At 33.9% G+C, this 144179-nt stretch overlaps 3 protein-coding genes across 8 annotated transcripts; 1 reads left to right on the top strand and 2 right to left on the bottom strand.

The window, feature by feature from the left end:
* Nucleotides 1-41330: 41330 nt before the first annotated feature.
* Nucleotides 41331-58377, bottom strand: LOC103496815 (nibrin homolog). 3 transcript variants are annotated; one of them, XM_008458814.3, is made up of 13 exons: nucleotides 58211-58377; nucleotides 58011-58064; nucleotides 52179-52443; nucleotides 48402-48487; nucleotides 47478-47605; nucleotides 45003-45049; nucleotides 44781-44889; nucleotides 43473-43565; nucleotides 42868-43039; nucleotides 42389-42756; nucleotides 42070-42131; nucleotides 41801-41903; nucleotides 41331-41712 (listed from the first exon to the last, which is right to left on the bottom strand). In XM_008458814.3, exons 1-13 carry the CDS (start codon nucleotides 58245-58247, stop codon nucleotides 41659-41661), a joined length of 1578 nt encoding a protein of 525 aa, XP_008457036.1. In that variant the 5' UTR covers nucleotides 58248-58377; the 3' UTR covers nucleotides 41331-41658. The 3 variants fall into 3 exon arrangements, with proteins under 3 accessions (XP_008457036.1, XP_008457038.1, XP_050941486.1); XM_008458816.3 differs by having other exon boundaries at nucleotides 43473-43562; XM_051085529.1 differs by having other exon boundaries at nucleotides 58318-58342.
* A 24707-nt stretch (nucleotides 58378-83084) lies between these two features.
* LOC103496817 (uncharacterized) lies at nucleotides 83085-85953 on the top strand. 3 transcript variants are annotated; one of them, XR_007821390.1, is made up of 3 exons: nucleotides 83090-83793; nucleotides 85292-85615; nucleotides 85935-85953. XR_007821390.1 is itself a non-coding variant. In XM_008458822.3 (2 exons), the coding sequence occupies exons 1-2, from the start codon at nucleotides 83236-83238 to the stop codon at nucleotides 84627-84629; spliced, it is 564 nt and encodes a 187-aa protein (XP_008457044.1). In that variant the 5' UTR covers nucleotides 83085-83235; the 3' UTR covers nucleotides 84630-84951. The 3 variants fall into 3 exon arrangements, 2 of the variants coding, with proteins under 2 accessions (XP_008457044.1, XP_008457043.1); XM_008458822.3 differs by lacking the exons at nucleotides 85292-85615; nucleotides 85935-85953 and adding an exon at nucleotides 84624-84951 and having other exon boundaries at nucleotides 83085-83793; XM_008458821.3 differs by lacking the exon at nucleotides 85935-85953 and having other exon boundaries at nucleotides 85292-85744.
* Nucleotides 85954-87519: 1566 nt separating this feature from the next.
* LOC103496816 (uncharacterized) lies at nucleotides 87520-130278 on the bottom strand. Of its 2 annotated transcripts, XM_008458819.3 has the most exons (23): nucleotides 129703-130278; nucleotides 129538-129610; nucleotides 129312-129373; nucleotides 127008-127149; nucleotides 125614-125826; nucleotides 125414-125480; nucleotides 124891-125290; nucleotides 114235-114382; nucleotides 108692-108852; nucleotides 108374-108473; nucleotides 101340-101414; nucleotides 101087-101221; nucleotides 94247-94336; nucleotides 93413-93595; nucleotides 93218-93322; nucleotides 92359-92517; nucleotides 91045-91089; nucleotides 90715-90936; nucleotides 90258-90364; nucleotides 90104-90157; nucleotides 89917-89983; nucleotides 89599-89833; nucleotides 87520-88183 (listed from the first exon to the last, which is right to left on the bottom strand). In XM_008458819.3, the coding sequence occupies exons 1-22, from the start codon at nucleotides 129966-129968 to the stop codon at nucleotides 89672-89674; spliced, it is 3036 nt and encodes a 1011-aa protein (XP_008457041.1). In that variant the 5' UTR covers nucleotides 129969-130278; the 3' UTR covers nucleotides 87520-88183; nucleotides 89599-89671. The 2 variants fall into 2 exon arrangements, with proteins under 2 accessions (XP_008457041.1, XP_050941485.1); XM_051085528.1 differs by lacking the exons at nucleotides 87520-88183; nucleotides 89599-89833; nucleotides 89917-89983; nucleotides 90104-90157; nucleotides 90258-90364 and having other exon boundaries at nucleotides 90765-90936; nucleotides 91045-91153.
* Nucleotides 130279-144179: the final 13901 nt, after the last annotated feature.

The following is a 144179-nucleotide window of genomic DNA, read 5'->3' as shown; positions in this document are numbered from 1 at the left end:
CATGTTGGGCATAGATTTTTTTATTAAATGTCTCGTCATTCGTATATACTATGGTATACCACTGAATAATACATTTATATTAGGTGATTTGTTACATATATATATACTATTGCATATATTCAATAATACATAACACCTATTTTTTTCATGTTCTTAATATTTTGTTTAATTACGGTATGTTCCGGTCATCTTATTCATATATTTTTCTAGTACAGTTTCCATGAACAATATATACATTTATATACTATTGTTTATACATTTATATACTACTGTTTAATCTACTTCTATTATGTGATTTATCAAATACATACATCTTATTCATATTTATGTTCTATGATTTGTTACATATATACTACTGCATATATTTAATAATACATAATTGTAATTGAATTTCATTATATATCACTGCATACACAGATGATGTTATCAGTATATACATCTGTATATATACAATAACATATATTTAGTGACACATATAGTTTAGTTTTTTTCCCTTCATGTTTCGTATCGTTTTCTTTATTTTTTTCTCGATTCGATTAGCATTTTCTTTGATGTCTTACATATATACTATTGCATAATACGTTTATATTCTGTGATTTGTTACAAATATACTACTGCATATATTCAATAATATAGAAATTGAAGTTGTCATCCTCTTACTGAATGTAAAATGTTCAGTTGGTCGACCAAAGAATATTAGAATTCCTTCTAAAATGGAGTTCAAGAGATGTGTTAAATGTGGGCATTATATACATGTTGGTCATAACCGAAAGAGATGCAAATTTTTCTTATTTAACTAGTTTTTCCTTCTTATTATTAGACTTTTAGTATGTTGTTTTAGACTCTTATTTTAAATATTCATATTCTAGTTTTTAGTTCAATTATTTTATTTCCATATTTTTCCATAAATTTCCATCAACTGCACTAATCAAAGTTCTTCAATTTATTATATTTAGTACACTACCCTTTATACATAGTCACTATTGTTTTAAACATAACTTATTATTTATTACATATAATATGAATATTTAAAATAAAATATATAAAACAATTTAACAAATTGAAAACACAACATTTCATTTATAAAATATACAATGTATTATTTCTTATATACTATTCATAAACCCAAATTAACATATCCTCGACATTAAAGACCCACTTTTCTAAAACCGACATTAAAGATAATAATTTAATTTTTATCTCTTTCCTCATTTATGTTTTCAGGGCTTCATATATATATTAAGAGATGGAGGATAGGGTGAGGGTTGTGCACCCAACATCATGATAGAGAGAGAGAGAGTAAGAGTTTTTCCCTACAATTCGTGAGCGTCTTCGCCACCGGTGGACTGAGTATTAATGTTACCTGAGGTAGCTGACGGAGAAAAAGACGTCAAAGTATTGACGTCAGCTAAGTGGTCGGATCGAGCAAGCTTTTTCGATGTGTTTGACAACTTTTCGGCGTTTTATCGACGTTTTATCGGTGTTCCAACATGAAGAGAGAGCACCGGTGTCTGACGTTGGCGTGGGTTTGATGGCATTCTAAGCAGACCCTTCCAGCATTTGTTTGGCTTCAAGGTTTAAGAGGTTTGGCAGCAGATTAGAGTGGTTTTCTAGTGAGTTTCAGTCATATGTGTTCTTTTTTAGCCGTAGGTTCTTCTTGGGTTTGCAGTGGGGTGTTCGATATGTAGGTCTCTGGGTCTCCGGTTTGTGTGAAACTTCTAACTTCTAATTTTATTTATTTGTGTGAAACTTCTCATTCTTGATTGAATTTTGATTGAATTGATATAGAACCTCCCTTTGTTATGTATATATCTGTAATTTGATTGGAATGTTTGTTTCTGTATCATTTGTAGGAAGCAAGAGCAATTAAAGCCATAAAGTTAGAATTTCCTAAACTGACAAAGTTAGACATTGATTCAAATGCTTTTAGAAAAGTAAAGAACTCAGTTGTACTCAAAGTTAAAAATGTCAGATCTTCAAAAATTAGTACTCTTGATTTTCTACCTAATAGTTTAAGGTGGATGAGTTGGTCTGAGTTGCCTTTTTCATCATTTCGTTCAAACTACTCAATGAAGAATTTTATTCAACTCAAATTGCCACAAAGCTCCATTGGAAATTGAGCATTTAAAGTATTTCTTTCAATACTTGAGTTTTATTAATTTCAATGAAGAAATGAAGTCTAGTATAGAAGATTTGTGGTTTTATAGTAGTTTTATAACAAAGTTATCTTCAACAATTAGATATCTTATCAGCATCAAAGATCTGACCATTACGGATTGCAAAAAGCTCACAACTTTTCCAAGTATAATTTATGACTTAAGCAAACTTTTACATCCATAGAAGTGATCTCACAATTCGATCTTTCAACATTTCCTTCCTCATACTTTTGTCCTTCCTCACTGTTCCTTTCTAATATTATCGAGCGACTAATATTCTACTGTTGTTTTATTTTTCTGAAAGATATTGCTTGGGTGCCAAACGTATATTTAATGAACTCCATGAAAAAGCTTTTGTTGTGGAGCTTGATCTTCGAGGTATTTCTTCTATTTAGTTTTGTTGACCGTTTCCAATATTAATAATTGTTTGAAGAAGCATTTTTAGGGCCTTGAAAATGTCGTGATCTTTGAATTTATATAATTCTGTTTGGTTGCTAGTGGAAAGGGAATCATGATCTTGAGGAGATAATTATGATTATTTGAGCCAATGTATTGGGAGTGTGTGCGTATGTGGGTGGGTGGTAACATTTTGGAAAGTTGTGGTATAATTTGAGGTTCATTTTTAGGGTGGTTGTACATTTTTAGCAAATTAAAATTGTCATTTTCTTTGCTAAACAAGTTTGACAAGGTGTTAGACCTTTTATTTTCAGTTTCCCTCGAAATTGGTCAATGTTGGTTTGACTACAGATGATTTCTTGACTTTTTCACTGGTTTTATTTGATTATGGTAATATCACTTCGATAATGTGCTTACTAACTTGATGCAACTCTTAAGGATAAATGAAGGAAAAGTGAAGGTATGTAGACCATACCATTACTTATCTTAACTCTCCATATATCATTTTGCCAATAAAGTTTTAGAATTACTATCAAATATGTTCTTTGGAACTTAGAGTGCATGTGCAATATATGTTTCTTTTTTTCAAGAAGGAACACTTCATTGAATAAATGAAATAGAAGGGAACTCCCTAAACACCTATAGGTGATTATAGAAGAGATTTCCCATGTGCTTTCTATTTTTGTTGCTATGATTATAAGTAATTTAATATATGTCTCTTGCTGGCATTTGTTGAAGTTAATTTTATAAGCATGTTTTCTTATTTGTTATATTGTAGGTGCCTATTACTTTTTTTTTAGGGTCAGGAAACTTTGCCTTTACTATGTATCTAGCTCCAGTAAAAGCTAATTCTTAGACAAGGTGGAGTCTGAACTTGTTAACCTTGTCCACACTATTAAGAAAAACCCTACATTTTCTCAGTTCACAATGGAGTTGTCAATTCGAGCAAAAACTAGAGTTAAGGCTATTAATGAAATTTTGTTATACTTCCAAAATGTTGTTGCCTTGGATTGGAACTTAGACTTGAAATTGTGTTATTATTTTAGTGATACCAATAACTGATAAGTGGACTCAGTTAGTAATTTTTTTTTAAGCAAAAAACAGCATGAGACTATATGAAGCCACCTACAGAGGGGCTAAATAGCAACCAATTATATTAGAGATAAAGAGTCGATACAAGGCAAGGGCTAGAGAAAAGCCCTACGACTTGATACATTGAACAAGATCTTAATTAAAGAAAGCCTGAAAGTTTAGGGCAATTTGTGTCGGAGAGTAATCTGAAAGAAGTTTGTTCCTACTAGACCAAAGCCCTATTAAATTGCAAATATTTTTCCAAATATTGATAGTTGAATTTTGCTTGCCCTTGAAAGTTCTATTGTTCCTTTCTTTCCAAATGGACCAAAGAAGAGCTGCTCCTCTACTAAGAATGATGACGTTATGTATGTTAGTGGATTTATGGGAGCAGAGAGAAATACCAAGGGAATGAAGGTTGTTTCTGTCGATATTTTCAAAAATCAGATAGCAAATTTTTTGCCAAAGGTGGGAGGTGATTTTGCAATTTAGAAACAGGTGGTCCAAATCCTCTCCATTTTCCATACAAAGGATGCAGACGCTTGGCAAGGCAATGATTTCGGAGCTTTTTCTGAAGGACGTCTACCGAATTGATTTTTTTTTTTTTTTTTTGTGGAAGAGGGACCAAAGGAAGAACTTGATGTTCTTCGGTAGCGTGGACTTCCATATGGATGAGAAGAGTTGGCGAGATCCATCAGATTGCTGCATCGAAACCCTGTCTGCGGCCAAGGTATGTTTGATAGAAGCAATTGAGAATGAATTGTCTTTGTTTAAATTCCATTTAGGCTAATTTCCTTCTCCCATAGATTGATTTGGGATATTAAGAGAGGAGTGGATGCTATCCCAGATTATTTTTTGTCTATCATTTAGGGGTCTTCTGTGATCTAGAGTCCAAATTTTGTTTCTGTCATCCCATCTATCCATAATTGTAGCCTCTTTATTGATAGCTAGTGCAAATAATCTCGGGAACGCTTTATAAAGAGGGCTGCTGTTAGACCAATTTGCAAACCAGAAAGAAATGTTCCCACCATTGTTTATTTTCTAATAGTAATTCCTATCGTACCACTCCAACCCTTTCGTAATTGAGTTCAAGGGCGCATTTGTGCTACTGTGTTTGCAGGTTTTTGGAATATCCCCAATATGAGTAACTTGGTATTTAGCTAAGATTAATTTTCTCCAAAGAGCCTGTTGTTCATTTTGAAAACGCCAGCCATTTGCAAAGTATTGCAAAATTTATGTCCCGTATAGGGGTAATGCCAAGGCCCCATTTGTCTTTAGGACTAGTCACTTCAATCCAGTTGATGATGTGTGAAATTGAGGATTCCTTGTTGTTTTTCCAGAGGAAATTTCTCCAATGCTTTTCAATTTCCTTGTAGACAGAGGCAGGAGCTTTGAAAACTGATAACTGGTATGTTGGGATACTTGATAGTGAAGCTTTGAGGAGTGTTAGTTTGCCTCCTTTGGAGATATGTTGATAACTGGTATGTTGGGATTCTTGTGGATTTTGCCAATGATAGGATCCCAAAAACTTTTGTTTCGGGGTTTTTCCCCAAGGGGACACCAAGGTAGTTGATGGGAAAATGATGAAGGGAGATGACCTAAGAGGTTGTGATAGTCTTCACCATGTCTAAGTGGACATTTATGGGTGAAAGCGATGACTTTTTGCGATTTATTTTAAGACCTGAAGCTTTTTCAAATAGCGAGATAGCCATTTGGAGATAGACTGAGGAGTCATCATCTTTGGTAAAAATAAGAATGTCATCCGCAAAGAGGATGTGGTTAGTGATAGATTTTCCATTAATCACCACCCCTTTGATGACCTTTTTATCTTGGAGGAAGAAAAGAAGGCTACTTAGGTAGTCCATGGCCAAGATAAAGATAAAAGGGGAGATCAAGTCTCCATGTATGATATCTTTGTTTGGTTTAATCTTGTCATGGGTTTGTCGTTGATAAGCACGGAGTATTGTACACTTCTAACACTAGCCCTTATCCAACTTCTCCATTTCTCAGGGTAGTTTTTCTTCATAAGCTATCAATGAAATCCCAGCTGATTGTGTCAATGGCTTTTTCGATATCCAGCTTTAAAACAAAACCCTTTATCTTTTTAAGTTTCCAGTAGTCGAAAATCTCATTTGCCATTAGAATGGCATCCGTGATTTGTCTCCCTCTAACAAAAGCTAGTTGGCTTTCTGCAATGGTTTCTGGAAGAGTAAGCTTTAGTCTATCAGCCAACATTTTTGCAATAATTTCATAGATGGAGGTTGTTAGGCTGATGGGCCTGTAGTTTGTGGGGCTCTCACTGCTAGATATTTTAGCTATAAGGGCAATGAAAGTGTTGTTCATAGCCTTATTGATGCTAGCTTTTGAATGGAAATTCCTGCACAAAGTTAGGATATCAGACTTGAGGAGGTGCCAGAATTTTTTGTAGAAAGCCATTGAGAAACCATCGGGACCAGGGGCTTTGTTGTTGCTGAAACAGAAGATGGCTTTTTTTATTTCATCTTCTTCAAAAACAGCACATAAAGAGGTGGTGATTGTTGTTAATTGACCTCCAATCCAAATTATCAATAAGAAATTTAGATGTGGTAGGACTATTGTAGATTTTATCAAAATGCGACATAAAAGTTTCTGCAATAGAGTAATTGGAAGTGTGTTCAATCCCTTTGTCATCTATGACTTTTGAAATTAAGTTTCTCTTTTGTTGGACTGAGCATACTCTATGGAAAAAGCCTGAATTTTCATTCCCTTCTTTGATCCAAAGTTTTTTTGCTCTTTGAGATGAATATGAAGCTTCTTTTCTTTCCAATTCTGTTAGATCAGCTTTAAGAACCTTTCTCTTATCATTGAGCATGTTGTTGATAGAATTTTGGGCTTCTAATTGGTCAATGACATTGATTTCATCGATAATGGCTTGTTTTTGTGTTTTTTAGGACACAAACTTTTCCTTTTGCCAAACTCTGATTTTGGAAGCAAGCTGTTTAAGCCTTTACATGAAAGCAAAACCCGGATAGCCCTCATTGGTGGTATTGGACCACCAATTCTTCATTTTGTCTTTTAATTCAACGTCATTCAGGTAAAAGTTGTTTATTCGAAAAGATGAAGGATCTTATTTGATCTCAGAGGATTCAAGAGCCATAGGAAAATGGTCTGAAGTTGTTCTAGAAAGAGTTTTTGTATAATGAGGATTGAAAGTTTGCTCCCAAGTAGAGTTATATAAGAAACGGTTGAGTCTTGAGAGGATTGGGTTTATCCTTAAATTTGACCATGTGAATTTGTTGTTGATAAGTGAAAGGTCAATCAAATTATTCTTAAGGATAAACCCGTTGAATTTGTTCATGCTGAAACTCGCTGGATTCTTTGAGCTGGATTCCTCTCTCCATCTAATAACGTTGAAATCACCTCCTATAAGCCATCCAGAATGGCACTTAAAGGAGATATCATTCAGCTCATTCCAAAAAAACAGATCTCTGTCTTCTTTTAGCTGTACCGTAAACACTAGAGAGAGACCAAAGAGGAAGGAATTGATTGGAGAAGTTTGTCGTGATGGAGTAGTAGCCTTCGAAGTGATTGACCAGCTTCTGTTTCATATCCTTCCATAAAATTAAAATGCCACCCAAATTTCCTTCAGAGCTTTTATAAATGAAGTTTACGCATTTTAAATTCCAGATAGAATTGATGATCGACCTTCTAACTTGAGACATTTTAGTTTCTGTAATGATAACGAAATCAGGGTCATAGTTGGAAATAACTTTATTGATAAGAACTCTTTTTAGGGGAGAACATAAACCCCTTACATTCCATTGTAGAACTTTCATTTGAAGGACTTATTTCCCTCATTTTCTTTAACCCGTTCATCCTCAATTCCAACCTGATCAGAAGCAGTTTTTGCGACCTTCTGTTGAGCAGGATCATTTATTGTGGTAGCCAATTTCAGGTTGTTTTCTTTAAGCCACTGGATTAGTTTGACCTTGAAATCATCTTCTTCTTCTTTGATCATTATGTCATCCTCAGGAGAAGTTTTCGGCAAAACATTTTCTTGAGGATCTTTTATATTTGCAATTTGTGCCTTATGCTTTTGATGATCTGTGTCTTGTGTTGCCTTGACAATATCTGGTCTGGAGTCCGAGTGGTCTTCAAATTGAATATGAAGTTGTGGGTTTATAATAGATAGGTGGCCCAGATCAATAGTAAGATCACCTTCTTTGTGTTGGTCATCAAGAGGGTTCGATTGGGTTGGTTTTACAATTAGGCTAGGAATAGTGGGCTTTAGGCCTGTATTCCTTTTTTTTCCTGGTTTCTTTCTTTGCTTTGGTTCATCATTGCTGTTGAATTTTCTTGATGACTCAGCATTTTCAGTTTGTATTGCTGAAGCGTGATTAGTATTGAAGAAGATGGTTTTATTTTTTGGTGATAAAAAGAAGACTTTTCTCTTTCCTCCGAATCTAGCAGAAACGTTATCCATCTCATTAATATCTTCGAATGAATGCTCACGGTGTGAGCTCATCTCATCATTGCTAGTTGTAATTACGACTCTTTTTTCCATCCACTTTCTACTAATTTAAGCCTCTTAGAGTTTTTTATACCAGATTTTCGAAGATCCTTGTCATTAATTTCCTTGGCATGTGTGGGATTTCCTTCCAATGTCAACTCTGCCATTAATGATTTGTTTTTTGGGATTTCAAACTCGTCGGCCAGAATTGCCAAATTGACAGAAAAGGTGAATTGCTTAGCTTCTGAGTTGAAATTGTCAAATTCAATGGCTACCTGTCTCTTGAAAGAACTGTTTATTTTAACATCACGTTCTGCTAACCACTTACCCGAGCATATTGTGACTATGTGAACAATGAAAGAATGGCCATTTTTGTCTTTGATTTTAATGGTGGCTGGAATGAAACTACAGTAGTTGTACCTTACGTTAATTTTGGCTTCAAGGAGGTTTTCTATATTCATTATAGCTTTGTCGACTTCCAACAGTCTTTCACATGCGTTACCAGTTTGAAGGAAAGTATCCATATTCCAAGTGTGTATAGGAATCCCTCTGAAGGAGGTCCATCCTCCATAGCTTGGAATGAGTTTTTGACCTTAAAAGATGAGATATTTTGAGCTGAAAAAACAATAGCAAAGTTCAAGATATGGTACTTGCTCCAAGAAAGATTGTGCCAAAGCGGATTCATTTGTCGAAGTAGCTTCAAAGTTTAAGTTAAATAGTGGTTTGGAGGAGCACAGATTTAACGATTCTCATGAGGTGTGCTTGCAGAATTATTTCCTCTTTCTCCTTTTACTATATTATGATATGATGACATAATGTTGTTTTTGTAGTTAATAGTGTCCATGCTTCCTTTGGATTTGAGTCCCTTTGTTTTTGGCCTTCTTTGCATTTCAATGGATAATGGGTTAAACTGGTTGGTAATAAATTATATGATTCTAGTGTACTCGATGTGAATTGTGAAATGAATTGTATTTCATTTTTTCAATAAATGGTTGATATTGCACAATATGGAAAGATTTTTGCTCAAGTTATATAGTGAGAAACTTGAAACCCACAAGATCAATGTTTCTGCTTCTAAACTTCATAAAATTGCATTTTATGGAAATATTTAATTTTCTTTTCATGTTATCCAGAGTTGCTCAAAACTTGATGAAGTTAAAGAGGTACAGACCACTTCTAGGAATAAGTGCAACACGGCGAAAAAACTTACATATGTGGAAGCAGATGATAGTTGTTCGACAACAAATCCTATAGGTACTACATGTTTGTAGGTTGTCGTGACTACTTTTTAATGTGGAAACTACTATAGTACATATCTAATAGTAACATCCTTTAATAGATTTAATCCCACTGAACTTGTGATATACACAATCTTCTACTATATTCACCTCAAACCAAAAGAGGTAATTACTTCATGAAATTTGTGATACCATTAACGAGAGGCTTGTTTGAGACTATGGATGGATTTCTTCAAAGTTGCACATCATAGACTTTGCATTATTAGTTACAAAGTTTACTGGTTGTACCATATAAATCATCTCAACAATGTTTCCATTGAGAAACACAGTTTTCACATCCATCATAAGTAGCTACAAATCTAAGTGAGCTACTAATGCCACGATTACCCTGAAAAAAATCTTTCAATGAAACCGGAGAGAAAGTCTCTTTATAATCAATGTATTTCTTTTGAGTAAAACCCTTTGCGACAAGATGAGTTTTATATCTTTCGATTTCGCCTTATGAATCTCTTTTGGTTTTAAATGTTCATTTACAACCTATGGGTTTCACTCCTGATGAAAATTTGACAAGTTCCCAAACGTCACTGTCTTTCATGGGTTTTATTTTCTCTTCCATAGTATTTATCCACTTTTCAGAGTTAGAACTTAGAGCTTGTTAGAAGTTGATTGGATCATCTTCCATTATGCCAATTTCATCTTGATGTTCTTGAAGAAACATAATATAAACATCTAAAATTGCACTTCTCTTTTCTCTGGTGGATCTCCTTAATGGCACTTCTTGAGATTGTTGAGTTTTCACTTCAGGGACATCATTGTTGTCTTGTTCTATAATTGATTCCATAGGGAACTCAGAAATTGGAGTCTAAACATCATCTATGCCCACATTAAGAATAGAAACTAAATCCTTTTCAAAGACGACTTTCTTTATGTTATCTTCCTTTTCAAACTCAACATCCTCAAGGAATTTGGTATTTTCAGTCTAAAATAACAATTTCGAAGTGGGATCATAAAATTTAAACCTCGAGAATGCTCAAAATACCCAACAAAATAATAGCTAATAGTTCTTGGATCCAATTTTCTTTTGTTAGGCTTGTAAGGCCTAGCCTCAGCTGAACAACCTCAGACGTGAAGATGCCAATACTAGGCTTCTTTCCTATCCACAACTTATAAGGGGTTTTAACTATTGCTTTAGTAGGTACCCTATTAAAGATATATGTTGCAGTCTTTAGTCCTTCACCCCAGAGGGATTCTGGTAAAAAAGAATGATTAATCATACTTCTTACCATATCCTTAAGTGTTCTATTTCGCCTTTCCACTACACCGTTCATACTAGGTTGCCCTGGCATAGTGTATTGCAGGACGATTCCACATTCCTCTAGGTATTTGGCAAAGGATCCTGGACGTTGTTTACCTGATCCATCATATCTACCGTAGTATTCACCAACACGATCAGACTTGACAACCTTAATTTTCTTTCTAAGTTGAAGTTCAACTTCAGCTTTAAAAGACTTGAAAACTTCCAAAGATTGAGACTTCTCATGAATTAAATATAGGTACCTATATCTTGAATAATAGTCTATGAACGTAATAAAGTATTGTTGTCCATTTCAAATAGTCGTAGGGAATGGGCCACAAATGTCTGTATGTATTAGTTCTAAGATGTCTGAACATTTGTTGGCACCTAAGGGCCCGTTTGGTAACGTTCTTGTTCCCTATTTCTTGTTTCTGTTTCCATTTTTTAAGAAATAGAGGTGTTTGATAACGTTCCTTGTTTCTCGTTCTTAAAAAGGTAAAAACGTTTCTCATTTTATAAAGAATTATTGGGAACAAAAAAGTAGTTTTTTCTGTTTCGTTTCTCAATTGCTTCTATTGGTTTCCTTTTTCTCAATTTATTTTTATTTGTTTTGTTTTCCTTTTTCTCAATTATTTTTATATGTTTCCTTTCATTTTTTTCAATTATTTTTATTGGTTTTTTTCTTTTTTTCAATTATTTTTATTGGTTTTTTCTTTTTCTCAATTATTTTTATTGATTTCCTTTTCCTTTTTCTCAATTATTTTTATTGGTTTCATTTTCCTGTTTTCCAATTATTTTTATCTGTTTCATTTTCCTTTTTCTTAATTATTTTTATTGGTTTCCTTTACCTTTTATCTCCATCGTCTTCCCCAAATAATCATCCTCTTCCTCTTTCACTCATCGTTTTTCTCTGCACATCGTCTTCCTCTTCACCTCTCATCATCTTCTCGACAACCCAAACTCTTCCTCTTCACTAGACTGTTCCTTTTCGTTGGATCCATAGTTTTTGCCTGATTGTTCCTCTTCGTCGGATCCATAGTTTTCATCTTCCTCTTTGTCCAAATCTAGATTTTCATTGTGGGTTTTTCTCTAAAGCATCATAGATAGTAGAGTTAAAGGTTAAATTTTGTTTTGTTTCTTTCAATTCTAAATATTGAATAAATATTAACTTACTTTAAAGTTAATATTAAATTCTAGATGTTACGAAATAACGATGAGGTTGTTGAAATTGATGGATTAAGAAGAGAAATGGCCTGAGTAAGAGATGATATTGCCAATCAAATTTGGCAACATTTGAAGGATTAATTTTATGTTTATGTTATTATTTTTATTCGTGCATTGATACTTTTTCGTATTAAATGAATCAACTTTTGATAATTTTATTTTTTATGTTTGATGGATAGACCTATAATTTTGTTTAATGTTTAATTGAAGTAGACGTGAAAAATAAAAAATAAATCTAGAAGAAAATCAGTAAACAAGAAACAGTTGTCAAACACATTTTTTGTTTCTGTTTCTTTTTTTTTTTTTCAAGAAACAAGAAATAGAAATAGTTATCAAACGCATTACTGTTTCTTGTTCTAAAAAAAGAAGAAACAAGAAACAAGAAACAAGGAACAAGAAACAGAGAATAGGAACGTTACCAAACGGGCCTTAATTTTCTTATGTTTGTTTGTTTTCCCTTAATACATTTCACACAAACTTCAAATTTGCTTAAATCAAAGAAATCAAGAATTTCATCTGACACAAATCTCTGAATTCTCTGTTTAGAGATGTGATCTAAAGACTTGTGCCACAACAAAGCAGAATTCTCATTTAATTTACGGTTTGTACCATATGATTTAGACAACAGGACCTTGTTAAATGAACCATAAGAATCAAGCATATATAGGTTATCAATTAAAGAACCGATACCAATATGCTTGGAGTTTTGAAAAAGACTAACTTTATTATTTTTAAAAGAACAAGAAAAACTAAATTTGTCCAAACTAGAAATAGAAACTAAGTTCGTCTAAATGACGATACAATAAAAGTCTCATTCAAATCCGAAAAACAACCAGTTTTTAAAAGTAATCTAAAATTGCCAATAGCTTCAACTTCAACTGCTTTGCCATCGCCCATATAGATGAATCTTTCAACATCATTTGGCAGTCAGCTTCACAGGAAATCCTGCATGGATATACTTATGTGAGTAGTAGCACCATAATCTACATAGCAAGTATCTGTAGGTACAGAAGCTAAATTAACTTCAAAATAAATCAAAGTAAGAACTTTACCCTTCTTTACACGCCATTTGGCGTACTTGGGACAATTTTTCTTGAGATGACCTTTCTTGCAAAAGAAACAAGGATTCTTCATCGCTTGTTTCTTATTCTACTGAGATGTCCCTTCTACAGCAGCCGTAAGTTTCCTTTTCTTTGTACCATGAAATTTAGTTGGCAAGTGAGCACTTTCTGTCCTTCTCTCTTAATCTTATCTTCTTCTTGCACACATTGTGAGATAAGCTCATTAAAACTCCATTTATCCTTTTGAGTATTATAATTTATTTTAAACTGAGGGAGTTATGCAGGAAGAGAGATAAGTACAAAAAGCACCAGTAAATTTTCATTTATCTCGATATCAAGTGCCTTTAGTTTACTAGCGAGATTGGACATTTCCATAATGTACTCCCGGATGTTTCTATTGCCCTTATACTTCATGGAAGTTAAAGTAGCCAAACTACTTGCTTCCCTTTTTCATTTTTAGCAAAATATTTTTCAATTTCAACAAGGAACTTTTTGGCCTTTTTACTTTGAGTGAAAGAACCCTGAAAAGACTCTGAAATGGAGTGCATAATAATCATCAGACACATGCGATTTGACCGTTTTCACTTCTCAATATTAGTCATATTCGGTTGTTCCTTAGTAGAAGCAAGTTTGTCAGTCCTTAATGCAAAGTCCAAATCCATACACCCGAAAAGTATCTTCAGGCTTTCCTTCCAAATCTTGAAATTCGATCCATTCAGCATAGGGATTGAACTCAAATTACCAAATATTTGAGCAAGACCAACTGAACCAAGAACAAGCAAATAAATTATATACTTACAATTAATAGGTGTCATAAAATAAAATATGACAAAATAATTTAACATATATGGTGGGTCCCTTTTACAAGATACCTAACACAACATTGATGTTTAACCTTTGGGTAAAGACATCAACTGTAAACAGTACTCTCAACGTAGTAATCAAAGTACTGATGGTAAACTCCATCAAAAAATTATACATGAGCAATCCTTATAACTCTCACCTACTCATTACCACACGCATACACATAATTTGGCCAAACTTTTGGGTCAATAATTATTCGAATAAATCAATGAATATGCATATCATATATTTTAGAATTAAACCAATCTAGATAATAGAGACTACTTTGGCAACATGTTATTTTGACCAATTCAATCTAAAATATAAGACACAATAATAATAATTTTATTATTGCAAAAAATAATGAGGAAGAACACCAAATAATTTTTATCAAAGTTCACCTAATAATTAGGTACATTAAAATACAATTAATGCAACATAACATGTGAATATCAAAAAAAAAATCACAATTCAAGTTTAATCCATAGGATGATCAATTAACCTTGAATTAACAACATGATCAATTAAACTTGTTTTCACAACATGATTAATTAATCAAATCTTAAATCTACAACATGATCAATTAAATTTAAATTCACAACCTGATTAATTAATCAAATCTTTCAATTTAGAATAAATAAACTTAAAAAACTCAATATGATTAATCAAATCTTGAATTTAGAATAATTAAACTTAAAATCATAATATGATTAATCAAATCTTGAAAATATAACATGATCACAACATGATTAATCAAATCTTGAATCAAGATCTTAAAACCACAATATGATTAATCAAATCTTGAAACTACAACATGATTACAATATAATTAATCAAATCTTGAATTAAGATCAATTAAACTTAAAATCACAATATGTTTAATCAAATCTTGAATAAAAAACCCAATAGAAAACAAACAAATTCCAACAATTTAACATGAAATTCACGCTCTGATAAAACTTGTTAGAATAAAATACTTTAAGTCTATATAATATATTAACCTAAGATAATTCATGTCAAATTGTCAAGAATAAGTTATCTACCGTTTTTATTGTTAAGAATAAATTACATACCAGAATCCATCTCCTTGAATTGATGATGGCTATAAACTGATAGTTGTAAAATGACTATTGTCTTCTTCAACCAAAACCCTAAATGCTCTTGGTGGGATCTTTCTCTTGATGGGATAAAAGAAAGACCGAGTGTTTATTGTTTTCGTACATTGGGAACATAGACCTAAGATTCTTTATATACTAGTTTAATTAGGATCCTCATTAAATCTTAATCAATCTAAAAATAGGTTTTTACCCGTTTAGTTCATACTCAAATAAGAATCTTAGGCCTTATAATTAAATAGATCACATAATAGATTCAATAAAATAAAATAACTTAACGTGATAAATTATTAATTTACATACATAACCTATACTTTATACGTATTATTTAAATACATTTAACCAAGAAAGTCCAAACAACTCCTTATATGCAGAAATTAATCAAATTAGTGAGGGGGAACAAATGAGTCTGACAACACGAGTTACCCATTGGCCAACATATTACCCTCTCTTCTCACAAAAGAACCCACTATATTAAGCTTACAAATTAGTTACGAATTTTCATCCATAATTAATAGTATTTTTAAAAGGTTACAAGCTGTTTTAATGTAATTTTTGAAAGATCGTCTCAAAGATCATCTTCTCACAACAAAATTCAAGATATTAATAATTAAAAAAAAAAAATCTTCTATGCATCTCAAACATCATTCGATTTTTGTACCTCGATAATAATTTTCATATGACAGTTGACTTTTAAAACAATTCATAATTTCCATGTAAAAATCACGAATTTTTGTTAATGATCGATAAAAGAGAATACGTAAAGATGAAGGTATTTTTGAATGCATCTAAGTATTACTCTCGTTAAACTAAGTAAAGTGCTAAAAGTTTTGATCTATAATTATATTTTACAGTGTGATTGGGAGTTATAATTCAATAATAATTTTAGAAAAAGAAATAGTGTAATTTATTTTTAAATAATTAAATTTATGTTTGATATCAAACTCACTATCATATATTTAGAATTGATTTTCATCTATGATGTTTGGTTCCAAACTTTAATTAGAATTATCCAATTAGTAATTGTATTTTAGATTTGAGAATTAATTATTAAACTAAATAACTATAGTAAATATCTATTTCTATTTATTTATTGTTAAATCCTTATATACAGTTGATATATAAGAATTTAGTTAAATATCAACCATGATATATTGAAAGAAAACTCAAACATACGTAATTGTTTGTTTAATTACAATCTAATGACAAACAATGTTCATCATCTTTTGTTCTAATATTTAAAATTGTTGTCGATATATGTCTAGCTTAATTGCCATCTATTTCTTTTCCAGGACAAGATGTTTCAGGTTCAAATCCCTATCCTCAAGTAATCGTGCTTAAGAAAACTATTTAAAAAAATATTTAAAATAAAGAAAAAAAATTTCACAAAAAACTAACAAACAATATTTTATATAAAAATTAAACTAAATAACCATTACGGGAGTGATCGACTAGAAATCACCTAAGGAAAATTACTATTGCCTAATATTTCTAAAATGAATTTATATTTCTTTAAAATCAATTTTAGTTCTAATTTTTCTAAAATGAAATTGAAATGATTTTATATTTTTAAAAAATCAATTTTAGTTAATGTAAAAAGAAAATGATCTTGGAAAAGAATCACTCTTTAACTTTAAACAAAATAAGTAAATTAAAATTATAGGAAGGAAAATATGATTTTGGAGAAACAAAATATAAAAAACTCATGATTTTAGAAAAAAGTATAATTTGGGCAATAAATAAATAAAAATTATGAAAATATAAAGTTTGAGGGGGTGACACGGTTTTAGTTTTAGGTCGCTCCATCGACCTATTTATATAACTTTTGGATCAGGTGCAGGCACTAATCCACGTTGGTTTGATGTTAATTTTATATGATTAATAGTTTTGTTGTGGCTATTGCTTATCGTGATTGGTTGTATTGTACCCACCCTTTTCTTGTCATTGCCTAACTAATATTGAACTCTTCTCAGTTTTATGGAAAATTTATTGTAATTACATCATTGTTAAAATATTTTTAAATATCGTAAAATATCACTCTTTTAGTGATAATGTTTATCCATTACTATCAGCGAAAATGATAATAGTCTACCCATTTCTATTGTTTATATTTTACTGTATTTATAAATATTTTTATTTATTTTACTATACTCGAAAAATGCTTTAATCTAATTTTCATGGCAAAAACATCAATAACATCTCAACATTACAATTGTGGTCTTAAATAATCATTACAATTGTGGTCTTAAATAATCATTTATTTAATTGTCATTTTAGGTATTGGTCAACTATTTAAAATATTGCATCATGGATCTATATGCTGGAGGAGTAAATAGTTCGTACCTAACTTTTTAAGTATTTATTTAATTGTTAGCTAAAATAAAGGTTTAGGGAGTCTCACAACTCATGTCTATCTTCAGATAAATCTCTAATTTTGAAAAGTGGTATCTAATTGGTGAACTTTCAATTATTTAGTATTTAACAAAACATTTAAATTTAAACTTAGACTATTACTTACCAAGTTTTTGATTTATAATGATAAGCCTCTAGTAAATAGGGGTAGTAAAAAAATTCACTATCCTAACTAATTCGGCCTACCCAACTCAAAACTTAAGGATAGGAGTAGGTTAATTTTTTTTTTTTTTTTTTTACTTTGGTTGGGTTGTAACATTTTAAAAACTTTGAAAATCGTGTTAGGTTATAGGTCATGAAAATACGAGTATGGTAGCGGAATAAAATTGTAAAGGAACACTTTAATTTCATCTAATTAACGTGAAATTTGAAAATAAGTAAAATATAATTTCAAGAACACTTTCTTTAGAATTCAAAATTCACCTTCAATTATTTATTGTTTCTATTGATTCTAAACCGTAGATGACCACAAGAGTCTTCTCTACTATTCTCTTTAATTGAGCAAAAACATCAACATATATTGTATGCTTGAAGATCGGTGGAAGAGGTGGAATATGCCTCTTCATCTTTAGAAGAAAAAAAAAGAAATTGAAATTGATTTTTTTATTTTTCAAATATTGAATTTCTAAAGTTCAATTATTTTATTATTTAATATTAACTAATCTAATTAAGATTTTGTTCTTTAGTAGTTTTTTTACCATAGAGTGTATATAGTTTTTTTATTATTCTTGAAAATCCCTTAATTAATATTAATAAAATAATAATATTAAATCAAATTCCGATCAATCCAATTGAATTAATTTGATATGTATTCGAATTTTCCAATATATAAATCTAATTTAAATATCATTTGTTTCTCAAAAGCTCGTTAATAATATCAAATATTTTATCGAAATTAATTCAAACTATTTCGAATTTTTCGATCACCGTATTCTAAATTTTATTACCGCAATGAGCTAGTAGAGGGACCTATAGATCATGGGCTCCAATGATCGGTGATTAACTGGCTAAACTCTTTTAGACCAAGCTAATCAACATTCGTTAACTAATGAGTCATTCCACTAATGTCTCATAGTTGCACTCCCCTCACTATAGATATATTTATGTCTACCTAATATAACCATGATTAGTAAGTTAACCCTTCATAGGTTGTTCATAATCATAACTTGGTCAATTTATCATTTTACCCTTGAGATTACTTCTTATTCCTTAAGTATCATTGATTCCCTAATGAACAACTGGTTTAAAGTCAAACTTATAAACTAAACCCCTCTCTTGCCAATGAGAGGGTGAGACCCCTTGTTCCAGACCTGAGTTCAGTTCATAAGGGAACAACCTATCTACTGACTCTAATGAGGTCATGAGTGAATTCCATCTTGCACGTCATGTCTCCAACTATCCACCTGGTTTTACCCCTAAAATGTGAGGCCTATTGGGCCAACATTTATCAGCTGCTCTTGCTTACACAGATCCAAATATAATATCGTGTAAACAGAAGTCCATAGTTAGCTCAAAATTAAGGTTAAGCTACCTAGGTCATCAAATTAAAAGAAATAGTCTATTTTAAAACGAAAACGTTGTTATAATGTAAAAGTGACTATTTAATTGTCCGGTCTTATGCAAACTCTTTACATAGGATGCACAACCTTCATGTCTCTACATAAACGATTTAGAATCACATTATTTGTATTAATTACAAAGTAGGCTGCATCTTTAGTGTTACTAGAATGAGGCGTCCAACCTTATTCATATACTATAGATTTTTTAGGCTATAAACTTGAACTTGATCTACATTTATGTCTCTATATAAAATTCAAGTCTACAAGATAGCCTTTGGGACATTAGTTTATTGGATTCAAGATTATAGTATTCTATTTCACAAAAAAAATAATTCAATAATCAAATTATTGAATGTAATTTATAAACTATGAGTTTTAAGATATAAATTCCAACAAATTCCCACTTGGACTAAAACTCATAGTGGGATAGAAAAAAATTGAATTTAACCATGAGAGAATAATTCATATGAGTACAATAAACATATGAATTTAATAAACTAGGGCATATACCCAATAAGTCTCCCACTTGTCCTAGTTTACAAACATCGTAGACATAAACTTTGTAGATGACCCTCAAACACTTTAGCCATGAAAGCTTTTGTAAAAAGATCAACAATGTTTTGCTTAAAAGATATCTAGATCATTACAACGTCTCCACGATGTACAACTTTACTGATAAGATGGTACTTGCGTTCAATATGCTTTTCCCGTTTATGGCTTCTAGGTTCTCTTGAATTTGCAACTGCGCCACTGTTACCGCAATACAAGACGATGGGCAGATGCTTATTAGGAAAAACTTCCAGGTCTGTCAAGAATTTCCTCAGCCATACTGCTTTTTTTATTGCTTCGCAAGTAGCTACGTATTCAGCTTCCATTATTGTAGAGTCGGCTATACAATTTTGTTTTATGTTTCTCCATACTATTGTTCCTCCATTTAGAGTGAATATTGATCCCGATATAGACGTTCCAACATCTTTATCAGGTTTGAAAATTAGAATCAGCATAATCCAGTAAGGATCAAAACCTTATTATCATACACGAGCATATAGTCTTTTGTTCTTCTATGATATTTTAGAATATTCTTAATGATTGTCTAGTGGTCACGTATGGGATTAGACTAATACCTACTGAAGATCCCTATTGAGTAGCATATGTCAGGTCTAATACATAACATTGCATATATCAAACTTCTGATAGCCGAAGCATAAGGAATATGGCTCATATCCTCAACCTCTTGAGGTGTCTTAGGACATTGTTCCTTTGAAAAATATGAATTCCATATTTGTACGACAACAGACCTCTTTTGGAATTCTCCATCTTACATCAAACTGTGCATGTGAGGGCCTGTAACTAAAACGAATTCTCGCTTCTCGTTCTAGCTTCTCTTTCTAGTTTCTTGTTCTAGCTTCTAACTTCTTTTTCTAGTTAATCATCAAGCAGTTTTTCTTTGATTTGTTCTCGTTTTAGTTTCTCTTTCAAGCTTCTAACACCTTTTTCTAGTTAACCATCAAATAATTTTTCTTCGATTGTTTCTTGTTCTAGTTTCTCTTTCTAACTTCTAACTTCTTTTACTTGTTCCTCATCAGACACAACTATAGTTTCTTTTCTTAGCTTTTTTTCATTTTGTATACATTCTTTCTCTTGCTTTGGACACAATTTTTTAGTCGAGATAAATAAACTGCAAATGAATAATGTGTTGAATTTTATGTCCTAAATCTTGTAGATAGTAAATGTAAATAGTTGACAACTTTAATAAAATGTTATTATTATTATTTCAATAAGAGTTATTGATTATTTAGTATTAATCTTGTCTTAATAACCCTAAATGCAATATTTGAAAATATTTTTGAAAAAAATAAAATTAACATCCTAAACTACCAAATGAGTCTTGAAAACTTTATAGACATATAGGAATCAACATTTAAGATTTTGTCTAAAAGGTCTATGGAATATGGATAAGGTTAACCTTATCCTGAAAACACTATAGATGCTACCCACTTTCTATTTGATACAAACATAATGATCTAACATGTTTGTATAGGTGACATGGAGTGAGGGTATCCTATTTAATGAGTTTACATAAGATCAGACCACAAAATTGTAAACACTAGATGTAACTATATTGACTGGGCAGGTTTCTATTTTAATAGAATGACCTAGGCGTCTTAGTCTTAATCTTGAATGTATTATGAAATCCTTTTTACGAGGGATTGTCATTTGATATGTATGGGTGAGAGTGGTCATTTCACCAACTCAATATACCAACCAATTTCGGAACAAGACTGAGTGGGGAGCTGAAAACATAATATTACAAGATGGAATTCACTTCTTCTTGACTTCGGGTAAGTAGATGAGTGTTTCCTTAAATACTGACTCTTGGATTTGAATAAAGAGCACCTACCCTCTCATTGGCCCAAAGAAAGGTTTATGTTTAAAGATTAGACCATAAACTTATTGTTGATTAAAGGATCACTAGTATTTAAGAATTTCAAAATAACTCAAAGATAAAATAGTAATTTGACTTAGTTGGTATTATGAACATTCATGAAAGACTAACTTGCTGTTACTGAGCTATATCTTTAAACGCATAAATATATCTGTAGTGAGAAGCTAGATTGCAGCTCTGAAGTATACACACAATTAATGAACATTAATTATCGTAGTTAATGAGTTTAGTCAATTAATCTCATATTGTTGGAGCTTTTGATCGTGAGTCCTTTAGGTTCCCTTCCTAGCTTGTAAAGAATACTAGCTTAGATTATTGAAGAGAACTTCAAATGTTCAAATTTACTTAGAAAAATAATATAATGTAGGATAAAACATTGTAATATATATTGTAATTAAACTTAATTACATAAATTTAATTTTGGATATGATTTAAAGTTAACTTACGAGAGAATTAAGTATTAAAAAAAGTTCAAATAATTAATTTAATATGAATTGAATTCATATTAAAAACATAGATTAAAACTAATGTGTATTAGATACACATGTTAAAACTTTAGGTTGGGAGAGAAATATGATTGAATATGATTCAAATGTAGGTTAAATTAAATATGTGGTATAAATTAGTTGGAGAATTAATTTAATTTAATTTAATTAATTGAATTTAAAATTATAGGTTACGTGAGAGATGTTCATTTAAATATCATTTAAATGAAATTATTAATTAACTTAAATTTAATTAATTAATTTAATTATTATTTATTTTAATTTAATTGGTTAAATTAAATTAATGATATAAACTAACTCCTAGGAGTTATCTGAGACATGGAATTACTCCAACACTGTACTTGTTCACACGAGATTTCTGGAGAAACGTAATTTCTGGAATTGAACTTTGTATATTGATTTATATGATGTTGATACAATCTCTAATATTTACTCATTTGATGCTTTCTCTCAAATACAAATTCAAACTTATAGCTATTTGATGTTTGATCTTCAGGAAGTTGTTGTTGCGAGTCTGTTTGAGCTTCAATCTTCTAGAATTCAAGGAAAGTTTGATCTTTCAAGTCTTCAATCTTTCAGAATATGATGATCTCGAGGTTGATAAGAACTTGCACGTCTTGAGAGCTTTTTAAAGTTTGAATCTTCAATTCTTCGGAGCTTCAGTTCTTCCGAACTTCGATTCTTCAGAGCTTCAATTCTTCCTTCAACCAAAAATCCTCAAATGAAAGACAAAGGATTCTATTTATAGAGAATTTCCATGGCCTTTAGGTGGGCTTGGACCCATTTGCTTCTTGGGCATGGGCTTGGGTCCATTTTTTCTATTAGACTTGGATTTTTGTCCCATTTTCTTGGTGGGCTTGGGCTTAGGCTCGGGCCCACTTGTTTGGTGGGTTCAAACCCATTATTTCTTTGGCTCAATTTTTCATCAGGGACTTAAACGAGGTTGGATATGAGAAAACTTGATTACCGAAATCTAATCAAATTATGATAACAGCAATTTTGTTGTGATGATGTGGTGCAATTTAATTGGCCAAAATTTCTTGTTCAACAAATGCCCCTTTTTCGAGATTCATGCACGTGTATGGGTGGGTGAATCTCGAAAACAATAAGCTGAAACCAAAAATACAAGTGACCTTGTTCTTGACTTTGGCCTCGGTTAATATGTCAAATTATTCATACTATGCATTTGGACATGAGTTTGACTATGGAGTTTGGTGAATTTGACCCAATGTCAATTTTATAGAGAATTTTAAATTTAATTCATTTTTTAAATTTAAATAGCTTGGAATATGGCCAATAAACAAATTTTAATGAAATTGGATATATTTTTTTAATTTACTTTGAAAATTGAAACTTAAAATTAATAAAATTGGAATATTGCCCATTCATCAAATTATGAATCTAAGTCTTTTTTTTTTTTTTTATGTGCATAATCTCCTAATTTAAAATTTTAGCAAAGCTTGTGCTACTTGAATTGCCCCAAACTTAAATTTTGAAAAGTTTACCATTTTTTACAAACAAACAAAAAGTTATCCATGGAAGTTATTTGAGAGGAAAAAAGATGAGGGATATTGTAGAGAAAGAAAAAAAGAACAAAAGAAAGATGACGGATAGAATTTTTTAAAAATTTTTTATTTCCTTTCTTTCTTTTCCTATTTTTTTTCTTTTTCGTATTTTTTCTTTCGTTTTTCCTTTTCCTTTCGATAACCTATTTCCTCCCTTTTTTTTTTCCTTTTTTCTCATTTTTCTTTTCTTTCTTTCTTTTCATTTTTTTAAATTTTTTTATTTTTTATTTTTTTTAAACTATTTTTTAAAAAATCTTTTTTAATCATTTTGTCCCCTATTTCCATCTAATATTTTTTAAAAAAAATTTGTAATTCTTTTACCCTATTTTTTTACCAAATTTTTTTCTACCGACTTATCCCTCTTTTTTTTCGTAGGAGTGAAGCTATAAGAGTGTGGGATGGAGTGCTTGAACAAACTTGAAGATGGAGCACACCAAGCTTGATTGAAGATGGAGAAGCAAACCTACATCGACACATCGGCTGCAGCACATGGAAAAGGATGATCATATCGATGATGATTCTATCAACTACAACCACATTGAAGATGAAGATGATGATTCTATCGAATTCAATTGCATTGAAGATGAAAAAGATGATGATCCTCTCAACTGCGTCTCATTAAAGATGAATATGATGATCGTCTTGGTTGCACCATATTGAAGATGAGGATGATGATCGTCTCGACTGGTCGCATGTCTTTGCTGCACCACATTGAAGATGAAGATGATGATCGACCGCATTGAAGACGAAAATGAAGATGATCCTCTCGGCTGTAGCCGCATTGAAGACGAAGATAAAGATGATCCTCTCGACTGTGACGACATTGAAGACGAAGATGATAATCCTCTTGACTGTAACATATGGTAAAACTCATGTGAGAAGATGAAGATGATGATTTTCTTTGCTGCAACACATGTGAGAAGATGAAAATGATGATTCTCTCGACTGCAACACATGTGAGAAGATCAAGTAATGATCCTCTCGGCTACAACACATGTGAGATATTGAAGGTCAATCTTTCTTCGATGTGGAGATACTTAGCCTTTTAAAAACTGAAGTTCAAGTGGAAGTAGATGTTAGACATTGGTTTTCTTATTCTTTCGTGGTCATACTCAATCTTTGAAAGACTGAAGATTTAGTAGTTGAAGGCTTGATACAATTAAAGACAGATGTCATTTGCTTAATTTCATTTGAATTGTTAACTTCTTCAAAAGATGCATAATTGTTGTCAACTTCTACTATGATGACAACATGACATGTAGTGACTTCTAATAGTTCTTCTAGATGATCATCAAGGAAGCTTCTTAGGAGGAATTCTGTCAAAGTTATCGACCGTCGAGGTCGGAGAAATTCCTCGTCTTTTCCTTTGATAAGCCTAGGCTTCCACATTTTCTTGTTCATTTTTTTCTTCTTTTATGGGAGACACTTCCTTGTATGTACTTTTGATGGAATGATGACTCCTTTTGAATGAAATTTGGTTGTCTCCTTTTTTGACAAGTCACGACTATCCATCATTCGCCATCATTCTTAACATGCTCTTATTTGTTTTGGAAGTCTATCGTCATGATCCTTTGTTGGAATTGAAAAACTATAGGTTCAAAAGTTCCAAACTAAATTAAGCTTTTCCTTTAATCATAAAACTACGTTGATGGTGGAACACTTGAAGTCATCTCAACCGCAACATGATTTGTATGAGCTACTTCATCAATATCCAACTCAATCTTCTTTTCATGAGCCAAAAAACTTTAGAATCAGCTCCTTCAACATAAAACACATTTCAACAGGGTGACTAATGACTCGATGATACTTGCAATAGTTAGGATCATTTACTTTTTCTGCTTGTTCTGGTCATTTGTATTCTGACAACTGAATAATTTGGTTCTCTAGCAGCTGCTCTAACATGTTTGCAATAGTAGAGTCAGGAAATAGATAAACTTTTTCTTGCCTTTCTTTAAAAGTTGGATGGTGCTTTTCTTCGCCATCATCTTTCTTTCAATTTTTGCTTCTTTTCTTTTAGAGAAATATTCAAAGGAGTTGCATGAACAACCATAGACTCTTTTATGACACTATTTGTGATATTTTTAGTGTCATCAATTTCATTCTTGTCACTCCTCAATTTTGGAACCAAGAAATCTTTTGCTCCCCTGTTGGCAATACTCAAATACATATCATGGGCACGAGTTGCCAACTCTTCAAACGTGCAGGGTTTTATGCCCTACAAAGTACAGAGAACTTTCCAATGCATGCCTTGGGTGCACATCTCCACTACATATAGTTCAGTGAGTTGATCCTTACAGTCAATACTCAAAGCTCTCGATCGGTTGATGTAGTCGATGACTTGCTCTCCCTTTCGTTGTCTTGTGTTTGTAAGCTTCATCATGTTGATGATACGCTGAGTGCTGAAGAAGTGATTAAGAAAGTCCCTCTCAAGCTGCTCCCAACTATCAATAGATTCGAGTTCCAGGTCGATCTACTAGTCGAAGGCATTTTCTTTAAGGGCTTGGACGAACTGTTTTACCAACAAATCTCCTCGCTTACCAGCAGTTTCGCATGTTTCAATGAAATGAGCGACATGTTGTTTTGGGTTTCCTTTTCCATTAAACTGTTGGAACTTGGGTGGTTGGTATCCATTTGATATTTTGAGATTGTCGATCCTCTTCATATATGTCTTGGAACACAAATAGAAAGTTAGAGCAGGTTTACCATATTGAGTTTTGATTGAGTTTGCAATCATCTCCTACAACTGTTGAACAGACAGCGATGCAATTGAGGTCGAATTTTGTGATTGACTTTCTTGTATAATTGTCTTCCCTTTATTAGTATTCTTGACAGTATGTGTATGACTTGATTCAGTAGTATCATAACTCTCGATGTGATTCTTGAGAGATGCAATCTCATAATCCCTTTCTTCAACAGCCTTCATGAGCATATTGATCTTCTTTTCAAGCTCTGTCATTCTATCTTAACTTGTATCCACGCCAGTTGCCATAACTAACATTATATTTGGGTGAGGCATCTCCTCACTTGAGTGTTCAGAGGATAAATTGTGTTCGTCAATCACAGGAATTTCTTTGATTACAATTCACCTTTTGGAGGCTTTTGACATTTTTTCCCAAATATTCTTTACGATGTAAAAGGGTGGCATATCCTCATATGATTGAGTCTCCCTTTAGTGGCTCCAAGTATTTGGCCACTTGCTGATGTCGCTTAAATTTTTGGAATTAAGTTTGCCTTTAGATGTCATGATTTCTTCAAATGTTCTTCAAAAAGAGAAAGAGATGAAAGGTAGAGATTGTCCCATCGGGCGTGCCAAACTGTTCACACGAGATTTATGGAGAAATGTAATTCCTATAATTGAAATTTGTATATTGATTTATATGGTGTTGTAGATACAACCTCTAAACCTCTCAAATAAAAATTAAGACTTCTTTTTAATATTTAATCTTTAGGAAATTGTGATTACAAGTCTGCTTGAGCTTCAATCTTTTGAAATTCAAAGAAAGTTTGATCTTCCTAGTCTTCAATCTTTCAGAAGATGATGATCTTGAGGTTTATAAGAACTTGCACGTCTTAGGAGCCTTTTGAAGTTTGAATCTTCAATTTCTCAAAGTTTCAGTTCTTCGGAGCTTCGATTCTTCCTTCAGCCAAAGATCCTCAAATGAATGGCAAAGGTCTTTAATTATAGATAATTTCCATGAGCTTCAGGTGGGGTTAGACCCATTTGCTTCTTGGACTTGGGCTTGGGCCTATTCACTTGGTGGGCTCAGATTCGAGCCCACTTGTTTGGTGGGTTCAGGCCCATTATTTCTTTGGCTCAATTTTTCATCAGAGGCTTGAAATGGGTTGGATATGAAAAAACTTAACTACCCAAATCCAATCAAATTATAATCATCACGATTTTACTGTGATGATGTTGTGTGATTTAATGGTCAAAATTTCTTGTTCAACGGTGCTTCTCAGCCATCTGCCATATTTAACTTGCAAAAAGAAAGAAGAAACATATGAATTATCGAAAGAGAATATAAATCCATTATGTGAAGATTTATCTGCATTCTCTCATCTATCTCTTCTTCTCTGTAAAAGTTCTAATTCCTAAATTTCTTTTTGGTTCTCGCAAACTAGTTAAACCTTAAACTTTGAGAATAGGGAAACAACCTTTGTGGTGGTTTCCTGATAAGAAATCCATGGACATTGGATCTAAGAACCACGTAAAATAACTAGACTCAAAGAACACAATCCTAGCAACCCCAAGATTTCAACCCCTAAGATAGGCTAGATGCATATTACTTAGGTGGTGTAAGAAACCAAGTATTGGACAAAGTTAGAAACTCCCATCAACCCTCGATCTTGAAAGCACTCTACAAGCAAGATAGATAAATTCTCACTTGAATGCTCCAAATATTCATGCATTCTATCACAAGAACACACAAGAACAAAATGCTACATTTTAGAATTTTCAAATATCATTCATCCCAATTTTTATTTTAAATGTAGACATTATAACCCTATTCATACTAATTAAAATATTAAATGAAATGTCACAACATTTAATTTTATGTCATTTAAACTACAATAATACGTAAAAACGTATAACATTTTGTGACTTTTGGGTTATCTAAATAACTTTTCAACTTCCAAGCATTGCATCTCATCAACTTCTTTATTTAATTCAATTTTGATTTCTTGGTTCATATCATTCTCCTCTTCTTCAAGAAGATTTGTCCTTAAATCTAAAGGATATGATATTCTAAATGTAGCTTCCGTTAATCATCCTCTTGTAGTTGAATTCATGAACAACAAAGTTCAACATGAAATCTCTCAAATCACACTTTTTATAGATTTTCAAAATGACGACATTTAACAATGAAGGAAATTGAATTAGAAGACCTTGAAAAAAAAAAACAAGTTTGTAGATCAGACTTAGATCTAAAACATTGAAGAAGACGAAATTGTAAAATTAGGACTAGAAGTGACACTTTTTTTTTTTTTAGATTTTATATAGTGGACAGAATGTGACGAGATAACTAAAAAAATAGAAATCAAGATAATAAGAGAAGAACACAACGCAAGAATAGAAAGATATACCTTATCAAGAGCCAAAAACTCAAATACCAAATGATATGAAATTTGTGGGCATTGGATCTAAGAACCATGTTAGACAACAAGATTCAAAGAACTTGACCCCAACAGCCCCTAAAATCGATTTGATTTCTAACCCCTAAGACATGTTAGATTCATCTTACTTAGATGATCTAAGAAACCAAGGATTGGACAAAGTTAGAAACTCCCATCAACCCTCGATCTTCAAAGCACTCCAAAAGCAAGACAGATCAATTCTCACTTTAATGCTCCAAATATTCGTGCATTCTATCACAAGAAAACACAAGAACAACATTCTACATTTTAAAATTTTCAAATATTATTCATCCCAATTCTTCTTTTCTAAACGTGGAAATCATAACCCTATTTATACTAATTAAATATTAAATGGAGTGTCAACATTTAATTTTATGTCATTTCAACTACTATAATAAATGAAAACAAACATTAAATAAACACATAATCATATTCCTTAAACATTTAATTTTATGACTTTTGGGTTGTCCAAATAACTTTTCAACTTCCAAGTATTGCATCTCTTCACCTTCTTCATTTGATTCACTTCTTATTTCTTGATTCGTATCATTTTCAGTTTGTGACATTTAATCCCAAAGGAATTTTGTTGATTCAAAGTCATCGAGTGTAAGTCTCTATTCCAAATACAAAAGCATGCTTAGCCATAGTTTTACTATAGATTGATTTTAGAAATCATATTGTTCTGTAATTTATTTTGTCAATGTTTTGGTATTTCTAAATTTTCTATTAAGCTTCTGCTAAGTTAATGTTCTTATCCCTCTAGAAAGGAAAAAAATAGAAAATGAAGAATAAGAAAAGGACATGAGAGAAGGAAAGCAAGCATAGAAAATGGAAGAAGAAGAAGAGGTGAGCAAAAAATGCATGAAAGAAGAAACAGAAAAAAAAAAAAAAAAAAAAAAAAAAAGGAAGAAAGAAGTAAAAAATGAAGAAAAAAAAAAGAAAGAAGAAAAAATGCAGGAAAAAAAAAGAAGATAGAAGAAAGAAATGTTAAAAGGTAGTTTCTATGACATCTGCACAAGGTCAAAACTCATATGTTTTTTTAAGCCTATTTTTCATTTGGGCTCTTAAAAAGAGTCCTCTATACAACTACTCTCTTAACTTTAGGTTTTTCTTTAGGTTGAACCTTGCGTGTCGTCGATCTCTCTTTCAGTCAATAGTCACTTTCTTAATCTCCCGTCTTCCACTATCTCTTTGGGTCTCGTCGTTGACTAGCGTTGCAACTCTCAATATCTCTTCGTCTCTCACGGTACAATTAACAGCGAAAATGAAGTTCGGTCTCACCATCGACGATCTCTGTAACAATAAAATGGTTCAGTAATTGTGTGGGATTTTAAAGTTGAATCCAAGAGTTAGAAAAGCAAAATGGTATACCTAAAGGGAAGGGGTTGACTATGAAGAAACTTTTTCCCCTATTGCTATGTTAAAGTCTATAAGGATTCTCTTGTTTATAGCCACATTTTATGATTAATATGAAATATGGCTAATGGATGTCTTAACTGCTTTTCTGAATGGTAATCTTGAAAAGAGTATCTTTATGTCTTAGCCCGAGAGGTACATAACACAAGGTCAAGAGCAAAAAGTTTGCAAGTTGAACCAATCCATTTATGAGTTGAAACAAGCATTTAGATCGCTTGGAACATTAGATTTGTTACTTCGATCAAATCTTACGATTTTGACCAAAACGTTGATGAATCTTGTGTATACAAGAAAATCAACAAAGATAAAGTAGCTTTCTTAGTACTTTATATGGACGATATCCTTCTCATTGGAAATGATGTAGGATACTTAACTGACGTTAAATCTTGATTACCAGCTAAATTCCAAATGAAAGATTTGGGAGAGACACAATATGTTCTTGGGTTCCAAATCATTAGGGATCGTAAGAATAAAATGTTAGCACTATCTCAGGAAATCTATATCAAAAAAATCTTGGTTCGATATTTGACGTAGAACTCTAAGAAGGATTTATTACCATTCAAGCACGGGGTTCACTTGTATAAGGAATAGTGTCCTAAAACACCTCAAGAAGTTGAGGATATGAGACGTATTCCCTATGCCTCAACTATGGACAGCTTAATGTATGCTCTACACTAAGCCAGACATTTGTTATGCAGTGGAAATAGTCAGTAGGTATCAATCCAACCCAGAGTTAGACCACTGAACAATGGTTAAAATTATTCTCAAGTTTCTTACGAGAACGAGAGACTACATGCTTGTGTATGGTGCTAAGAATTTAATCCATACAGGATAAACTGACTTTGATTTCCAAACCGATAAGAATTCTAAGAAACCAACGTCGTGATCAGTGTTCACCCTGAACATAAAAGATGTGGTATGGTGTAGCATCAAGCAAGGATGCATTACAAACTCTGCTATGGAGGCTAAGTACGTCGTTACTTGCTAAGCAGCAAAAGAAGCAGTTTGACTTAGGAAGTTCTTATATGATTCAGAAGTTGTTCCAGACATGAACATGCCCATCACTTTATATTGTGATAATAGTGGTTTAGTAGCCAATTCTCAAAAACCTCGTAGCCACAAACGAGGAAAACACATAGAGAGGAAGTATCAACTGATATGGGAGATTGTGCAACGAGGAGATGTGATCGTCACCAAGATCACTTCAAAGCACAACATTGTTGATCTGTTTACGAAAATTCTCACAACTAAAGTGTTCAAGGGTCATCTAGAAAGTCTAGGTCTGCGAGATATGTACATTAGGTAATTTAGGGCAAATGTGAGATGTGTCATGGATATAAGGATACCCTAGTTTATTGTATTTGTATATATACATTTTATGTAATATAACTGTACATTTTATCATTTACAATATTTGAAGATTACTTTATTATGTACATCCCATAGAGACTAAAGTTTTAGTCTAAGTGGGAGTTTGTTGGGTTTTATGTCCTAAAACTCATAGATAGTAAATATAATTATTAATAAAGTGTTATTATCATAATTTCAATAAGTGTTATTGATTATATTATTAGTTTTGTCTTAATAACCTAAATCCAATAAACTAACATTCTAAGTTGTTTGATGAGTCTTGAACAGTATGTAAAGACATACATGGATCAATGTTCGAGATACAACTTAAAGAATTTATAGTATAGGGATAAGATTAGGTACCTTATCCTGGTAACACTATGGATACAACTCACTTTGTATTTGATACAAACGCAATGATCCAGCGCGTTCGTGTAGGTGACATGTGAGTGAGGGTATCCTATGCAATGAGTTTGCATAAGACCGAACCACGAGATAGTAACCACTAGATGTAACTCTGTTAACTAGTTGGATTCCTATTTCATTAGGATGACCTATGTAACTTAGTCTTAATCTTGAGTGTATTTTGAACTCCTGTCGCAAGGGATTATCCTTTGATTTGTACAGGTGAGAGTGGTTAGATTGCCAACTTAATATGCTTATCATTTTGGAGACAAGACTGAGTACAGAGTTGGAAACATAATTACACAAGATGGAATTCACTCTTTCCTGGCTTTAGGGTAAATAGATAAGTGTTCTCTTAAATGGTGTCTCCGAGACTTGGACAAAGGGCCTTACACTTTTGATGGCACGAGAGGGGTTTCTGTTTAGTGGTTGGATCATAAACAGGTTGTTCGTGGGAGGAGCACTAGTATTTAAGGACTAAAAGTAACTCAAGGTTAAAATGGTAATTTGACCCAAGCTGGTGTTACGAACGCTTATGAAGGATTAACTTACTAGTATTGATTTATATCTGTGGACACGGAAATATATCTATAGTGAGAAGAGTTTAGCTCTGAGTCTTTAGTGAACTGTACACATAGTTAACTAATATTGATTAATGTGGTTACTGAGTTTATCCAGTTAATCTTATATCGTTGTAACTTCTGATCTATAGGTCACCTTCCTAGCTCGTAATAGGTAATGAGATTTATTTATATTGGTTTTAATTTGAAATGTTCAAATTTACTTTGGGAATTAATATAATGTATGGTGATACATTATAATATAAAATTTACATTTTAATTAAACTTTATTATATAAATTTAATTTTGCATCTGATTCAAAAATTAATTTATAATAGAATCAAATATTTGAATGAGTTCAAATATTAATTTAATATGAATTAGATCCGTATTAAAACTATAGGTTAAAATTTAATGTGTATATGATAGACATTAAAATTATAGGTAATGGGAACAATTTATATTTGAATATGATTCAAATTTGAATAAAATTAAATATAAGATATTTAATTTAGCAATTAATTAATTGGATAATTAATTAATAGTTTAGTTTTATTTTATCTAATTAAATTTGATTTAATTAAATTAATTAAGTTAAAACTATAGGTTATGTGATAGATATTCATTTAAATATGATTTAAATGAAATATTAATTAAATATGATTTAATTAATTTATTTATTTATTTATTTTGATATTAATTTAATTTGTTAAATTAATGGGGAATGTAGGTGGTTTTCCTACATTCCCCGTTTTTACTCCCTAACTTCCTGAGAAGAGGGAGATATTGGTACGGAAAAAGAGATAGAACGGTTTGATTTGCATACTCGATGATTTCTCTTATTTTTTCTCTACAATTTTTTTCTTCCAATTTTTTGTTCCCACAAACCAATCTCTCGCTCAAAAAATAGGAAGATTTCTGAGTGGTAGTGCCCCAATTTGATGATTGACAGATCCAGAGTCGTTAACAAGAGTGAGTATTTATTCCCTCTTCTCTGCATTTTTCTTTATAGCATGCTTAGCCTTAGAAATATGTTTCTATATTTTTTGTTCTCAATCAACTTGAGTTAAGGTCTCTGTTAAATTTCTTGTTGCGTAGGGCTCTTATCCCTTCAATTACAATGATAACTATAGAGATTGGTTGTGTTTATGATCCACCATTGTGTGTTAATAGTTAAATAAATTTAAGATTATGGTTGTAATTTAAAATTTAGGTTTTTATTTTGGTTGTGAGGAAATTGGTGTAAATTTTGGATCAATGAGAGTATTTTTTTAACTATTTTTAAGCTCAAGGATATTTATGAAACTTTTTCAATAGTTTAGGAGTATTTTTTAAACAAAACGTTAACGGTTTCAATGCAAAACTAACGATAAAGGTATTTTTTAATTTTTTTCCAAAAGTTTAAAGACATTTTTTAATTTTTTTTAAGTTGAAGGGTATCATTCACACAAACTGTAGAATTGATTTTTGTTATGCCAGTGTGGTAAAATGAGGACTAGATTGAACATTTTAACATAAATTTAAATATATTAAAAAAGTCAATAAACTAACCATATTTATAATCTTTACAGTTTGTGTAAAAAATACTCTGAAACTTTCAAAAGTTAAAAAAAATAGGATTTTAAAAAATATAACAAACTCTTAAAATGTTTACACTGTAGAGAGTAATTATAAAAATAGAAAAAAGCTCTCAGACCCACAGTGAAAAATACAAAAAATGTATCAGTCAACACGCGATTAATCGACCACACACGTGCGTGAGTAATCTTCTTCTAAACAATCGTATACTACAGTCTAAAAGAATAATCTTCTATTGTTTAGCTCATGATACACGATCGTTTATTTTTTTTTAACGATGGGAGAAAAATTTCAAATTTAAACGATAATGTTGACCATGGGAAACAATCGTGTTGATCATTAAAAACGATTTAGTTGATTATGGTAATCGATCATATAACCCAATGTAAATGATCATTAAAAAAATTCAAATCTAACGATCGTGTTGACTATGCGAAACAATCATGTTAACTATGGTAAGCGATCATTTAGATCATGTCAACACAATCGTTCAGATCATTCTAAACGATGGAAAAATATTTTAAATTTAAACGATCATGTTGATTATGGTAAATGATCGTGTTGACAAAGATAAACAATCGTCTTGACAATGATAAACGATTATTTAGACCATGTCAAAATGATATTTAGGCAATCTTGATATTCTCAAATATGAGGAAGATGAAGTAGATTCAAAAACTTTTGCCAAAAACGGTGAATATGAAATGGGAGATTTAAACAGAAGAATGAATAGTTTAAAAATAGAAGAAAGAAAATCTAGAAGAGGAGATAAAGAAATTTGGAAGAGAAAATGAATAAATTGCAAAGAAGAAAGAGAAGTAACGAATCATTCACAATATTCAAGGGTAAATCTAAAATTTAGAAAAATATTGTATCGGCTTTATGGCCTTTTGCTTTTTGTTACACGAACGGTAAATACTTTTACGTTTGGTTACAATATTTAAGAAAATTAACCTTTAAAAATTGCACTTAAACTTTTAAAAAGAGTTAAAAATGTCCTTACCATTAGTTTTCAATGAAAACAATTAAAGTTTGTTTAAATAATTAAATTTTCGGCATCTAAAATAAAAACCAAATTTTTAAGTTAAAACATAAAATCTCACAAAATTTCAGAATAAAAATTATCCTTGAAACATACGAGGTAAGTATGATAGATCGACAAATCGAGCCAAGATGGTCGGTTGGAGAATGAAAGGGTCGATCGATGTCGGTTTAGAAAAGTTCCAAATAAAGAAATTTTAGAAAAAACATCATAGAGTTAGACCGATCAACCGACCGAACCGACAATAACTAATTAGATAAAAAAAATGTATTTAACTATTAACGCAAACTGTTATTTTAATATTGCAATGCTTCTCAGATTAGACCCATCCATGATTTAAACATCAAGAAAAGTATTTTGAGATAGTCAATTAGTTATTAAATATTATTTTAAAATTATTATATTTTAACTAATAGTTTATCTTTGACTATTTAATATAATTTTTATTATTAATTCTTAATACTATAATTAATTAATAAGAGCATTTTTAAATAAAACAAAAACAAAAAAATACTTACAAAATATAGCAGAATTTTAAATCATTAATAGATTTTGATAAATTTCTATCGATGTCTATTAACGATATCGATAAACTTCCAATCTCTATCCTTGATATAATTTAAAATTTGGCTATATTTTGTAAATATTTTCAACAATTTTATTCTTTACAATAATTTACTAATTAATATTTATTTATGTTTTAAGGAATAAAATAATTAACTAATATAAAAATATATTAAATAATGCTAAATTTATTTGATGTTCTCTTACCTATCATTTTGGAGAGTCGACGGTGACTTGAAGAATCTGAAAGGAAATGAGGATTTCAATGGAGCCAAGGTTTGGATCGAGGTGATGGGCTCGCTTGGCATACTTAAAAGCATACTTGAGATTGGAATCTTTGAACCTCTTCTCTCTTCTAATTCTTTGAGACGTCGAGCTTTTGATTTCTCCTTAGTTACTCCATTCATATTTACAGAGCGACAGCGGCGGTGATAGAGGAGAGAGTTCCTGATTGGATTTTGCTACCTTTAGAATACAATGAGGAAAATAAGAATCAGGTATCACATGGAGCTCTGATCTACTTTGTTGGACTTGGAAATTTTGTGACCATCAAAAGTAATTAGATGACTATCAAAAAGAAATCATATAAAATGACTATTTCAAAAGGCTAACTAAAATGGAAAAATAAAAATAAAAATTACAATGTGACAATCAAATGGTAATTAAGTGTCTATTTCAGGAAGCTAACTAAAATTGAAAAACAAAAAGTAACCAAATGACTATCTCGGTATTTTGTCGTTGTGGTTAAGCTTCCAATGGTCGTTATTTATAGTGGCAATGACATGATTGAGAATGTTATGTAGACTACAAAAATGAAGAATAATCAGAAACTACGTAGTAATTAACAAAAAAAATTGTAAGGTAATCAGATGACAATCATAATGTAATAGAAAAAATCTTTAGCAATTGACAGAAAAATGGACGGTGATTCATATTATAATATGATGGTAATAAGAAACTATTTAATATAATTGACAAAAAAATGGAAGATTGTTAGTGATATATAGTTAAATTTGTCTTCAACCACCAGTTTAAGTTTGTTGGTGAATTGGTAGTTTAATATGGAGGTCCCATGCATTGTCGTTTCCTCCCCAATGTATATCAAATAGCAATCTGACATTAATCAGACAACAATTAAATAACAATCAATATCATTGATAATTAGTGGTAATAAGATGATAATCATATAACAATCAGACTGTAATCAAATGCAATTAGACATTTTTAACTATGAGGGCATTTTGATCATAAAAAAACTTTAATTGAGCTTGGCTTGGCTTGGCAATTTGCAAAATTTAAAATGTTAAGTCATGAACTTGATTTTTATTTTATATTTTATCATAAGTGCAAGTGACCTTAATTATTTAAATAAAGATAAAAACATTTAGACCTAAAAATATGGAAAGTATATTATAAACCCAATTCAATTTAAGCATGTGTATATATATAAAGAGACACACACATATGTATGTATGTAGTAGGGGTGTTCAAAAAAGCCGATAACCTGGCCAATCTAGATTACCCAACCCAAACCGTAAAGGTTGTGTTGGGTTAGAAAATTGGAAAGAAAAATACTTGAGTCGAGACCTGGGTTGTGCAAATAATGGTCGGGTTGACCCAACCCAACCTAGTATATATATATAAACCCTAACATATGTCATTTACTCATTTAGTCTCATCGGCTTCAAATCTAAATGATCATGTTGACTAGGTAAGCGATCGTTTAGATCATATTAAACGGTTGTGTTGACCATGCTAAATGATCGTGTTAACTAGATACGTGATCATTTTAGATCATATTCACATGAACGTGTAATTCTTCGTAAACGATAGAAAAATGGCTCCAAATCTAATTATCGTGTGGACTAAGTAAGCGATCGTTTTGATCATATCCAAACGATCGTGTAGTTCTTTTTAAACGATAAAAAATAGCTTCAAATCTAAATGATCGTGTTGACTTGGTAAACGATTGTTTTGACCATGTCAACCCACCAACCCAATCCAGTCTGACCCGAATTTGTTGGGTTAAGTTGGATTGGCCCTTGCATATTGAACCGATAGGGTTCAATATTTGCCAACTCGATTACTTCAGGTTAGTCCATATTTTCCCTCCAATCCGACTTGTGTACACCCCTAGTATGTACTAGAGAAAACCGTCAAAATAGCAAAATATTGGACAGCAAATGGAAAAATAGCAAATCTAAAAAATAATTTGATTTATAGCAAAACCACTTGCTGGATAATTTTTTTGATTTTTTTTTTTTTTTTTTGCCCGAGTATACCCCTTTACAAAGGACAATTCCTCACACACAAATACAATGTATTTGTATAGGTCAAAATACCACAAAGCACGAATATAGTGTATTTGTAAACACACTTTTGGTAAATCTTAACTAAATCAAAAAATATTAGGATTATTAGGATTTAAATCAATTAATTCACAATTTTTTATATTTCATATTATTTAACAAAACTTTATTAAAGAATACATATTCCATACTTTTAATAACAATTTGAAACTACCTTTTATATCATCCCCTAAAATCGTCAATTTGAATTCAAATTTTACCTCGTATTCCTAAAATAATGCCAAAGATAAATTCAACTATTTCGCGTTTTTTATTCTTCAAACTATTTATCAAAAAAATAAACGTAATAATACATAATACATATTTGATATTTATTAACATTTTGAGTTTAGCAATATATATCTCACCTAAAAAAATTGTTAGTTTTAATTCAAATTTTATACCTTAATTTTAAATCCAAATTTTACACCTTAATTTTAAATCGTTAGTTTGAATCTCTAAAATTAATAACAAACTTTATTTACAGCATCTTCATCCCCAAATTCTACTGATTTAACAATAAATTTATAAATAAACATAATACATCATTGTTACTTTGAATTCAAATTTTATACATTATCCCTAAAATGATGCTACAAATAACGATTTGATTGAATGATTCAAATGCTAAAAATAAAAATTCAAATTTATTAGTTTTAAGTTGTTTCGATAATCTCCAAATTTATTTATTTATTAACAAAAAATTAATAAATTCGATTTAATCCAAAATATTTCTTTGAGCTCCTTAAAAATAGGTTTATGGTTAGTAAATAAATATATTTCATCAACCTACTTGAAAATATTTGTATCAAAAATATAAGGGAAGTATAATTTGAATATATTTAATTTATTCAATTTATTTTATTGTTTTTTTTTCTCTTAATTTAACAAAATTGATTTATTGGTTAAATCAATCAAGTTTGATTGGGTTGATTTTCTATAGAGTTATAGTGTAGAGTGCAAAATGGAATTCACTCTTACCCGCTTTAGGGTTAGTAGATAGGTTGTTCTCTTTAAAGGCTGAATCCAAGTCTTGAATAAGGGACCCCACCCTCTCATTGGTCCGAGAGGGATTCGGTTGATAGGTTTGACCTTAAACCAATTGTTTAATAGTGGATAAGTAGGACTTAAGGAACAAGATGTAGCATCGAGGGTAAAACGGTATTTTAACCCAACCGAGGTTACGAACAACTTGTGAAGGATTAATTTACTGATCATGATTATATCAGATGGACAGAAATATATTTATAGTGAGGAGAGTGCAACTACTGAACTTTAGTGGAATGACTCGTTAGTTAACGAATGTTGATTAGCTCGGTCTAAAAGATTTTAGCCAGTTAATCTCAAATCGTTAGAGTTTATGATCTATAGGTCCATTAGGTTCCGATGCTAGTTCATACGGAATTAATTTAGAACAACATGTTGGAATAATTCGAATTGTTCGAATTAGGTAAAGAGAGAGAAACCGACAATATGTTGCAAGAGCTTTATGCTTAAATGTGATTTAAATATTTAAAATATGACTAGATATTCATATTTGGAAGCTCGAAATTAATGGAAGTTGTTAAAGTTGTAAAAAGTCAAAATGTTGACTTTTGATCTTAAAAAGTCAAACTTTAACTGACTTTATATTTAAATATGATTTGAATTTTAGAAAAATGAATGCGGATTCATGCTTGGGAGGTCGGAATTAGTCAAGATGGACAAAATGGTAAAAAGTCAAAATGTTGACTTTTGACTTAGTTTGACTTTGACTAGATTGGTTAAATGACCACTTTGCTCCTTGACCAAAGTTAGTGAGAAAATCCAACCTTTGTTGGATAATCCCACTAACTCTTAATGGGTTATGTGGAAGCTCATGGTGATGATACCAAGCCCACTAAGAGAAATTGGAATTGTGAGTAATTCCACTAAAGGTTAGTGGAAAAATAGGTGTTAAGATTTTATGAAGAAATTACATGTAATTTGCTTATAAATAGCTTATTTTTCAAATTAAAAAGGACTTTTTGCTCTTTTGAATTTTAGAATTTTTTTTTTTTCATCTTAACCCTAAAAGTTCTCAACCCTCCAAATTCCATCTCTTTCTCATATTTCCTTCATTGAACGGGTCCCACAACCCGATTCTAAATACGAAAATTAGCAGGTCAACTCTAGTGGAGGTCTGGGATCGTGTTCGTGAGAAGGTTTTGAAGTATCGGAAAGCTACAAAGGTAAGATTTTCATTCATCCATAATTTAATTTAATTATGGTTCTTATAATGCATATTAATTACTAAAATTAGTTTAGTTGTAATTAGAGTAAAAATCGATCTGATTTTTCCGCTGATATTGTTCGTATCCATCAAAAAATAAATTTGTCATTTATCTGAAGTGAACCTAATTTTGTTATTCCTCTTGTCAACCCTATGTTTTATACAATGCAATATATTAAATCGGTGGATAAATTTTAAGTATAAACCATGATATCCAAATTAAATTTTAACTTGGAAATTTTGCATAAATATAACAAACTACTAAAATATTTACGACTCGTGTAACAAAGTTAAAGTTAGTCATTTTTTAAATATTCCAAGTTTGTCATTCCATCTTTCTTCTTCTTCTTGCGATTTTTTTATCGTCTCTCTTCCTTTACTCTTCTTTTTTTTTTTCACTGCTATTTCTTTCCATCTTTCTTCTTTTCCTCTTCTTTTTACATCGTTTAGATTTAGGTAACTCTGATTTCTTTCTATCGTCTTTCTTCTTTTTCTCTTTTTTTTCGTTATGTGCATCATCTTTGTTTTTTTTTCTTTTTTTTTTATATCGTTTAGATTTGTGTAATCAAATCTGATTTCTTTCTATCGTCTTTGTTCTTTTTTTTTTTTTGTTCGCTACGTACATCGTCTATCATATTTTTTCTTTTACTGCTCTTTTTTTTATGTTGTTTAGATTAGGGTAACCAAATCTAAAATATCATGTAAAAAGAATCTTGAAAAAAATCGTTAAACCAAATCTAAACAAGTGTACCAAATTTAAAAAAAAAAAAACTCGTTTAGATTTAGGGTAGTCAAATCTAAACGTGGTGTAACCAAATTAAACGATATAATTGAAAAAATATAGTCAAATCTAAACCAACAAATCTAGACGATTATATATCGTACCAAATACATTACACGTTACCAAATATATTATGCAGAACATTTTTTGTATTTTTCATGGTGAGTCGGTAAATTTTTTCTATTTTTAGAATTATTATATATATAGTGTAAATATTTTACCGATTTGTTATATTTTTAAAAATACCCCTTTTAACTTGTTCAAAACCATACCGACTAAAATTTCAATTTTCCTACAAATTATGTAATCTTACGGAACAATAATGGGACAATTTTCTTTAATATAATATGTTCATAAAAAAATTATAATTTATTATCAACTAGTATTTAGTGAATAATAGTTGAAATTTTTTAAATTCTGCTAAATTCTATTCTTTTTCATTTAATTCCTTATTTTAATTTTTTTGTTTTTAGATTCTCTACCAAACTGAATCAGTCACATGTTGATATTAATTCTCCGAGACGTTTAAAATTCAAATGTTTAAATTCCACATTTAATAATATACTCGTAATATCTGGGTTAATAATGTCCTTAGACATACATCACCTCCGAAGTAAAGATTAAATATATATATATATACTTACAAAACTAAAGGCAATGTGGAAAAGAAGAATTAATATATCGACATCCCAAATTTGGCCGATAGCATTCTTCCTGCAAATAATGTACTCTTTGTGTATGACTGCCAAAATACAGACCAAGAAAAGACTAAACTATTTTGCATTGACATGAGACCATCACGAACGTCTTGAGAGAGAGAGCATTCTTTGATGAAAACCTAAATATTTGCTTTTAAGAACGAGTAAAAAGCTCTTGAAGAGAACCCGCCATTCCACGTCGCCGTCCCTGAAATTTGATCAAGTTAAAAATGTATGTCCCAAGCCATGCTTTGCCTATTAACCTATGATGCTAAAATAAGTTAAAAAATACTCACCTTCTCATTATGAAATAAATCTTCTGCTATAGCTTCTGTTTCCTTCCGCCTTCTTTCTTCTTTCAAGGACTCAGCAATTTCCTCCCTCCCATCACCATTATCCCTACAAAGTCATAAAAAAATGTTTGAAGATTCCATCAAAGAAAACGGGACCTTATCCAAAATAATCAAGCTTGACCAAAAAAAGCCACAAAAAGGCAATAAATCTAATGACATCTTAAAACACTTCAAAGGGGGAAAGAAAGAAAGAAAGCAAGAGAAACACTTACTTGTAAGGATACTTATCAAATGGGACAAGATTGCTAAAGCTATTCCCAGAGTGAGTTTGTGTCTGCAAAAATGTTGAAAGGACATGAGTGATGTGTGCCATCTTCCATAATATTTTTCGCCATATGCCAACCGACACAAGAAAGTTTTCATTGCTAAGCATATTTGAGGCAAAAGTAATGGTTGATTAACGCGCATCGGTAATGATCTTACGACATAATAAGAGGATATGGCTGAATCTCATCAACATGAAGCAGTAATTTGCACACCATTTAAAATGGAATGATGCAGGAAAAGACATTCAAAGGCAAAGAGCAATACTTTTCTGAATCGTTTGAAGTTTGTAATCCCACTGTTTTCTGCAGTTACTAAAGTGGAGGCTTTCGTCGCATGCTGCACAATTAAATTTTGACTGAATATAATGTCTATGTTTCTGTTGTCGGATTCATTGATCTTGTCTTTTCTCATCTCGATGTCACTGCTACTATTTTTTACTATTTCATGGCCACCCAATGATCCAGTAGTAGCATTGTCAACAGACACCAGTGATCTACTTAAATATTCATCTGATTTGCTTAGATATTCATCTGGCCCTTGGACATTAGAAACAACTGGTTTACTTGTTTCTGTTTCAAGATCGGATTCTGCTACCACGGTCTCATCAGTGGAGCATGTAGAGGAACCAGGTTCTGCAAGAAAACTCTACATTCAGATGAATGAAGTTAAAATCGAAAAATCATCGTAACTTATCAATTATCACTAGTAAACTAGAGAAACTAGTAGCAAAGAAGACTGCTTACCACAGGGATGTATCAAATTGTCTCTGTCTAGTGTTCCACTCAAAACAGAAGATATCAAAATCAACTCGGTTATTTTATAATAAGAATCAACCTTAGAGGATGAATCCCACTTTTCAACTGATCCTCCAGGCATAACGAATACTACACGATCATTTTCTCCATTACCCAAATCCTACAAAAGTTATCATGCAAATCAATGCCCAACAAACACCAGGTTTGCAGAACTGAGATAAACAAAAGAAATAGAATAAAGACTTCAAGCCATTATATTTTTTCTAATCACAGAATACATAGAGCACCATTTGGAACATGTTCCAACCACTGTTAACAACTGAAGCATTACCGTTTGGAACGCAATTATTATTTCATGAGTAAAAATATTATGTATATGTTGATGCTTTATGAAGGTAAATTTATAGTCTGAACAAAGGGAGTGAGTATAGTACTTCCGTGGTACTAGAAAATTTCCCACATTGCTATTAGAAATAATGTAAATTAGATTGTCTTTACATGAAATTGTCAAATAAAAGTGTTTAACCACGCTTTCAGAAGAAATTAGGAAAAGATGGATCCAGTATAGGTGAAAAAGAGGTGGAGCCTCATACTTGGCTATCAGAAGAGAAGTCCTCGATTGACAAAACATTCGCACCACCAACTTGTTGTAATAACATCTTCAACCGATCCCCATACTTGTACTGCTAAAATTTAGAAAATTCAGACTTCAGAGATTATTCGCGAACATTCAAGAAAGTTCCATACAACCCAAATATTAGAGAGGTTTGAACTCTCCCCACACAAAACAAAGCATAAAATAGTTTTCTCATAGGTAAAGTAGCTAGCTACTTCACTTAAATACTAATCCGGATACCAAACACAAACATATAACTTCTAATAACTGTCCAGACCCAACATGACAGAAAACAACTTTCTGGCATTCTACTATTGAATTAGTTTTAGTTTGAAATTGTTGAAATTGTTTAGACTATATGGTTTATTTTTAGCAAATATATATGGATCATTTGCAAAAATAGCAAAAAAAATTATAATAATAGGGTCCATGTCACTACATTTAAATTGCAAAAGTAGCAAATTTAAAAGCGGATAACCCTCTGATAGCCCTCTAATAGCCCTCCAATAGCCGTATGATATCATTAATTACTTGTCATATTTGCCATATTCACAATATGCAAAAAAGAGGTTTTATGAGCTGTTTTTTTCTACATTTTTTTGTCATCGGATGCAATTTACCAATATATATTATAAGAGAATGTCTTGTACTTGATGGAAGTTAGCTGGTTAAGATTTAATTACTCTTGTAATTTATATACATGTTGCCTCCTCCATTATACAAATAATTGCATCAATCTGGAACAAAAGAAATTACTTTTTCTCTCTTCCCACCTACGAGATAAACAAGTAATTCGAGGCACTTCCACCCCCCTCTTGAGACCTCTCCCAACCCTAATTTCCCCCGATGTCTCTATTTATATCCTAAACTCTATAACACCTGCCTAACTAATAACCACTATACCCTTAGTCCCTTACCAATAACCAAGTACTATTCCCACAATATCCCCAACCAGTACCTATTTTATTTCTTAAATTCCAAAAATAAGCAGACAGAAGCCTAAGGAATAGTACTAAACACCACCTGGGTCCAAGTATCTTGAATAAGTACTTAAGTTCCATGAGAGATAAAGGCATTCTGGTTAAGGCAGATATCTTGAATAAATAGATGCCTTCAAGTGAGCAAAACATACAAAAACGGCGAGAGACTCACCATAAAAGATGGAAGATGAATGAATTATAAAATAAAGCTAATTTATGTTATAATTTGTTCATTAGAGGATTGTCCAGCAACTCTCAGAAATGTGAAAATGAAAAGACAGACAAATGGAAACATATAGCATTACCATCTGTGTCAACCCTAGTAAAAAAGTGTATCCACTCAAACAGTTTTTACGAGTGCTTGGGTCAACAACTTTGACATGCATCCCTTCCACAGTCATTGTTGGTTGATAGCTGATTCAAAGAACAAAGACAAAAGATTGCAAGTGAAATGCAGGAGTTCAAAAAATATTTACTATTACTTCAAAATAATTTTTTCCCAGATGAACTTAAAAGGCAGCACTCACGAATCAAAGGATGGAATCTCATTGCAGGTGGTTTTTCCTGCAAATAACTGAAGTGTAACAATCAGAAAGAATGCAGAATCTCACTGCTCTCATGTTTTTGTTGATAGCATGAGTCTAGAAATAGAAAATATCAGAAAGATCTTCAACAAATTCAGGACAAATAATGAGGATCAACGCAGGTGCAGATACTAATAATGCTTGGCAATGGTCAGTGCACAGATAAAAAAAATGGAGAACAATGTCTTTTTTAAGAATAGAAACAACTGTTTTCATTGACAAATAAATAAAAGAATACAAGAACATATAAAAAGCAAGTCCACTAATGAAAGGACTTCCAACTATGTAATAAGCTAGGGAATAATTACACAAAGTCTTTAAAACTGAAGCCCAAAGAGAAACATGAAACCTCACCAAAAACCAAACCTCGCTAGGGTCCCTCTCCACCTCTCAAAACACTATTGTTCCTCTCCTCTCAATGATCCCACAATAATGCACACACACCCACAAACCAGAGAAAACAGTCTCTTTTTGAAGGACGGATGGAGGAGAAACTACCCGATCATCAACCAAACATCCCACTGACGAGCTAGCTAGAAATTGCACTCCTGAAAGAAACCATTCCAAACAGAATTCTCAAACTAACACTCTCATAGAAGATGATCCAGGTACTTCTTCTCCGCCTTTCAACAGTGGATACAACAAAAAAGACCCATTAACGAAGGCATCTTTCTCAAAAGCCTATTCATTGTGTTTACTCAATGAAGCAAAACTTGCCAAAGAAAGGACCATACTTTCTTTGGAATCTTAATCCTCTATAAAACATCAAAGACTGACTCAACAATAGAAGAAGGATCCAATAAGATCCTAAAGAACGACTTACAAGAAAAGCCCTCACTGTTTGGACGCCAAACAAAACATCCCTTCCCCCAAGCCTAAAGTCAAAACCCTTAATCAAGGAAAGGAGATCACCTCCGTCATTTTACTATTGGACAACACCAACTGAACCAAAGGAGAAAGCCACATAATTACCCAACCAAACCACAAAGTCCAACACAAAACAATTTTCAAAGAGGATAAATGATATGATCTAGGAAAATCAGAAGAGAGGGGTCAATCCCCCACTAAATGATCTTCCAACAATTTATTTACCATCTCATACAACACAAAAAAATCATTCTTGGTTCGAGATGGCAGCCAACATAAACATAAGGGTGGCCCATGTTTGAATTCAAAGGCTTATACTTGGTGTATTAATGCAGTAAAAGCAATCCTCTCAGAGCTATGAATGGAAAGAAATCATCAAATTTTGCAGGGGAAGCGTGCTTTCACACATTTGAAGTCGTCCTCTTGGTGTTCTCTTTCCAAAAGTTTCAAAGGGTTTTCCATTTAAGATATTAATCTAAGTTGGGAGAGCCTCATTTTTCCTTTCTAATAGTTTCTCCCTCAACATTTGTTTACCTTGTGTTTACTGTTCTCTTGATGACGTTCTTCGAACTGATTTTTTTTTCTTTTTTGGTCCTAGAAAAACCTATTGCTTATTTGGATCAAGCATAACTTCCGCATCTTTGATCCTCGTCTTTCTTTTAACATCTTATTGATACTTGTTGGTCTTCATGTAAATTATCTCCGTACTTTTCAGATTGTAGCCTTGGGGGCATCTCTTATAGCTCATTGGTAGACTTTATGTAGTTCTCAGGGCTATCTTATGCCTTTGTTTTTCTGAGTGTAGTTTCTCTCAATCAGCTTGGGGATTTTTGTTCTCAATTTTCCAGAACCAATGAATCTTTGATAATTGTTTTCAGAACAAACTCCAAGATTTTTTGGTCAAATGCAGTTAAAGCTCTTGTCGGAAATTTGGTTTGAGTGCAATCAGAGGACTTTTCACCGACAAATCACTTCCTTGGTCAGCTAGTTTGGATTTTACTCGCCTTCTTGCTTCCACATGGTGTTCTCTTTCCAAGGCTTTTTCAAATTAATATATTCAGAACATTAGTTTGAATTGGAACACTTCTATTTTTTGGTTCAACTTTATTTTATCTTTTAGTCGCAAGACTTTTTTTCATATTATGTTTCTTGTATTTGAGAAATACTCTTTTCTATCATATCAATGAAAGATCGGGTCTCATAAAAAAAAGAGAGAAAAAATTTATTCCCTTTTGTAATTTCATACCATCAATGAAATGAAGGTTGGAGGCTAAGAGTTGTGAGGATGGTCCTCCAAGGATCTTCAAGAAAAAATCTATTAGTTCCAGGTTTCTTCAGTGTTCCATTGTCTGTATGTATGTATGTGGTGGTTGTTAGGGTAGGGTAGTTAGAAAGAGAGGGAGTCATTCAGAATTCTGGAGTGTAATCTTCTTCAGAGAGTCCCCGCCTATATAGAATGCTTGGGGATGATATTGTACTCTTACCGTAACACGTTTTGAAAATAAAGATACATCACAGTAGAGACAATTAATATATGAAGCACGTTGTTACCTCAACCCAACTAGTAAGAACAAAAGGTTTTTCAGCCACGATGGCATCAACTAGAGCTTCATTAAAAGGCATTAGTTCCTCTACAAGCACATGCGTACACTCCTGAATATCATGAGAAGTACAAGCACCTACATTTTAATACATACACTCTTCAAATTCAACCAAAATTACAAACTCATTCACTTTCTTGAATGGAGATTAACTGGTAGAATAAGTAGATGATGTCCAGGATAAACCATGCAATAAATAATGATAATAAGCTTCATCTACAGCTTTCATCACCCAAAAAAAAACCCTAACAGAGGCATCTGTCAGAATAGCTTCCGCAGCAAAAATGCAGACCTTGTCTATAAAATTGCCAGGTAAACATTCGTTATGTAATAGATGGAAAGGTTAATATCAGGATCATCCACTTGTTCGGAGCTAGATGATCATGGAAAAATGCATCGGCTGCAAATTTTCAATGTTTTAAAACATCTAGATGGTTGATTTTATATGTACATGTATAAAAGAAAGTCAAAGGACGTATAAAATGTAATTGGTTATTTGTTGTTCTTTTGCACTACTTGGAGAGTATTTACTCAATTTTATTTTATCCTTTTTGCAGTTCATGGATAATTTAAACAAACTTCCTTTAGCTAGTTGTCGTTCTTCAGTGTAATTTAACATGGCTATTAAGTTAAGAATTCTACGTATAGATAAGGTTAAGGACTCCCTCTTTTTTCTTCATATTCTATAACATATTCAATACCATTATCTTTAAGGTTGTATTGAGAGTTCATAAGCGTTTGTTCTAAAACATGCTAATATAAAGCAACTGAGCAGCTACATAAGAAACCTTGGGAAGTTGAAACTTCTAAATAATCAGATAAAAGTTGCTTTTGTAATAAGTAAAAGGCGATCAGCAACTTCTTCATGACTAACCGATGGACGAAACCTTGTCCCTAAGCAATTGGGATTGGAAGGACTCTGACCGGTTAACGTAAAACAAGAGTTGTACAAAGGAGAACCTGCAAGATTTGTTTATAGGCTAATAAGGACTTCAAGCACAATGGGTGTTAGAAAATTTGGTTGAATTAAAAGTTTCTTAGATCATAAAATAGTTACTTTTCCTCTCAAGAGACTTTTAAAAAGAACAAAAAAATAGAAACAAAATACACACACACACACACACAAACATATATATATATATATATTGACAAAAAAAACAAGGGAAAGGAGATCTTCCAACTTCCAAGAAGAAATTGTAGTACAAATAACAAAGAAACTCTCAATCTATATTTGTGGAAGCTAAAAGTAAAACACAAAATCTGCAAAAACATAGAATTTTTTATCCAAGAAAAGGAGACAAGATATCACAATACAAATTTGCTCTAGTTTTTAAGAATCAAGAATAAAGGGATTTTAGAAGGGGGGAAAATGTAGGAAAATTATAAAAGAATTTAGACACAGAATGATGGAAGCATTAAAATATTCAAGAATTTACAGAATTCCTTGCAGAAAAGTGAAAACAATCACTGATTCAATGAATAAATAGCAAGAAACAGCACCTGTTTAACTGAGAGCCCTGGATTTAACAATGAGTCAAATAAACCATAACCAAAAAGATAATCCTACTTCTAATAAATAGCTTGTTTCGGGATTGGGATAAGAAGACTTGTCCTCCTATTCCTTCATTCAAGCTGGCTAAATTTGCTGCTCTGATAAAAGCTTGTGGTCTTGAGTTTCGTGAAACTTCTCCTTTAGCCAAAGAAGAAAGCTGCATCATGGTTTAGATTTGCAAAGTTTTATTTTGTCTTCTTTGAGATGATTGGGTTGACTTACATGAGGAGATTTTTTATTTCTTTGCTGGTGATGGTTCTTCCAAACCTTCAAACTTCTTTTGATGGTTTCTTCTCTCCTCTCTCCTCCCCTCTGATTCCTCCTCTCTGATCAACCTTCTTCATCCCTTTGCCTCCTTCCCCGATCTTCTTCCCTTCCCAACTACCAGAATTTAGCAACCTTCAGCTGTCCAGCCATCAGAACCACGTTTATTTTTGTCCTCTAAGAATTATAAGTTTACTATGGAAGTTCAGAGTTGCAAGTTAATGGCTCTTACTTCTGCATTTGGTTTGAAGATGGTGAGTATTTCGTGGAGGGCGTTGAAAATAAACAGTCGTAGCCACTAGTCAATTCTCATTTAGATTGGTTTGTGGTTCAAATTTAGAAACTTTTGCAAGAACAATTTACTTCTTTTTTCTCTCGGAGAGCTAAGAATGATGCAGGGGTCGTCAAAATATCCAAATTTGCTGCTAATTATGGATGGGTGTTGAGATGCATTGTGTGGCCTGAAACTGGGGGACGTTTCTACTTACATGTCCCAATGGGGCCGAATCAACAGGCGTGGATTTCATACGTAAGCTTGATCAAAGATTTCCATTCCAAATCAACTAGCTAGGAAGACATGAAGATGAAGGGATTTAATATGTTATAATTGTCGGCTTTTCCTAATAAAGATGCTTTAGAAAATGGCAGCAAAGAATTAACATAAGAATAGTGAGGTGCTCAGAGAAGATTTTAAAAGCTTGTGGGTCATTACTTGTTTGTTTGAGTTTAATGATTGAAAAGACATTACAAAAGTGTTGGAGGATCAATTACATTCTAAATAACTATCAATCCTTTATCTGCTGATAAAGCTTTAATTAAATCGTCTTTAGGCAATCTCAAAGACAAAGTTGAGTTTCCGGGCAAGTGGCAGAGATGTGGTATCTTCCATATCTTATTTGAAAAATGGAAAGGCATAAAGCACAGTAGGGCAGAGTTTGTGAAAAAGGTTATGGTGGCTGGATCTCTTTTAGAAACTTACCGATGACTGGAGTGCTGATGCTTTCAAAGCTATTGGAGGGTATAGTTTGGAGGTCTTGAAAGCATCTCCTTAGAAACTATGAATCTTATTAACTGTTCCGGAGGCCAAAATAAAGGTCAGGCAAAATCTCTGCGGGTTTTATGTCAGCTATGATTGAAATAAGAGATGCAATTAGAAGCAATATTTTCCTTAATTTTGGGAACATAAAAGCATTAGAAGCTCCAAAGGCCATTGAAGAAGCTTTGTTCATTAGCGACTTCATCAATCACGTTGATTTACTAAGGCAAAACCAAGTTCTGTTAGATGAAGGAGAAGATCGAAATATGTTGAAACCCGAATGGGCCTTTCTTTCCTCAACTTACTTGAAACCAGATTTTTCGAGAAACTCATTTTAAGTTTTGATGGAAAAGGAGGTTAGCAGGGAGTTGCCTCCTTTGCATGTTCACCGGAAATCTATCCCCAAGTCTCAAAGTCGCCAAAGAAGCGCATAACAGCTATTAGTGAAGTTGAAGAAATCGAAAAGTCAAATTTAATGAAGACAGAACGTTCCGGTCAGTCCAAAGCCCATAAGAAATCAAAGGATGTTGAGAATGTGTCTTTGGGAGGACAGAGAAAGAAGTGGACACTTTAATTAGTTCAACCTATCAGTCCTCAAGCTTTAATGAGGTTACCAAAGGAAAATCGAAAGTTAACACAGGTGGAAATCTCAAAATGGAAGTTCAAAAGTCTTGTGGGCCCAGTTCAACCATTCCAAATTCGTTTAACAGCAAGCCAATATCACCAGTGTCTTCTACTCATTTCCATTATTAGTCAACAGCTTTGATCTTAATAGAGGTCCAGCCGCCAAGAGTTCCAACAGTTCTTCTTCTACTCAATCGTCCTCTTCTTCAGCCATCTCTTCTTCAGGTTGATTAAAGATCAAAACAGGGGCTAAACGAAATCCCAAAGCACAGAAGGGTTCTCTTCCCTTCAGAGTTTTTCCTAAGCACTTTGTTAGAAGAAAGTTGTTATGTGGAAATACAAGAGGATTAAAAAATCCAAAGAAGAGTCTGGCCCTCAAGAGATTTTTGAATCACATAATCCAAAGTTAGTTTTAATTCAAAAATTAAAAAGATGAATTTGATATGAGCTTTATCAAATCAATCTGGAGCTCCAAGGATGTAGGCTGGGACTTTGTGGAATAAGACGGATTCTCAAGAGGTTTTCTCACCATTTGGGATTTGAACAGAGTAATTGTATTAGAATCTTTGAAGGGGGGTTACTCTTTCGCTGTCAAATGCCTCACATTGTGTTAAAAGATTGTTGAAACACAAACGTGTATGGCCCCAATCACTTAAGGGAGAGAATTTTTATGGCTAGAGCTACTCTCCTTGTCCAGATATTGCTTAAAAGCTTGATGTGTTGGTGGGAATTTCAACATCATAAGATGGGCTTATGAGAGGTTCCCAATTGGAAGGGCTTCCAGAGTTTCAACAATAAGAATGGGAAGTGTTTGGAGAAACTAATTATTTGGAAGGAAGACAATTGTATTGAATTTTTTCAGTTGCCCTTTTGATTTTGTTTCTGCCTTGTTTGGAGTATGTTAAGCTTTTGGGCCTCGTTTTGTTTGTCCATGTTTTTGGATTCCGGATTCTTTGACCCTTAGAGATTCTAGCTTTTTGTATAGTTCTCTTGTACTTTTAGCATTAGTCTCATTTTATTATATTAATGTAAAGGCTCATTTCCTTTTAAAAAAAAATCAAGTAGAAGTTGTTTCTTGTTCAAAATAATAAATAGTAATAACAATAAAAGAGCTACAAAGTAAGAGCATTTTGAAAGATAAATCGTATTACTATTCTAAATGTTCCTCAAATCACCTGTAGGTTGCATTGCCAGATCCAAATGAAACCACATCTCCATCACACAAGCTTGCTTCTTTTTTCGACAGCTCATGAAGTTTCTCCTTCAACCCAGAATTCCTTCTAACAAATGTCCCATATTTGGAGCAATCGCTAATCCTCACTTTAGAGCAAATGTTAGATAAGTGACTATTGTGGGAATTTAAAGGGATCATAGCGTCTACAAGTATTTCTGCATGGATGCGGGAAACCCCTTTATCTTTTGCTATAGTCAGATCGCAGCCTGCAGAATAAACAAGATCACATAATGAGCAAACAACTGAAAGCATGATTTGAGAAACAAAAAAGGTGACTGTTAGAAGCATTCAAAGTTTAAATATGTTTCTAATGAAAAAGGAAGTACTAAAAGGAAATAGAGTTCCCTAACCAAACTATTCGGCTACCTCTTCCAAACTTAAAGTAAGTTGAATTAGTTACATTTGGGAGACAAAAACACAAGCTCTTTTCACATATCCCGGGCAGCCAAAAGAAGAAAGAATCTGAATACAGAGTTAGTTAATGACTCCGGGGTGCCCACCTTTTAGAGAAATTGAAAGCCTAATTCTGAATTTTTATTCTGAACTTTTTTCTAAGAGTAAGGGCTCGAGGTACTCCCCATCAATTTTGACTGGCCTTGTGTAACTCCGACTCAGAACCTAATGTTGATACCAAAGTTCTCGGAGATCGAAATAAAAGCTGCCATCAAATCCCTTGGAAAATGCAAAGCACCTGGACCAGATGGCTTCACCGCTGAATTCCTTATCAAATATTGCAATTTCAGACCAATTACTCTCACAAGCTTGACTTACAAGGTTGTTGCCAAGGTGCTGTCCGAAAGACTCAAAGGCAATTCCTTGCATCATTGCCCCCTCATGAGGCGCATTTATAGAAGGTAGACGAATTTTAGATCCTATCCTTGTTGCTAACGAAGCTGTCAAGGATTATCGACCTAAGAAGAAAAAAGGTAGAATCCTTAAACTCAATATGGAAAAAGCCTTCGACAGGGTGAAACGGGACTTCCCAGAGAAAATCTTGAAAAGCAAAAGGTTTGACCACAAGTGGATAGAGTGGATGATGGGCTGTGTTAAAAACCTGAGATACTCAGTTTTCATTAATGGCGGGCCGAGAGGAAGAGTGCTTACTTCAAGGGGAATTAAGCAAGGTAACCCCCTCTCCCCTTTCCTCTTTCTATTGATAAGCAAAGTACTCGGTGCCCTAGTTGAAACTCTACATTATAATGGTCTATATGAAGGTTTCGTACTGGGCAAGGACAAGATTCATGTGCCTATTCTTCAGTTTGTGGATTATACTCTTCTTTTCTGCAATTATGACAGCAATATGATGGACAACCTAAGGCAGACATTGGATTTTTTTGAATGGTGTTCCGGTCAAAAAGTCAACTGGGATAAGTCGGCTTTATGTGGGATTAACGTAGCTGAAAGTGAGCTGCTGTCAATGGCTACCACCTTAAAAGACAAGGTAGATCATCTCCCCGTTATCTACCTTGGTCTACCATTGGGAGGGTACCTTAAGCAAATCTCTTTGTGGCAACTGGTGAGCGATAAAGTCCATGCAAAGCTAGATAAATGGAAAAGATTCAACCGATCAAGAGGGTGAAGAGCTACCTTATGTAAGTGAGTTCTCTCCAATCTCCCCACCTACTATATGTCTACTTTTCTAATGCCTGAAGGAGTAATCTCAAAACTCGAAAGAACTCTTAGGAATTTTTTTTGGGAGGGGCAGAAAGGTAGTAAAATTAGTCACCTTGTTAGATGGGAAACAGTCTCAAGAGATTTGGTGGATGGAGGTCTCGGCTTCGGAGGCTTCAAAGCAAGAAATATGGCCCTTTAGCGAAATGGGGCAGGAGATACTTGGAGGAAGAAGATTCTCTATGGTGCAAAGTGGCAAGAAGCATACATGGCAAAGATATTTTTAATTGGCACGCTGCAGGCAAAGAAGGAAAATGTTTGAGAAGCCCATGGGTCAGCATGTCCCGAGCATGGTTGAAAATAGATGCTCTAACAACTTTTAGATTGGGAAATGTTAGAAGGGTAGCCTTTTGGCTAGATCCATGGGAGAGTGAGATTCCTTTTAATTCTGCCTTGCCTCGACTTTTTGAAATTGCCATACTCCTCAATGGCTGGGTTGCTGATTACTGGGACTTTGCATTGGCATCATGGTTAATTATTTTCCATCATTTACTAAAAAAGATAGGAAATCACATAATTCCAATCACTTCTCAGAAAGAGAAAAGCCCTTCTGAATCTCAAGACAGTCGGGTATTGTCTTTAAATGGCAGTGGGAAGTTCACAGTAAAGTCCATTACTCATCACTTATCCCCCTCCTTCCCTTTGGACAAACCTCTTTTTAAAGCCATTTGGAAATCCGGCAGCCCAAGAAGGGTAAATATTCTGTTTTGGATTATGAAGAAGGGTAAATATTCTGTTTTGGATTATGATGGTGGGAAATTTGAACGTATCCTCGGTTATGCAACATAAACTGCCTAACAGCTGCCTCTCAATCTCCATTTGCCTGTTGTGTCTACGGGACAAAGAAGACCCACTGCACCTATTCATTTTCTGCAAATATTCGGCTTCGTGTTGGGAAAATCTGCTTAAAGAGTTTAATCTATCTTGGGTTTTTGGAGCAGATTTTAAAGACAATGTGAAGGCCTTATTAAGAGGATCCAACTTGCATAAAGAAGCCACCTTACATTGGGAAAATGCTGCGAAAGCTGGCTTGGCAAAAATATGGTTTGAAAGGAATCAAGGAGCCTTCCATTATAAACTGATGGGCTGTTTTGATCGCTTTGATATAGCACACAGAAATGCTTCTTCCTGGTGCACCCCCTCAAAACTTTTCAGAAGCTACTCCATCCAAGATCTCAACTTAGATCGGAGAGCTTTAATCTTTCCACCTTAATTCTATTACTTTTATTTCTTTCGTTTGGTTTCTTCTCTATTATGGTTACTTCTTTTTGTATCAAACTCCTCATTAGCCATGAACTAGTAAAAACTCATTATCACGACTTCGTTTTGAGTTTATTTTCCCATTTTTGTATTTGTTCTTTTGGATATGATGAGGTCGCTAAGGGGGTGTCAACCTAGTTGAGATGTCCAGGTGTGACTTCCCCATTTCTTGTTTAGCTCTTGTCAACCAAGTTGAGATGTCCATGTGCGACTATTGATCCCTATTTTTAGATATGGTGAATTGAAAAAAGGTTACACTTTCTCGGCTTGATGGAGGTCTTGGCTTAGGAGGCATAAAAGTTCAAAACACAGTACTACTTGCTAAATGGGGCTGGAGATGCCTAGTGGAAGATAACTCTTTATGGAGACAAGTTATAAGAAGTATTAATGGCAAAGAGCCCTTCAATTGGCACACGGTGGGTAAATCCAATAATAGTTTGAAGAGTCCTTAGGTTAGCATTTCAAGAGCTTGGAGGAAGGTGGAAGCTTTGGCTTTGTTTAAGCTTGGTAATTAGAGAAGAATTGCTTTTTTGGAAGACTTATGGATCGGTGACATCCCCCTCAATCTTCAATTCCCTAAGTTCTTCAAAATTGCATTGCTGCCTAGTGATTCAGTTGCTGCTCATTGGGATAATTCCACTATGTCTTGGTCAATTGTGTTTCGAAGACTCTTAAGAGAAGACAAAATACCAGATTTTCAATTTTTGTTATACCTACTCTCTTCTAAGAAGGTGCTAAAGTCGGATGATAGAAAGTATTGGTCAATTGATATGTCGGGCAAATTTTCAGTTAAGTCTCTTTCAGTTCATCTTTCTCCATCATCCCCATTGGACAAAGGTATATTCAAAGCTCTCTGAAAGTCCAGCTGCCCAAGGACAGTTAATATCTTGATCGGACTTCTACATTGCTCCTCGGTTATGCAAAGAAAGATCCCCAGCAGATGTCTTTTGCCCTCGGTGTGCCCACTCAGTATGAAGGACAGTGAGGACCTGCTGCATCTCTTTTTTATCTGTCCTTATTCAGCCAATTGCAGGGGGAATATGCTCACCCTTTTCGATGTGGCTTGGGCTTTTGATGGATATTTGACATTTGTTGAAAGCAATGCTTGCGGAACTCTGGTTTGAACGTAATCAACGAATCTTTCATAACAAGTCAAGGGGCTGGTCTGAAACTTCGGGCACTGCAAAAAGAAATGCAGCAGCTTGGTGTTCTTTGAACAAGGAATTTAATGAGTATTCCATTGAAGATTTATGCTTAAACTGAGCGGCTTTCATCTCTCAACCCATTTGATATGTGCTGTTCTCTCTGCCTTCTATCAGAAGTTCAAGATATGCAAGCTTGTTGAATTTTTAGTAGAAGACCTCCTATTTCTACTTCTTTTGTTCTCTTTAGGAGATATTATTTTTGGTCTTGTTTTGGAACTGTTTATCACTGGTAGTTCTTTACTTTCTGTTTTTGTTGTTTGCCTTTTTTGGTTGTTTTTCTGGTTCAGTAGGAGTTTCTATGTTGTTTGATATACTATTGGATACGATGATGGTGCTAAGGGGGCGTCAACCTAGTTGAGATGTCTGGGTGCACCTCCGGATCCTCTTTTTGGCTTCTTTATTTTTCTCATTGTATAACTCTCTTGTACTTTGAGTTTTAATTTAATAAATAATCTTGTCTCCTTTTATATATATATATAATAATAAAAAATAAAAAATAAAAACTCTTTTTTTTTTTTTTTTTTTTTTGCACCTAGCATTTAAACCCTAGAAGACTGTTACCCCTTTAATGGGTCTCGAGCTTTAAAGAACACTACCCAAGTTTAGCTCATTTGGGGTGTAGTGTCCTTCCCAAAACTCTATTCGTACCCTTGGACTCGTGTTTGGAGCTTGGAACTGTTGCCTTCTTGAACACACCTTCAAAGGACACTGATTACTAGAGATCATTCACTCAACAAGGTTATTAGGACACTCACCACTCAAAGGGTTCATAAGGCACAAAGTAGGTCTGATAGGATCTAATGAGAACACTTTTTTCTAATAAACCAACCACTTCCATTAAAAAAATGAAAGAATACACAGCGTAAGAAAAGGGTCAACCCAAGCAAAATAGCACTTAGAGAACAATTGAAAAAAGGGCAAATATCAATTTATACACATGAACTTTAGGGTTGTATCAATTTAAACTCTAAGCTAATAATTGTATCGATTTAAACCCCCTGAAACTTTGTAGGTTGTATCAATTTAAACCCTAAACTAATAGTTTTGCCAATTTAAACTTTAAACTTTCATAAATGCATCAATTTAAACCCTGAACTTCATAAATGGATCAATTTAAACCCTCAATTTTCATAAGTGTGTCCAATTAAAACATAAGAGGGTTTAAGTTGATACATGTATATAAGTTCCGGGTCTAAATTGATACACTTGTAAAGGTTTAGGGTTTAAATTGATACAACTATAAGTTTGTGGTTTAAATTGATACAATTACCAAAGTTCAGGATTTAGTTTGATTCAATTATTAGTTTAAGGTTTAAATTGATACAAATGCAAAAGATAAAGGGTATAAATTGAAATTTTTCCTAAAAGAAATATTCAAGCCGAACCCCAAAGAAACATAAAATCCAAGAAAGGTCAAACATCACTAGCTCCTTATCACACCCTCTAGACACATTTTGAGAACATTGAGTATACTTATGGCTGAGGTTATTAAGTGATTAAGATTATTGCCTAATCATATATATATGTGTGTGTGTGTGTGTTTTTCAAATAATAATTATATGAAATAACAAAGACGGATGTAGCATTTACAAGAAAAAGTAGAGGGTAAAATGCAAGTAGTAGCATAATCGAAGTACCTTTACGACCCACTTTATACTTTCCAGGTGCAAAAATGTAGAATTTCTCCTCGCCTGCAACATGCACTTGATTATATAAATAAACCAACCAAACAAAAACTACGATACTTCAAAAACTTATTTCATTACACTATAAAGAAGAAGAAAAAATAATTTTTCAGCAGCAGAAGTAATCAGAAAATCACGAAGCACAAACGGACCTGAAAGAGGATCGACGGGGAAGAAACCCCAAACCATATTTTATAAAAACTGGTTTCTAATTTTTAACAATGGATGAGCAACAATTCAATGGAAGCAAGGGTAGAGCCTTAAGAGGAGACCAGAAAAGCAGAGAGGAAGAATACAAAATGATCAAAAAAACCTGGTCGGTCTTTTCTGAGGTTGTGAACCGGTTTTTATAGAGTGTGAAATGGGAGGGGCCGAGGGGTTGCGAATTTGGTTATGATCTCACTTTTGAGGGTTTTTTTTTTTAAGAAGTACAATTGAGTGGAGTATTCAAGATACAAATCCAATCAAGTTGGGGTAAGCTTTTTAAGTATTTATTAACATATTTTTTACGCAATATGTTAAAGAAATTTGGAGGAGAAGATGAGTAAATTGCAAAGAAGAAGAAGAAGGAGAAATGACGAATTGTCCGCAATATCAACGGTTAATCTGAAATTTATGAAAAGTTTCTACTGACCTTATGAGCCTTTTTATTTTGTTACCCGTACCGTAAATATTTTAGTGTTTTGTTATATTTATGAAATTTAACCTTATAATAAACTCAAGTCATTTTTTTTTAAATTAAGATATGTATTATGAACTATATAGTATTATGATGCACATATGTTTCTTGAACAAAAAAAAATTGGTCAATTAAATCATGTCACATCATCACAGCAAAAATTGTGTTAATTATATTTTGATTGGGTTTTGGTAATTAAGTTTTCTCATATCCAACCCAATTCAAGCCCCCACATAAAAAAATTGGGCCAAAAAAGATAATAAGTCCGAGCCCAAGTCCAACATGCACATGAGCCCAAACCCAAGTGATAAGAATCATGATGTTCCATACGAACCAATTACAAGATGGAAAACATCAAAAGATTAACCAATCGTTCATTCTTCATGTACAAGAATGGGTACAGTCGTTCATCCTCAATTCCATGTGTCACATGTTAATACAAGAGACGAATGGCCATTTAGAGTATTGAATGTCAATGTTTTCTTGGTTGAAACGGACTATGGGATACACATTAAGCTTCTGAAACCAACGCTTTGAAGACCTCATGATTTAGTTAATATCACATTTTTATTGTATTTCCGTTTGTTTTAATTTGACAAGTTATGGTACCTACCATTAATAGCTTAGTATTAAAGATGGTAGTTGAAAATTAGTTGTTAAAAGATAGAAAGCTTAGTTAAATGTTTTATTTTAACTTTTTAGAATTTTCATTAATTAGGATAGAATCTCAAGGCTATATAATGCCTCTTTATCCTTCCATTTGTAAAAACAATACTTTTGAATAAAATGTAATTTGAAATCTCATATTGAGACTTTTTCCTTAATTTTTTTGCAATTTTTGTGATAGAATGCATGTGAGCTATTCAATCTAATCTTGATCAAGTTTGATTGTGGAGTGACTCAATTTAGAGCAAGATTTAAGATTTCTAAATCTTGCTTCTAGATCTTTCATCTAAGAGAATCTAATCTTAACTTTCTCTTGGTTGATCTAAATTAATATCCTATTTCAAAGGTTCTTGTTATGTTAATAGCTTGGATTTTTAGATTGAGGATTAGGATTGCATTATCACCAAGCCCAACCAACATATGGACCCAAGCTCAAGTCCTAACAAAAAAATGAGCCCAAACCCAACAAGCAAATTGGTCTAAACTCACTTAAAGCCCATGAAAATTCTCTATGAATAGAGACCTCGTCATTCATTTGAGAGATTTTTTTGTGGAAGGAAGAATTGAAGCTTTGAAAAATTATAAGAATTGAATATTCAAACTTCTAAAAGCCCTCAAGACGTGAAAGTTCTTATCATCCTCGAGATTACCATCATTTGAAATATTAAAACCTTGAAAGATTAAATATTCTTTGAATTTCAAAAGATCAAAGCTTAAATTAATTGACAGACAATCACAACTTTCTAAAGATTAAGGAACAATAAGTTCTAAGAAGTTTAATTTGTATTCGAGAAAAAGTACCAAAACAATAAATACTAGAGATTGTATCTACGGTTCAATTCCACGAATTATATTTCTTTGGAAATCTTGTGTGAACAATGTTAATTAGGACTTTAAATATGTATTTATTGTAAAAAAATGTTTCATAATTTTCAAAAGTTTTAAAAACACCCTTATATTTTAAAAAAGAATTTAAAAATACTATTTACTTTTGCTTTTGGATGAAAGTGAATACGACTTTGTTTTTTTAAAAAAAAAAACTTTTGAACTTAGTTTTAATATACTCCTAAACTATATTTAAAAAAAATATCAAAATACTCTTAATCTTTAGTATATGCAACAAAAAAAAAAAATACATTGTTTAAAAAATATTTCTGGAGTATCAAAAGTTGCATAGTACTTTTTAATTTTAATTTTTTTTATGAAAAGAAAAGCTCATTTTGTTAGTGTAGTAATCAATTTGTTTGAAATTAACTTGAGTTTTAAAAAAAAATCTAATTTAAAATAATTAATATAAATACTTTCATATTTTTCATATAAATATCCTCATTTTTCTCTTAGACGTTAAGTTATTATTCCAATTTTTCAAGCAGCTAAATATTAACCAAAAGTTTAAATCAAAACATAAAATCTCACAAAAAGTTAATAAAATCTCAAAATGAAAATCTGAACTCACCAAAATAGTAAATTGTCAAATACAAAAAGAACGCATTTGTCTATTTACGTACATTTAAAGTACTAACACATGATTTTGTTAATCTTATTTCGGTTTAAGGTTTTTTTGTTAATTAATTGCAATTACAGCAATTATTTGATCCAGTTTCCGTTGAATTTGTATGTTTTTCTTTCAAAATTAACATTAAAGATATTCTTTTTTAACTCTTTTTGAAAATTTTAAGGTCATTTTGAAACTTTTGAAAGCCTAACGGCATTTTTAATGCAAAGTACAAGTTCAAAGATTGTTATATATAATTTAGCCGATTACTTAGTATTTTCGCTTATTTATAACTCTAATGATTTGAACATGGTATAAAAGCATTCGAGAAAAATGTCAATTTTATACTCATAAGCTTTATGACTTGTATCAATTTAAACCCTAACTTTTATTAGATTACAAATTTACAAACTTCAGTACGTTCAATTTGGAAATTTCTTTTTGTGAAACTTATGTATTGCATTCATTAATCCCCTAAACCTTCGTATCAATTTACACTTTTTGCCAAAATATTTCTTTAGGAATCATCCATGTATTTACTCTAATCGTATATTATATAAAATCGACATTTGAAGAAATTTACACAAGTATGAAAATTCATGTGTGGATGATTGTAAAAGGTAATTGTTGTAATAAAGGTTCTAAATTTATCGCCTTATTAAAAATTAGGAGTTTAATTGACTAAAATTATAAGTTCATACTTTATGGTCTAACTAAATCTGGAGAAGTTTATAAGTTGATGCACTTACAAATTGTCGAGGTTTAAAATGGTAGAATTATTAGTTAAAAGTTTTAATTGATCGAAAATTGAAAAAAATATGATTGTATGACAAATGTTGGAGACTAAAGAGAATTGAGATGCGTTTTAAAAATACAGATGTGAGGCCCTGATCTGGAGAGAGAAAGTTATTCCGAATAAGTATGAGACATCCCACGAGGAAAAGATGCAAAAAGAGAAAGGCAACGCGAAAAGAAATGCTTAAGTCTAAGTTTTATCACGAGAAAGAAAGCGAAGCGATAAGAGTGGTTGGTGAAGAAGAAGCATGCATCGAACGCCAATAGTTATGCATTTAGCATAGTAATGTAAGAAGAAGTACCTTCATTTAAGAGAATGGGCGTGGAAGTAAGTGTCTTGACAAAATGACTTGACAACTCAATGAAAGAAAGTAAATGTCTGTTGCTTACCAAGAAGATAAAAGAGTTAGGTGATTAAAGAGTTTGGCTTTCCAAGGAGATAAGGTGTGCGTCCCGATGGAATGTCCAATCGCCACTGACGGTCAGCTTACTTGTCAAGTTTGGGTTCGCTGCATGGTACGGCAATTAAGTACGGTGACATGTCTAAAGCGTGGAAGTGACCCTTGGATGTAAGAGATCACTATAAATAGGACTAAAGTCCAAAAGGAAAAGATTATTTGGAAGTGTTAGATTTCTTAGACAAAAGATGTCAAGGAGAAACGCTGAATGATGAACAGCCAGTCAAGAGAACTACTTGGCAAAAAGAGGAATCCAATAACAGAGAAGGAAGAAGTGGAGGCCAAGTAATTTTATGAGTGATCTTATGAATGCATGAATGTGGTGAGTGACAAACACGTTTTCAATCATGTATAAATGTTTGTGATTGAAAAATAAGATTTCTACGTGATTTCAAAGTTGTTATTTATGCTTGAATACGAATTATGAATAAATGTTCTATGAGTGATCCTTCATAAATAGTTGTTGTTGCATCTGTAAGCTTTTATATGTGAATGATGTATTCTATTGTTGATTGAAATGAAGGTGCTATGTCATTGATGATTGTTACATGTTATTGTTGCTACTGTGTTTCGGTGTAAGGAAAGTAAGCTAGGAAGCTAACCCTTCAGTTTGTAAGAAGGTGAGATCTATAGTAAGACGCTAGTGGGAATCCCAAGTAAACTCGCATGATATCGGTTGATTGTGAATCCCAGATCTTGGTAAGAGAAGAATTCCAAGTCGGAGAAAGATTGAGTGTGACGAGATACTCGTGCAAATCTCAGATAATTCGTGTGAAGTTGGTTGCATGCGAATCCCAAGGTCAGGCTAGGGGAGAATCTCAAGTCTCAGTGATGAACATGAATTGCTGAAGAACCTAAGTGCAAGGTGCTTGTGGCGTTAGTTGTATTGATGATTAACTTGTTTATGACCAGACACAATGAGATTTATACGATGTCGTTTGACCTTATTATTATTGTCGTTTCTGCTATGCTTTCTTTATAATGATTTTATCAAACTCATCATTCACTAAGTTTGTTTGACTTACGTTTTAATTAGTTATCCCTCCTCAGGTTGTTAGGTGTTGAAGACAAGTAAAGGATTGACCTCGGGTGTTGAAGTATAAACTTTGTAAGTGTTAACTTATTAAAGAGAAGGAGTTAAGTTATTGTGATGTTTTGATGTTATCTCTTTAAGCTTGTCGCCTAGGAGTTAAAGTTAAGTTGTGCTATGTAAAACTACTAGGCGACGGAGTAAAGTCAAAAGTTTGTAAATTATTTTCCACTGTGTTCATCCTTGTGCTTATCGCCTATAAGTTATTGAGTTAAGTAATAAGAGGTAGGCGATTGAAGCTAAGTTGAAGAATTGTTTTCTGCTGCAGAGTTAGTGAAGGTCTCTAAGGCACAATGGAAGAGCTTTGCAAAAAGAGACAAGGGAAGAAGTTCTTTCACTTACTAGGTGTTCCACACGTCATCTTGTAGAATATACATGATGGATGTCTAGGCGGCACGCCTTCATTTGGTCACATGGAGTGACATTTGAGGTAAGGCGTGACAAAGACCCATAGGACTAGTAGACATATGAACGACTCTTGTTGACCCTAGGCAATGAAAAAAAAAAACCCCCCAGAGGAGGTCTTAAAGGCATTGATATTGGTTTATATAGTTGAGATAAAAATTCACAACCCAATGTTTGGTATGCTAATCTTGTATCGATTGGATTTTGATTGTGCAATATTGTGCTATACTGAGTTTGTTATGTTTTTTTTTCTAGATATTACAAGTTTTCTCTAATTAAAACCAAGTGCGAGTCTAATAAAAGTAACCTAGTGAATATTAGGGTCCAACATAAAGACTTTTCGAATTAAATTGTTCCAAATTAGTGATTCTTGTGGAAGTACAATAGATGAAAGTGTTGTGTTTTATGTTCTAAAACTTAAGGATAGTAAATGTAAATAACTATAATGTCTCATGAATCTTGAGTAATTTAGAGACCAATGTTCAAGATATAGTCTAAAGGGTCTATAGTATAGGGATAAGACTGAGTACCTTGTCCTGGTTGTCACGCCTTTCCCCAAAATTAATTCAGGTGACCATGCGGAGGCGTGATCACTTAGATATTCAACACGAATCTCCCCGCGAGATTACACGTTGAATGCCTAGTAAGCGGAATAAACACAACATAAACTTTGATGAAAGATAAGAACTTATTTTGAAATAAAAAAAATACTTCATTGATTTATAATAAAAGAGTACATTCTTAGCAAGTACAAGAGTTCCCCCCTATGAATAACATATAAAAGTCTTAAAACAACACTTCGTTCTGCTTGCATGATATTACATGTTATGCGAGTTGACAGTGGCTACTATCAAGGTGATACAACTCATTTGTGGAACTACAGGCTATCAAGACGACAAATCAAACGTTGGATGTTCTTCGCTACCTAGGGAAAAATAAAACGACATATTTGAAAGATTAGACAAAAGTGTCTAATGAGTAGGGTTTTTATCAACATATTTAATAAATAAATTTCCACATTGTAATTCTTTTTGCAAAATCATGTGATCTAAATAGGTATGCACAATAAAATTATGAGTTCAGATCAGATCATCTTAATGTGTTAAGCGATTCACAAATTTCAAATCTCATTGACAAATATTTATAAATCACATAGAAACTATTTTCTTGCAAACATTCATTATATATCATATCGTATAGATAAGTAATTCGCATAAAACATTTTATAGATCATATTGTAGAGTCATCCTGCATGCTTAATTACATCTTTATATCTTCTAATGCTAGAACACACAGCAAGCAAATGGCATCTTATACCAGATCACACAGTAAGGATAAAACATCCCACACCAAAACACACAACAAGTGTGAGAAATCTCATTGCGCGTAGGGTACCAAAGATCATTTCACCACAATCATTCCAATTCATTTTCAAGTTTAATTCATTTGTAAACCAAACTATTTTATGAATTTGAAAAGCATAAGAGAAATCATTGAACTCAAGAATATAAGAGAGAAGTATATATTTATTTATATGTATGATGATACAAACATAATGAAAATTCATTTAGTTTAAAACGTTTTAAAAAGAAACCACTCACAACAAGTTAACCTCCTTCTTGAGCTTTTTGGCCAAGACTTTGTCGGAATCCAAGCTCAAGTAGCTCCTGAAATTCTTTGCAAATCTTGCTGAATTTGAGCTTGTGGAAGCTCAATGAAAATCTTGGCAAATCCTTCAACTTTTCTTAAGAAAACACAAGGTAATTAAACTCTTAAAATAGTCAAGATTTTCCAATTTATAAGCATTTCCAATGAAACTTTCTATACCAGAATGATAGCTTCTGCTCAGCGATGATACTCATTCAATAATAAAATGCCATGTGGCTTCTACCACTCTTATCATGAACTTATTGGGAGGCAAGGTCAAATCTGTTTACCGACCTTATGACGTCAGCTATTTCACCGTGAAGGAAGCTCACATCGCTTCCCATCTCAACACATAGCTCCTTCTCTATGCATAAGTAGAACACCTTCCACATCTTACCTTATAATACTTCTTATCACATACTCTTATTGTACGGTTTCATTACATAACCAATTCTTACCGAATACAACCTTAACGTGTAGTTCAGCTTACGATTAGGGTCGCACAGTGGTAATACTATGGAGACGACCCACTTTATATTTGATACAAACACCATCATTCAACGCATTCGCATAGGTAACATGCGAGTGTGGGTATCCCATGAAATGAGTTTGCATTAGACCAAACTATAGAATAGTAACAATTAGATGTAACTTCCATTAACTAGTTAGATTTCTATTTCAATAGGATGACCTAAGCGACTTAATCTTAATTTTGAATGTATTATAGACTCATGTTGACAAGAGATTGTCCTTTGATTTGTATGGAGAGAATGACTCATTTGTCGACTTAATAAGCTACCCTTTTGGAACAAAACCAAGTGAGGAGCTAAGAACATAATGATACAAAATAGAATTCACTCCTTCTCGACTTTAAGTCTAGTAGATGAATGTTTTCTTAAGTGGCGACTTCAGGACTTGAACAAAGGATTCTATCCTCTCATTGGTTTAAGAGGGATTTATGTTTAATGGTTGGACCATAAACATGTTGTTCATTAGACAAGCACTTATATTTAAGTATTTACAAGTAACCCAAGGGTTAAACAGTGATCTGGCTCAATTGATGTTACGAATACTCATGAAAGACTAATTATTGTTATTGGTCTATATTCGTGGTTATAAAAATATATCTACAGGTAGAATAGTGCAGTTGTTGTGAGTCTTTAGTGGAGTGTACATACAGTTAATGAATATTGATTAATGTGATTAATCACCAATTAATTTCATATCGTTGAAGCTTTTGATCTACAAGTCTATTGGGTCACTTTCCTAGCTCATAAACTAACATCCTAAGTTATTTGATGAGTCTTGAATAGTATGTAGAGACGTATAGGGATCAATGTTCGAGATACAACTTAAAGGATCTATAGTATAGGGATATAACTGAGTACCTTATCCTGGTAACAATATGGATACGACTCACTTTGTATTTGATACAAATGCAATGATCTAACACGTTCGTGTAGGTGATATGCGAGTGAAGGTATCTTAGCAATGAGTTTGCATAAGATCGGACCACGAAATAGTAACCACTAGATGTAACTCTATTAACTAGTTAGGTTTTTATTTCATTAGAATGACTTAAGTAACTTAATCTTAATCCTGAGTGTATTATGAACACCTGTTTGCGATGGATTGTCCTTTGATTTGTACGAATGAGAGCGACTAGATTATCGACTCAATATGCTTATCATTTTAGGGACAAGATCGAGTGGAGAGCTGGAAACATAATCACACAAGATGGAATTCACTCTTTCCCGACTTAGAGTAAGTAGATAAGTGTTTCCTTAAATGGTATCTCTGGAACTTAAACAAAGGGTCTTACTTTCTCTATGGCACGAGAGAGGTTTTTGTTTATTGGTTGGACCATAAACAAATTGTTCATTTGAGGAGCACTGGTATTTAAGGACTAGAAGTAACCTAGGGGTAAAACGATAATTTGACCCAATTGGTGTGACAAACACTTGTGAAGGACTAACTTACTAGTATTGGTATATATCTATGGACACAGAAATATATCTACAGTGAGAAGAGTTCAGCTATGAGTTTTTAGTAGAGTGTATATACAGTTAAAGAATATTGGTTAATGTGGTTAAAGAGTTTAGCCAATTAATCTCATATCATTATACCTTCTAATCTGTAAGTCCATTAGATCTCATTCCTAGCTTGTAAAGGGTAAAAAGATTTAATTGTATTGGTTGTAATTTGAAATTTTTAAATTTACTTTGGGAATTAGTATAATGTATGGTGATATATTATAATATAAAGTTTATATTTTAATTAAACTTTATACATAAATTTAATTTTGGATATGATTATGAGAGAATTATTTAATAGTTTAGTTTAATTTTATTTAATTAAACTAATTAAATTAAAACTATAGGTTATGTGAAAGATATTCATTTAAATATGATTTAAATGAAATATTAATTAAACATGATTTAATTAATTAATTAATTAATTGTTTATTTTAATTTTGATATTAATTTAATTGGTTAAATGGATAGAGAATGTGGGTGTTTTTGCAATTAAATACTTTTGTAATTTTGGTCATAGATTTACTGTTTTTATAGGATCAAAATGTAAAGGCCTCTGCGTTTTTGGGCATTTTAGTTTGTAAATCTTGTAATTTAGAGTCCAATATTGGATTCATTATGTTTTTCTATGAAAAATGGTACCAAATTCACCCAAATCGGACCATCGAAAGGCCTTCAAATTGTCACTTTACGGTACTACACAGAAACCTGGCGAAATTAAAAACAATTACGCAGCACGTTTGGAGGAGGAAGAAGGGCTGACGTCAGCAAGCACTGAGGAGAGGCATGACTTGAAGGCTTGTTCACTTGTTTTCCTTTGGAAAACAAATGATTGGAGGTAAAACGCCAGGACGGAGTTTGTTTCTAAACTCCCTTCTGCACATGTTTAGCTAGGTCTATGCTACTTAATCTCTCAAACAGTTAGCAACGATCGCTTGGCCACGCGATGAGTTAAGCATTGATTAAACATGATGAATCTTATACTTAAAGAACCTTTATCAAACATGTAATACATACTTAAACTATTTATAACACTTCAACAAGATGAATAGTAAAAAAAATGAAAGAAAGACAGTGGATAAACATGCATTGCATTGATAATATAAGCCTTGACCATAAGAATAATAACATTCATGCAATACATTACAAAACACAAAAATGGAAAGTAAAGGGATGTGCCGAGCTACAGAATACATTGGTTTGTATTCCTTGGCTCTTTTACAAATTAGGGGAATGGTTGGTGAGCTTCTCTCTTTCTAATCTCTCCCTAAGCTCTGACTCAGATGTTGACTGGAGAAGAGGTGGAAGAAGAAATACAACTACAGATGATGAAGGACTCTAATACTCCTCCTTTCACCGACCTCCTCTAGATTCTTGTTCATGGTGGAGTTGGAGTCTTTTATAAGCCTACTTTAGGTGAGAAATTAATTGTGGTATGCTGCACATACATCCTTGCTATGTTGCACATTTGTCCTTGCCTACGAATGTCAATAGAAAGTAGTTATTTCTTGTCACACCAACTTCAACTACTACTTTTGTCTTCTAGTGACTCATCTCGCGTAATGATGTACTGACATCTCACCTTGTGACTCTCGAGGAAGCTCTTCTCATTAAGTTCTCACATGAGATTCTTCTTGCAATTCACTTCATTTCTTCTTGTCGCCATCGTACTTGTGAAAATGCTTAAAAAGCACAATTAATCAGGTGTGATGACTTATGTAAGGTGCATTCTCTTAACATTATAAATTTGCAGTAAAAGCTACGCGCTTTGGTCCTTTATCTCGCGTTTTGCCTCCATTGTTTTACCTAAAAGGCTACAATAACTTGTATTTCTACGAGTTATCATTTTGTTGTCTTAAGTTTTCATATTTGAGTATCATATATGTTTTCTCCAATTATTTCCAATGTTAGAGTTAGTAGTTATGTAAGTTGTCAGTGATGTCTTTGAGAGAAGAACGGTGCTTGTTGGCTTCACGCCATCTCTTAGGCTTTGTGAGGATAGTCTTTGAAGGGGTTTAACAACTAAATACCTATTGCTTAAATTTTGCTACCATTGTTTCAGTTTCAAATGCAACAAAATGAATTTCCTCAGCTTTTGCAATCTGGGTTCTTCTTGAAAATGAACTAAAAAACATAGGACTTCAACTGAGAGAGTTTGGACTTATATTTATAGAAATGATAGAAATTTTCAATCAAGAGGGGTTTGAGAAAGATGAGAAATGAATAATTTCCAATCAAAATTATGATCTTTTTTTACTTTATACTAGTTTATACTTTATAGTACTAAACTATATAACTTTCTCCCCACCTTTGTAAGTTCATAATCTTACGACCTATTTAATATTACTGTTTGAAATGAATGAGATCATCTATACATGTGTGTTTTCTTTCTAGAAAAAAGTTACAATTCACATTATCTTTTGAAAGATAGGTAGAATTTATTAAATAAAAAGAATTTAAACAAAAATAGTCGTCATAAAAACATAATATTCAATGTAAAAAAATTTATGTTACAAACCATTGGGTAAACTCTATAACCCCAAACATAGATATATTAACTTCATTGTCACTCCCCGCCCTAACTGCCACTCCATGCGACCAAATGGGGGCGTGTCGCCTAGACCCTCATTGCGTATCTCACCGCAAGAAGACACCCTGAACACCTAGTAAACAGAACAACTTCTTAAACTTGTCTCATCACAAAGCTTTTAGTTTAGACTTTAAAGACCTTATCGCAACAGAAAGACAACTTTTAGACTTAGTTCCATCGCCTAGCCTTCAACACTTGACTCAAATTGACTTTTTAATTAATAGGCGGTAAACACATATAATGCAGAGTAAATATAACTTCTTCTCTTTATTAACTTAACACTTTACATCCAAGTACAAGAGAAAATTCAGACTTAATGATTACAACAAGACTTAAAACTTAGACCTTTAGGCTCTTCATGCCTAGTTCAGTAGTAGTCTGCGATCTAGTTTGTCCTCTTCATGTTCTCGGTATAGTGTACCCCGTTTCCTACAAAACAACTTCAAAAGTTAGCTCAACCTTTCCACCAACGCTTACGAATCCACACCTTTGCCTAACACATAACACTAACCAGAACTTTATTCCAAGGTATCAATATTGCACTATACAGAGTTTATCATAACAAAGCATTCAAATACACGGTCAAAAATAGCTCACCTATGATTAGGACTCATGCAGCCAAATTCAGCCCTCCCATGTTAAAATCATGTGGCCAAAATCAACTCTCACACAATTGGGATGTCATGCGGCTAGATTTAGCTCACACATATTTAGCACTTGTCTTCATGATAACCTTCATGCAATTAATATACACTTAGTAGAATAGCTCGCACGTGGATTCACACGGCCAAACTACTTGAATCTACTGCCAAGAACTTCCTTCTCATGAAACCAATTCCAAAACTAACATTATTTCCACAACATGGCTCCAACTCTTGATTTAGCAACTAATAATCATCAAGCTCTTTAAATTTATGCTCTGTCACTTAGGCGATGACAAGCTCTTCAAATTTCTTTGGTTTCCCAAAATCATGCTCTGATACCACCTGACACGCTCTTCCTTAATTGCCACTCCATGCGACCAGATGGGAGTGTGCCGCCTAGATCCTCGTCGCGCATATCACCTGAGAAAACGTGGTGAGCGCCTAGTAAGTGGAACATCTTCTTAAACTTGTCTCATGATAAAACTTTTACTTTGGACTTTAGAGACCTTATTACAGCAGAAAGACAATTTTTATACTTTGCTCCATCGCCTAGTCTTCAACACTTAGCTCAAATTGACTTTTCAATTAATTGGCAGTAAACACAAATAATAATGTAGCGAAGTAAATATAACTTATTCTTTTTATTAATTTAACACTTGACATCCAAGTACAAAAGGAAATTCAGACTTTATGATTACAACAAAATTTAAAACTTAGACTTTTAGGCTCTTCATGTCTGGCTCAGTTCTTCCATTCATCGTCTTGGGCCCTCACAAAACTGTGATGCAACACTCGGTCTCTCTTCAAAATTGAACTGCAACCCTTGATATTCAGGAGTATAAGAATTGCCTACAAACTCCTCGAACGCAAAATAGAACAAGTTTACATAACAACCTACCTTACCCTCCTTTACTTGGCTTCTATATGCCTCTTTACTTAGCTTCAGCACCTGATAATCTGGTGAGGGAAAACTTTAAAGTGTTAGTCAAAGACTTAGTGAGTGATGGGTTCAGAAAATTACGTTCCTACAAACTCCTGAATGATTTTTATATCATTTTTATACGCTTAGTTTTAACTACATTCCTTTTTACGTACTTGTTCTGATTGGTGGTATATTTATTACTACTTTTTTTTTTTAATGATTTTGCGTACTAGATGTGTTTTTGTTGTTAAAATTAAAATTGGAATTTATAGCTTTCTATTAATAAGATAAGATTGGATTAAACTTTATACCATGTTGACATTTCAGTCATTTGCCTTTTTTAACGATGATCTTTTGTTTACCTTTTATTTTAGTGATAGCAACTATTGAAGATTACTATTTGACATTTATTTTCTATAATTTAGTTTTTTAGATGAGGGTTGAGGATTGAAATATTTATTGCTATAAGTTGAGTTATATTGCTTTAATTTAAATACTTGAGGATATGTGTAACAATGAGGAATTATATATAATGGTAGATATATAGTGATAGTCTTCTATCACTTTCAATATATAACAATATATTCAAAATGTACTAACTAACATATTTTAATATGTCTTTTTAACAAGTAGAACATGAGTTACTCATTCGGGATAGAAAAAATAATATAAAAGAAAGTCACTACTCAGTACAAATTAAATGATAAATTTCATCTAAAGTCATAGGAAGTCCTTTCAGACATTTTTTATAAAACTTAAGATGGACAAAATTCCAACCCAATTTTTGAACTACTCGGTACAATGACAAATTTATACTAATAAGAAGCTAAATGTATTAACATTCAATATTAATGGGAAATTTGTGGAATTTGGATTAAAAGGACACAATTTCAATATGGTTGATTTAAAACAGAAGAAGATAACACATCATAACTTAAAAGACATCCTTCTTCTTGCATGATCAAAGGGTATGGAGGAGTGATTTAGATAGAACTTTCAAAAATTGAAGATCAAACTAGCAAATTTCTACAAATTTTACTGAGTATCTTAGTGCCAAGGCAAGTACATAACAAAATTAGTTGGCAAACATTCAAGTATTATAGACAATGAAGAAGAGTTCAATAAATATCCATAGGAAGATTGCAATATAATCTAACGTATGAATTTTTCAAGAAAGTTACTTATCTGGAGAAGGGTGCTGTCTATTTACAAGGATTCTCATTGGCACGGGTCTATTGGGCTTTTAAAATAATTCCAAAAGTTTTGAGAAGAGAGGAGACGAGAGACCCACCTTTAAACTTAATTATTTAACTTTTATTAAATAAATAAATAATAATAAAATTATATATATATTTAACTAAACCAATATGAGTTGGATAGTCTGCATTGTCGATTGCTCGAATTATTTTTGCACCCCTATCCAAAACTATCATCTCTATATGTTGGTCTTGGAAGAATTTTTTTTTAATAATGGTTCAAGAATAACAAGATGAGAATGTTTGTAACCTGATGCATGGAGGATTTTGGGAGAAAATATATTTAAATCAAAGAACGTAAGTAATTCTTTATATCTATAATTCACATTTTTTTATTTGCACTTGAAGAAATAAAGTGTCCGTGAAAAGAATCATACAAGAAATTGAAGAATTAAAAGATGGCCCAAAGAGAATAAAAGACGGACAAAAGAGAATACAAGAAGGAAAAAATATTTAGCCATGGACAAAAAGAAATTCTAAGTTTGTTGAAAATTGTTTTTGATTGCTTAAACAATGGTCAATTGAAAAATCTTCCATAAGAGTATGCAGAAGAAAAGGAACTTAGAATTGATTTTGAAGAAAAGCAAACCTCCTTCTTGCCAAGTTTTGGAAGATAAAGTAATATCGATAAGATAGTAAACTACGTGACAAATTGAAAATCAAACTGAACCACTTCAAACGCAAGAGTCATAGTCTATTATTGCAACGGTTACTTTGGAAACTCCTCGTGTGTTGAAGATGATAGCTTATTATTGCAAGGGTTTCTTTCCTTTTTATTAAAATACTTGATTTTATGATCAATGATAGATTTCTATAAGTTTTCATCATTAATGGACACCTTTTACCGGTCTCTATTTTAAGCACAAAATGATAACATATTATATTGTTGTAGGAGATTGAAGTTGAAGATATTGAAGTTAAACTCTAATAAACTCAAAAGTTAGAGAATGATCATGAAGAAAATGTTTCATTCTTTTCATTAAAATTTTTGCTATTATGGACAATCATAAACTAAGTCTCTGTAATTAATAGAAATCCATTATTGTATATCATTGATAGACAATGATAGACTTTTATGATAGACACAACTGATAGAAAGTGATAGATTCATATTGTAAACTAATTTTAAATGAGTGATAGAGCTATTGCAAACTAATTTTAACTCACTACATTTTCACATAATACACAGCGATAGAAAATGATAAAGTTCTATCACTACCTATCAATGATAGAACATGATAAAACCCTTATTGCAAACTAATTATAAATGAGTGATAGAAAGCTATTGCATACTAGTTTTAACTTACTACATTTTCAAACAATACACAACTGATAAATATATTTTCAATGCATACATTTTTGCATAAAAAAACAATTTCAAATTATATGTACATCATCAAAGTTCACAAACAAATTAAAGTCAAGGAAGAACTAACTATAAGTACAACTTCACATAAACAAATAAAAACAAAGAAGAACAAATAGAAAATAAAAATGAACATCACAAAAAGACAATTGAAATATTTTATACCACCCATGCGGGTACGACTCTAATAGCTAAAGCTAACAGTACAACCTAACCATAGCATGTAACATCACATACATCAACATAAATATAACGACCAACTCTTTGCCTACTCAATCACCACTTTGAGCACCTCTACGTGGCAACATTTTTCTTAAATTTCACTACTAAAACCATCACCATTAAATCATAACATTCATGCAGTTCTAGTTTAATACAGGCAAGGTCACGTGCATATTCATAATCATGTATCATAAAATACATACCTGGCGAGTGACGAAGGACCGTAATAGCCATAGGGACAAAATCAAAGACTCACATCGTAAGTTAGTCTACAGAACCTAAAAGCTGACGCTCTGATACCAACTGTAACGAACCGACTTTTTATACTAAGCTGAGGTCATTACTAAAAAGAAACAATAACAATAAACACTTCCTGAAACGAGGGAAGACTAAATTTTCATTAAAAACATAATGCTGAAACACTGAAACATAGACGCGGAAGCAAAACTGAGTCCTCATGTGGCATGTCACGGATCCTTCTCTGTCGCTCGCCAAATTTCCTCTACCTTTACCTTCGTTTAAAATATTAAACATAGGAAGAGTGAGTATAAACATATACTCAGTAAGGGACCTATTACTAGTCCCACTAGGTGTCTGTTAACTTCCCATTAGAGTCCTGTAAAGAAGTACCCCTGAACTGGCACGTTCCCGAACACGTGCAATCTGTGATCCCGGAGGAACATAACTGGTCTTCGGTGATCCCAAAGGAACACCTAGGACAAACTAGTCTGTAGTATACCCGGAGGAAACACTAAGACAATCGGGCTACAAGCGATCCCGTCGAATCACTCGAATCATGTCTATGTCAATGCTAGACTGGCGGTCCCGTCGGACTATGCGGTCCTTAAAAGGTGGTGATCCCGAATGACACCCATGCAGGTACGACTCTAATAGACAAAGTTAACAGATCACCCTATCCATAACATGTAGCACAACATAACATCATAACATAGCATGAATATTAATCTTAACGTCCTTAATCATGTGATTAATATATCATGCATCAACATCAACATCAACAGTCATCAACAATCAACATCGACATCAACATACTACTGGTCATTAACATAACATCAGTCATAATCATCAATCATCAATAAAATGACAGTCATTATCAATAACATCAAGTTATGCATTTTAGCTACCATCAATGCATAATCATAATTACATGCGGTCTCTTAAATTCAGTTTGAAGGTCTAGTAGGAGAATCTCTTACCTGGAGATTTTAACCAAACAAAGTACTTCTTAGCAGACAGTAAAAAAAATCTTCAATTAACTTGATCCTAATCATAAAAGGAAAACTCAGTATCTTAATTAATGAAATTAGCAATTGGCTAACATCTAAAAATTCTCCCAAAATAATTAATTTCTCAAACAAAAGGGGTTGAAACCAATTCAACCAATCCAAGATTTAAATCTTAAAAAAATTAGCCAATTGAACCTTTAAAGAAACCCCAAATAGATCCAAAATTAAATTAATAAAATATTAATTTAATTTCATTGGCTTACCAAAGTTACTCAGATGGAGGTTGAAAAATCCTCTTATCCTTGATGAAAAAATTCATCACTTTAAATCCTCAAGCTTCCAAAGAAACCAATCTTAAATATAACGGGTGAGGCGGCGGCAACAGCAAAGGGTTATCTTAGAGAAGAACATTTTTCTTTCTCCTTTACTTTTTAACTTAAGCATTCCAATGCTATTTATAGACCCAAATAATAACAATAATATTTATTATTATTATTTTCTTTTCCTTTTTCTTTTAGGATATATATATATATATATATATATATATATATATATATTCCATTATCTTCCCCCAATAAATGCCTTAAATGCACAAAATCTTAGTCATTTATAACCATTAATAATAATAATAATACTTCTTTATTATTATTATTATTTTTTTCTCTCACCAAAATCTATGATAAACATATATATTTATTTAAACCATTATTCTCTCTTTTAAATAAATATATATCTTTTTCGTCTAATCAAATCAACCATCTCTCTTCTCATGGATTATCTTCTTTTCCAAACACATATAATTATATTCCATAATATAATTAACTACACTTTTCCATATTATTAATTAAATATATATATCTATATATATATATATATATATATACTCAATTAATTCCAATTCCACCAAAACCAACTTTTTCCTCCAAAATACTCAAATTAACTTAAATTCTCAATTAATTTAATCAATCAAATCTTTTCCAATAAATCACTTATAACTTCAAACATGAATTATCCTAACTCAACCATAACAACTCCACTCTAGAAACAATATTTATCAGAATAATTAATTATCTTCCACAATAATTAATTATTATTTATCTTTCTCCAAAATAATTAATTATCTTTCATAATAATTAATTATTGTTTATCTTTCTCCAAAGTAATTATCCTTTTACAAATAATTATATTTTTCCAAAACATAATTATTTTACTTTTTCTCCATTACTAAATATTCTTTCTCCAAAATACAATTATCTTTTCCTTAAATAATTATACTTCAACAAATATAATTATCTTTTCCTTTAACATAATAATTATATATATATTTCCACATATACATATAATTATTAAATCTCCAACAAACTTTCTACTCTACAATTTAATTAAATAACATCCATAATTATTTAATTAAATTCAACTTCAACAATACTAAAAAAATCCACAACTTTACTTACTCCTCTTAACCTACCATTTAATCAGAATCTCAACAAACCCCACATGCCAAAACCTCTAATTAATTAAATATTCATCCAAGAAATATTTAATTAATTTCAATTTACACATAAATCAAATAATTTTCATTAAATGAATTCAAAATAACGCCCAATAAATTAAATCTAATTAAATAAAATTAAGATAATTAACTCCAAAATTATCTTAATTTTTGGGGCGTTACAATAAGCATGGCATAAATATTGATCATATCATTTCTACTCAAACATTGTCATCAAAGACATAACACAATCGTCATCATCAATGTACTACCAGTAATAAACATAATATCAGTCATCATCATCAATCACCCATATAATGACAATCATTATCAATAGCATCAAGTTATGCATTTTAGCTATCATTAATGTATAACCATAAATACATGCGGTCTCTTAAATTCAGTTCGAAGGTCTAGTAGTAGAATCTCTTACCTGGAGATTAGTTAAAACCGAAGGTAATCCTAACAGCAAGGTCAAGCATCCCAAGGAAAAATCCTAAACAATAAGGGTAAATAACTAAGTTTAATAATTGAACTTGCAGTTGATTAAGGATTCAAAAATCTAGTTGATTTAACTTACCAAAAATCGAGGCCGAAATCGATTTACACTTAGTTGGACAAATTCTCAGCTCGGTTTTCAGTTAAAAATCTAACCAATTTAATCTAACATTCAAAATTTCATTAATTATAGTTCAAAAATCAATATTTGTTGGACATTAACCAAAACTCAACTCAAACTTACCAAAAATAGGTAAAAAGCTAAAAATAAGCTTAGTAGCTCAATATGCTTGGCTAGGTGAAAAACTGGCTAGGTGGCTCGGCTGAAGGAAAACAGGCGGCTCAACTGCGGGAAAGGGGTGGCTCAGCTCGATTTGGAAAATAGCTTGGTGCGAGGAAAGGGGCGGCTCGGCTCGGCACGCGTGATCAACTCTTCGCGTGCAACTCTCGACGGACGACGGTGTGAAGAACGACGCATGGCTTCTCTTCCGCAAGGTGTCTGTTAACTTTCCATTAGAGTCCTGTAAAGAAGTACCCCTGAATTGGCATGTTTCCAAACACGTGCAATATGTGATCCCATAGGAACATATCTAGTATTCGGTGAACCCAAAGGAACACCTAGGACAAATTAGTTTTTAGTGTACCCGAAGGAAACACTAAGACAATCGGGCTATGAGTGACCCCATCGAATCACTCCTCGATAGATAATCAGCCTCTTTATACTAGACTATGTAGTTGTTACTACATAGTCAAGTAACAGCCTCTGTCTTGGAGTAAACCAAGATATCATCGATAAAAACTATAACAAAAGTGTCTATTAAATCCTTAAACACATTGTTCATTAGGTCCATAAATACCGCAGGAGCATTGGTCAAGCCAAAAGACATTACAATAAACTCGTAATGTCCATATCTGGAATGGAAAGCAGTCTTAGGAATGTCACTGTCTCTAATCCTTAGCTGGTGATAGCCTGAACGTAAATCGATCTTAGAGAAAACAATGGCTCCTTACAGCTGATCAAATAAGTCATCAGTCATGGGCAATGGATAGCAATTCTTGACTATCACCTTATTCAGCTCTTTGTGATAAATGCAAAGATACGTCGATCCATCCTTCTTCTTCACGAATAGTACTGGTGCTCCCCGAGCTGACACACTAGGTTGTATGAAACCCTTGTCTAGTAACTCCTGCAACTGGACCATCAGCTCTTTCAGCTCTGCTGGGGCCATTCTGTAAGGAGCTATAGATATTAGGGCAGTGTCTGGCTTCAACTCGATAGCAAAATCGATCTCCCTGGGAGGTGGAAATCCTGGAAGCTCATTAGAAAAAACATCAGGGTATTCTCTCCCCACTGGCTCAAATGACAAGGAAACTTCTGGCTCTCTAGTCTCCACTATACTGGCCAAGATACTCCAAGTACCCTGATTGAGTAGCTTACTGGCTTTCATGGCTGAGATGACTTTGGGTAAGACCACAGTCCTTGCCTCTTTAAATTTGAAACTAGCTGCTGAAGGAGGGTTGAAAACTACCTCTTTGCGGGAATAGTCTATACTTGCATGGTTGGCAGACAACCAATCCATGCTTAGAATTACATCAAAATCTCGCATGCCTAAAACTAGCAAAGTTACATCTAACACATGGTTCGCTATCTCTACTTGACATGCCTTTATCTCATCTTTAGACAACATAACTTCTCCTGATGGAGTAGAAACAGACAATATACTATTCAACAGTTCTACTTCTAAACCCATTTACCGAACAAAAACTGAGGATATGAAAGAATGGGATGACCCAAAGTCAAACAATACAAATGCGAAGTGCCCTAAGATTGGGAGCGTACCTGTCACCACAGTACCAGCTTGCTCGGCCCCTTGACGAGTAGTGGCAAAAACTCTTCCTTGCTGAGAAGTGAGAATCTGGTTCGAAGTAGTCTCAAATGATTATATAATTGATTGATTTTAAAGTTGGAATAATGATTTTTTTTTGTAAGGATAAATATTTATTGTTGGGAAAGATGAAAGTGAATTGATTGGAGAGAGATAATATTTGATTTAAAAAGGGAGATTTGATGGCCTTAAATGAAGAGAGAGAAGAAGTTGTTTTATATGGATGAAAATAAGGAAAAGATAAAAGAAAAATAATAATAATTACATTATTATTAACTTTTCTTTAAATAGACTCATTGGAAAACATGGAAAGTCCAACCCATCATCTTCTTCAAACAAACCCTAAAATATCCTAATTCTTTTTCTTCCATCAACCCGTTGCCGCCACCTCCTTCGTCGTGCATCGTCGCTCGAAGCCAGCCGCCGAAAAGATCATTTTCGCCTCACCGTCGCAAGCGTCGCCGAGCCTTCTCGGTTTTGTTTCACATTCGCTGCATCATCTGCCAAGTACTCGTCGCGCTCCGTTAGCTATCATTTGAAGCCAGTGCAAGTTAGTCGTTTCTGTCGCGTCAGCTATCGTCCGTCCGCATTCGCCCGAACCGCGCAGGTCGCTGGAGCAACCGCGTTCTTACGAAAGAGGAGCCGCGCGCCGTTCTTCGCACCGTTCATCCACCGGGAGTCGCACACGAAGAGTCGATTGCGCGTGCCGAGCCGAGCCGTCCCTTTCCTTGCGTCGAGTCGTTTTTCCAACCGAACCGAGCCGCCCCTTTCCTCGCGTTGAGTCGTTTTCCCTACCGAGCCGAGCCGCCTATTTTCCTTCAATCGAGTCACCTAGCCAAGCGATATTGAGCCACTAAGCTTATTTTTGGTTTTTTACATATTTTTTGTAAGTTTGAGTTGAGTTTTAGTTAATGCCCAACAAATATTGATTTTTGGACTTTAATTAATGAAATTATGAATGTTGGATTAAATTGGTTAGATTTAACTGGAAACCCAGCTGAAAATTTGTCCAACTAATTGTAAATCGATTTCGGCCTCGATTTTGGGTAAGTTAAATAAATTGAATTTTTGGATCTTTAATCAACTGCGAGTTCAATTATTAAACTTAGTTATTTACCCTTATTGTTTAGGATTTTTCCTTGGAAGCTTGACCTTGCTGTTAGGATTACCTTCGGTTTTAACTAATCTCCAGGTAAGAGATTCTACTACTAGACATTCGGATTGAATTTAAGAGACCGCATGTATTTATGGTTATACATTAATGATAGTTAAAATGTTTAACTTGATGCTATTGATAATGACTGTCATTATATGGGTGATTGATGATGATGACTGATATTATGTTTATTACTAGTAGTACATTGATGATGAAGACTGTGTTATGTCTTTGATGACAATGTTTAAGTAGAAATGATATGATCGATACTTATGCCATGTTTATGTTGATGTATGTGATGTTACATGCTATGGTTAGGTTGTGCTGTTAGCTTTAGTTATTAGAGTCGTACCTGCATGGTGTTCCTCGAGATCACCACCTTTTATGACTGTGTAGTTCGACGGGATCACCAGTCCAATATGACATAAACATAGACATGATTATAAGTGATTCGACGGGGTCACTCACAACCCGATTGGCTTAGTGTTTTCTTCGGGTACACTAAAGACCAGTTTGTCCTAGGTGTTCCTTTGGGTTCACCGAAGACCAGATATGTTCATACGGGATCACATATTTGCACGTATTCGGGAAGATGCCAGTTTAAGGGTACCATTGTATAGGTTTCTAATAGAAAGTTAACAGGCATCTAGCGGGACTAGTAGTAGGTCCTTTACTGAGTATATTTTTATACTCACTATTTCTTGTTTAATTTTAGAGGTAGAGTTAGAGGTAAGGGCAAACGGAAGCTGGCGAATGACAAGAAGTGATCGTGGTGAGTCATAGGGATCATTTTGCTTCGACCTTATGTCATTGATCATATGCAATTTTTTATTTTATTTTATTTTATTTTATTTATTTTTTTTAAAACTATACAAGGCTCGAGTTAGAATTTTATTAAATTTTATCATTACATACATTTGTTTATGATTTTTAATGAGTATATGAGGTTTTGTTTTATTTTCTATTTTTAATTTAAGAAATTTTATTTAACTTTTAATTAGTAATGACTTTGACTTAGTATAAGAAGTTGAATCGTTACATAGATCAACTAATTAAAACGTAAGAAATAGCAAAAAGAAGAAGTAGCACACAAATGAGAAGAAGGAAAAGAAGAAAAGAAAATTCTTGCCAATGATGGATGGGGGAACACCGACCGTAGAAATATTTGCCGCTATGATCAAAATGTCAATGATTAGCAAAGACTAAAACACAAATCAATTACGACGAACTTGTCGAGAAAAAATATCGTGTGAAGATTTAGGTATTCTTTTTTAAATAACTGAAAAGTGGAAATTTGGAGTGGCAATTTTTTTGCTCTAAAACGTAAGTACTTTCAATTTTCTTTATTATTTATGGAAATTTCCCTATTTGACATTTTTTTAAAAAAGTAGATGCATTTATTAATTTAAAAAATCCAATTGCTACAACGGACGAAAAGACATGGAGAAGGGAGAAGGGATAAAGAGAGAAGAATAAGTTGTTAGTTGAGAAAACTTTTAAACATACTCCTAAGTTTATTGACTAAAATAACTCATTAGAAACATTATGTACTAAACACACTATATCCATTATTTAGTGATCAAAAAGATTTTCTTTTTGATCTTAAGTTCAGTCAACGTTTAATGTATTATTTTTATGAATATATCAATTAAATTCTTTTTTATTTTGGAAACGTGATAGCTCTACGAAAGATTAACAAATTCCAAAATTAGCTCTTAAATGAACAATTCAGTTGATAATGTTTTTACTTCCAATTTTCAAGTTATAAATTCAAATTTTCAACTACACCACCCTTTCTAAAATACAAAATATATCTATATCTATATCTATATATATATATTTTAAAATAAAAGTATAGAAAAGATGATGTTTTAAAATATAGCATAATAAACAAATAATAATACAAATATAGCAAAATATCGTAATCTTTACGTGATAGACAACTATCTATGTCTATATATCATGAACTGTAAGAGACAATATATAGTTGTTTATTATAGATGGACTTTCATAGTTTACTATATTTATAAATATTTTCAGAAGTTTTGTTCATTAAAATGATTATTAAAACAGAAAACTTATTGCAAATGACAAAACTACTTAAAAATTTACAAAATATAACAAAATTTTATATTATATCAATAATAGATAACGTAGGTAAATTTTGTAGATATTTTGATGCATTTTGATATATTTAAAAAATGCTTAAAAAAATTATTATAAATGATAAAGTGAAAAATTAAAAAATTTTAGATTTCATCAAAGATAAATACTAATAAACTTCTATTGGTATCTATAAATATATGGATAGAGTTTTGGCGAAGGTCTATCTTTACGTTATACTATATTTAATAAATATTTTGATTTATTTTATTTTATTTTATTTAAAAATAAAAAGAATTTATCAAATGGTAAAAGAAAAGAAAAGAAAAGAAAATGTGAATGGTTATGGTTTGGTCCCTTGGTGAAAGAGAAGGGGAAGGGGAAGGTGAAGGATAGAGAGAGAAGAAAAGATAGGACTGAATTGAATCGACACACAAACAATCAAAACACTCGACAAAGTCTTCTTTCTTCCATTCTCTTCTCTCAAACCCAAGAAAAAAGTTCTCCTTTTTTCAAACCCTTCATCCATGGCGTCGCCTCTCTTTCTCCTCTTTCTCTTCACCATTTCCTTCTCAATTCCCTCTCAAGCTCGTCCTTGCAAATCCCTTTTCCTTTCCTTTTCCCTTCACCGTCACCGAACCCTCGATTCCCCCCATCCCTTTTCCCAGATGGCCATTATCGTCGATATCACCGAGTTCAAATCTTCCTCCTTTTCCTCTTCTTCCGATCCCCTTTTCCCCTCCGTCGCCGACCCCACCGACATCCTCCGCTTCGATCTCCCTCGTCCTACCCCTGTTTCAGCAACAACCCAACACTTCCCTTACGATTTCACCTCTCTCCGCGATCGCACCAAGGATATTCTCAGCGTTGTTGTCGCTTTGCTCTTTGGCGTTGGCTGTGGCGCTCTCACTGCTGCCACTATGTATTTGGCTTACTCTTTGTTTGCTGGTCAATTCGGGCATCGCTCCTCTGTGTATGATGACTTTGGGGAGGATGATGATGATCTCAGTGATGATAACAAGGAGAATATTAAGAAGATGGGTTATATCAACATCCCTGACGACGTTGCCCCCGTTAAATCAGTGGTATAATCATTTATATATATGTTCCGAAACCTTGGTTTGTTTCATCTTATAATCCAAATTATACCTAATGTTCGATTTCTGGATTGTAATTTGTCTAAGTTTCGAACTCAACTTCTCTGCAATATTACGTGAAAACTATGTTGTTAGTTGTCATATTTTTCTTTGAAAAATGTGTTTGTAAACATTATGATTCCTTGTTGGATTTCAATTGGACGTTTCAATGTCTTTGCATTTTACTTCCCATTGGCTTTGATCGATTAGGGGAGAGTATATATAATAGGGCCACAGGTTTCAAAGTTGTGTTTTTCGATTAAACTTCATTTGGGATTTTTCTATCTTGTAATGTAATGCTCACTTTTCCATTCCTTACTATTATGTCACTATTTTTAATACTTTTCTGGTTTAGACCTTGAACCAATTAGATTATGTTCATTTTTTCTCTTTCTATGGTTGAGTATAGCTCACTATTCGTGCTTTCTCTATTTCACTAACTCCTCGGTACTCACTCTATTTCACTAACTCCTCATTACTCTTAGGGCTCGTATGGATTGACTTTCTAAGGATTTATGAACACTTTTGTTTTTGCACTGGTTCACACTTGTTTAAACATTTAGAAAGTCAATCCAAGCACACCCTTAGTTTTTCATTTTTAAAAAACCAGCCTTTTCTTTTGGGGAGGGGAGGTTAAGATTTGAGTAGATGTAGTGATCAAATGGAGCAATCACAATGCTATGATCTTCAAGTTATGGTTCAAGGGATGGTAGCTTTAATGTTTTTGCATATTGTTTCTTCAATGTCAAATATCGTAGCGTTTGATGGTTATCTCACAGGGTTAGACAACGTGCACGATGTGCGCTGCGGATATTTTAACTGGCGGATCTCTACTTAACTGTTGACTTGTGTTGGACTTCATCAGCCCTTCCCTTATATATGTTCTCTTTTCAGTTCAACCTCTTTAATTAATTTTTTAAAGCTATTTACAGGGACCTGTATTTTTAGACCTCTCTAATGGTTACTTCTTCACAACATTGTTAATTTAAGGTTAAGTATTCCTTATGCCATGGCTTGAGGAAAGTTCCGTTTCATTTTGGTTTTGTACTGCCATATTATTGTTATTATAATTTCTTCTGCTCTGAAAGTGGTTAATGTCTTGTTTAATATTGTACTACCTACGAGTGCCCGTTCATTTTAATAACATGTGGAGCAGTTGATACTGCTTTAAGATAAGACCTTACCTATAAATTATATACTTAATTATTCCTGTAGTTCATAAGTTTGGGCTATAAGAATTCCAGAAAAGATTTATTTCATGATAAACATATTGGCTTATAATCTGTTTGACTGCCTAGAGCCTTGCCTGTTGCTTTCCTTTCCTTTTTTAGCATCTTTCTCCTTTCTTGCATTTGAACTAGTGGTGTTGGCCTATTTCTCTGAAGTTATGGAATAACTATTGAACAAGATCCTTCAGTATCCATCTTTGTAAACCATGTTGTTGTAGGGTTTCGCTCTCTCGTGTAGAATGAAATGATATGGAGAGACGAATCGCATTGTGAAAGTTAAGGTCAAGTAGGTTGCAGGAAGGGAATAATTATTGCACAAGAAAGGACTGAAGCTAACTAAGAACAGAAAGGATTGGAGCTTTGGTGATGTGACTTTGCGAGTGGAGTTTGGGATTCCTTTTTTTTTTGGACGTTTGGCATGAAGAGTGTTTGCCACAGAGATGTCAGTGCTACGAGGAGTTTCTACTCAATCCACCTTTTTGGGAGAGACTGGTTTCTTTGGCTTGCTTGGTGTATGCGGTCTTGTAGGTTCTGTGGGGCAGGTGAGTTGAGTGGGATCATATGGAGTTTTGATCTTTGATTTCATGTTTCCCTCTCGAGTTTCATTTCAAAGACCTTTTGTAACTTATAATTTCACGTAGTTGGAGCTCATGTAGTGAGTATTTCCCTTTTTTGAGGCTTTTTTTTTTTTTTTATATGCATGTGTATTCTTTTTCAATGAAAGTGAGTCTATTTTTATTAAAAATTAAAGAAAAAAAGATTGAAGTTGGGGACTTTGGGTGAGACATCCTCCCTATGTTGTGCAAAGATCTTGAAAACCCAAGCCAATGATAACATTTTCTTAACCTCTCTTTCTTTAAGGTCCCTACTCGAGTTGGTCTCTCAGCTAGACGGCTAAATAAGGAAAACAAATTCCAAAAGAACCTGAGTTGGGCAGTTAGTTCCAAAGTGTTTAAAGGCTATATCTTCAAGTGGAGACTCAAATACTTTTCTTCACTGCCAGGAGACAACAATTTTGTAGATTTCGGTGAAAATTGATCTGTGGTTGTCTGAAGTGCTTTCAGGTTGGCTACACTGTCGAAGTGTGCAGCCAGAGCTCTTTTATGACTAAAAAGATGCCAAAGGAATTTTCAAGGTGGAGTGAAGTTCTTAGATGAGTGATAGGTTCATTTAGTTGGTTAATTTAAAAAAGGGTTTTTTTTTTTTCGTTTTTTTTCCAATTAACCTCAGTAGGTGTTAGATTATTATGCACTCATAGTTTCTTCATAAGAGGTTATCTTTGTTGACATTTTTTCTCAAAAGATTATACAATCACAGTTTCTTCATAAGAGGTTCATCTCCTTTTAGTAAAAGCTGTAGCATTTCAAAATTTCAACAGTTGAATTCTAAGAATTTTTGCTATTTTTTACCAGATTCAAAATTAATTTGAAGCATGTTTTTAATCATATAAGATCAATTTTGATGGAATGAAAACCACATTTAAAATGTAAAATTGATTTTGTAGTATGAAACAGTACGAGTGATTCCGATTTCTTGGATCATAATCAACTGGCCAACATTAGGAATGAGAAAGTTTGAGATGATAGTGCAATTCTCATTGCCTTTGTTGGGCCACGAGGGGTCATGGAACAAGATGAGCGTCTTGTGGATTACTGATGGGATCTTGGTTTTAATTGCTAAATGGATTTAGGAAACTATGGGCTGACTATTATTTATTCATTTATTTACATTAACAATCGTATGGTTCTAATGAAAAATGGTTCCGTTAGTTATATTTTTAATGTATTTAGGGGTTCTGCACGATTTTGGTTAGGTTGACGGTTTAATCAGTTTCGGTTGTTTTGAATCAAATTATTGGAGAATTTAAGTAAACTCAGTTTTAGCCGAACAAACCCCTAATAGAAAACTTTCTGAACACAACTTTAATGGACTATGGACGATTATATTCTAATAGAAAACTTTCTGAACACAACTTTAATGGGTTCGTTTTCGAAATTTACCAACTTTTCTTATGGTCAAAGCGAATTAGTTCCTACCTATTATTTTTCAAAATGCAGCTTAGAGAAACTGAAGCACAGAAAGTACAAACATATTTATTATCATATAACATGAATTGAGTTTTAATTTACAATTAATCACTCATGCTTGTTACAACGATCTTTTACCTCTCCTGGAAAATTATATTAATTTAATATTATTTAATGATAATAACAAAACATTATCACATTTTATCTTCATGTCTTCAAACAGACAAAACGTAATATTCGATGAATATTATGAATATTATAGGATAGAATTAAGACCCATCCATAACTAACCTGATCATAAATCAACTGGTATAAGTATATAACATCAAGCTCAGAGATTAATTGTTTGAATTCTCCAACTCTATATGTCAGAACTAAGAAAACCAAAAAACCTTATCAATGAGCCGACAGAATATCAGTTATAAAAAGGCATTTTACTATCTTACATTCCCACAAGATTCAACTCGACCAGCAAAACCACATCGAAGTTAGTGGAACACCCACAAAAAATAATGGCTTCTATATTTAGCCTTTAATATGAAGAGATCCATATTCAACATATAAGAAAACCCTAGATTTATCAGTCAACAGATAATCATCTTGTGGTAGCAGTAGAAACAAATAGACATTCAACGATCTGAAAATTCCAATCAAATTTCCCTAACCAACCGACCGAACTATTTGATGTTTTTGATCTTTACTTCTTGCCTCCAGGGTGATTCCTTTTTACCTCTTCCTCCCATGTTATTCTTTCATTTCATCTAAGTAAAGTGGCCAAGAAGGGAAAGAGAGCAGATCTATTACAAACTCAGACGATGATAATTTGTGTTTTTGGAACGCACAGTTGAGAACAAAACTTTCCACTACGACAAAGTACTGTCGACAAGAACTTTGAAAGTCTCCTCTGAAGTCTTGATTTCTTCTTCCTTCGCATTCAACAACTCCGCAAGCTATTTACAGAGTTCGTATTTTGAAGAGGGATATCTGTACAAACAAGCTTTCCGTACAAAACTGATAAATGACGCCAACCCAATCAATTAAAATTAACAGATTTACAAACCATCCAAAATTCTTTGAAATCACCTGCATGATAAATGAGAACTCATAAAGAGAGAAACTAAACAGCAGAAAAGGCCGAAGAATGATTAATGATGTAATTTTAAGTTTTATTTTATTTTGGTAGCTTTCAAAATGTTCCTCTTGTACTTCCAACTTTTGTTCACTTCAGTCCTTGAACTTTTTTAAAAAGTGACCATCCCTGTTTTCAAAACTTTAACAAAATTTTATATACAACAGAAACCTTTTTACACAAATTTCTAGCTACATTATAAGAAATTGTTTATAAAGTGTCATGCAAAATTTGTAATAAGAAATGAGATAAAAATGAAAATGACGGGTCCAAAATGGTCATTTTCTAAAAGTAGAACAGAAGAATATATGTTTTGAAAGAACTAAGATGAACACAAATTTAAAATATACCAAAATGGACGTTTTGGAAGTACAAGAGATTAATGAACAAAAGCAAGAAACAGAACCAAAATAATATTTAAACCTTTTAGACCCGATTCATCTCTTTTTCTTGTGCCCGTATTCAGCCAAGTGTTGGAAAACTTTGTTCTCTGTTTTCAATATTTTGTGGGTGTTCTAAAGAGGATTGTAGAGATTTGGTAAGGCAGCTTCTAGGAGGTCCATGTTTCAACAGTTTTGTTTAATTCTAGGAGGTTCACGATTAATTTGGTTTAATGCGATAAAAAGAAATCAAAGGGTTTTTCATGACAAATCTCTCAAATGGCTAGAACATTACAAAGTTGCTCATAGAAATGCTTCATCGTGGTGCATCCTCTCTAAAGATTTGTGAGAAATGCTTCATCTTGGTGCATCCTCTCTAAAGATTTTGACAGCTACAGTCTCAGAGTTCACCTAAATTGGAGCCTTTTATCTCCTAAACTTAATTATGAATTATTGTTGATTGGTCGTTTCGCTCGCTTTTTGACCGCCCCTTAAACAGATTCAATAATTTTTTTGTTTTATCAAGGATTGTCTGTCTTCCAGGTATTAATATATTATGCTGTAAAGATTGTTTGCTCGGCCCTTTTACTCATGCTTGTTATCTTTTATTTTGGATATGATGAGGGCCCTAAGGAGGTGTCAACCTCAGTTGAGATGTCTGAGTGTGCCTACTGATCCTTAGGTTCTTTTGGTCAATGTATAACTCTTTTGTACTATGAGCTTTAGTCTCATTTTTATCTAATAAAAATGAATTGTTTTCCTTTCAAAAGAAAAAAAAAACATTTTTTTATTTCAACATCATGCGGGAGTGAGAGTATTAGAACGAACTCTTGATCGAGGAGAAATATTTAATCAGTTGAGGTATGCTTAATTTATATTCAACTGAATCTAAACTATCAATATTTAGAAAGAACCATTATTGCTTGTTGATAGTCTATTGTACAATGATCATCGTCAGAAGAGCATTCAGAGATGGATGAAAAACTTACTCTTTTTGTGCAATTGAACAACAGGAGAAGAGCTCAACATGGAACTGTCGGAGCATCAATTGGTAGAAAAAGATTACGGCATCTTCAAAGCTTGTTTAAGTTGAGCAAATGCTGCTGGATGCATGCTACTAATGGCTGAATTAAAGGAATCTCCATGGAGCGCAGCACAAGTTTGAAGATTTCCACGTACAGAATCTTCTAGTGACAATTGATTGATAGGATCTGAAGCCTTGATCTTAACAGGAGAACAATGTATAAGAAAAGAGCTACTGCATGTGTTTCATCAAATAATTTGACCACTAAAACTTAGAAGGTTACCTGTCGTCTACGAAGTTCCTTGCTTGGTATGGTTTCCGCACAATTGGTCGAGCTAGTATATTCATCACTAGCATTAATTATAATTAAGAAGCAAACATTAGGAGTAGGAACTCGTATGCAAATATATTATTCAATATGGAAATAATTCAACAGCAAAACAACGCAAGCCGAATCATCAGGTTCACACCTGGATTCCTCTGTTTGGTCATCCACTCCACCCAAAATGACAGTGGTGCATACACTGGCACACAAAGTAATCAAAGTATCAAAACCAAATGAAAGGAACCTCAACATCTATTCACATTTTAACTAGGAATAAGGTTCAAAGTCAGATTATGTACCTCAAGATCTGATCAAGCTTATCAAGGACTTGGGGTAGTCTTAAAGTCAAAATTATGGAAAGTGCTAAGCCATACATTTTCTTTTGAACGGATGATACATTGTCCACCTGTGACCAAATAAAAAACTTTAAGGATAATGCAGAGTCATTGATGCCAAACCTAAGACATTCAAGAAGTAGGTCCCATCTCAACCGTTCCATCAGACCTTAGAATTTAGAACATGAGTGTGCAGAAAGATAAATGCTTCAGTTTGAGCCTAATTTCCAACCATAAATTATCATTCTCTACCTGGCTTGTAATGATGCAACCAAGCATCGAAGGAGTTTCAACCATAAGAACCGACTGTCTATGGGACTTTTATTCTTATTCAAAAGTGGCCATACAAGAGATTAACCCTCTAACTAACAACAAACTAAAATGATTATCAAACTAACCGAAAGAAAGATAAGCTACTAACCTTGTCAAGCCACAAGTCAACCAAAGAAAGAAGAATATTTTCTTCAGTTTGGATTCCTTCCTTTTGGAGGAGCACTGTAAGGGATGGTTCAGTCATCAACTGGGCAAGATAGTTTGTATTCATCACCAAAACCCTTGCCAGGATGGCAGCTGAAGATGCTTTGACTGATGTCTTGGAAGGATCACATTCATCTTTCCCGCTCAAGCATATAACAACCAATTTCTAGTACCAATGTTGAAAGAGACAAATTTAGAAAAAAGCTTGTGGAAAGCCTAAAATTACTACAAATGGAACAAAATGAACGTTTCACAGAAAAGGTATTCAGCGTACTTGAAGAGTGCTGCCTATCATTGGGGGAACGACAATAGGAAAGCACTGCAGAATAACAAGAGTAAGATATTGGAACTGTATAGATCAGTAAGGGCTCTAAATCTTTCCACTGTAGAGCACAATTTGACAATTGAGAAAATTGACGTTAATTTATTATCATATGGACTTGCAAATACATGTTAAATGAATCTAACAGAAAAAATGAATTAACAATGCGCCACAACATGAAGAACATTCCTCGAGCACTACTAAAAATGTAACCATCTAACATAACACAGTGAAATATATTCTTACACATGGTATCATATTTCAAAACTATTTTAATCACACTTCTTTCTTTCTGCATGGAAGGTCCAAGACTCATACGAGACTGGAAAATTGACAAAGTCCATCATGTGTTTAACATTTTTAGTCAGATCTATTTCGTGTGGCCAGATAATATTTTACAAAGCTGGAGTCCCATTTTATAAATGGTGTTCCTCCTTATTGTGGGTTGGTTTTTTTGTACATGCTTGTATGCTTTCATTTATTATCAATGAAAGTGGTTATTCTCATTAAAAAAAATGTGGTTGCTACATGATAGCATTGTTCAAAATATTGAGAGGCTAGAAAAAGAGGCTCGTTAATTCTTATGTGGGGAAAAGAAATCTGATGATATTGGAACTCCAACATTATTTAGGGAGGAGGAAAGTGCTATATTCAGTGAGCCGACTGCCCTAGAAATGAGGAAAGATAATTAATTTGGCAGAAGGTTGACAGTTTTCAACAAAATATAAAAGTCCCCTTGATCTTGTTGATTTTAGTTGCCACCAAGTAAGGTTGAAGTTCGCCAACTTCTACATGATCAAGGCCACTGAAGAATGTGAGAATCTTATAGTATAACATATATATATATATATTACGATGAGTGATACATTTGACGATGGGAATATAAAAGGTGGGCTATGAAGGATAGAGAGTCCATCCTAACCTACAACAACGCTATGAAGACTACAAAAATACTTTCCAATAAACCATAATACAAGAAAAATTGCTATATCATAAGATTCTCTGATTAGGGAAAGCCAAAAGGAACAAAAAATGTAATAATGGCTTTCCCTAAAAATGTGATTAGGGCATATATCCTTGACCAAGAGGTCAGATTTTCAAATCCTTCCATCTAAATGTTCAACTGAGTGAAAAAATAAAAATAAGAATAAAAATAAAAGAAACAAACTTCTTCTCTAGTTGTCTGAATAAAACATTGGAAATAAGGGCAAAATTCTGCTGGTATTGGCACTCTTTGTAAGCTTAAAAAAATAAACAAACTCATACCTGCACCAGAAGGTCAATAATTGGAAGAGTTGAAAGCAGTCCTTTGTCATTGACATTACCAACAATTGAATCAAGAATTATTGCGATGCTAGTAGCATGCATGCTTTGAAATTCGTTACCCCCCAAAAGGATGTAAGTCTCAATTATGTTGATGGCAACCTGATTTAAGACAATTTAAAATGCTTAAGAAAAAAGTAGTAGACCGAACTAGAAGTTAGCACAAGGTAACACACTGCAAACTTTCTTCACACTACCAATCAGTAAAAATTAATTCTAGTCTAGCTCTTTAGAAGCCTAATGTCTAACCGCTTAAAGTAACCTCAAGGTGAAAATGAGAACGTTGCTACTCATTTAGCTTGCAAACCCTTTAACTCGAACAACTTTTTACCATCACTATCAATCTAGCATGTCCCCTATGCAAGGATGGCATGTACAAAACGAGAAAAGAACCAAATACGGTCACAAACAATCAGATAAAAATGCTGTAGCTCTTCTCAGGAGCCTATATTCCACCACTCAAAGTCACCTCAAGGTGAAAATGAGAACATTGCTACTCATCTATCTTTCCATCCCTCTCATTTGAAAAAATTCTTCACTGAACTGGCACCACTGACCATTCCAATACCAAGATGACTGTTGAAAGTGTTTGATGACTTTAGTAAGCGAGCAAAACCAACATTTACTAGCCACATGGGAACATATTACGTTAGAACTAATTTCATTTTAATTAATAAACTATTTAATTGAAAGAAATGAAATGCATCAAAAGCCTGCAAAAACCATATCCTATTGAATTCTATGGAAGAAATAGATTAATTACCATCCAACTTAATCTAAGCCAAAAAAGAAGAAGCCTAACCTCCAAATGATCAAAACTCCTCTCCATGATATCCACCAGTCGAGGAAAGTATGCTAGCAGAGAAGGAACCAATGAAGGAGCATGAGATACTGTTGATTCCCATAACTGTATGTACATTTCATTTTAGCAGTGACAGAATATCAAAGAAATGTAATAATACATTAAAGAGAATATGTCAATGTCATAGACTAGTACCAGCAGGCTATCTTCGAGAAGATTGAGTTCGTCTGGATGATTTATGTCAATGCTCCTATCCAAAATGGGCATTAACATGTTATAGCAAATGGGTGATTGATAACCAAGTGCAACCACAAGATTCCGCAGAGCAATAAGAAGCTGAATCTGCAGAAGGCTTTCACCAGAAGATTCCTCCCAAACCTAATTGACAACATACAGTAATACATCACTAATTTACATTTATAGGAAGCAAACCATAACTATAATGAGCTTACAAGACCAAAGATGCATGGCTGTGTGGTAAAAAAAACAAATAACATGACACGAGAGCAGAAAGAACCGATCATTCAAAATAAAGAATGAAGACACAACTAACTGAAAAAGGTTTATTTTACAGATCAATCATCTTGAACATTATTTTTAAGTATACCTACCAATTCAGTTTATATATATACGACCTAAAAGCTTAAGCTGATGGGTAAAAACAAATGCAATATAATATCATCTAACATTCTCTCTTGTGAGCTTGAAATATGAAGAAAGCCCAATAAGTGAAAATCAATATTAATTTGAGAAGAAATAACATTGCATGGGCTCAAACATAGAACCTCTTGGATCACATGTTTGGGTGCCATCTTAAATCATGGATTGAGTCAAACGCTTAAGTCTATGAGTGGATGCTAATTTAAGATTTATCTAGTTTTCCTGATGTTAGATGGAAATGAAATTATTAGTACTTTTAAGTTCGACATGCACGTTGTACTATAAACCTTTTTTGGAAGTAGCCAATAACTTATTTTAAACAATAGATACAGTAAAAGAAATATTTATATATATATACACACACCTTACCTTCTGAAAAAATGATACCAACAGATTCGAATATGGAATGACTTCACTGACACGGCCAATCAAAACCGATATTAAATTTAGAACTTGAACCTGAAGAGAAGATGTTTAACACATGCAGTCAAACAAAAAGATATGTTAAAAATTGAAAGTGAAATCTGAATTATACATAATCAGCATATCTTATTTCAGTGTTTGCTACCGCTTTTAAAGCAGAACAAAGGACCAAAAGAGGTTGCCACCAGTTGTAGAAGAAACTAAGAAGGGACTTCCACATTCAGAAAAATCCACTAATTGAAGTCCATCTTCGCATTATTTATAAAAATGAAAATAAAAAGAAAAAAGAGAGAAAAATTCCATTCCTTTTAAGTCTATATATGTCAAAAGATTCTTGAAGTAAAGGGAGCAAGGATGTAATATCTTGGGTCCCAACACAATAACTATGTTATGTGCATTCATGCTTTTCCCACATGTATGAGATGTGTGATTGCACGCTCGCGCACATCTAGGCTCAAGAAGGCCCGTGACATATGAGACATGTGATTGCATGGTTGCCGGGCTGCAGACATCCATGTGAGACGTGCAACGTCGAGTAGAGTGAAACGTGACAGATGTGGTAGATTGATACATTGCACATGTATGCAATCCAATAGGCCAACAAAAGCATGTGTGGATAGCACATAAGACAAAGGCACACGAGGTACCTTGTTGAGCAAGTAAACAATGTGTGCATGAGGCACATGCCGTTTGTAGGGGTAGCACCTAATGGTAACTAACAATTGCGTCCATAAGCACAAAGATAGTACGCTTTTTTTTTTTAAACAGAAACAAAACTTTTCGTTGATAAAATGAAAACAGGCTAATGCTCAAAATCCAATATACGAAAGAGCAAAATACAGAAACATAAAAACTTGGGATCAAAAGGTGCACACAAATATCTCAACTAGGTTGACACATACATAGCACGATCATCCCATTCCTATACAAGAGAACCCCTCATTGTTTTTGTAACCTGATTACTTAGAGAAAATAATAGCATTCCAATTAAGACAAATATCCTAAATAGAATAATTTCCAAAGAACTTCAACTTGGAACTCCATGAGAACTTCGACTGTAAACAAGTAGAACCAAGGCGATCTAACCAATTGAAGGGCTTATCATAAAAGTCTTTGATTTCTTAACCAAATCTCAGAAATTAAGAGGTCATAACTGCATTTGACCAAAGAATCTATGCTTTAGAAGACATAAATGGGACAACCAACATTTGGGACATGTTTGCTCGAAGTGACTGCCCAAAAACCCAAGATAAGTTGAAGTAGGAGAATAACTTCCACCAGCACTTGCTTGTATGGGAGCAATCAAACAATAAATGTTGTAAATCTTCTCCATTTGCTAGACACAGCGAGCAAGGAGATAAGCTTTGATTCCTAGGCTTATGTTGTAAAGTGGCAGAGCAATTGACTTCTCGGGACACTTGGATCTCCAAAGGCTACGATAAATATCTTTGTCTGAAGAGGAAGAAGAGTCTTTAAATATTTTGTCAAAGAATTTGCCAAGAACCTTCTTGAGCAAAATCCAAAGACCATACCTTGAATTGGTGTTGTTTGTGTAAAGTCCACAAAGAATCCCAAAACCATCTTTCTATACTCGTCCTTTCTTCAAAAAAAGCTTACACTATCTCTTAGATGTTTTTCATTGGAATGCTGTGTCTCCCAAGAATGTTCACAATTGGTTCAGGCTCTGGCTTACAGAGCGCCCCTTCAAACAACATAAAAAGATCTTATGGCAACATGTTGTTCAATTTGGGTTCTTCGGAATGAAAGGAACTGGATAGTCTTTCTTCACCAAAAACAGAAAGATCAGAACTGTTTGGAATGGAAGGAACTGAATAGTCTTTGAAAGAGGACCGTCGATTGATTTGGGCTAATGTCATAAAGTCAATGCTTGCTGAAGTATAGTTTGAAAGAAATCAAGAGGAAAGAGATTTAATCCAGAAAAATAAGCTGAATTGGTTAAAATTGGGAGATGAAAATTCTAATTTCTTCCATCGCTTGCTGCCAAAAAAGAGGCAGCTTGATTTTAGAATTGATTGATGACCAAGGTACTCCTACAGTTTCCTTTAATGGAATTGAAAGCCTCATTATTGAATTCTACAAGTCTCTCTACACAAAATCTGGAAGCCTCATTATTGAATTCTACAAGTCTCTCTACACAAAATCCCCTTAGGCAGGCTCCCTTCCTAACCCTCTTCAATGGTCAGTGGTTTCAGCGGAACAAAATACAAGGCTTACTTCAAGATTCAGCCTGCCCAAGATAAAATTTGCACTCCAATTATTGGGTAAAAACAAGGCCCCTAGTCCAGATGGATACACAGCTGAGTTTCTAATTAAATTTTGGGATCATTTCAAAGATAATTGCCTTACTCTTTTCAATGAGTTTTGTGAGAACGGGAAGTTAAATGCATGTGTAAAAGAGAACTTGATTTGTTTAATCAAGAAGAAAGAAGATGCAGTAAGGGTAAAAGACTTTAGGCCAGTGAGTCTTACAACATTAATTTATAAGCTGATTGCAGAGGTACTCGCAGAAAGATTAAAGAAAGTAATGGCAAGTATCATTGCTCCAACACAAAGCAATTTTCTGGAAGGGCACCAAATCATGGATCCTATTTTAATTGCAAACGAAGTTGTGGAGGAATACAAAACCAGAAAAAAGAAAGGATGGATCATTAAATTAGATCTTGACAAGGCCTTTGACAGAGTGGATTGGGAATTTTTACAAAAAGTAATGAGAAAGAAGAACTTCGATGCAAGATGGATCTTGTTGATAATGGGTTGTATCAAGAATCCTAAATATTTGGTCTTCATCAATGGTAGGCCAAGAAAAAGAATTTCAGCTTCAAGAGGTCTTAGAGAAGGAGATTCTCTTTCTCCTTTCCTATTTCATTTGGTTAGTGAAGTATTGAGCAGTCTCTTCTCCAACCTTTATAAGAAAGAAATGCTTGAGGCTTTGTAGTTGGAAAAGACAAGATCTATATACCTATCCTTCAATTTGCGGATGATACTCTACTGTTCTGTAAATTTGATGAGGATATGATGGAAAACATTATTAGTCTTTGAATGGTGTTCCGGTCAAAAGATTAATGGGGAGAAATCATCCATTTGTGGTATCAATATTGAGGACAGCAAGGTTCTTTCAACAGAAAACAATTTAAACTACAAGGTGGAAAGCCTCCCCTTCACTTATCTTGGCCTTCCTTTGGGAGGTTACCCAAAAAGTGCTCTGCTTTGGCAGCCTATTCTTGATAAAGTCCATGGAAAGCTGGATAAAAGGAGAAGATACAACCTCTCTAGGGGTGGAAGGATTACATTGTGCAAATCAGTTCTGTCCAGCTTCCCCACATATTACATGTCTGTTTTCCTCATGCCAGAATATGCCCTAAGCTCTTTGGAAAGAATCATGAGGAAGTTCTTTTGGGAAGGAAATAAGGGAGGAAAGCTAAACCACTTAGCAAAATAGGATGCTGTCATTAAATCATATAAAGATGGAGGACTCAGTTTGGGTAAGTTGAAGCATAAGAATATAGCCTTATTGTCTAAGTGGGGATGACGTTTCTCAGTTGAACAAAATTCCCTTTAGTGTCAAGTGATTAGAAGCATTCATGGCAGCAGCATCTTTAATTGGCATTCAAGTGGAAAAGAAACTGTGAGCCTAAGAAGTCCTTGGATTAGCATATTAAGGCAATAGCGTAAAATTGATTCATTAGACCTCTTCAAATTAGGTGATGGCAGCACAATAATATTTTGGAAGCACCCTTGGATGGACAGAATTACCCCGGATTGTAAATTTTCAAGACAGGTTAGGATTGCACTCATTCCAAATGCGTCAATTTCTGGTCATTGGGACTCTTCTACCAGCTCTTGGTCCATTTATTTCAGAAGGCTGCTCAATGATGAGGAAATATTAGACTTCCAGTCCTTGTTAAATCAGATTTCTTCCTCACAGCCAGCCTCCTTTCTGGATTGAAGGTTTTGGTCCCTTGAAACCTCAGGTTCCTTCTCGATAAAATCTTTGATTAAGCATCTTTCTACATTCTCCAATGGATATTTCTCTATACAAAAGGCTTTGGCAATCTAATAGACCAAGAAGGGGGTAAACATCTCCATATGGATTATGCAGTTCAGAAACTTAAAATGTGCATCAATACATTCTCCAATGGATATTTCTCCATATGGAGGGTAAACATCTCTATGGATTATGCTGTTCAGAAACTTAAACTGTGCATCAATACTTCAAAGAAAGCTTCCCTCCCATGCTCTCTCACCACATATCTGCCCCTTTGTGTTGATAATCTGGAAAATAGAAAATATCCAGTACCTTTTAATTAACTGTCTTTGCATCTAAATGTTCGTTCCGCCTTCTCCAGACCTTTAATATTAGTTGGGTGTTTGATCAAGATTTTAAGAACAATGTGACTCAAAACCTTGCTGGTCCAGCCTTGAAGAAGAAGACAGCTGATTTGTTGAGGTTAAACGTAGTACAAGCTCTCTTAGTTGAAGCTGTTATCCATAGAGACTATCGATGGAAAACAAATTTGGCTCATAGTCGTTCAAATCCTCTTTCAGCATTGGTTCGTGTTCAGTAATTGAATTAGTGTTAATTTCCTCAACATCAATGAATACACGTGGCCTGTTGCAATCCATTTCTGCTAAGAGACATTCATCGACATCATCATTTATTTTAGCCAGGACATTCCCAATCCAACTTGTACTTCACCCTCATTGTGATGTCGAACTCCGATGAAGTAATCTCTGTCACTTCGTATATTATGGATCTCAAATCACTATATTTGAACGGACTAGGTATCACCATTGTAGCATGGTTCCTTGTCATCCCATGTACCCCCATAACTAAAAAACAATTGTTTCTGATATCCTACAAAAAAAGAATTGACCAAAAAGGTGAGCAGATCGATTCTGTGTTTTTATCGCTCCAAATGCTTGTTCTCGCTTCTCGTTCTTGATTAGTTTTTCTCTTTTCTTTATCTTGTCCCTATCACTCATTCTAGCTTTACTCGTTCTATCTTTAAGGTTAGTTACACCAATGGACCTACTCATTCTGCCTTAGTCAGTCGTCATAAGTTAACATTCCCTGTACCTCTTTCGTCAATTGCAATCTAGTATTTCTTTTGTTATGTCTGAAACAACAAAGACAATGTATTGGAATAATGGAAAAACGCTTACTTGCTTGTCGTGGGAGCTTAAACAAACGGCAATAGCTGATTACAGGATTCCACTACTTCGGGGATGAATCTAATTCAATGACAAGCAAAGCAAAAAGAAGGGTTTTTCTTTTTATCTAATTATTTGTTTTAAATACTTAGCTTGTTGAACAATCTTCCATTGATTTGAAACAGGTAATGATGTATAGATTGCATTAATTGCACTAATTACAAACAGAAACAAAGTGGCAGGAAATTTGGGTACGAGGTAGAACGAAAGCACGTAATGCCGAACGAGAACGCGAGCAAGAAAGGGAAGAAAGAAACTTATCGAAGTACACTGAACTGGCGTGCATATGGGCTTATTTTGGTAGATTCGCAGGTCCATGATATCGTCAGGACATCCTTCATTAAAATTTGAAACATAATTTCATTTGGATCCCCAAAAGAAGGCCGTCCGTACAAATTTCCCTTATTTCTTCTCGTCATGCTTCCAATGCCTAATTCACCACTCTAAAGGACACACAACATTTCAATTAACTCATACAACCTTACTTCATGCTTTCCTGCCCAGTCCGATCACAAAATGGTGGCATTTAACGCTGATAATGCACCTTTCAATCTTATCATTTAAAAGAAAAAGTTTGAAGAGTGACTCTTATGAACTGCCTAGACGATGTCCAACTTTCCAATGGCAAGGAGAAATGGATTTGGGAGCCTAATGCTAAAGGTTCTTTTTCTGCTAAATCTCTTTCCCAAGCTATGGGAACTGATATGGGCTCTGCAAATCACCACTTCCATGCTGCTTTATAGGACACACTCCCAAAAAAAAGAATCAAATTCTTCCTTTGGAAAGTTAGTCACATTGCCATCAATACAAATGACAGAATGCAGCACCACCTCCTACTTGGCCATCTCTCCACACTCTGCCACTTGTGTAAGTCCAGCCCAAACTCATCTAGCCATCTTTTCATACATTGTCAATTTGCTGGGAGTCTTAGGAAGAAATCTTCCTTTATTTGGACGTCATACAGCCCCTCCCAAAAGATACTCTTGGCGCCCTCACCTACATTCTCAATGGTCATCCCTTCACAAAACACAGGAAAATTATGTGGATGCATCTAATACGTGCGTTCTTGTGGATTACATGGAAAGAGAGAAACAAGCGCCTCTCAGCTCTCACAGATAAGGGAAGCACTTTTGATAGCTATTTTGGTCTTGTTATTTTTCATGCTATGAGTTGGTGTAAATGCACATCTTTAATTAAATCACACTCTTACTTCCCTGTTAAACAATTGGAGAAATATCATGCAACTCCATTGGCTTGGGTTTCAGCCCCTTTCGTAAATTTCATACAGCGATGAAATTTGTTCCTTATAAAAAAAAAGAAGGAAAAGAAGAAGATGATGCTTTTTTCAATGGGATTTTACAAAGAGCGGTGGTTATAATGATCCAGCATATCTTTTTTTAAGGATGCATCCAATCAAAAGCAACTAAAACTCTGCTGTAACTCCAAAGCAAACAATATTTACAAATGAAAAGCTAATAAAAAAAGGAATCTGATAAAAGTGAAATTCAAATGCAAGGTCCAAAACTGCACATATTTATAAAGTGCAGACCATACCTTTGAATCAAACTCCTGAACTTCCTCTGCCAATTTAATGCATGATTCCCAACACATGGGTAGGAGATCAGTAAATTTTTCTTCTGAAAAGTTTGCATCTTCAACATGCAAACACAAGGACCGACAAGCTGCCAGCTAAGTCAAGGAATGTATATTTAACTTCAGTTGTTAGTAACGGAAGGGTTCTGTCAAAATTAAAGAGAAAACAAACAAGAAAAATAATGTTACACAAATATGATAGTTTGAATCATACCTGAACAGACAAATCTTTATCCTGAAGCAGCCGGATCAAAGCACAATATACTTGTCGTTTTGTTTCATCTTTAATCTATTATGTAACAAAAGACTCAATTTTTGTCATCTATAAAAAATTAGAACATACTTTTTTTTTCAGAAGGAAAACAACGCTTTTTATTGATCTATGGAAAAGAGACAAAGTCTTATAGAACAAGAACATGGTAGGCATACGAGGTGATGCCAAGACATCTCAACTAGGTTGATACAGGTATAACACCCTCACTATATCCAAAATAAAACAAGATGATATACATAAAGCATCATAACTCAGTCCACTAAAGCCCAAAACACTAAAAAGACATCAACAACAAGAATCCAGCAGAAACAAATGAATGAGTTACATATCAGATAGTTAAAACCAAAGGAAATCAGCTACTAAAATTAGGGAATAAAAACGCCTGCCAATAAAAATTGGAATATACTGGTATTGCAGAAAACACAAAATTTTATTGACAAACTGAGAATCACTGATATGCCAAAACTTTTGGAAGTTTTTTTTGAAAGGAAATCAGTCTCTTTATAGATAATAATAGCTCAAAGCACAAAAGGTTTATATAAAGAGCAGAAAACAATAAGAGACTATATAGAATCGTAGGAGCACCCGAACATCTTAACTAGGTTGACACCCCCTTAGTGCCCTCATCATATCCAGTACATAGGGTCCACAAATACAAAATAGAGTATTCAAAGTACAAACCGCGTGATGCGCTTATCCAAAATGGAATGGAAATAAAAACAAAACAAAAACATTTCAAATACATCAAAAGACAGCAACCATATAGAAAGTCAAAACAGAGGGTCTTCATGAAGAAGCGACTGTTAAGGAGCTGAATAAATGGTGGTCTGCCAGTTGTGACTGATAGCTTGAATGGAGAAAGCTTTAAAACCTTTATGAGGGTACACCAAGCCACCGCCTTCCTACTTGCTGTCTCAAAGGGATCCAACCAAGAAGTTTCCTTGTCATGGAATGTTCTTTGGTTCCTTTCAGACCAAATTTCAGCAAGCACGGTTTTCGAAAATTAGCCCAGATCAGCCTCAGTTTCTTCTTAAATAAAGGACCCACTAGAATTTGCTGAACATTCTGGCCAAAAGAATCTCCAAAGACCCAAGCCGCATAAAAAATCGAGAAAAGCTTACACCAACAGTTTGCAGAAAAAGAGCATTTGAAGAATAGGTGGTGTCTATCTTCACCATCTTGCTTGCACAGTGGACATATTGAAGGTGATAAGCATCCGTTTGGTGTCTTCCGTTGCATAACTGAAGGGCAGTTCAAGCGGGCAAAAATAATAGTTCAAACAAGAGTACTTACTGTTTTTGGACATTTGGATTTCCACAGGGCTTTATAAAGATCCTTGTCCAATGGGGAGAAAGCCAATAGGTGTCTCATAAGAGATTTTACCATAAACTTCCTATGCTCTTCCAAAGACCAAATCCTTCTATCGGGATTGTCTGATACCCTTTATGAAGCTAGTTGGCACATCAAGTTTTGAAAATCTGGAAACTCAATGCTGTTCATAACCTGGCTGACTCTCTCCTCTCTCCTCTCCTCCCTTCCTTCCTTTAGCCCCTAACCACACTCCAACCCCCTTTTTCTCCACTGGCGTTTCTCATCCTTCTTATCCGGTAAGTTCCCTAGAGCCTGTTCTTCTTGTCCATCCCTGTTTCAGTCTGGTTTTGGTGAAAATGGAAGTAGAAAGATGCAAAGCGAATGCCCTTTACTGTATTTGATTCGACAAAGAATACTTCCACAGAAAAGACGTGGAAGCTCGGAATATCTTGACATTATCAAACACTCAATTTAGAAGGTACTTGAAGAAAGATTTCAGAATTCTTGCGTGGCCCTGAGAATGGTTTTCTTCTTCGAAATGGCTTTAATGATTTTGGAAGTACAAGGCTCTTAAAATTTAGATCAAAAGTAGGTTGGATTATGAGATATGTAGCTTGGAAGAGGAACAAAAAACTATCCTTCATCCATATTTGTTTTGTTCTGGTGCTCTCTGACAGGGTTGGAAATCCTTTCACAAAATGTTGGAAAGATTATTGATGAAGCACAGTTATTCGATTTGGTACAAAAAACATTTCCAAGCCTCTTTGCAGCTTCCTTCCGAGTCACTAGAGGCAAGTTATGTGGAAAATGTGATGCTTAAAGGATCCTCTGTTCAAGAATTGGTAAAACATAGCACTTCTTTCCCAATTCTGACCTCATAAATTCAGTGTGCAACCCAGCACTAGGTGATCAAAAATATGAAAGTTTTAAAAGAAGACTTCGATAATCTGTGGACGATTTCAAGATTATTTGTGTTTGATGATCGGAAGGAAATTAGAAAAACCTTGGAGGATCTTTTTCATTAAAAAATAATCAATAATCCATTGTTTGCAAAAAAATGTTTTGATTAAATTGGCTGAAGGATCTCTAGAAGTGTTCGTTGGAAAAGAAGAGTTATGGCAAGTAATGGGTCCTTTTCGTTTAAAGTTTGAGAAATGGAGCAAAAGAAAACATATAGACCATCAGTTATTGAAGGCTATGGAGGATGGATTAAAATAGAACACCTCCTTCTTGGGAGCAATCAAACGTTCAAAGTTATGGGAGATCATTTCGGAGGTATGGAAAATATCGCTTCTAAAACACTTATCCTACTAAATGTTTCCGAAGCTAAGATTCAAGTAAAAAGAAACCAATGTGATTTTGGACCAACTACATTAGAAATCACAGACTTCAAATGAGAGAATTATTTTCTTACACTTTAGTAATTTTGAACAGATTAAGCCTCTTCCATTAACCAAAGGCCGTTAACCATTTGAGGATTTTTCAAACTCAATTGACTTGTAGAGATTAAATCAGATTTTGAAAGATGAAGGAGTTGTTAATTCATTCTTCCCGAAGGGGGTGAAATATCTAAGATCAATCCAAAAATTTCCTTCATAACAAGAATCCTTTTAAAGCTTTGGAACAGGGAGCTTGCCAAATTTAGCCTAGCCAGCGCCAAATACCACCCCTGAAGCGACGGAGATTTTAAATTTGGACTCCAAGGAAAGCAATGTGAACACGGTTGGATTCGAAGAGCCACACTTAAGGAGGAGAGAGAATAAGAACTTTAGTTTTGAAAGGAACAAGATTGAGGAAGTTGAAGAGGCACTTTTAATGAAGAAAGAGAATTTCGGTTGTGCCTTCTTTTACAGCTGGAAAGTCACCTCAACCAACAGCAGCCCACTTTTTGGTGATCCTCTTCCCACCAATACTTTGAACAAGAAGTTAAAATCTGAAATTAATTTAGCTAATATTTTCCTAAAGAAAGACATTGTGGTTCCCATGTCAACGAAAGCTCCTCCTTTCAACCCTTCATCTTCGGTTTCCATTTCCTCTTCTTCTCTTTATTCCTCAACAAAGTCAGGCTCCAGAGCAAATCTAAAAGGAAAGAAATATGCTAAGATCTTCCTACATTACCTCAAGCCCTTTCCAAAGAACTTTATCCAAAAGAAAAAACCACAGAAAATTATGACAAAACGTTCCTTAAAGCCCAGATTTTTTAAGATCAAGTACCTGATTTGCTTAAGGAAAATAGTACCCATTCTCTGTCATCGGCTTATTCCAGCAACTCCAAGTTGTTTTTAGAGGCTAACCTTAATTTACTGGAAGTTAGTTGCACTCAAATTCAAGCCCCAGCCTGTTCTTCTAAGTCAATTTCTCATCATTCTCACTCTACCCAGTTTAAGTACTCCGAGTTCTCTTTGTCCAACTCCAAGGTAAAATTTCTGAAGGGCTCTTCGAGCAAAACCCCCCTCAATCAATCCAACATGAAGGGTGAGTCTTTTCTCGACTCCCTTTCAGCGTTAGTAGTGAGGAATTGGAGCATTTGGATAGATCAACCGAGCTTCAAAGTCAAAAACATTTTGAGCCTCTAAAAACATATCTCAATGCCCTGTTTCAATGCGAGAAAGAGCCAAGATCCACAAATTTGCCTTCTGCTACTCGTTCTTGTCTCTAGTCTTGCAAAATACCAGATCATTTAAAATCAATAGTTGTTGATTGTGGAATTATTACAATTTGATTCTTCAACAGTTTAATGTATTCCTCAATGTTAGACTAACTTCGGTCTTTCTTGGATTTCCCTTCATGTGGGTAGCAAGTAAATTCTTACGCCGATGCTGAAATCGCGAAAGACCTTTTTGAGCTTCCTCTGGATTCTGGAATATTTGGCAAGACAGTTTCAAGGCAACCGACTGTATCTTCTTGCAAGTTTTTAGTTTCAAATTAGTTCTTTATGATAGAATTTCGCACTATGCTTTGCATTTAGATTTCCTCGATTATGGTTTTGTTTAGCTTGATCTTCTATTTGGAATTTTTTTTTTTAGCTTTGTTGTAGCTATAGACTGAGTTTTTCTCTTTTCTCTGCTCTTAGTATAATACTCTTGTACTTTGAGCTTCAGATTCTTTTATTAATAATAATTTAAGAGGCTTTTCTCCGTTAAAAGAAAAAAAAAGAAGCCTTCTAAAGACTATGGACCAAGAAGTTGAATAATCCGGTGGGCTGCTATGGAGCCTTTTAGTAGAAGTGTAATTCTGAAAGGGCGGGAATATTGAGTGCAGAGACTAGAGAGGAAGGTTGTCAGTCCACCCATCTGTCCAGAAGGCGGTCCTTGAACCATTTCCAAGTTGAAAAGTAGCTAAAGGCTCCACCTTCCTCGCTAGATACTAATCCAAGTGCTTTTAGACCGTGGCTAGAATTCCCCAATGTGTGCCAATTGAAGGGCTCTTTTCCATGAATGCTTTGGATGACTTGTCTCCAAAAAGAGTCTTCTTCACTCATAAACCTCCAACCCCACTAGGCAAGTAGGGCCATGTTCTTACTTTACAATGCTCCCAAAGCCCAAACCTTCGTCATGTTGGGGCTGGATAGCTTAGGCCCATTTAACTAAATGATTAATTTTACTAGTGTGCCCCTCCCAGAAAAAATTCCTCAGTAGTCTCTCCAAAGAAGATGCTACATTAATCGGCATTGCAAACAGAGACATATAATATGTAGGAAGATTAACTAGTACAGATTGACATGAAGTATCTCTACCTCCTTGTGACAAGTTGAATCTCTTCCACTTATCTAGTTTTCTCTGCACTTTACCAATCATGGGCTGCCAAAAAGAGCCCTGTCTCAGATACCCCCTCAAAAGGAAGCCCCAAGTATAAGAAGGGCATATTTTTTGTGGAACATCTCGTTCTCCCAGCCATATATTTCAGTTCATTCTCTTCCACATTAACTCCGTATAAGGCTGATTTTTCCCCATTAACCTTATGCATGGAGCACCATTCAGAGAGTGTAATCGTGTCCTTCAGTTTCATTAGCATGCTTTCAAATTGGAGGATTGGTATGTGAACCTTTTCTTTGACAACTACAAAACCTTCATAGTTCCCGTTTACTACTAGCTTATTAAAGAGAGCTCCCAGCACCTCACTTACTATAAGAAAAAGGAACAGAGAAAGGGGTCACCCTGCCAAATTTCTTGCCAAAACCTTTAAGAAGTGCTCAAGCAGATAACATAATAGTTACATTGCTAAAGTTCCTAAAACTGAACATTTCAGAATTTTAACAAAGTTTCTGTACCTTTTTTCCCCTTTTTGTGTTATCTGAAAATTTTGAATTCTTTTAGCTAATTAATAATAATGCAATTCAAGAACTCTCCAAGACTTTGGTTTGCACCAAAAGCCTTCATGCTTCGACTGCCCTTTCTTTTTCTTGAAAAAGGAAACAAGCCTCTCCATTAATATAATGAAATGAGACAATACAAAGTGAACAAGGATACAGTGAAGAGACAAACGTAAGGATCAACAAGTGCACCCGGACATCTCAACTAGGCTGTCACCTCCTTAACACTCTCATCATTTCCTAAAGTAAAATTGATTTTCTTGCCTACAAAAACTGTTGAACTTTTTCTTGGACATCTTCTTTGATCGGCAATAGTCTATTCTTGTAAAATCTTGAAAAATGATTAGTTTCTTCTTTCTTTTTCAAAACTTTAAGGATTCCCTCTAATTAGATGTGTGTTGTTCGGCAACGAGCACAACACTCAAAACTCCCTCTTGTGATCAACATCAACAAGAGTTTTCCAACCTTCCACCGGCAGCAGTCAACATTGGCCCAGACAGCCGTTTTGATACCAAATTGATGTAGCCTAAGTGGCAAGGAGTAATTCTCCAAAAAACCAAAGATTGTAAATCTTTTTATTGAAATGAATAATGTGCTTCATTCAAGAGGGAAAAACTCCTATTTATAGTGTTTTATCACAAGTGAAGGTAAACATTGAATTAACCTAGAACGTTGACTAATTACCCAATTAACCCTCATTCTCCCTACTTCAACAAATCTACTAGATAAACTTCGGAAAATCTTCAAAATCTTTCCCAACCTTTCTAGCTTCCGAATGATGAGGATCGATCTCTTTGCTACTCACACAAGTTATTTTGCCAACGAGAGTTTGTTGTGAGTCCTCAATTCCCGATTTTTAACCCCAACAAGCTAGCACATTCTAAGTGCTTAAATTTCCATTTAGGCCAAAGCCTTTGCCACAAGCAAGCACATTTAAATAAAATCCATCTACATATGGAGTGTTCAACCTTGAGTAAGAAATTTGGTTTACAATATGAAAGAACATTAGATTATTATTTTTTTATAAGAAACAAATGATTATATTCAACAGAGGACAACCAAAGGGCGAGGGGTTGGGAGAACCCCGCACCCCACTCCACCCCACCCCACCAACAAAGAGCTAGTGAAGAAGAGCTCTCCAATTGTTAAAAAAAATGTCATAATTAGTGTGCCACCAAGAAGCTGTACGTCCCACCAAGAAGCTGTATGTCAACATACAACAGTCCAAAAAGAACCAAAAGAAGCATACTTATCTTTAACTTTCAGACCAATAGAACATGATAACGACATGCATCAACTTCTTGACTATCATAAAATACAATGTGAGTGAACATATGCATTAAGACAATACCTCAGAAACCCATTGTCCCAATATTAGTGCAACTTTCCGACGAATGATACGCATGTTTGGATGATCATTGGAGATCTCGAGGGATAAAGCACCATTAAACCTAGGAATGAATAAATGGGAGATAATATAACAAACTGTTCCATTGTAACAAAAAAAGGATGAAAATTGTGTAGAGGAATTGTAATCCTCTTTATGATGCTTCTACTAATAGAGACCAGTAAATAAGAAGTTGCTAATAAGCAATTGGCGAACTGAACAGATAAAACAATAGACTAAAACGAGAAGAAGAGTGTTATACAAATCAGAAAAAGCTCATACCAGTCCTTGAAGGTCAGGTAATTAGAAAGCTCATAATAAACATATGCAGCAGCACCATAAGCAGCATCTTTAAGAAGTAATCCCGGAGATATTTCAGTCACTAAACTTGAGCAACCACTCATTGCTTCTTGAAGGATAGAAACCACAACAGGGCCAAGCAGCTACATGAAACATCAAGATCATATAACAACATATTGCACTACGAAACAATTGAAGTATTGTTGGAAATTAGAGTCTAGTATAAACAATTAGGGTTTATTGCCCAAGGATATTTGTATAGTTTATTGTACACTAGTTTTATTTCCTTTTTTGTTAGAGCTTATTATGGCATATATATATTCTTCTCTTTTGTACTCTTCTTATCATTAGAAAATAATAAAGGCTTCTATCATAGTTTTTTCTCCTTGTACGAGGGTTTTTCATATATAACTTGTGCTTTCTCATCTTCCTCTTTTTCAATATGGTATCAGGAGCATAGGAACAATGAAATCCTAGCTGTCATTGACAAAAATCAACCGATGGAAAACCCTAACACAAAACTCTTGACCACCTGCAATAACCTCACCGGTACTACCAACCTCAACTACGTCACTGCCACTGTCATTTTCCCCGTTGGAGCCGCTACAGTCGACCAGTATCAGCACCTCCTACCGTTGCCGTCAGTTCAATCGCAACCGATCGGCTTCCCCTTTTCGCCAATCGATCTTTGGCCACCAAGAGGCACAACCGCCTTTCAACCACCAATAGTCCTGCCAACCTCCCTTTTCGCAGCCACCGCCAGCCACACCTCCATCCCTGCGGACTGGCACACTTCTTCAATCAGGCTATTGGTACTTATTTCGAGGTTGAAAGTGGTGTCTTCTGCCTGCCATAAGGGTAAATCTTCTTGGAATGGTCAAAGTGGTATTTCCCCGTGATAGTTCAACAACAACTGTCAAAATTCCAAATGAATTTTCAGCAACAAACAATTGCAATTGGGGCAACTCCAGGTGCTTCCACCTCCAAAAATTCTGCTGTTCCGTCAACCTTATCGATGTATTTCGGAGAATCTGGTAACTTCCTTCCCTTCCATAACTACAACAAATTATTTATCGGGCTCCATAGGAAATTCTACAATTTTAATTGGAGAGGAGAAATTGAATGCAAAATTATTTCTCAGGGTCTCAATCCATTAAGATGGCACTCAAGGGGCATCACAAATTCGAGTATCTAATAGAAGAGGTATCGAGACCTAGACCAGGAGACCCTCAAAAGAGAATTTGGAAAGGGGAGGACTCTTTTCCTCGGCCTATGTTGATTAACAGTATGGAAACCTCAAATTGGGAACCTTTTTTGTATGATGCTACTGCTCAGAACTTATGGGATTCAATTCAAAAGTTATACTTGAGAGCTAGAATGTGTCTCGCCTTTATACTTTGCACAAGCACGTTCACGAGTGCAACTAGGGGACAATGGATTTCACTTCATATATAAACAAGTTGTTGTTGGTTTGCCAAGAGATGGATCTATGTCGAGAGATTGTCTAGAACTGCCCATGTGGAGGTTTTCAGTACTCCAAAATTGAGGAAGTTGATCGTGTATATGATTTTCTTGCAGGCTTGAATTCCAAGTTTGACTTAGTTTGTGGTCGTATATTGAGTTAGAGGACTATTCCTTCATTGATGGAGGTATGTTTTGAGGTTCGGTTAGAGGAAGAGCACACAAGTGCATTGAACATCGTGACTATTTCTGGTACTGATTATGCAGCCTTCAACACGAAGCCCTCCAGTTCTTATAGTGAAAAGCAAAATGGGAAGATTTTCCCGATGTGTGAACATTATAAGAAAGCATGGCATACGAAATACAGTTGTTGAAAATTATATGGTCGACCACCAAATGGTAAAAAACTCTGTTAAATGACAAGCATAATTTTGGTAGGGCTTTTCTGAGTGAATCAACAGGAACTTTACAACCCCCAACCCCTACAAGGAATCAAGGTGATCTTCGTACTTTTCTTAGAGTCATTACACGAACAATTAGATCTCAATCCTTTAGTCTTACCAGCATCGATGGGAAGAAACCCTAGATACTTGATTAAGGTGCTACAGACCATTTAATTGGGTCCTCTAAACGTGTTATATAATATTGCCCATGTGTTGGCAATAAAACAATTAGGATTGCAGATGGGTCCTTTGCTCTTATTGCAGGCAATGGTTATATTTTCCCTTTTGATGGTCTCCTTATATATAATGTGTTACATGTGCCAAACATATCTTACAATTTACTGTCTATTAGTAAGATAACCAAGGATCAACATTTTCAAGTTGTCTTCTCACCTGATATTGTTTTTTTTTCAGGACTTGAGCTCAAGGAAGATGATTGGCACTGTCTGGCACAATAGGAGCCTCAATTTCCTTGATGATGATGCTGTCTATTGCCATCATATTTTTCCACTTCTAAAAAAGATTGTATGTGTGGCACTTTCGTCTTGGCCACCCAAACTTTCAATACATGAGATATCTATTTCCTTATTTATTTTCTAAAGTAGATATCTCTTCTTTGTCTTGTGATGTGTGTGTTCGTGCAAAACAGCACAGTCTTGTTTCCATTTCAAGCCTACAAACCTACCCAGCCATTTACCCTCTACTTAGTGATGTCTAGGGGCCCTCAAGGGTCACTACCGCTTAGGGGAAACATTGGTTTGTAACCCTTATTGGTGATCATAATTCATACCCGTCTCATCTGAGTCTTTCTTCTCACTAATAAATCTGAGGTCTCATCAATATTTCAACAATTTTATATAACTATTGAGACACAATTCAACAATAAATCTGAGGTCTTATGCCTAAACTTTGCAACAAAATAGCGTGGCTGAAAAAAAAACCGGCACCTTCTCGAGGTTGCTCACTCTCTTATGTTGTCTACTTCTCTTCCTTCCTACTTATGGAGGGATGCAGTCCTCACTGCGACACATCTAATCAATAGAATGCCATCTCGGGTCTCCTACTCTACCATATGATTTATTCCCAATGTTCCTCTCCGTGTGTTCGAGTGCACTGCCTTTGTTCATAGTCATAGGCATAACCACACTAAGTTTGCTTTTCGTGCTCAGTCGTGTTTTCATGGGACATCCTAAGCACCTGCAGGGCTACAAGTATTACCATCCTCCTTCTCGAAAGTATTTCGTGTCCATGGATGTCACCTTCCTTGAGGATAAACCCTTCTTTTCTATTAGTCATCTTCAGGGAGAGAGCGGAAGTATAGAGGCTAACTGACCGATTCCCTTCATTCCTATAGCCCCTACTAAGCCTCCTAAACCCATCCTCCATGACACCGTTCTACCCACCAACCAAGTCCCCTAGATAACTTACTACAGGAAGAATCTGAGAAAGGAAACGGTCCCCCTACTGCTTTGTCGTTTCTGGTCCATGAATCGAAACCAACACAAGCTCAAGGGTACAACTGAACTTAATAATAATAACGTGCATGTTGAGGATAATATTGTTGATGTGGTTGAGGAGGACATGACTAGTATGATAGTTGGATTGCCACGAGTGATGAAACTCTAGCAGACACAAAGGTGAGTGAGACTAGCCCGGATGACTCAACAATTACTAAAGGGCTATGATCCCTCTGTTAACAAGTCCATTGCCTTATGGAAGGGTACAAGGTCTTGTACAAAGCATTTTATGTGTAATTACATGTTTTAAAGTAATCTATCACCTAAGTTCAGGGTGTTTATTGTAAGCCTTGACACTAGAACAATACAAAAAAAAAACATACATGAAGCTATGGAGCGTCCTTAGCGCAAGACTGTTGTCATGGAAGAAATAGGAGCAATCGAGAAGAATAAGACATTGGATCTTTACACTCCTCCTTAAGGGCACAAGATAGTGGAATGCTAATGGGTGTTCACTCTAAAGTACAAATCAGACGAGACCTTAGACAGGTACAAGACTATGCTTGTTGCAAAAGGGTTCACTCACACTTATGGAGTAGATTATTCAGAGCCATTTTCTCCTGTAGAAAAGTTAAACAAAGTCAGGGTTCTTTTGGCTGTTGTAGTCAATAAAGAGTGGCCTCTCTATCAAACTTGATGTAGAAAATGCTTTCCTAAATGGTGGTTTGGAAGAAAAAGTGTACATGAGTCGTCCTTTGGGCTTTGAAGTTCAGTATGACCACCAAATTTGTAAGCTTCAAGAATCTTTTTATGGTTTGAAACAATCTTTCGGGCCATGGTTCGACAGATTTACCACCTTTGTTAAATCTCAAGGCTTTTCTCAAGGACATTTTAATCACACACTGTTTACAAAAAGGTCAAAATCTAGGAAACTTGTGTTGATTGTGTATGTCAATGATAATGTCTTTTAAGGAGATGATCCAGTTGAGATTAGCAGGCTGAAAAAGAACATGGGTGACGAGTTTGAAATCAAACACCTAGGGAATCTAAAGTACTTCTTGGGATGGAGGTGGCACGATCGAGGGAAGGGATCTCTGTTTCACAAAGGAAGTATACTCTTGACTTGTTAAAGAAAACAAATATGACTAGATGCAGACTTGCTTATACCCATATGGAACTCAACGCGAAACTGAGAAATTCTGGTGACAAAGTTCATGTTAACAAAGAGAAGTATCAGAATTATATCCCACACGAGACCAGATATCTCATGTGCAGTTAGCACTATTAATCAGTTTATGCAAGCACCCTATGAAGAACACATGGAAGCTAGGAATCACATTTTGAGATACTTGAAAACTTGTCCAGGTAAAGACCTAAGGTCCCAAAAACTGACAGAAAATGTATTGAGGCTTATACCGACTCTGATTGAGCAGGATCAGTTACTGACAAAAAATCCATTGTACCTCTGTATGGGGTAATCTTGATACTTAGAGGATTAAGAAGTTGTTGCTACGAGTAGTAATGAAGCTGAATACAAAGCTATGAGTTTGGGAATATGTTAAGAGATCCGGTTGCAGTAAGTTTTAACTAATCTTCACCAAGATTGTGACATATGAAGCTCTTTTGTGACAATAAAGCTGCTATAAACATAGCCAATAACTTAGTTCAACATAACAAAATGAAACATGTGGAGATAGACAAACATTTTATAAAGGAGAACTTTTAACAATGGTAGTGCCTATATCCCGTACATTCCTTCCAGTCAACAAATTGTTAATGTCTTTACTAAAAGGTTACTCAAGCAGAACTTCGACTACTGTGTTAGTAAGTTGGATCTAATTGATATCTACACTTCAACTTGAGTTGAATGTTGGAAATTAGAGACTAGTGGAGTGTTTATAGCTCCAACTGTATTTGTGTAATATATTGTATCCTAGTTTTGTTTCCTTTTTTATTAGGGCTTTATTATGCCATATATATACTCTTCCCTCTTTGTACTCTTTTGATCATTTTGCTTCTATCGTAGTTTTTTCTCCCTTTACTAGGATTTTTCACATATAACTTATGCTTTCTCTTCTTTCACTTTTTGTATATGCTTTCTCTTCTTTCACTTTTTCAATAAGTATATAATCATTTGACGAGAGTAAAAACAAATCTTGCATACCTGACTATGGTTTTCAAACAGTACAATATATAAAGCTTCAGCACATGGTCGTAGTTTCTCTGTCCACAGAACCATATCCTGCTCATGATGGAAAGACTCCGGGTTTTGGTACCACTCCTCCAAGTCACTTGCTGTTAAAACAAAATACCTGTCAAAGTGAAAGCACAAAACTTAATCACTTAAGTCGATAAAAACATAAATACCATATTAAGAATAACAGTAAAAATAAATAATAAAATAAAAGATACAACCAGTCCTCTCAAATCAATGCCAGCATTGTTGAAATCAAGGAAAGGCAGAACACCAAGAGAAATAACAAAACAACGTAGAGTCCAATGATTTTTTTTTTCCAGAATAATACATCCAGTGTGAGGATTGAAATTCTGAATTAATCTTTGAACGAGTGGACTCAAGTGTGTTTTGAAAATACCGGACTTCCACAAGTATCACTTTTAAAACCTTAAACATGTTAGATCGTAGCTGAGCAACTATGGAGGTTAAAAGAAATTTTGTGGATTTATTCGAGTGATAATTGAAATTAAAAATAGAAAAGTTGGAAATGTGCTTGTTCTTTTGCGTTTTTCTTTTTTTCTTTCAAAAAAAGGAAGCAGCACTTCCCATTAAGGAATGAATAAAGACTAATTCACAACGATACAAACACCAAATATAAAGAACATATAACATAAAACACAAAATAAATAGAATATGTTAATATCTTTTTTTCAACGTCCACGTAGCCGCACTGGGGTACCCCCACGCCCCTAGAATATCTTAATATCAAAGCAATGAAAAGATATATGAAAGCATCCCAGCTGCAAGAGATTTCTTGAAGGGAGAAACCAAAATCTTCTTAGGTAAAGGACACTACAAAGAAGATTTCAAGCGAGCCGATTCAAATTAGACAAGACTGGAACAAAAAGAGTTTTGAAAATGCATTGATTCCTCTCAAACCATAACTCTAATAGAATAGATTTAATAGAACTTATTCATAAACAAAAGGCTTCTGAACTCCTTGTTGATCCAATCACCGAGAAATTATTTCTCAAGCTACTAGAAAAACACTGAATTTTAAATATCTCAAAGAGAGCAAACCAAATATGTCTTGCGTCGGTGCACTCAAATAATAGATGAATGAGAGATTACCCTGCCATTAAGCAAAGGGGACAAACCGAAGGCATAAGAATATGCTTGGAAACATTTTCTGCAAAATATCCACTCTTCCATTCAGCATTACCCAGATCAAAATGTTAATCTTTCTCGGGCGCTTTGATTTCCAAATTGCTGCATAAAGAGTTTTATCCATAGAAGAGGATGTCAAATTGTTGTAACTTGATTTAACTGTAAAAAGCTCCGAATACCCCAAAGATCAACATTGATCATCTTCCAATGAAGCGCTGGAAGCCAAAGAGAGGCAAGATAATAAGTTTTGAAAATCACTAATTTCCTCATTTTTAGAGGTTGAAAGATAACACTCTATTACCAAGTAAAGTCATCTTGATTAGAAGTGATATAAAATAAATTTAGAAATCTGTTTTAAAATCTGCTTTCTTGGTTCCATGAATATGACAAGAAACTTGTGCCTAATCCATTTCCAAGTTTGCAATGAACTAAAGGCTCCAAGCCTTTCCAAACCTTAGACACACTCATCCATGGACTACAAATAGATGGCACCGAAACGAAATCCTCTCTCTGCCATGATAGAACACAAGCATTACTCCACAGAAACAGACATCGGATATTGGAGGGAGAACACTAAAATTACCGAACCACCAAATACCATACCTTATTCATCTCTATACACCATTCCTTCATTCCTTGGTTGATTGAATGCTTGGCAATTCTACAACACAATCCATCAAACCAGAGATTCTTCAAGGAAACTCTATGGAAGGAACAAACCATATGGATGGAGAAGACTACAAGGAAACGTGTGCTAGCTGAAGTGGCAAAACCCCTTTTTTTCTTCTTTTATGAAAAATACAAACAGCATACAAAAAGTGAGCTAACGAAAGAAAGAAGCAAACAAGAAGAGGGGCCTCCAACTGACAAGCCTATCGTCACTGTTCGTGCGACCAAGCAAGACTTACCAAAAAGAGAACCTAACGTTTTTAGTGTTGGAATGCATTGAATTTGGTATGTGGCACTACAAACAACCTCGTGCGGTGGTTTAGAGAAGTGCAATATATAAATTCTCTAACCTAGTGATGCCATATTATATTCTGAAAAATTCTCTCTAATAAAATTGTTTTTCCTCTATCCCGTGGACGTAGCGAACACAATGTTAGTGAACCATGTACATCAATGTGTCGATCTATATACGTTTTTTTGTATTGCTCAGTTGCTGATTGCATAACATTTAGGAACCTTACCTCAAAACCACATAAAAAACAGACTCCCTGTAGGGAGAGATCCAACAACGAATTGAACAAGATTCCAACAATATCTATCATTTCTATACTAGATGAAAATTCTAAGTCAATGAGTTTGTGCATTGATATGCTTAAAAAATAGGTTGGATATATTTCACTCTCAAAATTTTATCAGCATGTCAAGTAAGTGTCTATTTAGTATACTTAACACATGTTTGATTAAAGAAAGGAAGCACAAACGCAATTAGGATTAGGATTGATAGAAAAGGTCTGTTCTCTCTCCCTTCTCTCCTCCCTCCTCTCTCCTCTGACCCTTCCTCTGCCACTCCTTTTTGCCGACAAATTCTCCATTCTGTTGAGCCGTCTACCCTTCACCTATTCTTTCACGATTTTCATAAACTTGGAGGGACATATGGAAGTGGTAAGCAGCAAAGCAGTTAATTCCTACTACTGCATCTGGTTAAAAGATGTAGATTTCAGAAAAATATTCAAGGTCACACGAAGCCACGGTTAAAATGGTTCATTGAGTCCATCAACGACCTGATTCGGGGTTCAAAGAACATATTCTTTCTTAGAAATGGTAAGGAAGAGAGGGGAACCACAAATTTAAGGAAATTCCGAGCACGTTCAAGGTGGGTATTAAGGTGTGTCGTCTGACCCTTTATTCGCAAATTCTTTGCGCCTTTGTTTGGAAGAAAAGGAATAAAGTTCATATGGAATCAAAAAGCACGAAGCAGTAGTCTCATCAGTGGATGGAATAGGCCTCGATCGGTCTTTCAGCTTTCAGGTTGGACATGGGCTCCAAGGAGCCCTTCGTCTGGGGAGAGTTCTCCATCCTGGCCAACTTCTGATTACCAGTCCTATGTTCACATTTTCTCAAGGGAAGATAAGCAGGGCTGGCAAGCGTTTCTAGAAATGGTAAAAAGCTCAATCATGAAACAAGACTACTCGGAATGGCATTCCTAGATTACTCTGACTTGAAGCAAGGACATTCTTGAGGAAGATTTTAGCAACTTATGGTCTGTTAGATACCTAGATTAGTATAGGACAGGGGTATAAAGGTAATTAAATATGTAGTAGTTAGAGGATTATAAATAGGAAGTTGGGGAGGGGTGGCGGTATGAAGATTTTTGTGAAGTCAAAGGACTGCTATACTCTTTGAGAGAGAGGGGATGCAGAAGGCCCGGTGCTTTTTCTAGTCAATTCATATTGTAATTTCATATTAGATATCAATAAAGAGAAATATTATATCAGTGTTCTATCATGGTCCTATCCAGACTTTTTGCTTTTGCCGATTGGAACGAAATAGCTGAACTTTTAGAAGACTTTTTTCAAGTTAAAATTATCATCAATCCTTAGCAATTATCAAAGTTAAGCAAGGGCAGCTCCAAGATTTGATTATCACACCAGAAAAATGGTTTGATTATGGAAAGTACCATTTGCTATTTGAGAAATGTGACACAGCCAAGCATGGAAGACCAACAGTCATCAAAGGACTTGTAGGTTGGTTATCCACAAAAAGTTTCCCTCTTGATCTTTGGAGGAGAGACATCTTTGAAGTTATTGGAGCATACTTTGGAGGGTTAGCTAGCATTGCTATAGAGACTCTCAAACTCATCAATTGTTCGTTCAGAGGCAAGAATTCAAGTTAAGAGGAACTTGTGTGGATTTATGCCGGCAACAGTCAAATTAAGAAATGTTGTTAGAAGCAATTATTTCCTGAATTTCGGCGATTTTGATTCATTGGAAGCTTATGATCTGGTTAATAAAGATCTATATTCTAAGGATTTTTCAAATCCAATTGATTATCTTGCTTGCAGTAAATTGTCACGGATGAAGATTTAAACAATATATTGTCCTCTACCAACTAGGATTTTCTAAAACAGAATAATACTTCATGGTCAAGAAATCCATTTGAATCAATCAGGTTAACTAGAGTCTACCAATCTTGCACACTTTCCAGAGAAGGGGAAAGGCTCGCCGGAAAAAGTGGAAGTAGCCAGAATTATTTCTTCAGCAGATCTGGTATATTCAGCTGGAAAATTTGAACAGCCGGACAGCTGTAAGTAATATTCATCAAGAAGAGCAAAGGGCATCCCCAAGCAAACACACCCCTTCAGATTTGAAGAGAGAGAATATTGGTGGCCAAATCGTTAATGATCAAAAAGCATATAAATCCCCAGCGGTTTGGCTCTGTCCAATCCATTAACTCACCATTCTCTCAGACAAATACAAAAAAGTTGGTAGGTCCCACAAACCTTTTTAATGCAATTACTCCTGGCTTTTGGTATGCTAATGGGGAAGCGGAAGAGTCTGAGAACTTTTTAACAGAATTTTCCCATGTCAATAGCTGTCGTTCTCAAGCTCCTAATTCAGACTCTTCACCACCATCTCGGCAGGTTTCAACAAGCCCATAACAAAGCATTAAAATTAGAAGCAATTCCAAAATTCAGTCCAACACTCCTGAGTTCAGAAGTCTCCAACGAGTCAAAAACATTCAGAAATTATACATCGAAGGCACAACTTCTTTTCAAAATGCTTGGATAGTATTGGTTAATTCTGATTTGTTGAAAGACTGTTCTATCTTCTTATAAGAATGAAGCAAGTAATATAAAAAGTGGTGTTCAAGTAGTCTCACGATCACAAGAACCATGCTCACTGAGGTCTCAACTTACCAAGAACAACCCAAACTTGTTGGAAGCCCATTGCTCTCAACTCCTTGAACCGATTAATATAAATAGGTCAGATTCTAGTTCCCAATCTTCTCAGTTTTTCAAGCGCTCTGCCATCACCTTACCTAATTCCAAAATTAATTTTTTAGAGGAACACTGATTTTCGAACCAAGGCGTTCTATTGGGAAAAAGATTGATGTGGGAATTGACTCCCCAATCAGCGTTAGTAATGAAGATTTGGAGGATTTGATAAAGGAACAAGAATAGTCAGCTATTAAAGAGCTCACTGGCACAGATCTCATTACCCTGTTTGCTAATGAATATGATTAAAGTGGTAACCCCCCGCTTCTCTCCATTGAAGTCTTAGGACATTCCTGCCCACCTAACTTCCATTGTCAAGGATTGCAGAGTTCTTTTGGCTTAATTGAAGTTCATTATCTATCTGATTGGTTGGCTGCCCTCCAATGAAGACAATCTCTTGGAAATGAATACAAGGGGACCAAAAGACTTGAATAAGAGAATTGCCCTCAAGAAATTTCTCAAGAAGGTAAATCCAGATATGGTACTAATTCAAGAAACCAAGAAAGAGGATTTTGATGTTGTCTTTCTTTTTTTTTTTTTTTTTTGGAAATGGAGACACGTCTCTCTATTATTAATAATAATAAGAGAGATTTAACGCTCAAAGTACAAGAGAATTATACAGAGAGCAAAAGGCCTAAAACGACTACAAACAATAACTAAATCAAACTCAACAATAACAACAAGCTAATCAAAATCCTCTACACTGGAACCACAAATGAAATCTAGAAAGTAAACTAGGTACAATCTTTATTAAATCATTATGGAGCTCTAAAGATATCGGTTGGGATTTTGTGGCATCAAATGGATTATCTGGTGGAATGTTAACGTTGTGGGATCAAAGCAAAATCTCAATTGTTGAACTACAAGAGGAGAATACTCCATTTCAATTAAATGCATCTCTTTTACCAAAAAGCATTGTTGGGTGACAAACTTTTATGGCTCAAATGAATATCGGAAAAGAAGATTTGTTTGGTCTAAGCTAACTTCCCTTGCAGAGCATTTCCTGGAGGCTTGATGTATTGGAGGTGACTTTAACATAACAAGATGGGCAAATGAGAGATTCCCTTTCGGCAGGGTAATAAGAGGGATGAGGCATTTTAAGAAGTTTATTGAGACAATAAACATTATGGAGGTCCCCTTACAAAATGGAAGATACACTTGGTCAAGGGAGGAAAATTCATTTGTTAGATCCCTTCTTGACCGTTTTTTCATTAATAAAAAATAGGACGAAGAGTTTGACAATTCAAAGGCTCTTAGACAGACCCGTTCATTTTCTTATCACTTTCCTATTCTTTTGGAAACAGGGACAGTAACTTGGTGGCCTTCTCCTTTTCCTTTTTGCAACAGTTGGCTGGATATAAATGCATGTAACCTAGGAAGCATGGATACCAACACACGACACGGGAACACGCCATTTTTCAAAAAAGTAAAACACGACACGTCGGGGACACGTCAATTTTTTTGGTGAAAAAAGTTAAATATACGTCATGCATATAAACATATTGACAAATATTCCAATTAAAAACATCAAAATACAAGTTTAGAGCCATAAGACATAACAAGTTAAAGTAGAGACGGTTGGGCGACGACTGAAGAAAGGGTTGGCGGCGAGAATTTGAAGAAATCGCCATAGGCGAGAAATGCGTGAAATAAAATTTGAAAAGATAAAATTAGAAAAAAATAACCTGATAATTGTTGGGCCGAGCTAATGGGCTTTTCTAACCTTTTCTTTGTGCTTTCTTTCTAGCCATGTCGGGGTCATGTCTTGGTAGTGTTGGGGTCGTGTCCGAAATTAAAAATAAATAAATAAAAATAATCGACATGCTAGCTGGAGTGAGACATGTCAGTGTCGAAAACGTGTTCAACATTGACACTTGGTCATCCTAGGAGTGTCGGTGCGTCTTAGCCTGTAACAGAATTATTGAAGATACTTGGGGCAAAATAGTAAACAATGGGTGGTCAGGCTTTGTCCTTGGTGAGAAATCGAGAATGACAAAAACAGGTTTAAAATTGTGGCATGCAGAATTTTGTGATACTCAAAGGAGAAGAGAAAAGGGTTATTAGGGGCATTGATAAGTGGGATATCTTGGCGGAAACCATGGGGCTAAGTCTAGGGAATATGGCGATTAGAAATTCTTAAAAGGCCGAGTTAATGAGCATTTATCTTGGGGAAGAAAGAAATCAGATTCAGAAGTGCAAGTTGAATTGGTTAAGTATATTCTAGAATATCACAAGAACAAGTAACACAGTAATCCTAGCCTTTCGAGACGGCTAGACTCTCCTAAATTCCCTTTACAAGGAAATCCCTCTACAAAGTTCTTCACACCTCTCCTACTATTTATAACAAAAAGACCTAACTAACTAACTAATTACTAATAATGCCTCCACTAATAAACGTCTTCATTTTCTACAAATAATCCACTATTTTCCAATCTAGGGTCCTTATAGAATGCTACTCAAATTAAAAGACACTATTGCTTTATTTGAATGGTGCTCAGATCAGCAAGTAAATTGGGATAAATCAGCACTTTATGCTGTCAATGTGGATGAGGACTTGCAGTCTATGGCAGAAAAGTTAAGTTGTAAAGCAATCTCTTTTCGGTTTATTTACGTAGGCTTACCATTGGGGGCTACCTGAGGCCAGTGTCTCTTTGGCAACCAGTGATCGACAAAATTCACAAGAAGCTTGACAAATGGAAAAGGTTTAACCTATCCCAAGGAGGGAGAACTACTCTTTGTAATTCTATGCTTGCTAACCTTCCCACTTGTTATATGTCAAGTTTTGCAATGCCTAACAAAGTGGTATCTTCTATTGAGAGAATCATAAGGAATTTCCTTTGGGAAGGACACGCGGGGAGCAAACTAAACCATTTAGTGAAATGGGACAACGTAACCTGTTCTCAGAAAGATGGAGGTCTTGGTGTGGGCAGCCTTAAGAAAAGGAATTTGGCCCTTCTTGCAAAATGGGGTTGGCATTTTTTAAAGGAAGAGAGTTCATAGTGGAGACAAATTGTCAGAAGCATTCACGGGCAAGAAACTTTTCATTGGCACACAAGGAAAAATTGGAAAATAGTTTGAGAAGTCCTTGGATTTCCATTTCTAGAAGCTGGAGGAAAGTGGACTCATTGGCCACATGCAAGCTTGGAAATGGTTTCCACATTGCGTTTTGGACATATCAGTGGGTTGGTGATATTCCCCTTAGTATCTGCTTTCCTAAACTCTTTAGGATTGCTTTATCGCCAAATGGTTCAGTTGCAGAACATTGGGACCTCTCAATCTCCTCATGGTCTATCATCTTTCGTAGCTTGCTCAAAGATGATGAAATTTAGGAATATCAAGACTTGCTAGAGTTAATTCCCGGGAAGGCAGTTTTGAATAACCTACACAGAAGAATTTGGTCGTTGGATCCCTCGTGCAAATTTTCAGTAAAATCGTTATCCTCTCATTTCTCTCCTTCCTTGCCAATAAGCGGCTGTCTATCTAAAGCATTATGGAAGACTAACAGCCCAAGGAAGGTAAACATACTTTGCTGGATAATGATTTTAGGGGCTTTAAACTGCTCCTCTTTTATGCAGAGGAAGCTTCTGACCAGCTGTCTATGTGTACACTATGCAAAAATGAAGAGGAGGAGTTACAACAACCATCTTTTATTGTATGTATTCTGCAAACTGCTGGAGGAAATTTTTCTCAGTTTTCTGAACTGTTGGGGTGTTTGAAAATAATTTTAGTCATAACGTATAACAGTTATTACCAGGGCATATTTTGAAAAAGAAACAGCATTTGTTATGGGAAAACATGGTCAAAGCATTGCTTGCAGATTTGTTCTTTGAGAGGAATCAAAAAACATTTCATGACAAGGAAATGAGGTGATTAGATCGTTTTGAATTGGCAGCCCGTAACGCTTCAGCTTAGTGTTCCCTAAATAAAGACTTTGAAGCTTATAGCATTCAAGAGATAAGCTTAAATTGGGGATTTTTTATTTTTCCAGACTGTTAGATATTCTATTTTGATTGTAATAATCTCTTTCTATTTCTTTACTTCTTCTCGGTTGTAGTTTTGATGTCTCACTCTCTTAGGACTTGGAACGGGGTGGAGTTGGACCGTTTTAATGATTAATCTTTTGACGCTAGTTTCTTTTTGGTGGATATGATGAGGGCGCTATGGGGTGTCAACCTAGTTGAGATGTCTGAGTGCGTCTATTAATCCACAGTCTCTTCATTTGTATCCTCTTTGTATATCTATCATGTACTTTGAGTATTAGTCACGTTTTATTAATAAAATTTGAGACTTGTCTCCTCTTTAAAAAGAAAACACATGTTTGACTAATGTCTAACAGATGTTGGACGACCTACTTTGACTTTGTACAACTTGTGTCAAACATGTCTACCGCACTAATAACTGTCTAATACATGTCCATCAAGTGTTGTTGTATCCAAGTGTTTGCACATGCCAAACACAAACACGTTAGCCAACCTAAAGTGCCTATGCTAGATTAAATGTGCCATCCCTCCAACAGAAGACCCTACTTCTCCTCTTACCCCTCTCATCATGATGACTTGTCGAATCTAATGCTAGCCTAAGTAGTGTGAATCATGGTGTAACCTATGGATAATTTTTGCAAAGATGTTGCATGTGAAGAATCCTTCTCTAAAACATTCGAGCTTTTAATTTAGGAAAGGGGAAGTGATCGGTAAATTATTCTTACTCCTTCCCCAATACCTTCCAAATTTGCAACTTTTTTGCGAACTGTAGTCGTGAGGTGCACGAAATTTCTCAAGCAAATTTCAAACAGTTCAGTATAACAGCTTCTTAGGCTGTGATGTTTCTTGCCTTTTAACAAGAGCTTTGGGTTATCTTCATAAAATATGGATCCTTCAATGGTTCCTGGCATTTAGTTGAAGTTCTTGGCTTTGGTCAGCTTGCCCTTCTAGATCTTTTATCATTTTTGTAGGAAAAGAAAAAGAGGAGGGAATATGACTTACCTAAATCTTTTATCATTTTTTTCCTGTTAATGTTAAAAAATGGCTTGAAGGTTGGGAGATTGTCAGAATCTATATATCTAGTCTTGAAAAGTTTTCTGATGTTTGTTGAAACAAAATAACTTGTGGTCGATTTTGGATGTTATATTTTTGGTTGGTGATCGATGCTTGATTTTCTTTGGAAGGTTAGTCGCTATCCATTTTCAGTGTTTGGGGGAAACCTTACTCATCACTTCAGCATTTGTTCACAAGCTCCCTACGTCTTCCGGGTATTGATATTAGCAAAGTTCTTCATTCTTCAAATTTTGATGTATCTTCATGGCTAATCCTTTTATGGTTGTATTTGCTATTTACTTTTTCTTTTTTCCTCCCTTTAGGAGTTTGTAACCCTAGAACATTGATTTCTTTTCAAATATCAGTGGGAAGTTGTTTCTTGTTAAAACGAAATACACGAAGTCAAATGACATTTTTAATTATAGCTGACCTAACAATAAGTAAAACCACAATATTAGAACCTTAAACCAGAGATATGTGAGATTGATTTTGCATATTTACCTCCTTATCAGTACACCACATAGGTGTACTACACGGTCTCCAGGCAGAAGAGAATTTAACACACCACCTACTGCACTGGATATGTTTTTCTTCATCTGCTCTAGTGACATCCCACTTTCATCCACCACTCGACCTGTAACACTAGGTTTGTATTCCTTACATTCAAGAGTATTCTTTACCATTACCATACATTGTATCAAGAATTGCTCGAAGGACAACACATAAGGTTCAGGGTCTGTTATTTTATTTAAGCAGAAATTGATGACAGGCGGAAGAACGGACTTGTCACCAAATGAATACGGATGCCTCGCTTGTAATGCAATCAAAACTTTCATCAATTTAATGCAAGCTCTCTTTATGAAGTCCCAAAATTTTGAATTTCTCTCTTGAAATGAAGAATCTACACATGAAGTTGCAGCGACCAATTCAACATTATGTCTCAGTTAGACAAAAATCTAAACGGGCTTCAAAAAAAACATGCAGAACATGAAACTAGAGCAATTACACGGAAGAAGATACTCACAGAAAGGAAGAAATGACTGGAGAACATTCAAAATTGCAGGAGAAACTTCCTTGATTGGCTTGACTTCCTACAAGATTTTTTTTAAGAAACAATTTCGATGATTGATGAAATAATCATCGACTTACAACAAGATAGCAATAATCATTTTAACTTAAGCACAACTGCAATGAAATAAAAAGAGGGGGAAAAATATGACTTACCTGGACTGATTTTGCATCACTTGGAAATCCTGAAACTATTAATTGGCGTATTATCTTTAAACAGAACAACCATCTCTCACAAATTAAATAAAGTTCCTCCTGATTCAACTCATTTGGGTTATAGCTCCCTGAAAAAGTAGAAAACCCAGGTAATATCTTCTGCACATCACTCTGCCAAAGGTGCCAGCCAAAATCGAAGAAATGCAATGATATCTGCCAAATTCAAAGAGTGAGGCATAACTTCACTTCATGAGAAAAATGTAAAAAGTAACTTTCAAATTCTATAGCATACAATGGTTAGAATAAGAATAAGTTAATAGATATGATTAAACTAATAGTAGATATAAGAACAAATCGAAGTGAACCACTTGATGCTTATGGACTAGATAAGACAACCCCCCTCCCTCCCTCCCCCACCACCACCACCAAAAGCCCCCACCAACTGTAGGTCAACCCTTCGACACACCATCTACCTCTCAACGACTTTCGACCAACTCCAAATAAAAGGCAGCTCATTTAGACTCAACCAGGATAACTATGCCCGATTTATTTTTCCTCGTTTCAAGGAATTATCTCAACAGCATGGTCCCAAACTTGTTACCCCGTTGATATTAGTAAAGTTGTAATATTGAAAATATTTTAGACTTATTTCTCTTATTACTTAGGTTACTGTTGTATAGTTGTTTATACATATCTTTAGTGAATGAAATAGATTTTAGACCTGGTTGTTCTTCTAATCTTAAGTTTTCACATAATATCAGAACATTGGGTGTTTTTCTACCAGAATTAGGGTTTAGAACCCTTTGCTTCCATGTTGGGTATGTGAATTGTGAACTTGTCCACTCTGAACTAACCCTGCTGCCATTAGTGTCTATTTCCACCAACATTGCAAGCTTGTTTTTTTTTTCTTTGTGTCACTGTCTATCCCATAAGAGAGCCCAATTACCAATCAGCCTAACCCTAAAATCAAGTCAGCATCTTACCAAGGTGTGCAGCTCACACATGGCACAAGTCAATGTTTTTGTTTCCACACATGAGTGCAAATATTTTGAATCAACTCGATTAAAGTCTTCCTCGTGGTGTTCTCTTTCCAAATGCATCAAAGGGTTTTCCATTGGAGATATTAATCATAGTTGGGACAGCTTTATAGTTCCTTTTTAAGTAGACTTTTCTAGGTGTTTTGTTTACTTTATGTTCATTGATGTTGTTACTTTTTGTTTCATTTGTATCTAGGAGCATAAGTCACTTTTTGTTCTCTTAATGTGTGGTATTCTTTTCCCAGAAAAAAAATGAAGCGTCTTCACAAAAAGAACCTTTTGGTACTGCCTACAAGATTCCTTAAATGGTTATTAACTAATAGAGTTTATGTGGAGAGAGAGAGTGTGTGTTGCTACCTCTGCAAAGTTTCTTTGGTCTGAAATAAGTCGTTTGCTAGACAATTCTTTCAGAACTCGAAATAAAACCATAAGAATTCGGTGGCTTAAAAGAACATCTGCACATTGAAGTTGTTGTATCAACACAGCGAAGAGATCTGGCCTGTGTTATTCATAACAGTATGCAAGTTAGCATGAAAGATTGTATTTCATCGTATACACAAAAGAACAGTTAGATTAGAGACAATGAAGATCAAAAAGACAATAGAACTTTTGTTTTTCTCTTGCAAGAAGCATGGTTTCAATAAAACTAGATTATTGGTACTTGTAGCAAAAAAAAATATAATGTCACACTGAATTATGATCCTTTGACTTTTTTATTATCTTTTAAGTAACCTTTGAATGGTAAACGTAAGCCTTTTTCTAGTGCTTTTTGGAAGCCCGTTAATGAGAACAGATGCCTCAACAGCTGGAGTGGTACTTATACATCCAAAGGTAGCTTACATTGATCCAAATCACTCTAAGCAATCTTCCTACGTATTACCTATCTCTTTCTAAGATCTCATCCAAGACTGTTGATCGGATGGAAAAACTTTACCAGAACTTTCTGCAGAGTGGACACAATGACAGAAGAGGTGTTCGCTCAATTAGATGCAGAAAATTCAACAACCAATAAGTTGGGGGGGGGGGGGGGGGGGGGGGGGGGGGGGGGGGGGCGTTTGACTGACCTGAAGAAACCAAACAAAGACCTATTGCCGAAATGGTTTTGAAGATATCAATTAGAAAGAGATGCTCTTTGGAGGCATCTCATTGATGCTAAATATGGATCACCATTTCAACCCAGAGCAGCCTCTTCAAAAAATCAAAAGGTGCATGAACTTACATAGCTAAATTGAGTATGGTGATAATACCTCGTTCTAAAATGACTATTGCATTGGAACCCTGCCTCTCAAGATTGCTTTTCCTAGGCTATATGCCCTATCCGGGCAAAAGGAGGCCTCTATTGCTTGCTGTTGAAACTTTGCTTATCAAGCATGGGACCTTGGGTTGAGACGACACCTAAAAAAGGCTGAGATTGAAGAATAGACTATTAAGTCCTCTATACTACAACTACTGGCTAGGCCCTTGGTGGACGAGCAATGTAATTGGAATCTAGATAAGTCCAGTCAATTTTTTTCGAAATCAATCATGAATATTTTGGAAGCTTTCGAGGCTTATGGGAGAGAAGAGGCAGCTCTCAAATTCTACTACTGTTCTTGTTGTATCTTTTGTTCTTTGTTCTTATCCTCATTGTGTTCTTAATTCACTTTGAATGTGGAGATTATATTGAATCATCTGGACATTCCTCTTCAATTGAATATCAACATCAAAAATGCAAGTTACGCAACCTTCTTCACACTTAGCTGAAATAATCCTTTCATCAAGGCTCCTCTTCAACAGGACTCCTTTTTTCTCGGATTTGGGCCTCACAAACTGAACCAAAACAAACATACAATTATAGCAAGTCATATTGTGGAGAGTCCATTAGGCACCTATGAATATGGCCTATTGGTTTCTTGTGAATACGCCAAGACATTTTGGGGGAAATTCATATCATGCTTCAATTATGGGCTATTAACAAATATAGCAAAATATCACATGTGTCTATTATGATACATGATAGACCTGATAGTAGTCTACTTTGGTTTATCATGGTCTATCACAAATTGACCGTGATATTTTGTTATATTTGTAAAACTTTTCAAAAGTTTTGTCATTTAAAATTTCCCTTCAATTATCATATGATCTTCCCAAATGACCCTCTCATTTTATTCAATATGCTCCTTATTGGTCATATGTTCAAAGATAAGGAAGCTATCTCAGGGAACTTCATCATCATATCTTTGGACAGAGAGAGGAATTTCACCCACTTATTTGATTACCTTTTGTATACCTTTTGGGAAAAAGATGCTCGCTAGAGGACTTTGATTAAAGTTAAATTGGTCCTGCTATTATGACTTAATGGCTTCTGATTTGCATGCAGTGTGCTAGAGATTTCCAAGCTCCTTTCTTACTCAACCCTCTTACCTTTTCTTTCTTTCCTAGGCGACCAATACAAAATAAAACAAAACCAAGCCAAGATGTTTCTTGTACATTTTGTTGGCAAACACTACAATAGCCTAATCCCCATGCATCTTTTTATCATCAAAATTTTTAACTATGACAATGCGATTAGCTACATGAATCAAATAAAATGCGTTGAAGATATAAATTTCAAATATAATAACAAAGCAGTTAGATGATCATTCAGCCACCCATCAGTAACATTATAGAGATAAATAATACCATTCCTTGGGATAATCAATGCGGGCCATTTTAGAAATGATGACTGCCAAAATTGCTGCTATCTGTTGAGGGGCAAACATAGATAACCCATAGAACAATAAAATACTTAGCGCACAGAAATGCAAAGAAAAAACATGTCAAGGAAGCACTTTCAGTTTATGCATTGTTCTTTACTTTTCTTCACCTTAAGCGAGAGACAAACAGGAGGGTGAAGAATAACTCGTACCTTGTAATCTGGTTCTCTCAAGTGGGACAAGAGCTTCTTCCTGATATGTGCCTTCTCATCATTGTTAATTCCACTGAAACTCGTAAACTAACACCATAAGAATGGGAAGATGCAAAAGTAGTCAGAAACAAAAGAAAACACAAAAAAAGGACTGGATGGGAGGACCAGATATTCGGGATTGTGCGTCTAGTATTACTCCTCCAATATCGATTAATACTGTTCTTCAAATAAACGGATGCCATGAGACGAATATCGGCCTGAGAAACTAAATCCGGCGAAGTGATCAGTTCCAAGAGACACGAGCAAAACCCAGACCGACTATCAGTCTCAGATAGCGCCTTCTCTGCCTGTTTACGAACACCCTCATCGCCACTCATTGAATTCATTAGCAGCGTGTACATCGCCGCCATATCTGAGCTTGACATTCCCATTTTCAGATTAAGCCTGAACTCTGACCTTATTGCTCAAGAAAAATGTTGTCCCATATGAAGAGTTCCTCTATCAAAATTTCGGTCTCCGATGAAACTTCGCTACTGTAATAGAATGAGCTAGCAAATGCCAGCCATCGAAAGTATGAACTGAAATGAAGCTTCGTCTTCTTTCTTGATTTTGTTCTCCTCCGATGGCGATAATTGGTCGCGTTTAAGGGTTTTGTGAAAAAATTAATGTGAGATTCTATGAGTACAATACCCCTTCTCCAAATCTTCCTTCAAAACTGACTTTTTTTTTTCTTTTTTGACATAATTGTTGGGGGTTTAATCTTGCTTTGTGTTTGTAAATCTTTTTATTATATTTACGTGGAGAAATGAGATAAACATTGAACCATTTAAATATTATAATTGTGTTTTTACGAGCTATGTTTGAATTGATTAATAGTTATTTGTACCTCATTTCTAACCATTGTTCACAATTTTACTTCTCTTATCAAATCAACAATTAAGCAATACAAAAACATACAAAGATCGACACGGATATATACATAGTTTAAACGTGTTATCTACGTCCACTTGGTAGATGAAGAAAATTTTTATTAGATAGAATTTTTCAAAATACAATACGGTGACATTAAGTTAGAAAATTTATATATTATACTTTCCTAAATATGTTAGATTGTTTGCAACACCACATACAAAATTCAAGATATTCCAACAACTTTATTCCGTTCAAATATTATAATTGTGTTTTTTTCCTTAGATAATTTCAATATAATGAAACGCACCCCACAATCTAAGTTCAAGCATAATCAAAATACAAACACAGCCAAGGGAATTAAGAGAATAACACTAACAAACAAAAATGCAAACTAAGTAAATAGAAAAAGCACACAATATTTAAAGAAAAATGTCTCCTTGAGAAAAACAACCAGCTTGAATTTCAAACAATTGGTCTTAAAGCTTTTCGTGTGCACGAGATATCGAAGGAAAGACTAAAAGAAATGTCGGATGAAGATTTGAAGACCTTAATGAAAAGGCAATAAAAGTTATCAAAATGTGTATGTCAATTAATATAGATAGTTTTGCATTCAATAAACCTAACGCAATGAAGTTGATGGGAGCACTTTCGAATAAGTTAATAAACAATCAACTTATAATTAAACCTCTCTCCTTACATAAATATTTCAATTGAGGATGTTTTTGTTAATTTCTATATTTAATAAAGTTAACCACTTTGATTAGCCAATAAAAGCTTGTTAAGATAGAGTTTACAAATGAAGCGTATGTTATATAGTTATTATGTCTTTATCTAATTGTTGGAAAACAACGATGACAAGAATGCATTACTCGATTAGGAATAAGAACTTGTGATTTGGTTATAGCCGAGAAAATTTGTTAAAAGTGGGGGAACTAAATTTTCTTGAATTTCTTGTAACAACTAAAAATACAAATGATCAAAAAATGTTAATAACCATATCGTTGTCAAAACATGACCACGATAAAATCTTCCATCGAACTGGTAATTTCTCCTCAAAATCTTTTGATGAAAAAAAATTGAGATAATTTTATAGGGGAGAATCTCTCCACAGTTGTAGAGATTATGAAGTAGTGTCCTATAAGGGCCTTCTAAGTGCCATGTTTATAAAACTCTAATTTTTACTTATGACCCTATTAGGATAACACATCTACGTGTATAATGAATATCAAGTAATATCCAATGTAAAAAGATATTTACCTATTTAAAATATCATATTAAAAGGATTTAAAATATAATTTGAAAATGCCCCTATGTAAATCATACTTAAATATTTCTTTATTATTTCGTTATTTATTTCATTCGATTTTCATTCAAATAAATTAATTCTAAGTTAAAATTTGAATCTCATCGAAATAAATTTTACACTTCATCACATAATGAATTGTATCAAATAGGATCAATATTTTCTTTCATAAATTCTCTCTTTTTTTTTTTTATTTCAACCTATTTGATCATGGTTCATGTTGATCTAGTAAGGGGACCTTAAAATTATAAGTTTCAATGATCCGAGATTAATTAATTAAATTAGCCTCTAATCATTAACAACAGGACAAACTATTATATATTCATAGTTGAATTCTTATACACTGGAGGACAAGTTGGGTCCATATATATAAAAAATATATATATTAACAAGTTAATTTTTCACTAGTTGTTCATAATTACAGTGGGATCAAATATTCAATTTACCCTTGTAATTACCTTCTTTTTTTTTCTTAAGTATCATTGATTCCTTTAATGAACAATTTATTTATGATCAAACCATCAACTAAGTCCCTCTTAAGCCAGTAGGAGGTTAAGGTCCCTTATTCAAGAATTGAAATCAACACTCAAGTGAACTACTCATTTACTTACCTATACAGAAATGACTGAGCTTCATATTGCGAAGTTGTGTTCCAACTCTACATTTAGTTAATCCCATAAAATAATAAACTTATTGAGTCGACAACATGAGTCATCACTCTTACCATGCAAATCAAAGGACAAGACTGTAACGCTTCCAAAATTAAGATAATCAAAATTATCTTAATTTTGTTTAATTAGATTTAATTTATTGGACTTTATTTTGAATTTATTCAATGAGAATTATTTGATTTTTGTGGGAATTGAAATTAATTAAATATTTGTTTGATGAATATTTAATTAATTAGTTGTTTTGGCATGCTGTTTGTTGATATTTTGATTAAATGGTAGGGTAAGAGAATTAAGTAAACTTGTGTATTTTTAGTATCGTTGAATTTGAATTAAATTAAATAATTATAGATGTTATTTAATTAAATTATAGAGTGGAAAGTTTGTTACAGATTTGATAATTATATGTATATGTGGAATATATATATATAATTATATATATATATAATTATATATATATATAATTATTATGTTAAAGGAAAAGACAATGGGAAACTATTGTAAATGTAACAAAACACCAAACTATTTACGACCCATGTAACAAAGCCCATAAAATTAGTCATTTTTTAAATATTACAGGTTTGCCCTTCCATATTTCTTTCTTCTGCGATTCGTCTTCCTCCTCTATTTCGTCTTCTCCGTTTTCCCCTGCAATTTCGTCTTTCTTCTTTTTTTTTTCTGCGATTTCTTTCCATCATCTTTCTTATTTTTCAATTCTTTATTTACGTCATTTTATCTTTCAATCGTTTTTCTTCTTTTCCTCTTTTTTTTTCGCTTCGATTTTTTTCCATCGCCTTTCTACTTTTCCTTTTTTTTTTACGCGTTTGCATTTGAGTAACCAAATCTAAATGACTTTGTATAAGAACTGTGTAAAAAAAATAGCAAAATCTAATGCGTATAAGATTGTGTACAAAAAAAATAGCAAAATCTAGAAGATTCTGTATCTAATCTTGAAAAAAAATCATTTAGATTAGAGTAGCCAAATTTAAATGATCGTGTAAAAAAAGTAAACGATTTTGTAAAAAAAAACCAAAAGATTGTGTATAAAGAATCTTGAAAAAAAAAATCATTTAGATTGGAGTAGCCAAATGTAAACGGTCGTTTAAAAAAAGTAAACGATCGTGTAAAAAAAATAAAAGATCATGTATAAAAAATAAAAGATCGTGTATAAAAAATCTTGAAAAAAAAATCATTTGGATTGGAGTAGTCAAATGTAAACGATCGTGTAAAAAGAAAGTAAACGATCATGTAAAAGAAGTAAACGATCGTGTAAAAAGAATCTAAACGGTCCCGTACCAAAATAATTAAAAAAATCTAGTACCAAATTTTTTAAAAAATCATTTAGATTTGGGAACGATCGTGTAACAAAATTAAACAATGGAATTGAAAAACCCATATCTAAACGATCGCGTATAAATTGTAGTCATTTCTAAATGATCGCGTATAAATTGTAGCCATTATCTAAACGATCGTGTATAAATTGTAGTCATATCTAAACGATCAATAACCAAATCTAAGTGATCACAAATATATTAGACGCGTGATGTTGACCGCGTGGTTGACGGGATATTTTTGGTATTTTACACAGTGGACCTCTAGGCTTTTTCTATTTTCGGAATTGTTTTATAGAGTGTAAATATTTTGCTGCTTTTTTATAATTTTGAAAAGACCTCAGAGATAATTATATTTGTTGAAATATAATTATTTAAGGAAAAGATAATTGTATTGTGGAGAAAAGATATTTATTAAGGGAGAAAAAGAAAAATATAATTATTTGTAAAATGATAATTATTTTGTAGAAAGATAAAAAAATAATTAATTATTTTGGAAAAGATAAAAAATAATTAATTATTTTGGAGAAAGATAAATAATAATTAATTATTGTGGAAGATAATTAATTATTTTGGAGAAAGATAAATATTGATTATAGAGATAAGTTGTTATGATTTGGTAAATAAGGAAAGAGAAGGAATTGGATTTATTTAAAAGGAAAATTGATAATTATATATTGAAATATAATTATTAGGAAAAGAAATGTAACATACCAAATCTTTAAGAAGTTTTTATTAATTATGTTAAATTATTTGGGTGTTATATTAAGGATTGGAGCCAAAATTTAATGGTTGGGTTAAGATAATTCATGTCGGAAAGAAATTACAGAAGAGAAAAATAAGGAAGACAGATTAAACGACGTAAACAAAGAATTGAAAAATAAGAAAGATGATGGAAAGAATTCGTAGAAAAAAAACAGAAGAGGAAAGAAGAAAGACAATGAAAGAAATTGCAGTAGAAAGATGAAAGAAGTTGCAAGAGAAAGACGATTTCATCGCGAGGAAGAGAAGAAAGATAGGAGGGCAAACCTGGAATATTTAAAAAGTGGCTAACTTTATTGGCCTTGTTACACGGGTCGTAAATAGTTTGGTATTTTGTTACATTTACGAAAGTTTTCTTAAATATTATTGTTATTATTTGGGGTTTATAAATAACATTGGAATGCTTGAGTAGAAAAGAAAAGGAAAAAGAAAAGGTTCTTCATCTTTTTCACTAAGATAACTCTCCGTTGTCGCCACCTCAACAATTTTAGCTATGATTGGGTCCTTTGACAAAACTTAGATTTAAAGTGATGAATTTTTCCATCAAGGATAAGAGAATTTTTTTTCAACTTATCACTAACCTTGGTAAGCTAATGAAATTAAATTAATATTTTGTAAATTTAATTTTAGGTCTATTTGGGGCTTCTTTAAAGGTTCAATTGGCTAATTTTTGAAGATGTAAATTGTGGATTTTTCCCAATCAAGGTTAAATTGGTTTCAACCCCATTTTTTTTAAGTTATTTAATTTGGAAAAATTATTTGATGATAGCCCATTGCTAATTTCATTAATTAAGATACTGAAATTTCTTTATATAATTAGGATTAAATGAATTGGAGATTTTTTACTGTCAGCCAGAGAGTACTTTGTTTGGCTAAAATCTCCAGGTAAGAGATTCTCCTACTAGACTTTTGAACTGAAGTTAAGAGCTTGAATGTAATTTTCCATTATGCATTAATGTAGCTAAGATGCATAATGTGTTGATGTGGATGATTGATATTATGTTTATGACTGGTAGAATTAATCATGATATATTAATCACATGATTAAGGACGTTATAATTAATATTCATGTCATATATATGATGTTTAGATATGCTACATGCTATGAATAGGAAGATGCATAATGTGTTGATGTTGATGATTGATGATGATGACTGATATTATGTTTATGACTCGTAGTATGTCGATGATGATGATTGATTTACATTGATGATGACACATTATATATTAATCACATGATTAACGACGTTATGATTAATATTCATGCCATGTTTATGATTTTTATGATATGCTACATGATATGGATAGGCATTCTATTAACTTTGTCTATTAGAGTCGTACCCATATGGGTGTCCCTCAGGATCACCACTTTTTTACGACAATGTGGTTCGACAGGATCATCAGTCTTATGAGATGTTATATATATGAGTGATCCGACGGGGTCACTTACAGTCCGATTGTCCTAAGTGTTCCTTTGGGTTCACTGAAGACCAATTTGTCCTAGGTGTTCTTTCGAGTTCACCGAAGACCAGATGTATTCCTATGGGATCACTAGATTGCATGTGTTCGGAAACGCACCAGTTTAGGGGTACTTTCATAGCGGAACTCTAATAGGAAGTTAACAGACACATAGCGAGACTAGTAGTAGGTCCCTTACTGAGTATATGTTTATACTCACTCTTTCTATGTTTAACATTTCAGGCAAAGGTAAAGGTAGAGGAAAGTTGTCAAGTGACATAGAAGGATCCGTGACATGTCATATGGGGCCTCAATTTTGCTTCCGCGTCTATGTATCAGTGTTTCAGTATTATGTTTTTAATGAAAATTTATTTTTCATCTTTTCAAAAAAGTGTTTTTTGTTATTGTTTCTTTTTAGTAATGACATCAACTTAGTATAAAGAGTTGGGTCATTACAAAGACTTCGCAGATGGAAGTTCATTACTCACTCAAGATTAAGATTAATCACACATGATTATCCTATGAAATATTAATCTCATCAAATAAAGGATTTACAAAGAGAGATTAATTATTTTGCGATCTTATATAAACTCTTGGTATAAGATACCCCCACTCACATGTCTCCACATAAATGGTTTAGTTCAGACAATTTGTAAAATATTATTATAAAGTGAGTCGTATCCATAGTACCACCAAGATAAGACACTCACCTTATCCATATACTAAAGACCTTAAGTTTTTTTTTTTTTTTTGAACATGATTCACTTGTATGTCGACTAAATATTGTTCAAGACTTTGTGTAATAATCTTGAATTTTCTAGTTTATTGGATAATGTTATACAAAAGACATAATAACACAAAATAAAAAATAAAAAGAAAACCTCTTATTTTATTACTAATAATAAATAGTTTATTTACAGAATTATGAGTTTTAGGACATAAACTCTAACAAGAAAGATTTACAAATAATAAGTTGTAGCTTTAGTTTAGTTTTAGTTGTAAATAAAGGATAAAACAAGAAAATTTTTGTAAAAGATAGACCGAGTAGCAGCTAGAGAAAATTGAGTAATTGGAATAAGATTATAGAGTATTTTTACTATCATAAGAAAGGCTACTTAATAAGTTAATATATAGAAAACTGGATGAGGATAAAAAAAAAAAAAAAAAACAAAGAGGTTAATATAGTTTAAACTAATGATGTCCATGCATGAGTTGAGGGTACCCTAGAGAATGGCAATCACTCATGTGAATGGACTATTGATGGTGTTACTTTTGTAGACATAACTTCACATAAAAGTTTGTTTGCTCGATATAGTAAAGATAGAGAATGGTAGAGTTTCCATGATCGTTGGGATTGAGGATATTAATATGATGACAAAGCATGGAGAAAAGTTAATAATGTTGATGGCACTCTTTTTTGGTATCGTTAAAGTTGAAAATGACCCCTCAAAAGAATTTATAATTACCAAAACCTACTACTATTTCTACAAAAACATAGTAAGAGTGATAAGTCCAAATCAATCCACTGAAATTGATTATGAATATCTTTTTGCTATTTAAACATTTTTTCAATTTTATTTACAGAACCCTACTTTAATAAGAATTGAATTAAAGATAAAATCTAAATCTAGAAAGCAATAAAAAAGTGACACGGAAGTGAGAATCAAGTAAAGACATGTTCTTAGAATTATAATTTTATCATGGGTTACTTAATTTGTCTTACCTTGGATTGAAATTATGATAATCATAGATCTAGGAGTCTTATTTCCATATTAACTTTCTCAAGTTCAACTCTTTTTAATATATAATTAATATTGACTTATCTTCATAAACCCATTAATTATATAACATTAGTGTAAACTTTAAATCTAACTCTCTTAAGAATTTCTAAGTTTTAAATGAAAGCTAAAGTTTAGTGAAAGTTGAAGTGAAGTTGTTTTGTTGTGTTTAGGCTGCCAATTAAAAGAAGAGTTGAAGAAAAATCCTAAGTGTTGAGGCTTGAGAGGTTGGTGGCCAAGTGAAGAAAAGAAAAGGGAGTCAAGTTGAAATTGGCTAAGGGTTGGTGATTAGACGTTTTAATATGTTCTAGGTGTTGTGGACATAGCTAGACAGCCAAAGGTGTCATGTGAACCTCTAAAGGCATGTTTTAGGTGTTTTGGAAGGCGAGCAAGAGGCTAAACGCTTTGCAAAGACTTGAAGTATCAATCGAGTTGAAAACCTCCTGTGCCAATTTGGGCGTTATGGCAAGCCAAAGAAGGAGCTAGGCATGATGAACCAAGCGGCCAGGGCATGACGTGTGAGATTAGCTAGGTAACAAGGCTTTGTTAGGAGGTTTTGTGAGGTGAGTTGAAGTGATAAGCATTTTGGTTGACCCTTCAGCATTCAAGGGAGGTAGGTTGAGTGGAGAACAAGTGTCCACAACATGCAATACTTCAAATTTCGGCAAATAAGGAGGTGTCAAGGTTGGCCATGCAAAGAGCTCTATAAATAGGTCATTTTCAAACAAAGGTTGCTCTTAATTCTCTAATGCATTTTCTTTGAAATTTGTTTCAAAAGTTTACTAAAAGATTGTAGTTTGTAAGATGAGGTTGCTGGATAAGAGGGACACAAGGAAGGTCTTCAACAAGTTGATGAAAGAGAGAATGTCATTTTAAAAGGGTTTCTGAGCAGTGTAGACCTCTTGAAGCCTACAGAACATATCACTTTAAATTTGAAGCTAACATTTACAGGTAAGCTAGTTAAGACAAACTTAAGCAATTTTAAAGAAGGAACTTTTTCATTTTGATGGCTAGATTAAAAGTTATAAGCTCTGAAAGTTGAATGAAGTTTTCTGGAATTTTTTCAGTTTCTAGGCAAGGTTGAAAGGTGGCCAAAGCATCAAGACCTAAGGCCTTATATGTGCGGGCCTTTAGAAGGTGAGCGGTTTTTTTAGCTTAGTAGCATGCCGTGACATGGCTAGTGTATAGTCAGGCGACGTGAGATGTGCGCCTAGGCCATGCGACAACCCATGTGCATGCAAGACGTTCGAATGCACATAGGGGGGGCACAATGCATGTCGTGGCAGCTATGAGGTGCACAACATGCCTAGCACATGGGGTAGCAAAAATGGGTTTACTTGACGCTTTTCTAGGTCTGGTCAAGTATGTCCTAGTTATCACTACTACAAAAATGAGTTTACTTGACGCTTTTCAATGGGTCAACCGAGTGTCATGAATAAGAGTTTTTTTTAACAGTTTTTAAATGTCAAGTATATGAGATCAGTTGACATGTTTTACGTGTCAAGAATTTGTTTATTCTTGACATGTATTATTCGTCAAGAACAATTAGTATTGACACTTATTGCCTATCAAATGAAGCTTTTCTTGACGCTAAAAAATTGACAACTGAGTTAATTCTTGACACGTTTTGCATGTCAAGGTTTTTTTTTTATCAAATGAAAAATTGTATAATTTAAAATATCCATATAGTCATATTGCACTTGTTTTAAAGCCAACAATGGTATACAACATGATCAACTCAGACAACACATAAGCAAGAATTTAAGCTTTCCATCAATTGAACTATGTTTCTTGAATCAACCCAAAGTTTCAATCAAAGAACTAACAAATTGCATATATGGCCTTGAACATACATATAGTTAGTCATTACATACTTACAACATAGGAACATCATTCTTATTCATATTATAAAACGAGTTATGATCATCGTTCTTAATCATAAAACACAAAGTATATGTAATAATAAAAAACAGAGACATCATCCTCCCTTCAAGCACCACAACACTCTTATACCATTACATACTCATCGATTGTTATCCATAACTCCTTGACATCTATAAACAAAATGAGGATAGAAACAAAATGTAGGATCTCAATGTAGAAACAAAATGTTTGGAGTTGCAAGTATAACAACTACCATACTCCATACTTTAAGAGCGAATTGGGGTGGGACAACAAGCAAGCAAGCAATCAACAATGGTATCAATGTAGTTCAGTTCAAAAATTGAAATCAAGAAGCTTTCGTTTTGGTTAGTTCAAAGCTATTTGGAAACCTACCTGTTTGGTTTCAACCATTTTTCATGAACATTCTTGCAAAATCCCAATTGTTAAAACAAAAAATCCATAAACAAAATAGGGAAAGATAAAAAAAAAAACAATACGTAGAACCAGGAAAAGATTCACAATAGAAGAATGAATGCAACAACAAACGGATTAGAAAAACATACCTAGTTTGAAAAAGAACGGTCGAGACATGTTGCCCCATTTTTGGGACTATTGAAATAGGTTATGCATCAAAGAGACAAATCAAACACTCATATCATAAAATATCATATTTCAATTTCTTTCCTAATGTCAAACCTGCAGGAAAAAAAAACCAACAAATTAAAATATCGGGGGAGGGAGGTAATGAGGGGTGGTTACTGCCAAGGGGGCGACGAACAGGGGAAATTGGGTGAGGGATACGGTGGCAAGCAAGGGAAAAATCGGGAGAGGGGTTGTGTATAAGAAAGGAAGTTGGGAAGAGAAGAGAGGAAGAAAATGAAAATTAATGGGGATAAAATTTGGAGAGTGAAAAGAAAGGAAATTTAAGGATAAAAATTTTAAAGAAAAGAGGGGAAATTATTTAGAAATAGATAATTCTTGACATTGAAAAAATACCAAGTAAATAAAACTAGATTTGAGGCTTTTAACTTGTCAAGTATTGAAAAATGATTAAAAAAATTATGCATTTTTTCAGTTTTTGTTATTCTTGATATTTTCTTTATTTTACTTGACAGTTTTTATTAGAAATGTCAAGTATTTCAGAACTGCAAGCGTCAAGTAAACTCATTTTTGTAGTAGTATATAGTCAACTATTTATCCTTTCCCGTGGATTTTTATGTGATTAAAGTGAATGTTAACTTTCCTTCTTCTACTATATCTATGTTGTTAGGAAAACCCTTTTTAAAGACATCGAATGTTGTAATTGATGTGGATAAAGAGTCCCTAACTCTTCGGGATCATAATAATTTGTAATCGTTTTTTATCTCTGATAGTACTAATACTAATCTTACTTGTTCTAGTTCTTAGATCTTTTAGGATAGCGGTCCACCTCCTAAGTTGAGGGTGAAGGTTTGAGATTTGATGGTTTATGATGGATATGGTTGATGAGGTCGAATATAATTGAGCAAAACGACCTTAAAATTTTTTGTTGCCTTTAAAAATTTGTGCTACCTAGAGCCAGGAAATTTTTTTATTGCTTTCTTAATGTAGGTTTCTTTTATGTTATTTTTGTTTTTATTTGATTTTACTCTTCTTATCATTCTTGGTCTTAGGAAAAATGAAGAAAATCATTTTCATGAAGTGAGACACTCATACTTCCATTGTGCCAAAATTTCAAAGAACTTTTATGTTTCCCTTTAATTTGCCCTTTGTTTTTCTGTATTATTTATCACATTTGGGACAATATTAGATTTTAAGTTGGGAGTGGGGTATGTTTGTGTTATAGTTGGGGCCTTTGAGCATCTGAGCTATGAACTGTTGTGTGTGCTTCTTTGTTACTTGCTTTGCAGCCTTGTGCTTTTCTATGACTTGTCTATGATATACTATTAGAATCATTCATATGTGAGACAATATATAAAGAAAATAAGTATAATTTGGAGCATATTTTTAATTTTTCTCTTTCATTTCTCATGCATACTTAAGTCCATCACCTAACTATCCTAGGTCTTGCATGCTTAGAGTAGCTGTTTCTAGTCTATATGTTTGATGTCACCCAAAAGACCTTCCTAACATCAATTTAGTAATGCATTCACTAGGACATAACCAACCAATTTTTCGACCTATTTGAAAGAAAAATAAATAAACTCTTTCTTGATCAATTAAAGTTGCTCAATGTTAGTGTTGTATGAACCACTGTGGGACGAGTATAAAAGCTATCTTTCCATTCCATTGCAAAATAAAAATAAAAATAAAAAAAAAAGAAAAAAGAAAATAAAAAAATTGATGAGAAAGAAATAAAGTGCGACTTTAAGGTACAGTTAGACTCTTCACTCACACTCTCCCCTAGCTAAAGATGGCTAACGAGAAAGTAGGATTGGTCCTCATAGAAAGTAACATCCATGTGACGAAGTATTTCCCAAACGACGGATAAAAGCATTTATAATTGCGTTGATGAAGAGGATACCCAACAAACACACATGTCTGAGCCTGAGGGGTAAATTTGATCTAATTAGGGCCGAAATTATGGACATAAGAAGTACACCCAAACACACGAAGAGGAACCTCTGAAATTAGACGAGTAGAAGAGTATGACTCCTTAAGACTATCTAAGGGAGTCTGAAGGTGGAGGATATGAGAAGGCATATAATATTGATTAAATAAACTGCTGTAAGAATAACATCTTCCCATAAGTATGAAGGAAGGGAAGTAGATAGCATAAGAGAACATGTTACTTCCAGAAGATGACAGTTTTTTCACTCGGCCACTCTATTTTGTTGAGGAGTGTAAGTGCATGAGTTTTAATAAACAATTCCCTTGGAGGCTAGGAACTTACTAAGGTTATGATTTTGGAATTCATGACCATTATCACTCTGAAGAATTGCAATTTTTGTATGGAATTGGTCTCAATGGTGTGATAGAGGTTTTGAAAAATAGAGAAAACCTTAGATTTATCGATGATAAGGTAGACCCAGGTAAGACGGGTATGATCATTAATGAAAGTTGCAAACCATCGTTTTCCAGATGAGGTGGTAACCTTGGTTGGACCCCAAACGTCATTATGGATAAGTGTAAACAGTTGTGTGGGTTTATATGGTCGTGAGGAAAATGAAACCCGATGCTGTTTTGTTCGAATACATATACCACAAGATAAAGAGGAGACATCAACTTTAGAAAATAGATGGGGAGACAAATATTTCATATAAGTAAAGTTTGGGTGATCCAATAGAAAATACCACAACATACATTCATGTTTAGAAGTGCTAAAATAGGAAGATAGTAAACTAGTCCTAGAGATACTACTACCAGAGGTATTACCATCAAGGATGCAAAGTCTCCTGTTATGTCAAACAACGTCAATCATCCTCTCTGAGCTTAAATCTTGAAAACAAATAGATTCAGATAAGAAAGTAGCTTTACAGTATTGCTCATAAGTGATTTTACTAATAGATAATAAATTGTAAGAGAGATTAGGAACATGCAAAGCATTCTGAAGAGAGACCGTAAAAGAGAACTATTTGTCCTTTGCCAGTAATTGGAGCTAAAGAGTCATCGACTATCCAAATGTTCTCATTACTGGCACATGGTGTAAAGAGACAAAGTACTCTGAAGATCCTGTCAAGTGATTTGTAGCCCCCAAGTCTAAAATCCAGGGATTCTTCGCGTCAATGCTAAATAAGACCAAGAGACTGAGGCATACCTGACTGAGCAATGGTGTCCAGGGTAGAGTGTCGGTTTGGCTTATAGTAGGGCCAGTTAACTAAGAAGTGGTGTAAGGCCTCAATCTAAAAAAGGAGTCATGTTGAGAAGGAATGATTATTCTAAAGAGAAAAGAATGATTATTCTAAAGAGGTCTTTAATTGTGAAGAAGATTACGTTTCAAGGACCAACAACACGGAGAGAAGTACTTGCATCTCGAAGTGGTTGCTACGAAGTAGACATTTTATGGAAGAGTTAGGCTTTTGAGTAGCAACATGAGATGAAGTCTGGCGAGAAAGAGCAGGCGTGATGTAGCCTAAGTAACCTCAAGGAGAAATCCTCCAAGAACCAAGAATGTAGATCTTTTATTAGAATGATTAATGTGTTTCATACAAGAGGAGAAGACTCATATTTATAGAGTTCTATTACAATAGGGGGGTAAAAAGGGAATTAACCTAGAATATTACCTAATTACCCAATTAACTCTTAGTCTTCTTACATAGTTCTACCCCTTTAAAAAGAAATCTCGTCCTGAGTTTTAAAAAGAAGAAATCTATGAAGCAAAAAAAGAAAAAAAATAATGAAATAAACTTGTTCAACGGAGTATGACCAAACCAAGCTCCGAAATTTTGAACAAAAATATTATGATTGAAGGGATAAAATTGAAACAAAAGATCAAATATGGCCATTAAAGATGAACTTCTCCATTGGTCGTAAACTTGGAAAAGATGTTTACTTCAATCTCACTCAAAACTATATTCAAAGAACAAATTTCAAAAGAATCAACTTTTGAAGAAAATTCTTCAAGAAT

Source organism: Cucumis melo, chromosome 6 (assembly GCF_025177605.1).
Source record: "Cucumis melo cultivar AY chromosome 6, USDA_Cmelo_AY_1.0, whole genome shotgun sequence".
Taxonomy (NCBI): Eukaryota; Viridiplantae; Streptophyta; class Magnoliopsida; order Cucurbitales; family Cucurbitaceae; genus Cucumis; species Cucumis melo.
Note: the sequence above shows the minus strand (reverse complement) of the source record. Positions and strands in the feature narration are given on the sequence as shown.

Excerpts from the sequence above, each read along its gene's own strand:
- LOC103496815 (XM_008458814.3), bottom strand. The coding sequence starts at position 58,247 with ATGGTTTGGGGTTTCTTCCCCGTCGATCCTCTTTCAG. Across the intron at positions 48,488-52,178 it reads TCTGGCAATGCAACCTACAG|GTTCTCCTTTGTACAACTCT; the intron begins GTGATTTGAGGA and ends CAAATCTTGCAG. Across the intron at positions 42,757-42,867 it reads CAATTTGATACATCCCTGTG|AACCTGGTTCCTCTACATGC; the intron begins GTAAGCAGTCTT and ends GTTTTCTTGCAG.
- LOC103496817 (XM_008458821.3), top strand. The coding sequence starts at position 83,236 with ATGGCGTCGCCTCTCTTTCTCCTCTTTCTCTTCACCATTTCCTTCTCA. Across the intron at positions 83,794-85,291 it reads TTGCCCCCGTTAAATCAGTG|GGTTTCGCTCTCTCGTGTAG; the intron begins GTATAATCATTT and ends ATGTTGTTGTAG.
- LOC103496816 (XM_008458819.3), bottom strand. The coding sequence starts at position 129,968 with ATGGGAATGTCAAGCTCAGATATGGCGGCGATGTACACGCTGCTAATG. Across the intron at positions 129,374-129,537 it reads TGAGAGAACCAGATTACAAG|ATAGCAGCAATTTTGGCAGT; the intron begins GTACGAGTTATT and ends GCCCCTCAACAG. Across the intron at positions 127,150-129,311 it reads ATTGATTATCCCAAGGAATG|GCCAGATCTCTTCGCTGTGT; the intron begins GTATTATTTATC and ends TGAATAACACAG.